The following is a 119,244-nucleotide window of genomic DNA, read 5'->3' as shown; positions in this document are numbered from 1 at the left end:
TTCACACCTCCACGACACAGAAAACCAGGCATTTGGCAATAACTGGCTGTACCTCAGACAAAACTCTGGCTGGTGCTTGCTGACTGCTGGGGCTTCCAGTGAGAGCTCCTCATCCAACCCAGGGTATCCTGTGCCCCTGGACATGTTTTTGTTCCAGCTCACCTGTAAAACACCTAAGACCTTAACACCTAAGACTACTTTCAATTCAGTTTTTACTACCTAATTGTTGTAGTTGTTGTGTTCACAGGCTGAGGGAGGAGTTTCTTTGCTTTAAACTTTAATACACTTCTTTAAATAAAATATTGCCATTGATAGTATCTACGGCAAACATTTACAGAGTTAACCAACACAGAAACTACTGTCATTCCACACAGAAACTTACAAGCATAAAAGACTTCTGTTTTATTTGGAGATGTACCAGATTATTTCCAGGGGCACTTATGCAACACAAAATCTTACAGATAATTTTTTTTTTTACCCCGTGCTTGTGCAAGGTGGTTTTTTCTCCCCCATTCATTCGCTTTTTTCTCTCAGAGTTAAGCATGTACAGACAGAGGCCTAAACCAGAGCAAGCTAAAAGTACATCAGAAACTTGCTCTGCATAGCAAGATATTTTGGTAAATATTACATTGATTATACATGGCCTTGCATTTTGATATCTGATACTGCAAGGGCTTGGTTTCCTCTTCCCATAGGGCAGTGCCTGAGCACGGTGCTTCATGGGTTTCCAGTGGCCTTTTTAGTATGGCAAGACATGTTTAGTATGACATGAGAAGTACATTTGTGAGTCAGGCTTCTGTCAGGAGCCATGGGGTGCCCAGAGGACCATGGGTGCAGGCTGGCTTGCAGCTGTGCTCACCCACACAGGCAGCACATCGTCTTCAGGAGGGGCTGGAGCTGAAATGAGGCTGGTGATGCTGGTAGGGGGGAAAAACAGCATCAGAGCATGGCCCCTCTTTGTGCCACTGACAGCATTTGGTATGAGAATGTTTGATGCATCACCCCTTCAAGGGCAAGCAGGTCAGCACAAACCAACCAACCAACCCACCTTCTCCCCAGGCTCTCCTGCTGTAAAACCACCCAAATGCTGTACCAGGTATGAGGATTCAGCCATGGGCCTGCAAAGCATGAGAGGCCTCCTGTGCATGTGCATTCACCCAAGCGTGCTTTCGGGTCTCCTGAGTAAAGGCACCCTGCACTACCCTTGGGGGATGAATACATGTCTGCACAAAGGCTTGAAGCCTCATCTTACCTTCTCAAGGCTTGAAATTTAAAACGATAAGGAAACATAGAATGGTATTATCTACCATTTAATTGCTCTAAGACTAATGCTTCTAACTTTATGACAGGTGACAGAAACTGGTTTCTTTATCGACAGATTCCTGATTCACATCTGAGTAATATTTTATTAAAGCTTGTTTATTTTTCAAATGGTCCTGAATGTTTTCTGCCCTACCTGTAAAAGAAAAAAATGTAGTGTGAAGTGGGTTATGGGTCAACCAGCAGCCATCAGCAGAAAGCAGCTTTAGTTTCCCTTGCATTGCTCTTCCCCCTTCCAAGAGGCAAGGTAGTGATGCAAAAGGGGCTGCCATGCTGCACAGGCAAATCTGCTGGAGAGCAGGCTTCAAACCTCCTACATTTGAAGAGAACAGATAACTTACTTTTTAAGCTAAAACACTGTGACAAACACAGGGAAATTCTGGGAGTGTTTTTGGCTTATCCTGCAAATATTTCTGGATTTTTTTGTGTGCAGCCTTTTGTAGCCAAGTGCAATATGCTGAAAGCTAGCTGGGTAACAGCATGCTTAGGACATAGGAACAGCATGTTTTTGTTTACTTATTCAAATAGCAATAGGGGTAAAGTTGCTCTAAAAACAATTCCACTAAAAGGAACTAAAATTTTTTTCAATTACATTCAGAATTCTGTGATTCACTTAGCCAGCCAGCTTTAAAAATGATAAATTAATTTGTTCATTTAGGGTTTTTTTAAATTAATATGCATTATTTAACAGTTAATTTTTAAAACCATAAAAAGAGTAAGAATAATTTTCAAACACAGGAGAGCATTCTCACTGTTCAAATCGATTCCAATAAAATAAGTTTTTATTTCAATGTCCAGGTGAAGCCTATCCAGCCTTCTTAGAGGAGAAGCCTCTCATGGCTTCAGTTGCCTTGTCCATATTACACTGTTGCACTTCACAAAACAGATGTTAATGGACCACATTTACTGTGCTGCTTCCATTGCCTCCTGCTGACCATCAGGATATCGATGGGGTAATGCCAGTGGGAGGACAAAGGGGGTAGATTCAGCACAGTAGATAACAATACTGCTATCTCAACTCAGTGTTACACTTGCCAGTTGGTAATAATTTACTGACTTACACAAGAATATTTCAATTGCAGTCTCCCAACTGATGCAGCTGTTATGAAAGCTTGTAGGAAAGAACATTTTGATCAGCATGTCTTTCCTAATGCCTCTGAGGCATTAATTTCCTCATCCTTACTGACATACACATTCAACCTAGCATCTGCATCAGAAACCCCTACAAGATGAGACCAGCTGTTTTATTTTTGTGCAACTTGCTAACATATGAATGCAAGACAAAACCCCTGAACAGAAAAACCCCAAACACCCACCCAAGTCACAGCATACCAGCAGCTATACCATCTTGTTGCTTGAAGCACTGATGTCTCTATTGTGACAATCTGCATTATCAAAACAGTGTCTGTGATGGACTCTGTCTTGCTCTAAGCCACTGTTCCTTGATTCTTTCAATGCAGCAGAGAATGTGTATTCCTTCACAAGGGAAAGCTCCTCTCACAAAAGATTTTAAACAAAAAAAGCATGCCACTTGGAAAAAATGGCTACTTCTGATTTGTTCCAAATGCCCAGATTTGCTCAGACTTTTAAGAAAAAATCTGGAAAATGGTGAAGTTGTCAGCTTGGAAACCTGAGGCTGGAAGTGCCCTGATCATCACAACAAAATAAGCAAAAACAATTAAAAACAGGGAGTGACATTTTTTTAAGTGCAACATGATGCCATTTCAGGCTGTTTGTCCTCCTTCATTGCCTTAAATCATATCTTTAATTTGGTGCTTCATAGTTGCAACATGGTGTTTAGAAATAAACTAGACAGGACCAAAGAACTCTGCCCTGGCGTGATCAGTGGCTGCACCACCCTGAGGTTTGTGAGCAGCTTGGGGGACACTGCAGGAGGCTGCTGAACCCCCTGCCACTACCAGCCACTTTGCACAGCTCTGCACAACAACAAACTGCTGGAGGCCAGCAGAAAAGAGCTGTGCTTCTGCCAATGTCACAGCACTGGTTTTGATGTAAAAAGAAGAAGAAAAAAATCTCTATCATTTGGAGGCCAGTACATCCCCTGCTGCGTGTCTCACACGCAGAAACAAGCAATGTTTTAGACCAGGCTTATTGCCCACATTAGAGAACATCTGCATCTCAGTAGAAGACTTAATGCTTCGCCACAGGTCGTTGGGTACTCCAGGGGTGCTCCAGCCAAGTAGTAACATTCAATGCTCCAGCTCACGACCACCTACCCTTCCTTCACCCTCTGAATTTAGGCACCTCCAGCCAATCTGTGAAATCACCTGGCCTCCCCACCTACACCACCACTCTCTCACAGCTTGCACTAACAAAGAGCTCCTTAATTACTCACCCTGCAGGGCCCTTCCCACCTCGTTCATGTCACCCCAGAACTTCCAAAGATGCTGCTGCTTTGTCCTTTCCTGGGATCAGTACCTTCCCCTTCTGGGAGCTTCAGCTTTTCTTACTCATTTCTCTTCCATCTCTCCCAGCGCCAGTAACCCCTTGTTTGAGGCAAATTCTCAATTCCCAAGGCAGCTAACATGTTCTCCAAACTTTTACAGTCAGAACCACAATTTTTACTTTGCTTCTTTTTCTGCCTTTTCTTTGGGGGGGCTTGGGCAAGGAGGTGGGAGGGGAGGTTTGAAGAGCTCTCTTCTTGCACAGTCTCTATGTCTCTTTTTCTCCAAACACACGAATAATCATGCAAAGTTGCAATTAGCACCAGTAAATCTTAAAGAATCAGAAACTGGATTTGGTTTTTATGTTTAAAAAGGATTTATCTTCCAGGACCATCCTAGAGATCAGATGTTCTCTATCTTTCAGGTGCCAAGAGGTAGCAAGACACAAAATGGTCTGTGATCTTTTTCATAGCCTGTATTTCATTTATTCCCAAATTCAAAGACACCTTGTATTTAAAAAGAGATCCCAATAGAACTCCTCATCCAAATGGAAACAATCATGCATGTTTATTTTGTCATCAGTTCAACCCCATATGGTTCTCCCCTCTCTAAAGATGTGCTGTGTCCTGCCAAAAATCACTTGCAAGTATCTTGTGACAGTCTAATGGGAACAGAAGTGCTGATAACAGTGAAACACCAGGACAGCTTTGCTGAGGTTGGAATGCACTGCAAGCACCCCACCTGCCCTAGAAGTCAGATTCTTGTACTGCCCCCATGCTACCCTTCTCTAATAAATCTGATCAAGTAAATACTCTTAGTTGTTCCTCACTCTTCAGCCAGCATTAGGGACTTTCCCCCAACACTTTAGTCCAAGCACTTTACTTTGAAACACAGACCCTTCTTCCTATTGGGACATAATTAGACTTTTTGACAAAACCATTAAAAATCTGGGTTTTGCAGTGGCGGTGGGGAATGAGGAGAGCAGCATGTGATTCAAGAACAACAAATGGTCAAGTCCTAAAGAAGCAGCTCTTAGCACAAACCATCAGAATTGAGAGGAAATAGTCCCACTCACTCTGCTCCAACTTACCTTAATAATTACCTTACCATGTTTCAGAAAGAGAAGCTGGTTGACACAAAGCTGGCTTGTTAAGAGGCCTCATCAATTTATACCAAAACAAGTATTTTCAATACATACTAAATCTGCAAACTCACTGATCTCCCTTAGGGAAGTCTGCTTCTTCACTATCACTATTCCCAAAACAAAAGAGATCTAAGGATCTGGGTATTTCTAGGTTCTCAATAATACTTGTTGATAGTGCTGCAATTGAGCTTTGCTTGCACAATTAACAGTTTGTACCATCTATCCTAGAAGTTAATTTCTGTAGTTGAGCAAGACTGTTTTCAGACTGCTCAGATACCTCTGGATGATGAAGAGAGTCAAAGAACCCTCCTAGGAGATGACTGTAGACAGCAACTGAATACCAAACACAATCAGAAAAGTTCAAGACAACAGCAATGCTTTTAGAACTGCCCATAGTGCTCCCAAATGGCAAAAATACTGTAACAGTGCTAGAAACCAACCTCCCTGACATTCCTCCATTACCTTACTTATGGAGGGGGAACACAGAGGAGGAAAACAAAACTTGGGGTAAGTGGAGGAAGGCACAGTTTGAAGGTAAACAAGCAAGTTACAGTACTAGCAGATTCATATGATGGTGCTGGTAAGGACAGAGAAAAAAGGAGTCAGCTGGAGATTGAGGCAACAAAGAAATAGTTTTGCAGTAGGCTTTTCTCCCTCAGGAAAGGAAGAATTGAACTAACATGTTCCTCTAGGTTCTCCTACTTCAGACTTTCCATAACTCTCTATCCTATTAATTTAGTTTGCTAATCTTTTTCCCAACCAAGTATACTCCTTTGTGTAGTATATAATTGAAAGCATTTCCCCCGTTCTTTTAACGATAGCAATTCACATATTAAGCACTTTAAATTTTAAACCAGCATTTTCAAGTTAAAGTTTTATTTTGTGCTTTTCTTAGAACTGCTGTGATCTATTTACCTGACAGTCCCTGGAACCTTACAGCTAACTTCAGGGCTACCAGGACTGTGCTTTTCTTCTTTAACCACACAGCCTCAATTTGTGCATCTTCATAGTCCTTATATATTTTCTTGGATGGCTTGCTAGCATTTTTTTGTGTTTCTTTTCTTTTTTTTTTTTTTTTGGGGTAGAGGATTCTAATCCTAATAGAACTGCTATTTCACATTTGTTTACTTAACATTATATTCTTCCTTCACATAACTCTAAATGCTAAGAATGAAAGAACACCTATGTGACAGATATTCTGACATCAAATTCCCTTCAAAAATAGATCAGGGAGAAAAAGATGGGATCCTTCTCTGAAACAAACCAACCAAGTATATTTACATCGTTGATGTCATGCTTCCCTCTACCGTTTACTATAAGAAGTGCAGTTACCTCTTAACATTCTGAAGTCTTCCTTAAAAAAAAAAATAAAACAATGTCCAAATGAATCTTTATTTGCAGCCAAAACTTAGCAAATAAACTTAATGAAGGTTTTCTTTTCTTTATTAAAAAAAATAGAGGCACTGAGCAGAACTATCCTCACTTATCTCAAGCTTGATATTATAGGAAATATCAACTACAACATGCTAATATATTGTCTCATCTTTTGGTTTATAGTCTTTTAAAGTCAACTTCAAGAAGGCAAAAGGCTTCAAAAGCTAAAGCAATATAATTAAGAGTCAAAACATGTCAAGAACCAAAAAAAATCATGGAAATAACTAGTCATGTGTCATAAAAATAGTGTTACATATTTCACATCACTGCTTTCGAGAAATGAATTCCACAGATACATTAAAACTGTCAAAACAGTAGTGGTCTTTATTTCCATTAGACAAGTTAACACTTCAGTTAATATCACCTTTTTTCAGCATTTGGGAGATATGGAAAAGAATGACTTAGAAAAGTGAAATAAACCCCCTTCCAAAAATATACTGGATAATACATGTGTCTGAATTTTATACTGTCCCTCTGATGATCCTTTACATTGTGACATCATATACAGTCTTGCAAGACAAAATCATTTATGAACTCGGCTTCAGCCTCTCATTTGTGAGTCCTCAAGGTGTCTAAGAAAAGCAAGTTTATATCCGCTCTGCAGCAACCTAAGTACATAGATTTCAAAGGGGTCTCAATTCAACTTGAAAAAAAAAATCTAGAGAGGTCCACAAATCAAAAGGGTAGAAAATACTGCATTGGAGTGAACATTCGAATTTTAGTGCCTTGGAGGGAAAGTTCACATTAACTTAAAAGCAGAAAGTACATTAGTCTGTACTTTTCTAATTTTAGTAACTGGGCTTTGAATAATGTAGTTATTAGTTGTTTTCAATTAAGAACAATTTAAAACTTGCAGACTACAGAAAAATAAATGAAAACAATCTCCCTTTACCATCTAATGCCAAGTATGTACCATATAAATAATATCTCTACTACAGAACTCTTCAGATCAGAGCTTTTAAACAGAAACAATTTAATTGTCAATTCAACAATTAAAATTTTAATTCACATCTTGTTTAAGATTTTTATTATAGAGAAAAATTAGTCCTGCAAAACCAGTTGGCAGTCTGTTCCTGTTGCAATTCATGACTACCAAAAAATTACGATCTTAAACCCCCTACCCTTGCCAAGCCTTCTCATAGTCCTGCCAAGAAACACATTTAGCCACAGAAGGCTTGTAAATTTATTTTTTGGGGGAGCAGGGGGGTGTTAAATAAAAAAGTGTCTTGCCTAATGAGGAAAGGAAAGGCAAAAAAATGACTAGTTTTCACAGTAAAATGCATCATCTTTGTAGTTTCATTTGAAACCAAGAAGAAATCATGAAACGTCATGAAAATAAGATTAAAAAATCTCCTAGAGTGATTACTAAATGAAGTTAAAATTACCACACTAATCAGTAAACCCCAGAAGAAAAGCAGATGCCTCATATCACAGGTCCTACATTAAACAGTATCCGTTTTTTAAAATAAATCCATAAAATCTGTATGTTTGGCCACTTTGCACATTTTTTTCCTCTAAAAAATACAGTGTACAGAAAAAAAATCCTCATAATTCCCAGTATGAATTCTGAAGTATAAGGTCAAAACCCAGAAGTTAAAGATTAGCTAAAAGGATTTTAAATTATTTACAAATCCAGCAGGTAGAACTACCATAATGGCTTTGTTTCCATCCTTGTAGTGGCTTTCACTCTTATCCAGCAGCATCTGCAGTAGGAATCTCTTCAGACAGCTTCATCACTGATCATCTGTCATTTTAAGCAATTCTAGAAGAGCACCAACAGCTCCAAAATAACCCTTTGAACAAAGGAAAAAGCAAACCAAAACCAATCAAATTCCAGAACCAGACATAAGCCTGAACATGTAAAGTCTTCAGTTCTATAAGGCAATTAAAAGATCTTTTTTATAAGATCAGCCCTGCTGTGCCAAGTATTTGCTCCATCTGATTATGATTTAATAAGATCTTCTTTAGGTACAAGAAAGGGCCTGATACTGAAAAAAATCTTACACAGTTCTCCAAAATTGTCAAAAAGAAATTACAGAACCATTATAATGATGCTATATTGAGGCAGGGCAGTTTCCATTATGAACCCATCCATCTGGTAGTCACCTCAAAATTGTGCTTACAAAAATTAATTATACTTGAGGTTTATATAGCAGCCCATGGTATGAACATTGTTGGTACCAGGGTCAGAGAGCAAAAATCAGAGACAGGCAATGTTTAACAACACACACCGCAAGATTAGTGATCAAGCCAAGAAGTTAACAAGCAGCATTTTCAAATGAATTCGTAAACTAAATTGCATTTATGCAGAACTTAGCTTGTTGCATTCACTTCAAAGCAATGGCACTGAAATTCTCCCCTTTTAACAAATAAAGAACAAGATCTTTGTACTTACAAATAAAAGTTCAACATGTATTTCCTTACCTCATGTTCCAAAAACAGAGCTTTCAGCTGTCCTTTGGACCAATAATCCATAGCATATGCTAGCACCTTCATAGAAATCATATTAATTCTGAGAAAGTTGCCAACAAATACCACTTTGTCAATGTTCTGTAAAATTGAAATTGAAAAACAGACCAGAAAAATTATATTCGGCTAAATTATTTGCCTCGTTCAACACGTACCTCTGCCTCTACTATAAAGTTAAATGGGAATTTTGGGTTACATTTAAACTCTCCAGACTGAAAAGTCAAAAAATAATTACAATTACTGACTGCTAAGTAGAGATGTTGCAAGAGATGTTTAATTGTATATGGCTGCACTGAAGACATCTTTGCCCCCTGCATGTTAAATGAAGTAACTTTCCAGAGATCGTTATGATTATTAAATCCAGATGGAGAACCTCTGAAAAGTATCTGAGAAGGATTGCATTAGAGATGGGAAGAAGCATCTTTCATTACCTATTATCTTGACTGTGGTTCCATTTTCAAAAAGCAAGTGAAATGTGGCTGACATAATACTGGATATGTATAGCATTCCTTTGTTTCAAAGCTCACTTGAACTCAGTTTTCATTCAGGAAATTAAGATTTTTGAATCATCAGCACTAAGATGCCAGCAAGAAAGCCATGGGCTATCCTTTCCTGTACGTACATCACTGCAGTAAGCAATGGTTCTGTCTGGTGTTTAAACAATGCCCATAACAACTATTTCACCAAGCCCAGTTCTGCCTGTTATGCACAAAAACGCACTTGCATTTTGCATTGGTGTACCATGATGTTCACCATACACTAGAATTGGTATAGAAGATTCAGTAGGAGGCCAAATCCTGGAGACAGAAGCTTTTACAGAAATCCAGAAGTACCCTAGAAAAGGATCTTCAGGAGTCCTCTGTAGAAAATTACCAGAAAACCTTTGCACAGGGGCGAGAATTACCAAGGGTTACCTCTCTACACTCATACAGCTCTATAAAGCCCAACACTTGGCTCTGCAGCAATTCCTTTGCCACAGACCACAGTTCTATCGTGTCCAGCACTGTGCATGTGACATCCCACAGAGAACATTCTCACTGGAATACTCGGTGTTGGAGAGCGAGGTACCCAGATGCAGTAACTCATTTATCATTTGCCAATGACTGAGTTACATATCTGATTGCCCTCAACACCAACCAAAAACATCAACACAAACTTTATTGAATTTATGACTGAAAATAAGAACATCTCAAATTTCAAAAGACTGCTATTGAACATAGCCAAGAGCACCTCGCATCCTTTGATAAGGCAGTTTTGTCTCTGAAGTAATTTCTGATAAAGGAGGGACAAACATGGAACTAATTAATTTCCTATAATGCAATACCATCAAACTGATTAGAATCTACATTTCAGTTTCACATTCATATTATTCTTTTCTGTATATAAACACAAAGCTATTGTTACCAGAAATTGAAACAAACAGTACCTAACACAGAGTATAAACACTGCTGTAAAATTTGAATCTAAAAATACTAGTCATACCTACTAGAATAGCAGAGAGTATATCAACATGAAAATTTAATATCAATTTTATTTTCCAAAATTCCTTGACAAGATTAAAAACTGTATTAATGATACAAAGTTTCCTGAATTTTTTGAACTGAACTAAAAACCCAGCATTTTTCAGGAGCTGGAAAATGAAGAAATGCTACTTTTATCCCTTAAGGGAGTCTTGTCAATTTACTTTTAAATTGTGTCCACTGCTGAAGCTTTCAAAGCTGAAAGACAGAAGTCTTAAACTGATGAAGAGATGGTGATGACATGCTTGCTTAAGCTAATCAAATTACAACATCCTAGAAAAGACATGCACTCTTGCACTCTGTGGGTCTCATTAAATTGTTCAAATACCCTGCAGTAGAAAGCTACAGTATAGCTTCAATGTAGTGTATTCACATATTTGCCAATATAATTGAACAGGGAAATCTATATCAATAATGCAATAAGAAACCCCACACACACTTTTGCAAGATGTTCAGATGCAACTTACATGTTCTGCTAGTAAGAAAAGTATAAACCAGGGCATTGGTTTCCTTTATGCAGTTCTGCCGTGCCTAGGACAGACCACTTCAAATGATGTGTAGCCAAATGGTTCCAGACTATGGAATTTTTCTACCCCACTGCCAACTTTGCGCAAGCAAATTTGCTTTGAAGTTCTTCAGACAGAATATTTCATTTATTCCCCAGCCTCATTTTTTCCTGCACATATGCAAGTCATTTTCAACACAATATTAAAGCTGCAATCATTGGGAAAAACTTATCAAAAGTCATGCTTCAGGGCATAAATTGATTCTGTCAACCTAAAAGTGAGCTTCACCATAACCCTAATCTAATACATACAAGCTCCATAAAAGAATGTCATATTCAACTGTTTTTAAGCTCTTATTTGGGGATTTCATTCATCAAGCTTGCTGTAAGTCAGCCACGTCTCCCAAAGGCATTTAGGTGTCTAGATTATTTAGCAGAATGATAGCATTAGGTTTTTTTCCCCAAGAGCAAACTATCTGAAGATTAGGTTACTTGCAATGATACTGCATGTCTGATTTTTCTTTTTAATAGTATGCAAAGCTACTAAAAGAAGTTTTCATTCTCTAAAACTACAAAATAATTTAGTTCATGTGTTGGAAAAATTCTACTTTGACACTGTGAAATGAAGAATACTTAACACATCAATCCACATTCCTCCAGAAAATTCTATGGATCATGTCCAGTTTTTAAGTAAGCCTGCCCACAAAACAAAGATGTTAGGAACTTTTTCATGATGATTCAGAAGCATTAGTTTCATTAGTAGCCTATTTCCTCCTCTGAAAGCATCGCATGTGGCTCCCTGCTGCAACTCTCCATGCTTTGATAGCCCTGTACAATGCTGCTTGAACTCCATGCCACAAGGCAACACTGTAAAGAAGCTGAAAGCAAAGAGAACACTGAAAGAGAATTATCTTGACTGAAAGAGTCAAATTGCCAAAAACACCCCCAAAAACACTCACACACACACACACACGCGCACACACGTCTGAAGCCACTTTTCACAATGGAAGGTTATCAGTGGCATTTGATAGGGGCATACACTAAAACTTGTGCTGTTCAACATATTTTAAAAGTGGTCTAGAGAGCAATGAGGAACAAACATAACTGGCATACAAAGTTAGTCAAAAGAGAATAAAAAATTAACAGCATAGCAATGCTGAAGAGACTTACGCCCAATGACTAAAGAAAAAGTGGTAGATGAAGTTTAAATTAAAAAAATAAAATTACACAAATGAAAGGGGGTAAAACAGAAACACTTGAGTATTCAGACAATGATAGGCTCCAAATTAGCTACTTTAAGACAAGACTGTGGAGGGACAGTGGATGGTTCCTTAAAATTGAGTTCCATGCTCACAAAAATGAAATATTAAGAGCTGTTAGTAAAGGAAATCAGAACACAAAATTTATCAACATGCCATCACAAATTCATTGAGCAACAACACTCTGAATACCACATGAAGATCTGACCATTCAGTCCTAAAATTAGAACCATAAGAAGATTAAAAACACATAATGAAACAGTGAAAGCAAGAGATAGTGTCTTCCATAAGAAAGGAGATTAAGTATTAGGACCTTCTGTCTTGGAAAGAGCACAAGGGAGATGTGGCAAAAATTTATTAAAAAATAAAATCAAAACCCACACCCACCAAAAGCACTAGTAATTATTTCCCATTCCTCGTAAAGCCAAAAGCTAGATGGGACCCCATGAAGTAAACAGATGGCAGTTTGGTACATTTCTTGGTTTTGTTTTATTGGGGTTTTTTTGGGCTCTGTGGATGTGTTGATGATTAAAAATATAAAAAAAAGAAGCAATTCTTCTACTGACAGAGTGCTGTCCAGCTAAAAGACCTGTGTATTAAAAAAATTATATAAATTCATTCAGAGCAGATAAAAGAGATTAGTTACCACATAATAGTAAAGGATGCAATGTGCAGATATAAACAAGGGTCTAAACGTTTGGTTTTGTGGTGGGGTTTTTGTGTGGGGGTTTGATGGGGTTTTTTAACTGCTAGAAGTTGGAAAGGTGTACGAATGGAACAATCCATCCATATTTAACATGCCTAAATAAAAAAATGTAACAAGCATCTGATAGGAGTCTGAGGCAGGATAATGCCTCAAGTGTATTTTTCTTCTTTCTGACCTAATGCAAAGGTTCCTATAACTATCAAAACATTTAACACAATACACAATTTGAACTTGCCACGCTATGCAAACAATCCAAGCAAAATAAAATTTGTACTCAAAATAAAATTTGTCATGGTATAGTAAAACCTATTAGTAACTACAAGGTAGTTGAGAGTAATAATTTTTATTACAAAGGTGTTAATATCTATGTATTACAGCTTGAGAGCAACTGAACAGCCCTAGGCTGAAGCTCAATGCTTCAAGGAGATCTTTACAGTTAACTTTTCTCCCCTCTTGCCTACCTTTGAAGCTCAAAGTACCTTTCACTTTGCATCAAAGCATACAAATAACACATTAAATATATGCATATTTACCAAGGCCAGTTACACACCTACTATGCCAGCACTGTGTTGTTTCTAAATCTCACTGTGTTGTTTCTAAAGGTTTTAAGCTCGTGGTAAATAACTTACCTCATTCAGTGCACACATGCGAGCAATAGAACCTATGTTGTTGGTGATGGTGACCAAAGTAGCTCTGGCCAAGTCCTCTTTACTGATGGAATCTCTCTTTTCTTTACTCATCATATGACCAAAGCTGTGTGAGGAAGATATCTTTTAATATGAGATATTTAGGAGTGCTAAAAGCCCTTAAAATTTTGTAATTTAATAAGCTTGGCTTAGACTTGGTATCCATTGATTTGTGACAGATTTGAAATGTGAAAAGTGATCTCATTAGAAAGGTAGAACAATGAGTAAGGACACTTCTAAAATAATTGTAACTTAAATAGAAGGAAAATATGTCAAGCATTGCTTATACCCGTTTAAAAAAAAAAAAAAAGAGTAAGAAGTGAGAGATCTAAGGACAAACCACATGATACATCGAGTGACATAACCACATGGACTTAGTACATAGTCCAGGGATTATGCACTCAGTTTAGCATGCACAGGAAGTTTCCCAATGGACTCCTTAAAAACAGCTCAGTTAACACATACCTTGATGCTACAGCAGACCCCTGAAGGCCAAACCGCTCATAGTCTCCTCCATAAATATCTTTCACCAGCTTATCCACGTTGGTGCTGTCTCCTTTTGCAGCCATTTCTAGCGCTTCTTCAAATGTCTCACAGCCAGTGAGCAGACAGCACAGGCCCAGGAACGTTCCTCCTCCAAGACTAGAAAAGCACAGTCCCTTCAGACCAGCAGCTCGAACCAGCTTTTACCACAACTCTTCAGACCCCCACTTGCAACAAGGTCTATGGAGGTACCAACCGTGTCTTGTAACTCCCTTAAAGGAGTGAAGACAGATACTCTAAATTGAGTTGCTATTTAACTCAAGTGTCATGCAGTGTGGTTTTAACTGAACTACTCTTAAGTCTTTAATACTTAAATAGGAGAAATTATACTAAATAAAGGGTTAGCTAAGAATGAAGTCCAATCCAACACTACAGATACCACTTTGCTATTTGTAGCACTCTTAACAATTTTCCTTGTGCAAGAATAATTAGCCAGAAGAGCACTCAAATCAGTGATGAAAGAATAAACAGTGAACAAAGTTAAATATCTATACAGGGGCAGGCAGCCAAGACAGATCTAGCCAGTGGCAGGAAGCCACTGGTTGGTTCCTGTTCAAAGCAAGGCTAGTATCAGTCCTGAATGTTCCTTCCCTGCAAGAACTCTGAGCAAGGAGCAGTCACTTTAGTATCTTGTAAAGGCTCAAGTACAGTATTTACTGACTATATAAATTTAGCAGGGAAGATTTAGCTGTGCATAACAGGTTGCCAACCCATTAAAATTCTACTTTGGATTCTTCAGTCTTAACAGACATGAACTTCAACTTACTAACCTCTACATCCTTCCTCATTCTTTCTTAGCCCCTGAGAAAGTTAGCTTATTGCACTGACTGCAGTCACACCAACTGGAGCCACTGTAAACAAGAGGATCAGTGAGACACCACGCTTGCACTTCATGAAAAAGCACGGGAGGTCAGATAGGAACACCATTTAGTCTGTGCTCTTGGACTATCGGGCTTTTTAGAACACATCTAGTAGCACTGTAATATACTCAGGGTCTGAACAATAGAAAGCTCTCCACATCAGCCACAAGACATCACTTATAACAAGTCAACAACCCACTGCAGTCACGTTTTTCCTTACACAGTGGAAAGGATCAGAAGCACATCTACAGATGCCAAAACTATTGTGCTTGAAAAACAACCAGAACTGCAAGAAGACCGATACTTCTCTCATTCAACTTGTGTCCATCTGTACTGTATACAAAAAAATGGCTCATGGCTACCATTGTGACAAAGATATGCCTAGATAAGGCAACAGAAGACACATGTGCAGTCATGTGCAATATACAGGAGAAAGCTTAATATGTACCATGCACTGAAGAACAGAATGCAGGTTTGGAAGGAACTATAGGGACTCCAAGAAGCTTCTTCAGTTGTTGTTTTGAAAGGTGATTTTTTTTAGGTTTCTGTTTTGGTGGTTTGTTTGCTTTTCTTTTTACTATTACTAGATTATGAAAAATGAAGTATATCAATTCAGTTTGCATGTATGAGAAAAAAGTTGGATAGAGTTATTGGTATTTTTGCTACATCTCTGGATGGACACAACTGTAACTAAAAGCTTTCCTAAAAGTTAGCACTGTTTCCAAATCTTCAGAGCTAACTTAACCATGCTTCAGGCTGGTTTTTTGACCTTAAGAACAAAATTTTGCATCCACTCTACTGAACTCCTGAATTCCTAAACAGAGCAGGCACATCTAAATCCCTTACTGAACATAGGCCAGAGACCATTTCAACTCAGCTGTACCCTATAAATCAGTTCAGACAGCACTAGCTGACTGAGGCTAAAATCACACTGAGGACAAAGTAACAATGAATTCAGACAACCAGATTCTAGTCTTTACACACTGGCATTCCTTAACTTACCAGTACAGTCCAAAGACAGGTGCAATCAGTAAGGAAACAAGGGATCTAGTGAGATTCCTGTGTCAAAATAAAGTCTACACAGTTTTCCTACATGCTGGGCATATCCTAACTACTAAGCCCTAACATATTTCATTGATCAGCCTGTTCCAGGGGATCAAAGCCAGGGAGAGAAGATTCATTTCCTGGGACAGCTTGATTTCAGTAATTCACAGCAAGAGATGGGAACTAGGTAAGAACACCAACAAGAGACTAAAGCAGATCTAAAGCTGAATAGATCAATGATTTCCCTTATGTAGACCCCACTCTGAAGGAATCCTGTGATGTTTTCAGCCTTGCTACTGGCTTTTAAAAGAAATGGAAAGACAAACACAATTTAGGGCTGCACCTACTGCTCACACTGTCTAGTTCTACCTGTTCAATTACTAAAGAGAAAAGAAAAGAGAATTAAAAGAAACAAAATTAAATTTACCTGGATCCTGTAACTCTCTTATAATTGTCCTTGGAATACACAGCTAGGATGCTGACCCCTGAGCCTATGTTAACCAGCAGCATAGGATATGGATTATCAAGGCAGTAAGGCTTTTTCTGGCACTGTTCAGGATCTGTGGGATTTTCAAAGTAATAGCACTCTGGTTGGCCATTGAAACCAACAGAATCAACAAAAAGGAGGCCCTGGATCAAACAGTCCAATTCATCCAGTTTGTGGAGCTGTAGGTCAGCAATCTGGAAGAGAAAAACAAGAAATGAATAAATAAACATTTCCTAGTATAATACAACACTAAGAAGGACAAAAGGCTCTGCTGAAGCACTTTGATCACTTTAATAGTAACACATTATCCTATTTAAACAGTACAAAGATCTAAGCATGAAGTCTGAAATAAAAGTTTGCTATCTGCCTGACAGCAGGTACCTCCCAGAGCAATGATGTGCTATGCAGTAATGCCATTTAGTTCCCGTGCCTTTGAGACATTCTCTGCTCTGCAAGCAGGAAATATTTCTCCCCCTCAGCATTCTACAGCAATAAATTTATTTCCCCTCATTGCCCAAGAGGAGCTGAAGCTTTTGGGGAGTATCTGACACATGCCTACACATCACCATTCCTCAGGATGCAAAGTACTTTAGCTCATCATCCAACTACATTTCCCATCAATTTAGTGAAATTTTCAATAGAAGCTTTAAGATGTGCATGGTATGTTAATATGCATTAAATACACAGTGAATTATGTTTAAAAGATGTGCATTTTTTTTTTAGTATGTCACCAGTAATCTGAGAGTTATTTCTTTAAATTACCATGAGCACTTTAAAATGTTTTATGAAAAACAGGGTATTCACTATGTTTGGTGAAAAAACATACAAAAAAACCCAAACAGAAAGATTGGCAGGCCCATGCCCCCAGCAAAATGTTCATAAATATAAAATGTTTGTAAAAATACAGTTGTAGCAGAAGACAGAAAATAAAAAAAAAAAGCTTACAAAGGACTTTCCCTCTGAGATTTCATAGGTCACAAAAACTGTGCTTAAGCAGACATGTCTACTTGCCATAGCATTCTGTTCACTAGAATTAGAAATCACATCCGTTTCTAAAGACAGAATACAGTGACAATCTGTAGAAAGTCTCCATTCCAGTTTTAGGTAGAGGAGAGGGAGCAAAAAAACCTGTAAATTTCCCCATTCAAATCTTGAGGTCATTTGCATCCTCACACATGCAAAGTCCATCTCACATAACTCTACTTTCTAGCAAAAAAAAGCAACAGTACTACAAACAATAGAGTTATACAGTAGAGAGCTGGTTCTCAAACATTTGCATATTGCAGGATGTTTTTATAACAGCTAATGGAGAAATCTTAAATGGGTAACTATGTCCTATTTTTAATACTGGAAGCTATATTAAATCACTGTAAAGAGGAAAGATATTTTTATGGAACAGGCATGGCCAATAGGTTACATTCTTTGGAGTTATTTAAATCTCTCCCATGAAGTCTTTTCTCTACTTGTACATTGGTCCAGCTTGCCATAACTGAAAGCCAGCTCACTCTTTGGGTCTGCCTTTTTGTTCTACTTGCCAGTCCTCAAATCCTGGAACCATAGAAAAGAATTAAGACCAGAAAAACCAGCAGTCTCAAAGACTCAATATAGATCCAGTTGTTCATAGGACAAGAGAGACAGGTGGATATAATTTCTTCTTGTTTCTGTATTTCCTCTGGTAACTTTTGCAATCCCTTCATATTTTTTTCTTTGTCAGCACATGGCTACGCAAATTACAATCACAGAAATACAGCATAAAAGACTTGAACTAGAAACTGTTATACAAAGACAAGTCATTAGCAGACTTATGGTCCCTACTTGTCAAAACCTCTGTTCTTCTGTAAGACAAATACCTGGCCACAAGCTGTTTTTGTATGATCCATGCTACACTTTTACAAATAGGTAAGCACTAGTCAGAGGCCTTCCAAGACACAAACAAGCAATACAAATCCAATAGTAAAGCACTTCTGGTATCAGTGCAAAAACACAGACAAAATCCTTGATTCTACAAACTCTCCAGTCAGCCCACCAATTTTGTAAGAACAGAACAAAAGAAACTACTCAGATTCTTTCTCAAGCACTACACATAGAGGTTTTATTAGGTCCAGGCCTCCATGTATAAAAGACATACTAGAATTTGTTTTGCTTTTTATAGCTCTGTGCTATATTTAACAGCTGATATACTGTAAGCAGAAAAGTTCTATTACTGCTTTCTTTCATGTATGATATTCATAGCAGAATGAAAAACTATTTCCCTGTGTTGTTGCAGCAGTCTGGTTTTAATTTCTGAAAAGAGCAAGACTGGCATTGGTATTCTATGTCAATTCACCTTCATTCAGAAAACCACAAGCTCTGCAGCCACCAGACACCCAAGGCTCCAAGAAGCTTAGTGAGCTACCACTGTTCTTGCTAAAGAGAAATTAGGGGAAAGTTGCAAGAAATGCGGTCACTCGATCTTGGACAATAAGCCATGATAGAGCCAGTGTCAGAATTCAGTCCCTTCCCATGCCTGCAGAACTGCCTTTTTGCTATTTGTTTCTTTGCTCACAATATCTCAAAGCAGCAAAACTGCATTGCAAAATAGATGTGCCTGAAGCCATTGTAATTAATTTGCAAGTAGGCAAACATTTCTTCCTGCTGCCATCACCTGACATACCACACACTACTTACCCTCAACTTTCAGCTGTACAAACTTCTCCTTGCAGGAACCAAAGTTTAGGTACAAATATGCAAAAAGAAAACCAGAAGCTGCATATAGAAGCACATTTAATTGGATGTTTTTCCTACAATATTTACAAAATGCATTTGCAGGTATTTCCCAGCTCTTTATAATTCCTAATGTGAAGGCAGACAGTATAATGTTCAGCTTACTCTACTCTTCACTCCTGTAACTATATTCAGCACAGTGTCTCTGTAGAAAAGTTATGTCAGAAAGTTGTGCTATGAGAGGAACAACTGCAGAGCAAAGTTGTATAGAGGACCCTGGAGGGAAAATTCATCATGGTTACAGGGAAATCATATGAACATTTTTTAAAAGAATAATTTTTCTGCATTATAGCCAGACTGTAATTTTTTTTTTTTAAATACTGGGGAAGGGAACCAACCACTTCAGATCTCAAGAAACTCTCCAGGACCATCAAAATGAGGGACTTAGGACTTCAGCCGTGCTTACAAGCAGGTAAAAGTAGCCAACACTTCCTCCCATGGCAGTTCACACTGTTACATAGTTCTGGTGAGCACAGGAAAGTCTGAACCTGGATACAGTTACAAATCCATTTGTCTCTTGAACTTTCAATTAGAAATATGACTATTTTTCCAGTAAGAAACTGTTAGGGACATAACATCTTGCAAGTTTTTAATTATCAATTACAACAGCCTCATTTACTATATCAATCTGGCTTTTATGTCTTCTGGGCATTGCTCCAGTTTTTATTTCTTAGAATAGCTTACGATCTAGCTTTTCCTTCCATCTCCCTCCCATTACCTCTCCTCCACTTTCATAAAGACATACTTTGCTTTCTTTATATTTTGATTATTTTCACTTCAGCCCCCAACCCTGCTTCTTTATGGAGCTGGGAAACAAACCACTCACATTCAAACAAGACAAAGTCTAATGCAAGCACATATCCAGCATTCACTGAGGCTGAAGACAAGACTCACTCTGTAATCAGCTCTGGGCAAAAAAAGCACTTGGCTGGAATCCTTTGCAGAGGTCTGCCCTCTTGCCCAGCTAGCTGTAGGGATCTCTCCCCTCTCTTGACAGGGAAGAGATGCACATTGTTTCTCCCCACTTCCTCTGAAGAGCTTCCTAGCTTCTTGTTGTGATAGTTACAGAAGGTGTCATGGTTACTTTACGCATTCTCTGGATGCTGCATTCAACTCCAGTCCAGTCTACACACTACAGGCCAGCAGCTACGGCCTGAGCACAGCCTCCTCAAGCAAGAAGACTTTTGAGTGTCTTATGTTAACTTAAGTTACACAGCTTACTCATCCTACAACACAGGATGGTGAGTTTATTTGTTTTAAGATAAATACAATCTACAAGTCATCAGGCATTTGGTTCATACCGCAGTCAAGCCTTAGAATCAGCTAGTAACTGGCACAAGGAAATCACTATCCAACAGCCAAGCTCACTTTTAAAGCATTTTCATTACAGGTTATGGGGAAGGTCAAGGCCTGAGTTTGTGTTGGTAAGAGACTTCCTTCCTCTCCTGTCCCAAATGTTCTTGACTAAGTCAATGGGGTTCTTCTGGCCAACACCCTGCTCCCACTGAAATTAGCAGTAAAATTTCTTTCAAGACAAGTCAGGTTCTGCAGGTGTCTATTTAGAAAAGGATTACAAAGATCCCACCTTTGAGCCACTGCAATCAACACAATTTTTGCAATAGTGTGGGTTTTAGACAAAGGTCTGAATAGTTCTTTCTTCTCTCCCCCTCATGTATCCTTTACATTGAGTTGCTTCACAAAACTGAGGGGCAGCTTAAGAATTTGTTCCTCATTACATCAACAGCAAACTTCTGGGCAAGTAATGTACGTATGCTATCATGGAGAAGTCACAGAGCATGAAGAGATTCCTATCACAGATATACAAGCAAACAAGTCTAAGTACTCCTTACTTTTACAAAAGTGGTCATTTGAGTATTTATAGAATATGTGAAGTGACAGAACATGTTGGGGAAAGGAGGAAGGATTATCAGAATTAGGCATCAGATTCACCCATGCCTTAACACCGCTGTTACCTGAAAATAAAGACAGCCAGCCATAAAGACCAGTCATTCACAAAGGGAGCAAAAAAGAACAACCCCCCCCAAGAAACCCAAAACAAAATGAAAATCAAGAAAAAAAACCCTAAGCTGGAAATAGTCCTTTCGGTGAATACTTTCTGATGCTCTCTTCAATGAACATTAAGTATATTCATATGGTTGGTAAAATATTCCTGTGGCCTAGTTTAATGAATAGAGTTAGTTTTCCTACTTCTAAGGGAAGCATTCAGATGTTAAGAATGAATCACATGATTTGCCAAGCTACTGATCATTACTGCTGGCAATCACCAAGCAAACCACAGAGACTTCTTCAGGTCTCCTCCTATCCAGCACTGCAGATCACATGAGGGAGGTCAAATAGCTAAACCTAGGTAGCTTTGTAGATTTAGTTGCCTTTTTATGGCACAGAAAACATGCTAAAGGTAAACAGAAGATGCCTCACCATTTTATGTTATTTCTTAATACACAAAAGCAACAGAGACGTCTAGATCAAACCTATTCAACCCGTTTAGGGGTTCAGGATTCGACAATGGAACAGGCAAGTGACAACAGGGTGTTTACTTGTCTATTTTAAGGAGAAAAAGCTTCTGCAATCTTAGAAGGCTTCCTTCTTTGGGATTTGAATGCTGTTTTGCAAGACTTTGGAGCATCTGTCCTAAATCTACGCAATTCTAGAAGTCACATAAGCATTGAGAAATACAATGAAAGATAAATAACTTAAAAGCATATATATAGGGAAATAAAGGGCCAGAACAAAAGCATGTTTGCTAGATCAAACCATGAGTTTCCTAGCATTGAGCCAGAATTTTTAAATGAAAATAACAACATTCACAAACATACCTTAGTTTTTCCACATTGCTTCTAAGTAATAAACAGGAACATTTAAAGTCTCCTCCATATAAGGCATTATACAATACTGAATCCTGCAACAGCCAGATTTAGACTTGGCACATATTCTCTACTTCTACAGGTGCATTAGTGATCAAATATTTGAAACAGACATTTCAGTGCTTCAGCAGTCCTGAAGCTGTTGTCCAGTGTCAATTTACAGTCAGCAGAACACACTGAGGTAGCCAGCTGCTGTTACAATGGCTAATGAAGTGTGACAATTCAAGTGCCAGTACCCAGAACACCCAGGCCTTTGAGAGAGATTAAGAAAGCAAACCTTCATGTAATGGATAGTATTTTTCTTCTGTAATTCTCCATGGATATTGAAGTTTGAGCCAAGAAACATTTGCTGTAAAGGACGGTGTGGAACTGGATAGCTGGAAGAGGTGTCCAAAGCACTCACTTAAGTGTGAGTGCACTTCACTGATTGCATTATGCAACAAAACTCCCCAGCCAGCCTTTACAGGGTTTTTCTTAAACTACCTGCAAGTGTTGTAGCACACTGAATGTTAACCAACCCTGCAGAGACATGGGATTTCACGCTGAAGTCCACCAGTCATTTGCTATGTGATCTTGTATATTTGCTCAACAGATAGAAAAACAGTCTGAACTTCAACTATGGTTCCAGTGCTGGATCAACTACACTGCAGCTGAGACAAGACTGGTCCCTCAGTGTAAGTTGCATATTTATGGCAGATGCAGCCAAAGCTACAGAGAGAAATGCTCAGCTGTAATAGCTACCAGGTAACTTCCAGTTCAGTTCTACAGCTGTGGGAGTGAGGGACACAAAATTACTTACAAAGTAGGCAACTGTATCTGGTATTACATGATGCAGACTCCCAGAACTGAAATCAAAAGCTAGTTGGTACCGTCATGCTTCCATACCTTGTTTCTCCCCCATGTTCCACCAAGACTCTTGACTTTACTCTGCTTGAATGTTAATACAAAGGGAAGTGAACCTGAATCAAATTTCCAGTCAGTATGGCTTCATTTCTTTTCCAATAGATAATCAGTTTGCAGGTGCCTGTATAGTGTCAAGGTTTCTGTGTTGTCATAACATACCCTCAGGTTGATTATGAAGCATTTGATCACCACAGCTGTACTCTAAAAAAACCCCACATTTACTAAATACATCCTGCACAGTAATACTTCAGTAGAATACCCTCTCCTCCTCTCTCCATGTTCTCAGCAATGCCACCAATTAACAAATGTGAATTGATTCTGTTAATCTTAACCAGTTAGGATAGACAAAAAACCCGCAGTTATTCTCCCTGCAAATTTTAATAGAAGGCTCCCATGATGTTTTTCCAAAGTACTTCCCCCTGATCCCATATGAACTGCTCACTTACCGTTCTAAAGTCCTCCTCAAACTTGTAAGCTCCACCTCCTGTGGCACAGAGTGTAGTGTGCAAACTGGAGAAGTTCTTTTCACTACCCATCTGTATGAACCTGTGCATGGCACAGCTGGGAAAGCGGATGAAGTGCAGGTTTCCTTTGCGTCCACACATAGTCAAATTTTTCAGTTCAAGGTGGACATCACGAATGCCAGTTTTACCATAGGCTGTATTAGAGGTCAAGTATTTCCTAATGCTTTTCAGGTTTTCCACTTCCTCCTGTTCCTCCTCTGCAGTAATGTCCTTAGGTTCAAAGTAGACCAGTTTAACCAATGTTCCACCGATATCCATTCCAAACCATGGGAACGCTAAGAACAAAGGGGATGGGGAGGAAGAAAGAGAAAGTCACTATAAATACACAGGCTAGCCATATCACTGAAATCATTTGTTGAATGACAGTTCACTGCAGTCACAGTACCAGCATCTGCTCCTGAAAGCTGGGGGGTCACATGTCCATTTCACATTTATTGGACACCTAAGTTAAAGCTTCATAAAGCCTCAGCTGAGAAAATGAATAAAGAAAATCTCAAAATATTATTCTGCAGAGAAGCAGGTTTTAATAAAATGAAAACATTTTTTCCCCAGGAAATCATTTTACTCTTCAGTCAGCACCTCTTGACAAAGCACATTTACTGCATTTCACCCAATCGGCACCAATCGGCACCAATTGCGTTTCACCCAATTGGCACCAATTCTACCAATACACTAAGGGGGAGGAGGAACAAACAACCAAACAGAAAAACATTTCTCAAGTCATATTCCCACTGTGTAACATCTACAGTTGCCTTTCCAAGCCCAGTCAGAATTTCCAGTCACAAAGCTCTGTCTGAAGAGCAGCAATACAGAACTCTCATTATGCTGGAAGCCTCCAGACTTCAACCCACCAGAACCAGCAGCTCTGTTGGAACTGCACCCCTGGTATATAGTAGCCAAAAGTGAGTTGGCTTATGTTCAATATTTACCATTGACAGACCCGTCTTTTGACCATAGACTGATTCCCTTTGCTGGTATATGTGTTAGTCTATCATACAACCACAAGAGAAATGCCACTATTTGCTTCTCAGCATACATATATTTGCCCCAGCTGGCCTAGGTCCACCAAAGCCTTTGTTCTGTTAATAGCAAGAGAAAATGACTATGGAAAACATGCAGACAGAAGATTCTAACTGAATCAGGTTAGTCTGCATGCTCCACTTATATATGCATGCATACATTTTAAATTGTAAGCCAGGTAACTTTATGAAGCAATAAAAAGTGAGAATACAAAATCTATACACAGGCAGTGCAGAAGGAGGCAGCTAGCGATGTTTCTTAGAAAAAATAAATTAAAAGCACTGAGTATATGGCTAACATCTACGATACACTTCCAAAATAGCAGTTACACAGTCACCTCCCTGCTTTTAGAGAGAATCAGGTAGACTTGCTAGAAACGTGATTCTACCAACTAAGGCATCCCAGCTGAGTGTTGATGCAAACTTGAAACCATGTGCATAACTGATTTTTCTGCCAGTGAACCTAAAAGCAAACAACTTGGAGTAAAGATATTAATAAGTATAGGAGGTACTGATCACACTGTCCTTCCTCATGTGATCACAGATCACTATTAAATTACTCAGCATCAGACTGAAAGAAGCTTAGAGTCTTTTTTTTCTTACCACAAGGGTCTCAGCATCATTCTTGTCTGGTTGAGTAATTCGAAAGTCACAATTTTTAACACACCCTCCCTGCTCAAAGTCACATTTTTTAACACACCCTCCCTGCTCAAACCAATCCTTGAGTGTCAGATGTTTAAAACAGTTATTTCACTCCATTGCTGGATGCCAAGTAATTGAATCATCAGTTTCTGCCGCACTTTCCCTAAGGACAAGCCAGGCATAATGCACAAGCAATGAAGTAGCTTGCTTACAGTTCAGTTTTTCTAAGAGCACCTAAGAGCATCTGTTGTAAGGTCTAATTTTTTTTCCATGGTGTAGAAGCTGCAAGACACTGAAATTAAGTCTAATTTGCAGTATGGGAAGATACATCATCCCACGCAGATACATTAGAGCTCCCTGAAATGGGAAGAATTCAAAACAAGTGTTTTTAAAACAGGCTTTATTTTAAAGAGGAAAAATATGATACCATAGACTAACCTGTAAGTCAAACATTTTGGAAGCACAAGGTAAATATTTATGCAAAAGCTGTCTGGTCCACACTGCACAACATTCTAATGCAGTGGAGCTCAGGACGCCAATCCCATTGCGATTTACACAAATCTTTATTTAAGTGACTGAGAACTTTAATTACCTGTCCCACTGGAACAGTAAGGCTCCTCCTCAGATATATCTTAACTAGGCAAGCAGGAAGCTTAATTTTAAAAGCAGCATGGTTGGACTATGGGATACAGAATCAGCCCGTAGCTAAGTGTAAGCCAACTTCCGATATTTTTCATTAAGGGCATAAAATTTGCAACACTCTACCCTGCACCAACAGTTGCTTTAAAGCTGTAGTGTAGCTTTCATCTGTAAGAGAGGGAAAAAGCATTCCATCTTCCTATTCAAACACAAGACCAGCAATAAAAGTGTGAAGTACTAACAGCTGAGAGTTATTCATGAATGACTGCCAAGACATTTAATTTCATATCTTAAGATTTTGAGGAGTTGTAACTAAATCATTCACAAAGAATTAAGTACTGTAGAAAATAACTATGAAGTTATTTCAAGTCTGTATAATTCTTGGGATAGCAACATACAATGCTTGCATTTAAAAAGCAAGCAGAAATACTAGGACACTTTTTTTTTTTAGTTTATTTTCTCCAGGAATCTAAGTTCCTTTCATTTTGTTTCTTGTGAGCCAAATGGAGAGCTGCAGAAAGAAAGGAACTTTGCTTTCAGAACAGTGGCAGTTTTCTTCAGCATATATAAAGAGCCCAAGATCAGTCAGCAAAAACGGGTATTTCAGTTATGCAGAACAGCACCTTAATTTTCTTCACAGCTTTTAGCACCAACTATCTGTTGGAATCACTTGCAATAAAAACAACAACTATCTTGATTGGTTGACCAATTAGGAAAAAAAACAAGTCTCAAGGTTCCTGAAATTCACTCTGAAATTCACATAACTTCTGTACAACAGGAGTGACAGTAAACACACTTCTGTATTCCAGTCATCATTTTAAAAAAACATTCATTGTATCTTTCGTTACTATCAATATGTTCCAAAACTGAAACACCATCAGTTCTTTTCACTATCCAGATAATTCATCTCAGCTGGTACCTATACACTTCAACTTTCCTAACGCCAGTGAATGAGGTGCTCATGGGAATGTGCAGGCAGACTGGAAGGCGCTCCTGGGCTTTGCTGCCTCTCTGAATACATGGAATAAGATGATTCAGAGGCCATCAAAATTATCAGAGCTCCCAGTACTACAACCAGGGGGTATCAAAGAATGAAAAGTATAGATAAGGTCTCTACAGACTTGCAGGAAAATGGGAGAAAAATTGTGGAGGTAGTTTTTTATTGGTTTTGCTTGTTTGGGTTTTTTATTGGTTTGCTTTAAACTGAAAGTCCAGCATTTCATTGATAACCTGAATAAATATCCAGTTTCTTGAATTATAAAAAGCCAGGAAAGCAAGGAGGGGAAAGTAAAATCCATCACAGACCATCTTAGGCTGATTGCAGTTAGTCAAAATTGTATGATTTACTAAGAGCAATGAAGACACTGGATATGTTGCAGAAATGCTTTTTAACTAAAGTTGTCTGATGAGGCTCATGAGCTGATTTCTCTCTTTTCAGGAGTAGGTATGCAACATACTTATAGGATCAACAGAAGTTATTACTGTGGCAAAACCAGAACTATTCGACTGTATTGCTACACAGCAGTAAGTCATAAAAAATAACGCCATAAAATCTACTTCTAGGTCCCAGCATCAACATGATCCATGTTTTCTTAAAAGACTACCATAAGTCAAAGACTCTGCTTGTCTTCTTAAGAAAATGAATTCTCTTTATGTTAAGAAACTGTAGGTAAGTGATAACTACTTACGGGTTTGTTACCTTGAGATAAAAATCTGTACTAGTCCAAAATATAGCTAAGAAGCATGTGACAATGCAAACAGAAGGTATCTACAGCATTGCATAACTAGGTAATCTGATGCACACCAACAGCTGTGCTATCTGGGGCAAAGGTTCACTCATGAGAAATTCCATGACACATTTTACCTAGTTTCTGCATCAACTCGCAAGAGTATGAACCTATCAGGCTATTTCTACAAGGCATTATTACATTCAGATTTCAACACACTGGATTTTTAAAAATCTTACCATTAGCTTACAATATAAGGATATAAGGAGGGCATGTGGAAGTTAAATATCAAATCACAACATTCTCATCACAGATAAGAGCTCAGGGGAAGCAAGAATCAAAGGGAACTCCTAGGTCATCAAGTAACATTTACCCCCATTAAGAGGATAACCAAGGGTAATCCTTTTCATACATTTAAACAACTACCACACAAGGTTAGCTGAATCTTTTTACTCCTCAACTCTTAGAAAGAGGTTGTGCCTGAATCCTTCTGGTTAGAACTTTCTTCTTTCTACCTGGGCCCTAGATTTATTCATGACCAACCTGCAGCAGTTTCTTCTTTGGTCAAAACTGTTTCAGCTTGTATATCTCTCTTACAAGACCTGTATTTCCTCAAATAAGGGACAGTATCTCTATTTTTTTAATCAGTAATTTGAATGGGGGTGTCAATACTCTGATATCTTAGTCATAGATAGATTAGATATCTTAGGTTCAGCTGCTTTTCTTTCTGAGCACACCTATGTTGAAATCCTATTACTTCATTTACATTTAATTTGCATTGCTTGACATTGATGGTCTAAGAACTTTTTTAATTGGATCCGGAAGAGGTGAGAGAGCCAAGAACAGCAACAGGGAAAAAAAAATCAAGAGACACACATAAAATGGCATAGTATTCTCACAGCCTCTGAAAGCTGATTTTTATTAAAAACAGAAACTGATGATAGTTTACATATCTTTTTCAATTACTTCTTCCTGTTTTAAAAACACATAAAATGGAAGATTTTTTAAATTTTGAACAAAAATAGAATATGTAGTTCAAAAAATTAATTATATCTTCTTAGTAATGGAAGTTTGTTCAAACCTTACAAAGCTAGAGCTAAATAAATCATGTACATGTATCAGGTGAAGCCTTCCAGGTAATCTTCAGCAACAAGGGCTTATTTAATGTCTACCTCCTCACCAGAAGAAAAAAAAACATATCACAAAACCTCCCAAACAAAAAAACCCAAACCAATCAAACCCAAAAAAATTCAAACTCAAAAGCACAGAGCTGTTTGTTAAACAGGCACAACCATCCACACATATTGACACAAAACTTATCCACACAAAACTGACACAAGCCTAACACCCCTGACAGCCCATCTAGTTAAACTAAAGGAAAAACAAAGACAAGATTCTCAGCAGAAGTATCACTAGGTGAGTCTTCTCTCACCACAGGCTTGTCAGCAAAGCACACTGGTTTCACAGGGAATCTTCCCTTCTCAGAAGGGAAAAAGACTTGGGAATATAGAATATTAAAAGAATAACTGCTACAGAAAGATAGGTTTCATTTGGGAAATGCCAATTATCTCATTATCTTCACCACCACACAAAGCAAACCCCACAATCTATACTGAAGTCTCACATGCCATGTGGCAACTGCACTTCATTTTGCAATGTGTCCTTAAGCACAGAACAAACATCTGCAAAGGCCAGGATTAAAAAAACCAGTAAAATGGTACTGTGTAGTATTCACTAGAGGAGGATGCAGTGGAAAACTATGCAGTACTAGAACAATTTGAGTAATAGTTCAAGAATTTTTAAAGCTAGTGACAATGTCCTGTCATAATTTCCTGCACAACTAATAATTTCGAATTTATTCTGGTAAAAAATAAACTATATAAATTAAAAAGTATAATTGCAAGCATTCATGCATTTTAATTAGCAAAGAAAATGCCCACAAAATAGTTCGACAAAGCACTTCCCATTGTCATTTCATGAAAACCCCACAACTGAAGATTCAGTTGTCATTCATCTTAAGCAATGGAGTCAATCACCTACAATTTTACTCTGATGGGTTCTTTTTCCCCTCAAGATTGGATGGAAAACCCAAAATCCTCATTCTTTCACAATCAAGTGATTACACGAATATCTAAAAGCTTTATTCTTTGCTTCAAAATAGGTTTTACTATTATGGAGAGTTTGATATGCAAGTGCTGACTCTTCTTAGTTACACCAAATTATAATGTAAGCTCGTCCAAGTTCTGCAGGTTTTGTTCATGAATGAAAACGTGAAGCTGGTCAAAGACTACAAAACCAGTTTGTGACAGAGAATGATCTGGTCATCGATATGTTAAATTTCATAGAGGACTAAATTAACTATCAACAGGTAACGCAAGCAGTACTTGATTAATCAATCAGAGAACATTCTAAGGGAAAGTGGTGTGTGTAGCTGAGCAAAAACATTTAAAGAGCCAGAAAAGGCACTGGCTAATGTGCAGTCCTGCATTAAGCTGCAGCTCTTCAAGGCCGTTTCTGAATATTTTGTTCTGCTTATACAGACAAGTTTTTTAAATGTTCATTTCAAAACAAAGAAAAAAACCCCCAAAGTAGCTGAATGCACACTACTTCCTACTGAGTAGAAACATCTTTAAGTCTTGGCAGCGGGCAGCTCTGATCCTGACTACCCCTGATTACCCTTTTGGAACATGCTGAATTTTTAAAAAAGAAGCAAACATTTGTTGCCTTTATTTGAAGGGCTAGCAAAGTGAGAGTGCAAAGAAATTCAGTACTTTTTCCATCAGATTGTTTTACTTCTAGAGTTTACTATGGAATTATTCAATACCTCCACACTTACAAATAAGAAGTTAGCTATAATCAAGTAAAACTATTAATCAACAAGTCGTATAAAATTAAGCATATCACAAATATGGGTGTTTGAATTTCGCAGCCTTAAAACCAAGCCTGAAAATAGACAGCCAGGTCACTAACACCTCCTCAACCAACTAACCAAAAGATACAGGAGATGCTTCTGAGGAGCATATTACAAATGTAACGTGTTTGCAACATATTTTTCCCCCCAGTCAGAATAGCTTGCCCTGGGTTTCCAGATCTACTTGTTTCTTAATTCTAACAACGTCTGGAAAACGAGCACCGACTAAGCGCGCAGAGCCTTCCCACGCTCCAGAGCGCCCCGGTCGCCCCCGCCGGGACGCCGGCCCAGCGTTACTTACAGTGCTGCTTGTGCACTATGAGCTTCATGAGCGCGGCGGGGAGGAGATGCCGGCAGGACCGTGGGTGCCGCAGGGCGAAGAGCGGCCACCCGCGGGCCGTCCGCGTTTGTGCGGGGCCGCCGCTCCCCGCCCGCCGCCGCCCCATTGGCGCAGGGCGGGCCCGGCCCACGCCGGAGCGGGGCCGTGCCCGGGCGCCGCCGCCGCATTGGCCGCGCGGGGCCCTCGCTCCGCCCGCCCGACGGCCGCCGGGGGCGGAACGCCCGCGGAGCGGAGCGGAGCCGGGCGGCCGCCAGCCCCGGCCGGGCGGCGCTCCGCAGGGAAGGAGGGAGGGAAGGAGGGAGGGAGGGAGGCGGCGCAGGACCCGTCTGACACGGGGCCAGCGCCGAGCCCCGCCGGGCCGAGCTGCGGCAGCGCCGCGCCGAGGGGAGGGGTCCGGGCGGGCACCGCTCCGCAGAGCCCCGCGGTCATCACTTACGTGGCCTGTGCCGCCGGCCCGAGTCCACCCTCCGGCGCAGCCTGCATTTCTTGGCCGGGGAGCCGTGGCCGTGCGGCGGCAGCTCCGGGCGGAGCAGCAGCGGGTGCGGCGCCTCCCCGCAGCCGCCGTTGCTCAGCGGCGGGCCCGAGGGGTGGAAGCCGTTCTGCAGCAGCCCGCCGAGCAGCGAGCAGGAGGCGGCGGCGGGCGGCGGCGGCCCCGCCGGGGCGGCGGGCTGGGCGCGGAGCCGCTCGCCCATGGCGGCCGCCCGTCCCCTTTGTGTCCCGGCTCAGCCCCGGCTGGGCGCGGCGGAGGCTCCGCTCATGCCGGCGCCCGTGCCCGCACCCCGTGCGCTGGATGCGGCGCCCGCCCCCCCCGGCGCACGGCGCACGCGTCCTGCCCGCAGCGCTGCAGAGGGGCGGCCGCCGCCCTCGCCGGGCACGCGGCGACCCCCCCACCGGGCGGCGTGCGCGCTCCCGGCGCCGCGCCCCGCACCTGCGGGCTCCGCCAGCAGCCGCGGGAGCGCGGGCGGGCACGGCCTCCCCCCGAGCTGCCCCCGGTACAACTGCGGGGTGCGCCGGCCTCGCGACCCTGGTCGGTCCCCTGTGACCGGCTCCGGTGTCATTTTCGCCTCGGCGTGCCCTGACGCACACTCGTGACTCAGGTATCTGTGTCTCGGAGGCCTCCGTGCACTCCCCGTACGCCCCAGGCACACCTCGTACCTCACACAAAGTTATTCGTACATCGGCATCAACGTTCAAGTTTTTGTCTACATCGTCACGTGCCACTCAACAGCTTAGAGAGACTAGTATGACCTTGAATGAGTTTGACCTCATGCTTTTTTTTTAGTATCTTGGCTTTCCCTGCACTGCACTGATAATCTTGTGACTGTGATTTATTCACTGACCGCTGAGACATCCAAGTGTAAAGACACATTTTCTGAATGAAATGTACCAAATATCAAGTGGAGATAAAACTGGGTGACCTGTGCTGCGGTGTCAATGTGTGTACTTGAAAAGAAACACTAATTGAATTTTTCTGTGCACGTGAAGGTCATTTCTTTATACAAACTGCCAGTCACTACATGCATGGTTGTCCTTTAAGTAAAAATAGGTCCCATAATGGCTCCTCCTTACACCTAGAATTAGTACAGGACATAAGCCCTCCACTGTAGAACACGTACCAAGAATGAAGAGCTGTTATAACTGCCTACAGAAGACATTGCTTCATGAGAGGTTACCCGACATTCTCTCCACTTCTTGCCTACGACCAGAACATTATGTTTAGGTAACTGGAGGCAAGCAATAGAAACGCATACGCACCAAGTTGGGAAAATGAAGAAAGAGTGTTCAAGAACAAAGTAAAATTTTCTTCCTAAAACCTTGTATGATGTTCTGAAGATGATTTAAACACTTAGAATTTTCCTCATACCCTAATGCATAAGCACTTGCTGTAATTGCCAGCCCTAAAGCGATTGCACTGAAGAGGGTAGGAAGAAAGACTGGCTACACACATTTATTGCTAGAAGGAGTTGTAGTGCTTCCAAAACTGTGAAATTCTTTGAGAACTCCCTAACATAACTAATTATGCTTAAACTACAAAGCTGAAGGGTGTTGCCTGGAATGGCACAGACCTTCATGCCGTTTGTTGGCAGTGCTAGGCAGCTGGCTGGGTACGCTTTGTGACCTTTGGTTACCAAGTCAGACCTCTCAGGGCATGAGGAATCCTCGCTGCCACTGTCCTCAGCTGGTAACAGTTGTCCCCTTCTCCGTCCCTGACACAGAAACTGACTGCACATACAGCCAGCCAGATGCAGAACCTGGGACCATTCCTGCAAGCCTGTTTTTCCCGGCAATTGCTGGGAGCAGACACATGAGCAGTTACTGTATCTCAGCTGAAGAATGGCAACTTTACCTTACTCCAACAAAAGCATGCGCACCTTTAACTGCATACTTAAATGTCCTTGTGGTAGGAGAGCAGTCCTTCCATTAACTCTGCAATGGAATACTGTACCTGTTTCAAGTACTGTGCCCAGTTTTAGGCTTCTAAAAAACTTGTGGAATAACTAACAAAGGATTAAATAAAAACATCGAGTTCTAGTCTATGAAATGAAAGATTTGAAGGAGTATTCACTTCTGGAACAGGTAGCAGCAAAGGAAATACATCACAGTTGCTGAGAAACAAGAAAATTCCTAAGTTGTAAGTGCATTTAGGGAAATTCACTTTACACTGGAGGCAGACATTTCCTAGCACAAAGTTAGACAAGCATTAGACTGAACTGGAAGACTCAACTGTCCACTGCTGACAAGTATTTAGAAAAAGTTAAATATCTGTGAGGAACAGTCTAGGTAGAGTTGATCCAGACTTGCAGCAAGGAGAGGACAGCTTTTTGAGGTTCATTCCAATCTTTTATTTCTAATTAAATATTTCCCTAATACTTTGCTGTAAATATTGCAGAATTATGCCCAAGATAAAAGTGGACTGGACTGTGCTGCATGGAAGAAGTAGGTCAGGAAATACTGTTAGAATATGATCCAAATCATTGGCAAGTTCAGGGGGAGTATAGACCAAATGGCATATAACAACAACAAATGTCACCTCAGATAATGCTGGAGAAAATATTAAAACAGTGAAATGGTAAAGACTGTCCAAATCAAGTGACAGGCTTTATGTACAGGGATGGATTAATTTCTAAGAGTGCAAGTTTCCCTGATCACATAAGCTCTCCAGCAGGAATGGATATAAACACTTCCCAAACCTTTCATTGTGGAAAGATTGTTTCAAACCGAGGTGCTGCTTTAACAAAACAATTTCTCTCTTGTACTTATGAATATCACATGAATGGATTTCTGCATCGTAAATACCATCTTTTTCACATTATTTTTGTTTACACTTGTTTAATTTTGGAACAAGCTCTTAGAAAGGTTTTACATACACTCTTCAGTTTTGATTTCACAAATCTTCTGCGTTGTAAATCAAAACAAAGAAAATAAGATTAGAGTATGTTTAATGTATTATCTCTAAGGATTTAAAACGAAAGAATCTCATGTCCTCAGGTGTATATAGCATTGCTTATTTTGGGCACAGGCAAATTACAGTGTAATCTATTTGGTATTCAGGGGGAAAAGACATGAGTCTTTTGAATTAATAAAGCTGAAACTTGGAGCAAATGAACTGTTCAGCCTAATTGCACCAGCTGTGAGCCACAGGTAGGATCACAGCACCCAATTTTATGAACTCACTGCCTGATGTAGTGATGTAGACAGCCTGTGCTCTTCCAATATTCTGCACAGAGCTAGGCTGGTGATGTAAAGGCTTTAACATTATACTTAGTATTTGAAAATCTGAAACATGATAGAAAACATAATCCAGAAGAAATATGACAGAAGTGATAATGTCACATCCTCAAAACAGAACAAAAAGAAGCACTAAGCTGTCCTGAGCAGTTGGTTCAACTGTCAGAGTCTGCTGGGTTTTCATTGATATTATTTGAGACAACACATCACAGCACAACTGGCTGCAAGCAGGTACTGTTTTTAAGAAGTACCACACTCCCTTCTCTTCATACCACATATACACATTCAGTAAGTTACTGCCTACTCTACATCCCTTTATATTACCTTCTATATACTTTATACATATTTCAATTGCTGCAAATCAAGAAGCAGGTGGAACATCTCTGTCCATGAAGTTATAACATGTATTACAAATTCGGTTTCTAATGGTGCAGCCAAAGTAAATTTTTTCTCTTTCTTTTACTCTAACTTTCTAAACAAACCCTATTCAACAGTTTTCAGTCTAATTTGCAAGACAACAATCCAGATAGAATCTAGGTACAATACTGACAAACAAAATTAAGGATGATTCCAGTTTTTTTTAAAATTAATGTTTACTCAGTATTTCTGTCTTTCTGAACTGGAGTAGGTGGAAACTACTTGTTTACTTTAAAATATTTTCTCAAATACTTCACTGTAAACTAGCAATCTGGTGGCAAAAGGACTACAAACACATTGTATGCAGAAGAATCCAGGACACAAATGGACTCAGAACAGTGAACAAGTCTGCTGTACTGACTCACTGCATATAACACATCTGCACAACAAACACTCTGTGGATTATTCCATACTTGCCTGCATTTCAGACATTCAGCTTTCTATCACCTCTTTTTATTTGTTTATAAACCCAGAGGGCAAGGCTGCAGTTCTCTAACTCTCAGAGTCAGTTCCAACTAACTACTGACTACCTTGCAATTAAGATACTTGGCCCCAGAATCCAAAGTGCTGTGGTCTAGCTTTTACAGCTTCAAAACCATTGGAACAACAAAAAAAAAATCAAATAAAAGAAAAACCCACAAAAAAACCCCAAAACCCAAAACCCCAACCAAAATATCCCATCCTTTCAGATATGTTATCATCAGGCAACCTGGCATGAAATTTTTTAGGAACCTATGAAGATTAGCTACTCTTCCATCATTCCATGGGGCTTCCATACTCTTGGTCTAAGGCTAAGCTAAAATATCATCAAACAAGTGCAGTCACATGTAAATTCATTACACAAGAACAACAACCACAAAAAAAATCTTACAGAGCACCAGTGGTGTTACTGTAATTCAAAGGCAGCTGGCTATAAAGCTTTGGGGATATTTTGGAGAGCAGTGGTAATGAGATGCATGTACACATCTTCTTAAACCACACAAATTGTATTATGCAATGCAAGGAGTGCAATGAAACACACTTGTGGTATAGCTGCCTGCAGATTTACGTTCAAGGGGCTACTGGCACTCTGCCATTCCTGTTTATATTCTACTCATATTACTTCCATGTTTATCCTGTTTCTGCAGTGCAGGACAGTCACACTAGTTTTTATTCAATTTTTCCTCTTTGAAAATAAAGCAAATACAGTACAGCATAATACTATTAAGAACATTCCTTGCAAAAAATCAGATACTGTTGATTTGTTTTAGGTATATTCACATACCACACATATCAAATGGAAAGCACCAAGTCCAGGAGTCTGTTAGTTCTTCCTTCTTTTTAGAACTGGGAAAAAACACCCAAACTGTTTTGGTGTATGCAGTACCTTTGATAGACACATATTTTTTTAAAGTTCTTTTTCTCATAAATTGCAGGACTAGAAGACCAACGGTCAAACATAACTATATAATGAGAAGTGATAGAGTGTAAATCAAATGGGACAAAACATCTCTAACTGTGTAAAATTCTTATCTGGAAGATGCAATGACAAAAGGGACCCAAAGGCCTCTAGTATTATTGGTGTGATCACAGGAAAGCCAAGGAAACCTTACTATGACAACAGCTAGCTAACATGAAAATTCTGCTTTCCCCAGATAGTAAGGCATCTGAGAGGGGAAACTGATTGCAGATGACAGAGGAAATAAAGGGCATAAATTGAGTCATATGCCTAAATCTTTGTCAGATTGAGGACAAGAAAGATTATACTAAGACCATCAGTTCCTTCCCTTCCCACCCACCTACTACTGCAGGCTCCTTTTATTTATGCCTTCTGTGACAGTTAAAGATCTGTTGATGTTATGAAGAAAAGCCCTGCAGAGTTAAAGCTCATCTCCCCCTCACTTTCACCAAGGGACAGAAACATGGAGAAAGGCACTCTGTCTAAGCAAGAACTTTGCTTTGGCAGTCTGAACAGCTCTTAATGAGCAATGTTCTTTCCGTTTGTTGATGAAAATACAGCAAAGATAGATCTCCTGGCCCAAGCACCAAGCTTGGTGTCCAGGCAAGCCAGTTTGAATGCTACCTGGAACCCAGAATGGACTAGGACACAGAATCATAGAATGGTTTGGGTTGGTTAAAGACCATCTAGTTCCACCCCTGCCATGTACAGGGATGCCACTATCAGATTAGGGTGCTCAGGGCCCCAGCCAATCTGGCCTTGAACAGTCCCAGGAATAGGGCATCTGCAACTTCTCTGGGCAACCTGCTCCAGTGCCTCACCATCCTCAGAGTAGAGAATTTCTTCCTAACAATATCTAATCTGAATTTCTCCTCTCCTAGTTTAAAACTGTTCCCCTTGTCCAATCACTATCCACCCATGTAAGAGAAATGACTTACACATCTAACAGCAATAGCCAACACTAAGGAATAATAGTCAGAAGAGTACATAGGGGTAGTCTGATCTTACCATCCTGCCCATCCCTGTGGCCAGACTTTGCAGCAGTCCCAGTGGTTTCTACAGTTATCCTCTGGCAGTTCTGAGATGAGGTTAGAGATTGTGGTTGCCGTCTTTCATCCCAACTGAAAAAAAGCATGCAGCAGTCACAAAGCAGTGATAACCTTTTCCCTCTAAAGCCTTTTCTGCCAATATCTCTATGGCCAACTACACACTTACCTTAATTTACACTTACTCTCCACAACTTTAACTGATCCCTGGCAGAGCTGTTGGTGCTCTTCTTTTATAGGAAACAAAAAACTTAAGTGCCTTAATTTAGACATTTCAAATAAAACTCCCCAAATTAGTAACATTTATAATCTAGTCCTTGATTATTTCTTAGGAGTATCAGCCTGTGAAGATAAAGTAGGTGTTGGAGGTGAATAATCTTTTTTTTCCCACACCATAGTTTCTATTCTGCAGAGAGCTTTAAAAAAACACAAATAAACTGGTAATGGATTCAAACTATTAGGTATGTAAAAAAGCTAAAAAACTCATTTCAAATACACTCTCCTTTGTCTCTATCAAATCTATCTTGTACCTTAGTATTTGGCTCAGTGTACTGCTGCTTATCTTTAACTATCAAACATAAATATACAAAATGTAACTGGAAAACATGCAAGTTCACAACCCACTGATTGAGAAATACTGTTCATCATTATAAAAAAAAACTATTGCAACAAGTGGCAGAGCATTTGTTAGAGAAAACAACGGCCTTTGCTCCTGACTGCTCCTCCACAGACAATTATCCTCATGTATCTATACATACTGGTTTTGCTTGCCTGAATGTCTTCACTTTCTTTTCAATTCAGCATTTTTAGGTGGTCCTTCACAATGCAATCAGGAGGGAAGCGACAGTTTTAAAACAAGCACTTTGAAAGACAGAATGGCTAACAAGTATGAAAGACTCACTCTTCCTTATTCAGCACTGCCACATCTGAAACTGGTTCTACCATCAATAGTCAGCTGCACAGAGATTTTTTACTTGTACTGGTCTGTACTCCCAGAGCTTAAATGCTGACATGAAATTCCATGGATATTAATGACAATGAAACAGGTAACAACAGAGAACTTCACTTCCTATGCCTGTGTGTGAAAGAGGAAAAAAAGGCATCTCTTGGAACTAGCTAGACACACTGCAGACAGAACTGGCTTACTCCTCTAACTCAGGAGGAAACACAGTGTCCACTAGAGTGTAGAAAGGACACAGAGGTTTTATTTTTTTTTCTTCTAAAATAGTCCAGAGATGGGAATCAGAGTAAAACAGAAACATGCCACACCTTTAGGATTTCTCCACTAGCAGGGAAGTGTATGTCTGAATGAGGATTCAAGCACATGGTTAAGTCCAAACACCACAACTCATCTGGAGTTAAAACCTTAGTACAATATGACTGTGCTTTCAGACAGATAAACCTTTCTGTTTAGGTTGAAAAAACATTTAATGTGTCCTTGTGAGATGAAGCTGAAACCACAGATAATAATACTCAAATGCTAATATTTTAAAAATACCTTTTTTATGCATGCTTGCAAAGAATGAAAGTCTTGTGTAGGACGGGACTATGCTATAAATGACAACTTTGGCCCTAAAGGCTCCAACTACCTAGCAACAAAGAAGGGAAGCAACCTTATGCTAACGTTGGGTAGGTTTGCCATATTAATGTCTTCTGAATATTTCTGGAATTAGTGACCTTTCAAAGTAATTATCACAGTGAAGAGTCTGTTCCATGCAATCCATTTTGTTTTGTTCAAGAGGCCAATTTAGAGCTTTCAGGTTTTCACAAGATCAATACAAACTATGTACACAAAAAAAAGAAAAACAGAACTATAATCATAGACTTCTGTCTTTTCATTAGATACATGGTGAAAAAACCCCTGCAATAGAAAATAACTTTCAGGGTCTCTCCTGAATAGGAGGCAACTTGTATTCCACTACGGGAACCTTAGCATCACCAAAATATTTGTTTTCTTGTAATAAAACATAGAAAGGGAAAACAAAAGCACTGTGTATCTCCTGTAAAACAGGAGATAAAGATACTTGTTTTTGTTTAGAAAACCCTTGTATATCCACTGAAAACAGAACTGATACAGCTAAGACATCTATCCCTCATATTTTTTGCCTGACTGCTCTAAATATAGTATGCATTAACTGATTTGATTTCTCTCCATTTATAAAATTTACTTAGTATACCAAAGGTGATATTCCTCTTAAAAGGAAAGAGGAAAACAAAACAACAAACACCCAAACAAACAAAAACCCAAGACATAAACAACAATCCCAAATAAAAACAAACAAACGAACGAAACAAAACAAAAAAAAAAAAAAAGAGAAAATATAAGCAGAACAAGCACATAAATCAGAAAGGTACAGCTACCCTGTCAGATAAAGGTATGGAAGGTATGAGAAAAATACTGATGCAGGGGTTATGAGGTATCAGTGGCCATGGACTGCAAATAAGAGAATACCCACAAATGATATTACATTAGTCTCCATTCACAGGCACAACTGCAATCTGATATAAGCTGAAATTGATATGTGTGACCTAAAATCCTAAACCAAAAAAAGATGTCTGATTCATTACCTCCTTATTATTGACAGTTTTCAGACCTTAGATCCTCCCAGAACAATCTAAAGAACACATACATAAACAAAGTAATTTTTAGAGATTAATTCCTATATTTTGAGGCAAATGCAAAGAGCACTGGTGATTGACACATCATGACTACTTTCATAGGAATAGCAAAGATAAACAATCAGTGAAACATTAACCAAAAAAACCCTCAAAAAAATCAAACAAAAAAAGCATATCTTTCCTGCAGAGAGAAATCAGTCTGGAACACTAATTTCAGTGAACTGAAAGGCTGCGATTAAAACAAAAATCCCACAGTTCTCCATCCCTAATCACCAACCAAGTTTAGGTTTGATTATAAGCAGATTGACTTCAGTCACAGTACAAAGTGATAAAAGGCAAAAGGAATAGCTCTGAATAACATAGCTCTGAATTTAAATACTTTGCAACTACACAGTGCTCTGTACCCACAGATCTTCAGACCCTTCACAAAATGTGAATAACTGTACCTCTCACCTCTCATTTAAAGAAACAAAACCAACAATGATAAAACAAAAAGTAGTGAGAACTGAGAAGAACCTGCAGACAGGTCTCACCTTCAAACTGAAATCTACATTTGGATCAGTTTGACCCAAAGCAGAAATTGAAATACTCATGCCCCTCAAGTGGAAAATTTAGCAGCAGAATTCCAGAGTCGTTCTCAGATTTTTAACTTGTTTGCCTAGGCAGGGTCAGTGCTGAAATGGAAACCTGAAATTCTGATGATTTTCAAACATAAGTCTATCTTAATTTTCTTACAGAAATTGCCACTTTTCTCACTCACAGATTTAAGAAACAGCTTCAGTTCCCCAGAAGCTGTATTCTCAGCAAAACTGGCTATTAATCTAGCAGTGCTTTAGGCAGGCTGATTAGCAGCTGAACTTACATTTCATCAGACAGAGAACAAGCTGTCTTCCATTTCAAATGACAGGGCCCTGGAAAGACTCCTCCTTCATGCTGCTTATTGAAAACAGGATCCATTTAAATTTAAAAACAAACAAACAAACCAACCCCCTTGCTTGCAGTTTCAGCAAATTAATTCATCAGTATTATCTTCCTTTGTTGAAGTTCCTTGAGCCTATTAGAAACACACATTTTCACTTTACTGACGTTTTGCTGTTCTGCTTGTAAAATTCATTGAACAGCTGCCTGTTTATCTTTGCATGTACATCCACACAAGTTGTGTCATCTGGCCGTCACCAGTATGATCAAAGTTCCAAGCACACAGGTAACTGACCTCAAAGTATGGTGTTTGAAGTCCTTGTTTGACATGATTTGTGTTACTCCCTACGTCAATAGTTATTTTATCTGTTGTTTGTTATATTTACAACTGAACAAAATAACGAGAATAGAAACTACTACTCAACCCAGCTTTCTTAAGACATTCTCCTGTTTCAGTACAGGAATAATTTCAGCTATACTAGCCTACTTTTTAAGAATAAGGCTGTAGAGTATCTGCAGTGAATATGATTAATTTCTAGTGTTACTATAAATTTAAGCTCTCAATTTAAAAATCATAGTTGAGAAACATGAACATCTCACTAAAATATGCCAGGCTTTCTTCTTCGTTGCTTCAGCTGAAAATCATTCAGAACTATTACAATAAGATTGTGTTTCATATTTTCATTGCATGATGAACACCCAACAGGGAGGCAACCTGTGACTTCTTTAGGGAAGAGTGTATGTATAGCCAAATGAAACTGGGTTCCCAGTAACCAGGGACACTGAACTTTGATATGAGTTAATGATACAGAGGAAGAAGAGGAACAAAGGCAACTGAGGGGAGTGAAAGGGGAAGATGAGTAACAGACTTACCTAATAAGAGGCCAGAAATCCCAAGTTTATAGGCTGGGTTCTCTTCCCTTTATAGGCAGGCATTGGCATTAGTTGTGGTTTCATCAGATCAGACCTGCACTGTGATAGTATCTTACAAACTGCAGCCAAGGCGGAGTGTGGAGGGAGGGAAAGACAAAGAAACAAAACAGAAAGAGTGGATTAGAGGCAACAACATGGTATCATATCCATCCCAAGCAAATATGGCATGAATCTTCCCAGCATACCCATATCAATGTTCTCAATAGTATTCAAACAATTTATTAAGAATTCTGAGGTGAAAAGTTTATTCAGAAGAATGTTCATGTGATGAGGCTTTAATAAATCACCGTTCCTGGATGGAAAGAAATACATACCACATTAGATTTTCCTCCTCGAAGTACACTGCTTAAACTCTTGGTGGCCATGTCTGCTTTAGACACCCAGAACCTACCTATATACCATCCACCTAAAACTGAAATCAAAACATCAGATTAAAGAAATTTGCATGTGTAATACATCCTTGAGCAGCACTGTGGTATAATTTGCAGGGTATAGCTACATTTGTTATACCCAAAATCAAGCCTCATGTCTAGTTGTAACAGCAACAGCCAGTAGCATCTATTTCTGAGTCACTTGTCTTGGATAATTAGTTTGCCAAGAGCATGAGTCACCAAGTCAGAAATTAGTTAGAGAATGACTCATTTCTAACTTTATACTAATATTATACTTAAAAATAAAAAGGACTCCTCTCTTACCCCAAAATTGTTACGTTTTGGTTCTTTTCACAATCCCAAAATGTGCTTTATATAGAAAATCTGGATTAAATGTTGGAATAATTATCTTCTCTTTATAATGCCATTCACTCAGAAAGATCCTACAGTGCTTTATAAATGTGTGTGTATTTTTCAGTGCACCCACATATATGATGAAGTGTGGCAGTATGACCGTACTTGGCAACATTACACAAAAGCACCTGACTGAATCTGCAGTCAGACCCTATAATCTGTTGAAACAAGAAGGGAAAATTCAGATGCACAAAACTGAATTAGTAACAATCAGATTTTGCTGTTTACACCTTTTTGCAAAAAGGGGTTTATTCTGACTACAAAGGGTCAGATCAGCCAGTACCTGATAACACTCTTCATTTCAGTGGGAATCTTCCAGTTTCTTCAGATTTCAGCTGTGACCAAAGTTTCAGTAAGGAAGGCTGACCTGTTTCATAACTCTGCTTATTCTTGGCTCCAGCATGTTGTGACAACATGAGGCAGGGCAGCATCAAATTGAGAACAAGATGTTAAACTGCATTTGGAAATACTCTCTAACTCTGCAAGTCTGGTTATGCCCAAAGACTGCAATCCAGGCAGCCACCTGCATATTTGAGTCCTTGCTGAAGAATTGCCAAAGATGTAACTTACAATTTAGCCAATCTAAGACTGCCTAACACAAGAGAAGCAGCCCTGCCCTTCTGTCCCACCAGCACTTCTGCCTGCTCTTCTGCTGTTCCAGTATCTGTTTGGCCACATAGATATACTTGCTGATTTGGCTGAAAATAATGGCATAAGAACATGTTAAAAAAAATTAGCTGCTCATTAGTCCACCCTCTGAGAAGCAACTGAGACTTCATAAGTTTTCATCATCGTTCATCTGCTGGTTCCCTCTGAGTGAAGAAGACTTTTTCTCTTCAAGGACTGCAAAGAGCACTGTTGTCCAATTGCAAGGCACAAATACAGTCTCTTTTTTTTCAGAAGTATGATTTTGTTCTATGCAGGGCAGATGTCTAGCTCATATCAAGCTCTCTGCCTTCTGTTTTTCCTACAGGATGGGCAATGCTCAGCCTGTAATATAGTAAAATATAAGCTTTAAAAAAAAAAAAAATACGAGCTCACAGCAAAACAGGAATGCCCTGGGCCATTTGCTATTGTCAAAGAACCATTATTTTCAAGTCCTTTAAAGATAAATCACTGGTTAAGAAATTTTTTTTCTAAATGTTCATTCCTTGCCCTTTTATCGTACTGTAGGATAACCATGTTACCCAAAATTAGACATTAATTTTGATATCTAAACTAAGAGGCTAGTGAAGAAAGCAAGGTTCCTCCAGAGAGTAATTTGGATTGCACTTTTATTGCTGAGCTGTGCCAAGAGTTAAACAAGAGTTTAACTTAGGCCTGAATCCATTCTGAGCATTTCTCACCACTGGCTGTACAGGAAGCTCAAGTTAAAACATCTGAAGGTCAGTGGCGTGACAATACCGCTCCAATCACATCTTCACGTGAGTTAAAGCAGAAGCCCCGAGTGCCCAAAGCCATGATGGCATTCCAAAGAAGGGTACATTATGTCAGAACAGTACTGATTTCTGAGGTCAAGACAGCTGGCTGACACTTGGCAACAATAACAGAAACTCTGTCTTGGGTGTCAGAGACAGAAAGATGAGAAATACTACACTGAAATACTGTAATGGCTACACTGTAACATAGTCTGATCCTTGGATTTAGCCCATGTTATTTGAGCAGTAAGTTTCTTGCTCTTGATCCACATCTTTTTGAGGATATATGTTTTATTTTTGAGACACAGAAGTGTCCAGTCTTTTGGCTTCTACACAGAACTTATATATGGATGTACACACACATCCCCTCCTTTAGTGGAAATCCTTCAGTTTCTTCAGCTACCAGCTATATATCTGATATATATTTAGATATATCTTGGTATCTTGGCCAGTTTCCCTAATTCAAAATTGCATTACTCTAGATATGTATTGACTTCATGTTCCAATTTACTTATCTTGTTAAGTTTTTAGTAAGATGACAGAGCAACAGTTGAGAATGTAACTTCTAAAAATATACTTGGTAAAATCTTCTGGGGCTGTTCTGAGGGCTCTGAGACCATTAGGCAGCTATTTAGAACCTGCATTTTACATAACACTACAAAAAAAAAAGAAACAATATTCTTAAAAAGTAATCCTAAGGATTAAAGCTCAAAATTCTTACACCATGAAGAATTTTAATAAGCAGCTTGGAACTGAAATAAAACTTCTGAAACCTCAATTGAAATAAAACGCAAACATATGCTTCATTTTAGGGAAACTCAACCCTGAGATTTTACCTTTAAATTATGGTTACTCATGCTGGTATTTATACAGCTCTGTGGATGATTGAGAAAGAATCAACAACACATGTAGAGAAATAAAGTTTTACTAATAAGATTTGGAATGCATCTCCAGCCCTTAACCTGGAGCTAACACACTGTCTGTGTCGTGTATAGCAAAGAATGGCAACAGGCCTAGTCTCAGACATTACCCAAACATTTTGCAGAACTTAGGCATAGCTTTAGAAATAAGAAAAGAAAGAAGAAAAAAGAGGAAGCATTTCAGGGAACCAAGAAAAATTTCGATGCACAGTTCAAATACCCTTCATGAGATATAAAAACATTTCCTGAAGCAGCCAGTGTTTCTGGACGGCATTTTCTCTACCAACAATACTATCCATTTTGATGACCCAAGGATATAAAAACTTGAAATCCATAGGAAAACTATAATGCAAGATCCAGACTATGTGAAAACTGTCCAAAACTCATGCTGACTTCTGTAAGTATAGGATTCAATTTAGTATTCCACTTGTAGAGCCATTTCTAACAGTATGTCCTGAGACATCAGTATCATGTTGACTAGGAGAGAAGAATTTTACACAACTATTCAACACCAACCATCAGTCTTCCTGTTCATGGATTCTCTGTCAAGATTTCTAATTATGTGATTACCAGTAACTCAAAAATGTCTCATTCACAGGACTCAGTAGGGTCACACACCAACTGTCTGGTTGGGATGAGATTCATTTTCTGGGGCACAACACAAATGTCCTAGAGACTATATTTATACAGCATACAGTTTAAGAGCAGTCATCTTTTCTTATAAAAATACAATTTCATAGAATAAAACCTTTGTCTGTATATATTATTAATTATATTATTTGTTATTATTATTAATGTATCATTATATTAACAATAGTTTTACTATTCAACACACATATCTCAAACACCTAATAACTAACTATGCTATTCATTATATGACTATTAACCAGTCAGACAAAACAGCTGATGCATTTATAGGACAAATACTTGTGTCACAACGTGAAAACAGTTCTTACCTTTTTCTCCAATGGAGGCCTTTTTTGCTGTTACGTTGACTAATGTGATATCATGTTGTTTTGCCTGATCAGCCGACTCCTGTCTAAATGTTTCAGCCCCTTTCAGCAATAAAGAAGCAAAATACTTAACCATCACTAGTGGTCTTACAGCATCGTGTTGCCAGACTTACAGAAAGATCCTAGAAAAAGCAGAAGAAAAAACAAAGTAGATTTTATTTATTTAGTTAGTTAGTTCTCCAATTAGTAAAGCTTCAGTCTCCTTTGGTAGTAAAAAAGATATAAATATATACACACATATACACACAAAATATTGCTTAATTATTATTCACCTTGATATCCTACTAAAAATTGGCAGTTCAAATGAGTGAGTCATAGAAACATTTAAGAAACATATTTTATCATCATTTATGCTGTGATGATGCTAAAAAACCCCTCTGTGGTTGAGAATCTCACTATATTAGGAGAACCCAAGTACAACCGCCCTAATGGAAGGCCCTGAGGATCCTGCCTTGAAAAGTTTCCTGTTCATAACAACAAAAGATTTAAATATGGATGGATGGGTGGAGAAAATATACAGCACACTAATGCTGGAAAAAGAACTAACTGCATTACCGATTCCTCAGAATATCTAAGCCATTCCCTTGCTTTAGTTGCTAGATCCTGTGTAGAACACCATCACCATGAGGCACTTGGTTACACACACTTATGAAAAAGCTTTTCAAACTAAAATAACCTGACAACCCAAGTACATGGAAATGCTTGGTAAGAATAACCATCCAAGGCACAATGATTTCAGGTATATTTGAAGCCTGTTGATGAAGGCTAGAAGGTTCTGATTTCAAAATGATAGATCTGACCTTCAAGATGGTGACTACTTATATTAACACATTACAGAGAATAATTGATTTTGAAACTTTTTGGTTCAATTACAAGATTAAAAGGTTGGTTACAGCTGAAATAATCTCTTTAGCTCATCAGAGAATTGTGTAATAATTCAAAGAGGGACAGAAGGAATACCAGACGGTTAAGGGAGAAACAGGAAGAAACAGCAATAGTTTTTTTGTCTCGGTTGCATTCTTTCCAAAGTCTTGAATTATACAAACTGAAAGAAATACATCTCAGATGTATTTCATAAAATATGCTTCAAATCTTCTATGTAAGACAGTAAAGCTCTTGTTGAAGGAGTAATACTACGTCTGCCATGCACAGGTTTTCATGTGAAGATATAAAGATTTAAAAATGGTATGTTGAGCACATGTAGCATGTTTTCATTACACAAAAAACTGGCATGGGACCAGGTGGCCTCACTGCATCTATGAGGAGAACACGCATGGGAGTACCCGAACAAGCCTTGTGGAGACACAAACATGTCTCCAGCTGTGAGCTCTCTGTCTTCTCTCTCCTCAGTGAATGACTTTTTAATCAGCTGTAATCACCGAGCCCAGGTATCCCCAGCACCTTCCCTGCTGGAGCAGCTAGCCCAGGGAAGCATCCAGAGGCCAAGCATTAAGGCCAAAGTCCAGCACCAGGTGCTACAGTTTGCCTCCCGCTACCCATCGGTGATCCCTCCTTCCTTCCCAGCATCCTGGCTAGCTTTCTCATAGTAGCATATGCTCCTCAAGTCCCCTCTTTGTCAGTGAATCTATGATTCACTTTCCAAACTGTATTTCATGTTCCTAGAGCACCTCAATGGAGTAGCCTCACAACCAGCTCCTTCCAGTGAAGGTTTCCTCCTGCCCGGCCCAAAACCCCACAATTACTCAGTTAACTAAATTAGCCATGAAACAGCAGCAGCATTTGCAGGCTGAGGACGGAAAGCTCCTGCCTACCCCAGGGAAAGGGCCCGATGCCCTGGCCAACTGCCCTTCTCTGCCCAGCACCACTGACATATCCCTGTCCCAAAGCCACTACCTGTCCCTGGGGCAAAGCCTTCCAAGCCAGGGAGCACCCCTGAGACTCAAGAAGTAGCTCATTGCTTAAAAGAGATCATAAAAGAAAACATAACTACATTGCTAAAGTAAAATAAGCGAACAAACAGCCTGTGAAGTCATGAGTTCATAAAATCAGCTGTATGTGCATTAGAAACAGCGTCACCCTGAAGGCAACTGATGGCAGTGGGGCAGTGAGAGTACAGGATCAAATTAAAGAAAATGCACCCACCAGGCTGTGGAAATAAGAAGGATAAACAACACAAACTGCTCTGAAAGATAGGGATTAAAAAGGGTTGGCATGGCAGACTACCAGAAGTATTACATAATGCACCATTTTCCTCCAAGACATCTCTGTGACAACAAACAGGAGTGCTTTTGCCAGTCAGCCCCAAAAGAACCCTGCAAAAGGACTTGGCCTGCATCCAGGATGGGAAGGCAGTGCTGTCAGGGCATGGGGAACCACAGCAGAACCAAGACTGATGAGGGAAAACTGAAGTACTTTGTTAATTCCCTGGGGAAGGTAAGTTGAGTACAAAGAAACTGAAGCCAGTTCTGGTTTGGCTGCTGCTCAGATGTGCTGAAGGATGCTGGGCAGTGTTGACTGTGTCTCTAATTACTTCTGACAGCAATGTAAAAGCAAGCTGAGAAGTGCTGTCTCATAGGATATCATCTTATCACTCGGATGAGTAGGCTATACACAACTTTTGAATCCTATCCCAGATAAAAGGAATATAAGTTTCCAAGGGTAATGGTAACAAGTAATTTATAAAAATCTTTTCCCCTTGGGAGTGGCAAGTTGCTACACAAGTTATAGAGAATTTAAAAAGAAACAAATTTCAGGGGTGAATGAGCTTCTGAATGATGTTTTGGCAGCAGATATACTTTTTGCAACTGGCTGTCGTTGCACAACCCACTTTAAGGAGAATATATTGGTGGAAAGTCATAAAGCTTATATACATAGATGAAGTTGCCTCATCTCTCATTTCAAAGCAAGCTGGATTGGTTATGCTGACCTAATGTTTTCTTTATCATGGTTTGTGTGAGGCTAGGAACATATGTTAGATTGTGATTTAGTTTGCTTTTTCAGTATCCTAATGGTAGTCCTTTGAGATACTAGTTCAAATTAAAATTTAAAAATGTGCAGTATTATAAAAACAGTTTTAGAAATCTAATATTGAAACACAATCAAAATATTGCCTGTACCATGACCTTTGTTATGCCCCAACTTAGCAAGAATAATTTTCTGCAGGACATAGAACCCCATCTTTTTAGCAATATACCTTAAAAATATTTCAAGAAGATCTTCAATTTTCCTTTCCAACAAGTAGAGGAGAACAGCTGTCAGGTTTGATCCCAGGAAACTCTCCTCTCTGCAGGTACGACCTCTCACTTCCAGGCTTCGCAGGCTTTGCCCATTCCTATGGGACACAAATCAAGTTTGACACTGATCAGGTTTGATCCCTTTCAGAGTCATTCTCAGTCTCCTTCTGGTATGAAAAAGTTGCTTTGCCATTAGGAAAGTTCAGTGTTTTAATTCTGTTTAGGAGAGAAATCAAGATACTTTTAAAAAAGTGAGCCTAAGTCAAAGAATGACTTGAAGAACTTTTCAGTTTTGCTAGCAAACAATTTCAAATTCAACATTGCATCATTTTCTGCTGTTAAAACAGACCAACTCCTGCAACATGGCCTACATCCGAACTGAAATCAAGTATACATATTTTACTGATATTTTACAGCCTCTCTTTAAAGAAAGACAGAATTAATCCCAAAGACAACCTCATCAAAGCAGCTGATAGAGGATCTGTGTAGAATTATTCCTTTACAGAATTGCTCAGTCTCGCTGGCATTCTTTTCTTCAAATGAAAAACAAACGTTTGGTTTTGGCAGATACTGACTACTTTCAAGTTACTTGTCCTTTTATTTCAATTTAAAACAGGCAGACATTCCTTATTAAAGTTCAAAGAATTTCTGTCTGATTCTGAGAGAAACTCATGGTGACTTTTGTTACCAAATCCTGTACATTCTCATACCCTGACATTCTAGAAAAAAATGATCTGATTGGTGCTATGACATTGGTTTGAAAATAAAGGTGAAGGATTTCTCTCATTGTTGATTAAGAAATCAAATGCCCATCATGCAAACCTGGTACCCAGCAATAATTTCAATCTGGGGAAGGTTTTAAACAAAGGTGCCTTACTAAGTGTTTAGAACAGCTGTCGTTTGTCAGGACTGGAACACAGGGTAAGGCTGTCACGGGTGAGAATGGAAGGCTTAGACAGAGTTAGTAAAAAGCAAAGCCTTGCTGGTGAGTCTCGAGGTACAGAAAGGATTCCCTTGCTTTCTAAACTCCTTCTCAAAGAAGGGCTTAGGTGCAGTTGAATCCTATCTTAGCCTCGGACTGTGTTAACAGTTTAAAGGAGTTATAGAGGTGTGATTAAACCACTTTGTCCTGCAGGTTTTAATGATGTCAAAACAGATATATTTATATAAATGAATTATTTATTATGACAAATTAACAAACAGGTGAACAGGTGAAAAATCTTAATCAGAATTATTTACTACACAATATAAACACTAAAAGTCTACTAGTAGAGTATAACATAGCATAAAGTAGTATAGCGCACCGTGACAAAGCAATTATTGAAACAATTTTATTAAACCTAGCAAAAAGAAATATTTATTAAGTAGACATCTGATATAACACCCATACCAACACTAGTTGGGAGATCTCTTTCTACCTCAAGGAGTATCCTTGGAGGGCATCCCTCGCCAAGGGAGGAATCTCCACACACATACCCCAAGAAGGGTTATGTCAGAAGAACCTGACTGCATGAGAGGGGACTGGACTTTTATAGTATAAAGTGACTGACTGCTAGTCACACATTTACAGGCCAGCTATCAGCTTATCTGTCAAATCAGACTTCAAAAAGCAGGGTGTTTATTCGAAGTCTAGTGAACCAGGATGGTTTTAGCATAAGTAACACCAAGACAACACCCTGGCTCGAGCAGTAGATCTTGCATGATAGCTTGATTGGATTTTAGGTCTAATGAGGGTGGGTCTATCCTGCCACAAAGGCACAAGCATATCCTGGACTTACAGGAGGTGTTTCCCAACTCGGCTGATCCCTGCTCTGATACACAGCATCTGCAGCTTGTGCAGGTCACCTGGCCTCTTCCCTCTCATCACTGCGATTATCACGTTTATAACCAGATAACCGCAAATGCCCGTGGAAACAGCACCGCTGTGACCACCCCGAGCGCTGACAGGTTTGAACTTACACACTTCCTTCTGCCGCGCCTGAGGGAGGCGAGGTCCGGGCGCTGCAGGCAGGTGAGGGCAGGCCCGGCGGGGCCAGGGCGCCTTCCTCCGGCAGCCGAGATGGTGCTGCTGCTGTCGCCGCCGCGGGGCCGAGCCCTGGCGGCCCCGAGTGCCGGCGGTACCGAGACCCCCGCAGCCCCCTCAGAGCGCACCGACCCCGCCGGAGGGCGAACCGGGGCACGGCAGCCCCGCCCGGCCGGGACTACACCTCCCGTCGGGCCTTGCGCCGCCGCACTCCCAGGAGGCCGCGCGGCACCGAGCGCTGCCATTGGTCGGATTCGAAAAGAAGCCGCGACTGGTGCGGAGAGCGAGGGAGAGACGCGGCGGGTGAGCGGGAATGGGAGCGGGTGTGGGACCTGGAATGGGCGGTCGGGGCAGCCCCTGCGGGGCGCGGGGCTTTCGCTTGCAGAGGGAAGGTGGTGGGGGCTCGGGGTGCCGCCAGTTTTCGGTGTTCGTGCAGGGCGTGGGTAACGCCCGGGCCAGGCCGTGCTGGGGCAGAGCGGTTGTGTCCCGTAGGAACGGGCAAAGCCTGCGAAGCCTGGAAGTGAGAGGTTGTATTTGCAGAGAAGAGAGTTTCCTCTTCGTTTTTTTTTTTTTAATAGTGTAAGGGCTGGTGCTTTAGGTTTTATATAGGCTCCAAGGTGGTTTGGAGCTTTTTCTACCTTGCCTTGTGCTGCCTGGCAGTGCTGCACGTGTGTGCTGTGACCGCGCTTTGCTGTGTGTGCCGCTGGGGATCCCCTTCTTTTAGGGTGTCTGCAGCTCTGTTGCCGGTTAGTAGAGTTATAATAACACAGTATGCCCTTACTTTTTAGTGGCTGCAGCCAGGCAATATAGTTGTTTACACCAGAATATCTGAAGCAATTGCAGTGCTGTGTGACACCATGTGGAGGCAGATATATAGTCTGCACCTTGGGCTTTGCATTTTGTCAGGGGTTGAACCTCACTACCCTGAGTGCTGGGCTGTGTAAACACTTCTAGTGCCAACTTTGGAACCCAGCTTGATGTTTGCTTTTTGCCTCTTACGTAAAAGATACAGCATAAGAGCATAATCTTGACAAATCACACTTAAAGCTTATATTTAAAGCAGTTAAAAAGTCAGTTATCTAACAAATATATTTCCTGTAAAGGGCTGATAAGAGTTTTGCAGTGTAGCTTTGTGTAGCTGATGAATAAGACTTCAAATCGCGATAGCACAGGTACGTTTCTTTCCAATTGTAGCTTATTCACAGGTCAGTCTTTGTTCAAGCTGTGATGATATTTTGGGCCACATTTTTCCTGGTTTTCATACAGTTGCCTGACAAAAATGTAGATTAGAAGAAACAAAGTAAACATTGATGCTTAGTTTATGTATATTTTTACCTCATTTGCAGCTTGGTGACATTTGTCTAGCTGCTTAGAGGTCTCTGTCTGCCTTTGCAGCTTACATAGATTGAGCCCTCTGCAGACCCACTCCCCAGCTACCAGAAACTTGCTATGTAAATTATGAATAGGATGAAGAAAGCTTTCTCCTTAAAGAAATTGTAATTATTAGTTTAAAATTTACTGTCTTCTAAGGGATTTCAGAAGCTCTATGTTATATGATCAGGGAGCAGAAAATAGTTTTATTTTATCTTGCAGAATGGATCCAACTTTGGATAATGACAAACTTTACAGACCATCCTATATTTCTAGCATTGAACTATCTCCAAGGTCAGGACCAGTAAGTGTGGAAGATCTTAAAACAGATCTCTCCTCTGAATTTTCTTTGGTTTCTTCAAGCTCGGACACAAGCCAGGTACGAAAGCTTTCATGTTTGGATTGCTTTGACATTTATTTTTTACAAAATAAGCTTAGTCCTTTCTTTAATAAGAATAGTCAGAATTTTACAGAGAAGATGGAAAGCATCTTTTGTATGTTTTAAATTTGGAAGAGATGCATAGGATTAGACTAAGTTGTGTGGCACTGCATTGATGCCCTATTGGGTACATCAGTTTTCTCTGAATGAAGCTAATTACTAGTTCATAGAATGTTTTATGGGTGTCATTCTTTATCTCTAGTTGGACTGAATGCAGTGTGTATATGTATATGCTACAAGATTAACTCATCACAGCCAACTTCTGCAGTGCCTAAACACTTGTAAAAAATGATGTAGAGAATTACTTTTGATTCACATGTTGTCAAATAAGTCTATTCAAAAAAGCCTGGTTAAATGGAACTGCCTTAACATGCTAGTTGTCAGACAAAGAATAAAGAGTCTAACTTCCTTAATTTTTTTTTTTTAAGGGGAGCAATTTGGACTCTAAGGGACATGTACAAGTTTGCTTACGTATTAGACCATTTACACCACTGGAAAAAGAAAATGGATCACAGGTGTGATGTTTATTTAGTTTAAAAATACCTTAAATTTGTTTTGTGGGAGTTTTTTTGTTTGTTTTTTTCCTGTAAATGGGCTCTTTATATTCTCTTCATGCCCACATTGCTTGTGTTTCCTTTAATAGGACTGTGTTTCACTTGAAGACTCAACAAACATCATACTGAAGCCCCCCCACCACTATCTGAATCGACTGAGTGAAAAAACTGCTGGACAGATGATACAGAAGTTCACTTTTTCACGAGTAAATGAGTTATCTTTAAAAGTTTTTAATTTATTCCTGGAGCACGTTGTTTAACTTATATTATTTAATATCAAACAAACTATGTTTTTTGTTTAACTTTGTAGTCTTTAGATTGTAAAAAAAAAAGAATTTAAAAGAGCCTTTAAAAGTCACTAATGATTGCTTAAACAAGGTATAAATGTTTCTTGGTAATACTCAGGTGTTTGGACCTGAAACAACTCAAGAAGAATTCTTTGAAGGTACCATGAAGGAACCAGTGCAAGATTTCTTAGATGGATGTAATCGTCTTGTTTTTACATATGGCGTTACAAATGCTGGAAAAACTTACACTTTCCAAGGTATAAGTAAAAACAAATTCTTGAATACACTTCCTTTTTTTTTTTTTTAATTAAGGATTACTTCTAGCAGAAATATTATAACTTTTTCCTACATTTCAACTGTAGGCCCTGTACATGGGCTTCTCTTGGATATCAGTAAATAGTCCTTGAAAATCTCTTTCCATAACAAATATAAATGCCAACAGACAGTCACTGTTTACATAAACAGAGTTTACATAAACAGTCATATTGCTTTGTAAGGCTATACCACTTATTTTATAAGAAGAAATAGTAGAAGGACAATAAGTTTTGTGCCTTCTGAAACTAATCTTTATTGAAGTGACATTATTTTCTAAGCAACCTTCAGTTTAGGTGGACTATAATTGAAGTACTTTCAGTTACCATTTATCTGGGGCAATAATGGGATTCTCTTTTCTGTCGTTATAAATAATAGGTAAATAACAAAACCCAAAAATTCCTCAAGTGTACAGTTCTTCCAGCCTTGACTAGTTTGGGGGGTGTATTGTGTGGTTTTTCAAGAATTTTTGGTTGACACCTTTTTAGACTAGAAGCTTTTTCATGATATTATAGTTTTAGTACTTGGATAAAAATTGGCAGGGCAGAATGTTGTGTACTGGGTGCTGTGATTTCCTCTTCTGTTATTCCACTCTAGCATTACATGGGAGCCTGTATGCAGGCAATGGCAAAAGACTTAAGTGAAGGATGAAGCAGTTTTTTAGGATTGTTCACCAGTAACTGTTACTTTGTGTTAGGTTGAATTACAAGTGGCATTGCAATACATAAAAAAATTTTAGAGAGGAGATGAGATGGGGAGAAATATGTGCAATGAAACAGTACTTAAGCTTAATATGTTATTTGGTTAATAGCTTGTGATTTGAGTGCCAGCCACATTTTATATAAGTTCTGACTTAGGTGACCCAGCTAGTGCTATAACTTTTAAATGTCTGAAGAACAGGAGAAATTTATCAACCTGATAAATTCTGCTCTCCCCTTTTCTCTCACTTAGAACTTAAGTGAACCCTTTTTAAACTTGGATTCAGAAAGATGAAGTGTGCGCTGAGGCTTTTATTTGACTCCTTTTTGTCATTCAGGTGCAAAAGTAGTATGTTATGAGAAAAGGGTCTGGGACACAGAAAGGAGGGACTCTTCACAAGGCTTTTAGAAGATTTTTGTAGGGTCTGTGGAGTTAGTACAGGACTGCAGCTAAAAGATCAGTCATGAGTTTTGTTTGAAGATTGCTTCCTTGAGAGAGAGTGAAGGCAGCCTATGAAATACAGTTGAAAAACTGTGAATCTTTATTAAATGTCTGTTGTTTGTGGGGTTTTATTTGTTTGTTTTCCCACAAGGCTAAGCTTATGCAGAATACTCCAGCAGTTTTTATTTTATGTTATGCTCGTCATTGGTGTAGAGTATGAACTGTTGCTGAAAGTTGAATACCTTTAAAAACACTCTAATGGCATTTCTATTACCTTGAGAATACAAAAACCCCTCACTGATTCATGCTGTAAGTTGCCTCCAAATTTCTCCTGTATGCCTCAAGATTTCTTTTTTTTTCTGTCTTCATTTATCTGTATACCTTGTTCACACTAATAACTAGGATTTTTCTTTTGTATGTTCTTTCAGGGACAGAAGATGATGTTGGTATTCTGCCAAGGGCCTTGGATCTGTTGTTTAAAAGTATTCAAGGAAAGCTATACACAGCAATGGATCTCAAACCCCATCGGTGTAGAGATTATATAAAGCTGACTGAAAACCAAGTGAGAGAAGAAACTGCTATTAAAAATTCACTACTTCGCCTAATAAAAGAGGTAGAGGAGCACTTTCTACACTGATGAGTACATGCATCTTTAGATAGCTCTATGTTCTCCATTTTTCAGTGGGAAGAGACTAGCTGTATTTAAGCTTGGATATGTCTGGTGTCAGCCAGCTATTCAGATGAGCAGTGAAGTGAGCAATAGAGCTGATGAACCCTGTTCTCCTGTGGATTTCTGTCTCATGGCTGAATACTTGATGCACATGTAAACTCTAAGTGGGTTTTTTTTCTGTAGCTTGGGCACCTGATAATTTATCCTCTGGGCTTACTTAGTGCTTAATAAGAACTGAATGCAAATAGTCTCCTTTCTATCTGTGGGGATACTAGTAGGTCTGATCCTTTAAATAACTTACTGTCTTTCAGGGTAGTTGAAAAAATTAATAATTTTGAGTTTGTTTTCCTCTTTCAGTTTGGCAAATATCTTCAAAGGAAGCAAGAATTTATTTGAAACAGCAGAGCTATAACACCAGTGGACTTAGATTTGAATTAAAAATCGATTTCTGCTGGACTTTATTCTTATATTCGCTGTTGAGCAGTCCAGAATTGCACTCCAGTTTTAGGAGTTGCCTGGAATTCTAAAGCTGTTTAGTCCAATTACAGTTATGGGGATTTGTATTTTGTATGAGCATATGCTTTTCTTGGTGTCTTTTCATTCTGAAATGAGGGGAATAATATAAAATAAAACTTAGCATATGTTAAGATTTGGAACTAGAAAGGTACAATTTTGCCTTTTTTTATTTTTAATGAAAAGAATTAAGTGTCTCCCTTGTGGTATGCTGGGTTATAATGGCTGTTGAGGGAAGGAATATATCTGTTACCTTGATTTTTATCCATTAGTTAGCTGGGCTCCAGGGTTGGAAGGTAGATGGCAGCAAAATTCTTCGACTTCACTTCAGAAGCACAGACACATGCTCTCTACCTCTGGCAGTCTTCAGAAAAGGCTGTCATGTGTGTGTTTGAGTGCACATATATATCCCCTCTACTTTGTAAAAATGTGGTTTTCAGAAGAATACTTTAGCTTATAAATTTACTGGCAAAGTTTGCATCTACTTCAACAGAGACAGGTTTGGGTGGGTGATTTATATGTGTAAAGCTTAAATCTAAAAATTTTGATTACATAAGTATTCCATTATTTCAGGAGCACTTACGGAATCCCAGCTTTATATGAAAAATACTCTTGACAGAACACTAAAAACCCCTGACTCAAACCATACCTGTTTTTTACTTCTTGTTAGTTCACTTAAGCATACTTGTTTTGGTAGACGAATTTATTTCTTTAGACACTTTCACTGGCAAATCTGTGCCTATGAAAAAGCTAACTAACCAAAATTAAGACTGGGAAGGGAGTGCAAGTGTGTGAAGATTATAAGCTCTAGCTATAGGGTTTTGGCTGGCTTTTTTTTTTTTCTGAAAAAAAATAGCTCAGCAAAAAGTTTTTTCTAAAACCTTGACTTTTATCAGCTGTATCATTTATTTCAAGCATGTATCAGGATGCAATAAGTTACTCATTTAATTTTTTTAAGTGAATGAGTGTTCTACATTTACCACTGTTTCTGAGGGTTGGCCTAGTAAGGTGTAAGATATGAAATTGTGTATTAGCAAAATACCAATAACAAAAAACTTCAGGACTCTTCAGATTTGCCAGTGTAAGACTAATGTGTAAACTGCAACTGGACTCCTGCAAATCATCCTGTTAAATCACCCTGTTTCTGTGTGGGCTCCCACTCCTCTATTTTTTTCTATGGCTAGACTACTGCTGATTCGGAAAGCTGAAATGCCATATACTGGGGTAAGGGAAGTGTCAGGAAGGAGTAAGAACAGCCCTTTCAACAGCAGTATGTGGGTACATTGAACTAGACATGATGTGTAGGCAGGATCTTTCTATGGGCATGTTGCAGCCATGCTCTATTCCTATTTAGTAATACAATAGCACTGTTAGAAAAGTAACTTGTAGTGTATTGTACTGCAAGCAATATGTTTTAAACTTTGTTTTATTTTGTAGGTAGACCATCAGATTAGCACTAACAGCAATGCACCTGTTGATTCTAAGGGTATGTTTCATATAAAAGAATTGCAATTAAAGCTGGCAAAGAAGCTTTCTTAACATCAATAACTGATTTCTGGCCTATGTTAATAATAAAATGACTACTTGTCAATTTTTGTATGCCTGGGAATTGGATAATGAGGAAGTTATTTGGGCTGAAAACCCAAGGATAAAATGGTTAGAATATCTGAACAGGCATTATATGACCTGGAAAGGTCATAGGAAAAGTAGTACTACTTAAGCTATGGGCTCTAGTAATATCCTGACAGACTTTTAGAATACCTACATGTACTTTATAAATCCAATTCTAGCACTTTAAAAACTACCAAAATACTATGTTTGTTTTAAAAAGTCAAAATGAAGTATGCTGGTCAGTTTAATTCTTTGTCTTAAGAGACTTGGATAACTCTAACCAAGCTGTATGTGTTTGATAAAATTTAAAAGTGGAAAAAGAAGTGGTACAGTAAGTGTCTCTTGCAAATATGTAGGTTAAGCATGTGACTTCCAGACATTTAAGAAAGGGAGTGGGAACTTCAATGAATTTTTGTATGAGTTAAGAGTTTTTTAGAAGGTTGCTGTAGTATCAGTTTTCACTTATTAATTTTTTTAATGAAACTCACTTTGCTAGGTCTATATTGACTGGTAATATTTTGTACTTGGCAGATATGGAAGATACCTCAAAAGACTCAGAACAATCTGCCACAACTGTGAGAAATTACATCAAGTTTTCTGTTTGGGTTTCATTTTTTGAGATTTACAATGAATGTTTTTATGATCTACTGATTCCTGTATCAAATGACAAGAAAAGAAAAACACTACGCCTTGCTCAAGACATCAAGGGATGTTCTTTTGTGAAAGGTGACGAGAATACATTGCAAATTGCCGAATGTAGTTTGAAAAGTTTGTCTACCTGTAATAATGCTTCTTTCTGGATTGGAAAACTCCTAACTGCATTCACTGTGGCACTGGAAATGCCTCCCTTGAGTGACTGTAACTGCTGAAAGCCTCCACGCACTCCACTGCCTCCATTTCTTTGAAATGGGATAAATATTGGAAACAATTGACAAATTTGTTAGTGGCTTGCTCTTTTCCATTTTCTTAAATGCTCCAGTAGTTCTTAACTGTATTTATAATTGGCTCAACAGTTTTTGTTTGTTTTCAGTATTTTCTGTAGAGAAGCAGACTTCAGACAATATGTGAGAAAGTTCAGCCTGACTTCAAATTGGACTTTAATCTCCAGTCAAACCTGTAATTCTGTTTTGAGTTGCAAGAGTGCGGGGGCTAATAAATAACAGTTCAACATTTGTTTCAGGTCATGGGGAAAAAGAGTTTTAAACCTATTTCATTTGTTACAGATTCTTTGAACAATCAAGGCATCAATTCTAGAGTAAGGGCTTTTTTGTAGGCGTTTGGCCTGCTGCTTTTTCACATAAGTTGGTGGCCCTGAAAGATGTTCAGATGCCTTCCCCTGCCTCCCTTCTCCCTTCCCCCCAACTGTAGTGTGAAATAGAGAAGCTATCCAGGTAGAATTCTGCCTTGCTGTATATGAATATAGGGCATTCTACTCATGGTAGACCTTTTTTGCTTTTCAGTGCTCAGGCTAAGATTGCTTACTTAATTTGAATGAAACATATTTAGTGTCCTAATAGAATGAAATAGTGTATTATATTTGTCCTTTTTTTCCTGTGAGAGGAGCCATTTTGATTTTATTTGTCATCATATAACTTCTGTCTGAAGCAGGTGTAGTAAAAGCCTCAAGTAAAAGTAGTATCCTTGCTGTGCATACATTATGCCCTTAATACTTATTTTAGTATTGTTATTTTCAAAACTGTCATATTTGGTTTTCTTAAAGGTCTGCAATGGGTTCAGATTTCTGACTCTAAAGAAGCTTTTAGACTTCTAAAACTGGGGTTGAAACACCAGAGTATTGCAAGCACAAAACTAAATCATTGCTCCAGCAGAAGGTAAGAAACATTTTGAATAGCATTGGGCATAGAGTGCTGTGTGAGAGGAAGGAGAAGCTAAAATATGGCTTGTGGCTTTCAGGAAGGGAAGAGGCTTTAATGTGGTCTAGATTTCCAGGTTTCAGTTTTTGTGTCCTTTAGCAGTATGTGACACATTGCTTTAAGCCAAAAGAATTCAATCCTTCAACAAGATGAACAGGTACTAAAGCTAACAGCATTTTATCAAATACTCTATACAAAAGCACTTAGCTTTATTCCATCTAAATGCCTGAGGGAAAAGCAAAATAAGCGCTACATAAACATCTCTGTAAAAGTTTGTATCTGATAGTATATGCTTACATACCTTGATAGGTTCAACAGCATTTTGAACAAATATTGTGGAGGCTAAAAATATTTTCAAAGTATTGGTCTACTTCATAATTTCTCTTATGATTTCAATTTCTCCTTTTAGTCACAGCATATTCACGGTTAAGGTACTAAAAATTGAAGATTTAGGAACACCACGAGTGATCCGAGTCAATGAGTAAGTTCAGAACAGAGTCTCTCTTATGGTGAAGTTGTCAGTTATTTTCCATGTTGATATACTGGTACTGCACTATACATCCAGTGCTCCCTGTGGGAGCTTCCTGCATGCATGGTGGCTTCCCCACTCCCTATGGTACTTGGCCCTCTCCCTCAGCCTGTCAGGTTGCAGTTCTGTTCTCCATCTTGTCCCCTCTGTTCATCACAGGGTTCTGCCAGCATCCTATATTCCTCAACTCATGTGAGTCCCCAGAAGGAACAGGATGAGGAGGTGGGGGTGGGTGGAATAAGAAGCAAGTTGAAAAAATGTTTGACAGGAAATAGGGGGAAATTGGATTGGGCAAAAAAATTTGAGAAGGATGAAGAAAAGTGATCATTTTGAAAAGTGAATAATTTGTTCATCGTGTAAGGTAAATAAAGTGAATTTTCCTGTTCTGCTTTCAGATTGTCATTTTGTGATCTTGCTGGTTCAGAAAGATATACCAAGACCCGCAATGAAGGTGACAGATTGAAAGAGAGTGGAAATATAAATACCTCTCTCCTGACTCTAGGCAAGTGTATTAATGCACTCAAGAACTGTCAACAGTCAAAGTAAGTCCTTTTATGAATTGCAAACTGGTTGTGTTTTTTAGGTGTTGCCTACAACATTTAAAAGTTATTGTTTAAAATATACAATATTAACACTTAAATTTCTGGTAGAAAAGACGTATAAACTTAGGAAGTCTACTGTAGTCTTGTTGATATACTAGAGTTATCTTTAAACTTGCCTGGTTTTGCTTTGTAATTAAATCATTCAAATTATAACATAATCCTTTAAACATGCTATCATAGATTTTAGCAATTTAACTTTCTTCTTCTGAGCTTGACATATCAAACTTTAGAATAAGTTTAAAACACCATTGTCACTAATGTCATAGAGCCAAATATTCAGCATTTCATTACTTCTTTGGAAACTAACTCCATCTTCTACATACTTCCATTGTGACATTTCTTGTCAGCAGGATATTGCTGTGCTAGCATGACTGTGTACTCTTTGACAAAATTTGTTACTTTTAAACTGTGACATAATTGTAACACTCTCCTGATCTAGCTAACCATAATGCAGACAAAAGAAAGCCTTCCCCCTACTTATGCCCCAGCCTGAGGATCTAAATAAGAGTAAAACAATACAAAAAGTTAACTGTCTAAAAACCAGTATAGTAACTGTCCAGGAAGTGTTTCCTGCATAGGTTCTCGTTTGAAGATCTGTTTCTGTCCTAGAGGTTAAATAAACTGCTGTTTTTGATATGCCTGTATGTGCTTTGCCAAATTCACTTAGTCCATAACACTGTTCTTGGCAGCATGTTTGAAGTCTATCACACCTTAAGATGAAAAAGCTTTGCTAGTATGTCTTCCTGATTAACCCTACATTTTGTGAATTTATGGGAGTTTTACCTTCCTGACCTTTCCAGATAGGAAGGATGCATTAAAACTAGCAGCTGTGTAGGGAGTCGTTAGTGTATTCGTAATATAACTTTCTCATCCTAATAATGGGGAATTTTAATAATATGGAGGAAACGTTCTGAAGCACAATCTTTAAGTACTAATACAGGTCCTGTGCAAGTAGAATAAGAAGCAGTAACTTTCTTATAATGGTTCTTGTTTCCATCATGTGGCAAAGCTACTTCTGAGCCATATATGTATTCTGGCAGGAAGGAGTGTCATTATCTTGCTGAGTTCTGTAGCACTGTTCATGTTACTGAATAGCTGTCGTGCATCCAAAATGCATTTGGTGGCAAAGTCATGTTTTAGGAATTCCTATAAAACTTTCTATAAGTATTAAAAACTTAATCACCAGCTGTTAATTTCAAGGGTGCAACTTCTGGGAGATTAGGAATAAAGTTCTAAAAAGTATCTCTATATGTTTGATGTATGCTAGTCTTCTTACCTAGACACTTGCTATTGTCTGTTCTCAGAGGTACGATAAGGGGTGAAAGAGATCTCTGATAATGTTGGATACTGCATGTCTAAAACTACCTAAGTACTTTTTGTGGATGTGGAAAAGAAAACAAAGAGATGGGATATAGTTTGTAGCATGAGGCTTACGTGACCTACTGTAGGCTAAATGTTGAACACTCTTGGCTTAAGTGCTCCCATTGATTGCACTGCTGTAGTGTATCAGAAAAAAAGGTAAAGCAGCAATCACCACAGCCTCACAAGCTCTTCACAAACAGCTGTATCTGGTTCAAAACAGTTTTAACTGATTTAAAGACTGCTGCTTTTATAGGTATTTTCAAGTCTTCAGGCTGGACAGCTCTTGCACTGCCTGGGACCTATTAAACTTCTGATCATCTGTTCTTTTGTCTTTAAAGGTTGCAGCAGCACATACCCTTTCGGGAAAGTAAGTTAACTCATTTCCTTCAAGGATTCTTCAGTGGAAAGGGGAAGGTATACATGATAGTAAACATAAGCCAGTGTGCTTCAGCATATGATGAAACACTCAATGTGCTAAAGTTCTCAGCCATTGCACAAAAAGTAAGTGTGTTGTCGTTTATCTTGTTGCTCCGTAACTTTGATTTGCTTTAAAGAGCAGGTTCTCTCACTCTTGAGAATATGAATTTAGTTACTGGATTTTTCTGTCATGTTACAATGATATTTCTAATTATTCCTGGTTGAGCTTTATCTCCTAGAGCTTTTAAAAAGGCCTTGTTGGGACTTTCTTTTTCCTTCTGAGTGTGGGGGTGGGAGCATCCCCTGCTGAAAATTTGTAATTCCTGTGAAATGTCCAGCCTAACCAGACACTAACTATATTTGAAAGAAATTCCCTGACATCTAGGTAAATTTCTTCTGTAGTCGTAACATACTTTTACCTAGGAGCACTTCTAGCTGTCTGATATCCTACTGCTATCTCAATTTGGAATATTGCTCACCTGAAATACTGATAAAATAGACTGAGTACCAAAGACTTTGAAAGGTCATCTTTATGTTCACAGAGGCTTCAGTGGGAAGGTGGAAGCAGAGTGAGTAGAAGTAAGTGCAGTGATATAACTTTGGCAAAGATAGAACATGAAAGTATTGGGGATCACTGCTGCAGTCTTAATGAAAGCTATGGAAAAGTTTTGTTGGCAGTTAGATCCATGCTTTTGGAATTTGGGCAGGCTAAGTGCACCACCAGAAGTAGCAGACTGTAAGGGTGATAGAGCTGTTCAAGAAATAGAATTTGTAGGATGGTATTCCTGTAATGCAACTAGAAACTCAAAGTACAGGAAATTGAGAAATCTCTTGGTGCAAGTGGTGGTAACCCTCTTGTAGGTTATCCATCTAGTGAAACTTTGTGTTCTTGGGATCAAAGGAAAGGTTAGACTACAAAGTGACAACTTTGTACTCTAGCTGGAAACCAATGTTGAGTAGTGACTCTGAATAGAGGATAGGCTGGATATGCTCCAGAGAGCTCTAGGAGAGTGCAAGAGGTATGTCTTCAAAGTGCCAATGGAGGTTTTAAAAAGTACCAGTAACTTTGTTCTTTGTTTTCTGGATAGGTTTTAGTTATGGATACATCTATTCTTCCCCAAGATCAGTCATTTGGCCAGAAATTGGCAGGAGAATCATCACTGCTTAATGTCACTAAAATGCCCATCTCAAGGAGAAGAGCCACTATCCTATGGGACAGAACCTTGGAAGATGTGTTCGAAGATGATGATGATGAGATGGAGGAACAGCACAGTGTGTCAAGAGAAGAAGCAGTGCAGGAAAAGGAAGAAAGTAAAGTTGTTATAGGAAAAGAAGAATATATGGTATGTACCAGGGCTACTTTAAGACTCAGTGTAGTGTGGAGCCTTGAAGCAAGGTATTCTCCCGGTTTCCCTCATCTCTCAGCCCTTTTTTCTGATCACCCTTATCTTACCTAAATATAGTGTTTAGAACTACAAGTGGATTACTTATGACTTAGTGCTTATTGTGGGAATACTCTATGAAATGTGTCAAGGTACAGACTGAGCAGTAAGAATTACAGATTTGGCTTTCTCTTCTTTTGGTAACCTATGGTCAATGCACAGAAAGTATTACCTGGTTTTTAGCAATTCAGAAGATTGTTCCTTTGTTATGAACAAGAAAACTCTGGAAACTGTCCTTTAAGGAACAGTCACTTCTAGGGAAGACAAGCAGGAGGGAACAGAGGATTAGAGACAATTTTGTGCAGGTTTCATTAATACCGCCTCAAAAATGGGTATCTGGAAAAAAAGGCCAAATTCTGTGGATCTTAAACCTGTTTTTAAAGGTAACTTCGAGAGTTTTTTGTTATAAACTTAGTGTTCTTTGTAAATGCCACCTCTGTGCAAACTTAAAAATTACTGTTAGTACCAAACAGGTAATTCAACCCACTCATGAATCCTCCTGTTTATGAATAAGCTAATAAAATACTTTTGCCAGCAGGAGAGTAAAGTGTTGTAGTGTTTAAGGAATGGGAAAAATTTCTCTTCTGGGAAACTTTCTTTACGAAAAACTCAATAATAACTGTAATTTTAGACACTGCTGAGTCTCATAGAAGAGCTGAAGAACAAACTTATTACTGAAAAGAAGAATAAGTTACTGCTGGAGCTAAAAGTTCGTGAAGAAGTGATACAAGAGTTTACCCAATATTTTGCTGAGCGGGAAATAGATTTCAAGTAAGCTGGCTTTAAGTGATTTTAAAGTTACTGGTTAAGCAAATTAGAGTAAATTCACTTATTTCTTAAATCTCGACTGTAAGAGACCACACTCTTCTACTAGATCTTATCTTCCACTATATCTGTTAATGTACCAGTTTGTTTGGACTATGAGGTCAGGAAAAGTTCTGTGTACAAAAGGCTTGATTTTTCTGTGGGATGGGTAGGGGAGTGTGTGTATAACTTGTGAGTAGTGTTTGTCCCCGTGGAGCTCTTTCTAAGAGAAGAGCTGCCTTGATAGGTTGTCTGTAGGAGTGACATTTGCAAATTCTTTGGTTACTTTGGTCTTAGCAATACTCCAAACAGATATTCTGGCTCAAGAAGCTTAGGAAAAAAAAGCTTTTTGTTAAGTGCTATCTGTAATCTGTATATTTGTCTCTCTCTTGTTCTTTAGGGGTGCGTCTGTATGGGAAATATACCTCTGTTTTGGTGTAGCAGCACTATTTTGTGTATTGTTTTGCTGTGCCAAAATAAAGAAGAAAGCATCTTTGTTTATAAGCAGCTGTATTTATAACTTTTTAGCATCTCATACTGGCTAGCTTTTAGCTGACTTATTTTTCCTGCTCTAGGGAGTGCCTTGATCATGAACGAGCACGGCTTGAAGAAAACGCTGAAAAACGCCTGGAAATCTTCAAGGAACTTGCAAATAGTTATCCTAAAAATGCAGATGAAAGAAAGAAATTAGAAGATCAGCCTGGCACTGAGCAAACTGGACCTCTGGTATTTTTATCTGTCTTCCCTAAATGTCCCTTTTACTCACTACCTGTTATCATCATGATATTTCTTAAGAATTAGAAGAATGGTTTCAAGGAATTGCATGCAGTGCAACTGTATCCTCAGCAAGATATATTTATCCCATTTAATAATGGGGTTGCTGAACCTTGGGATTTAGGAATCTTTGGAGTTTTCTGCATTTCTCCAACACAAAGTGAAAATTCCTATATACAAAGAGATTGAGGGAAAACTGCAATTATGATATAAAATCTGTTGCATTAAGTGCCTATTTACAATCCTTGAAGCTGATTTCTTAGGCATTATCTATGGACTGTACTGTAGTGATCAGAGATTTCTCTCAGGGCAGTTGTAGCTACAACTGAAGCAATGAGAATTATCCATACGCTTAAGTCATAACTTGGCTCTTACTTTGAGGCTGTCTCTTGTGAGTTTGAAATCCTTTATTTTAAAAAAAAACAAAGAAGAAAGATATAAAGTCAGTATTTTGAGTTGAACTTTCACATTAAGTTACCACAAAATTGTTTGACCTCACAAACTTTTACTGATACCTGAAAATTTCTGGTGTATTCCTTCTAAAACTGTTTGCTTGCTATGTTCATTCAATATTCTCATTGAATTAAAAAATGCTAGCTTTTATAGTAAAGTTGGAGGTGATATGTTTATGGACATATAAAGTGGACTGTAATGTTGGGTCATTAAATATTATAAAAAGTAACTGTTACTTGATACTGGACATTTGTGTGTGAAGGTAGACAGAAACTGGCAATCAAAATGCATATGAATCTTCAAGATGGTTTTGAAGTCAGAATTAACGGTACTTAAATGTTTGAATTTGTAATGGTCTTCCAAATTTTCTGTAGAAATAATGGCTTTTGTGTAATTATTTGCCATTTCTAAATGGATATAAATTATCTTTCAGGATGAAGAACATAGCACAGGGCCAGGTATCTGCTTTGATTTTGAGGGCATTATCAAGTCTCTGCAGAATGATATCACCGATATAAAAAATCAGGCAGAAGCAGCACACCAATACATTGTGTCCCTAGAAGACCCACAGCAAACTATAGGATGGCTTCAAAAACAGCTAGAAAAAATCACCACTGAACTAATTGAGACCAAAGAACAGCTGGCAGAGAAAACCAAAGGTAAACTGGGTCTAGGAGTGATGTGAAAGAGACAAAAAAAGAAATTACTGACTGCTGTGAAACAGAAATAATAATCTAGTTGAGCAGGATTTTGGAACCAAATCTTATGTATAGCAGTGGTGATCAGGTTTTTTTTTATGTGTTCGGGTTAAACAATTTTTCAGGCCTTGGTTATTTGATTTTTAAGACAAAACTTCAAACTATCAATCGCAGACTTTGGAATTGTGGGGTAAAACATCCAAATTATTGATTCCTGATTCTAATCCTTATACTTCTCTTAGGTTTTGCTGATGTAGTGTTTTCAGGTATTCTGTGAAACATTCATGGAGGAAAAGCTAGTAGTACTTCATCATATGATTTCAGCAGAGGTCTTTTGACATGATCTATATTTTGTATGGGTTACAAGGCCCAATTTTCCTGTTCAAAAAACTTAAACAACTTTGAAATGTGTCCTATAAGTAGAAGGCAACTTGAAAATAAATCTATTCAAAAATTACTGAGGTACCAGAAGATCCAAAAGAATGAATGATTACCTGATGCAGACTTTTTTCCTGTTACAGATTTTGGAACACAGAGGATTAAATTGGAAGAGTCTGCTGAGCAACTTAAAGATGCAACTGAGGTAACTTTCTCATAAAAAAATTTTGTGCAAAATTATTTACTTTAATACTAAGTTCCAATAACTTAAAATGCTATTACAGTGTGCTTCTAGCTTTTTTTTTTTTTTTTTTCATATATCAAACATAATTTAACTAATCTTGCTTCTAAATGCATGGTATAATTCAACAATTTAACACTACCTGAACTACTTTTTTTTTCTTTTCCAAGAAAATGAATCTACAGAATAAAAGGATTCAAGAACTAATAGACATTGTGGAGCAAAAAGATAAAGTTATTATGAGACTACAAGGTTTGATGACCTGTTCAAAAGAAACCATAAAAGACAAAGTAAGTCTTAGACATCTCAGTTGTCTTTATATAAAAAAATCTTTCTGTGTGCTTATAATGGACTTAGCTACTTTGGGAAATTGAAATTTTCTGTAAATACTTGCTTGAAATAGTAACAGGTCAGTTGGGATTGAAACTAAAGCCACAGCAAAATGTGTGTGTGGGCGTGAAAAATGGGACTTTCAGAAGCAGTGGTCTGAACTTATTATTGGAGAATTCTAGATGAGACTCTTACGAGCCATTAAAAAAAACAGCCAGAGTGTAAGAACTTGAATGGTGAGAATAGCAGAAATGCATTACTGTCTATTTTTCTGTCTGAATGAAAGAGGAAAAAAAGGAGGTTTTGTTGTAGCAAAAGGCCAATTTTAACTGAAGTTAGAAACTAATAATGTGAAAAGAACAGTGATTCTGTAAACAGAAAAAAATAAAAAATCAGTGCATTCCACCCACCACCACCATGCATGCACACTTGCAAAGGAAAAGCAATAATAGGAATATACTGAGCAGAGTTTGGACTAAGCAGGTATGACATGGGTATCTGCTTTTGATATGATTAATACCACTTAGAACTATCTAGTCTATTGATAGCTCCTGAATACCAGAAGACTAGCTTGACTAAATGTATACAGACTTAAAAAAAAAGATCAAAACATGCAGTTAGGGGGTTTTGGGATTTTTTTTTTTTTTTTTGAGCCTGATGTCCAGTAACCTGAAATAGCTCTGAGAAGATTTTAAATGAAACTTAGTCAGCACTCCGATCCATTTTTCTCTTCCACTGTAAACTTAAAGCTTTGACCATACTTAATCTTGTATTCTCTCTCTCTGCCCAACAGCACTTTAACTTTTCACTAGTATGAATGATCCAAGAGTGATGAGAGTTGTGGTGACTTCTTACTCCTTCTTCCAAGAGCAAGGCTTTAACTGTCCAGTGTTTCTATGAGACTGTGTGGCATGAAATTTTAAACATGACCACAAATCTCAAGTCTAATAGAGTAGTCAAATAGATATCTATGTATGACAGACATGACTGGGCTTTCAAACTGCATCAGTTATGTCATGACAAAAATGATTTGTGGCTTTGCTAAAGGATGCTAAAACTCCCAACTCTGGCAACAATGATAAGAAAGTGATTAACTTGTAGAACTGACTGTTTGCCCTTTGAACAAATTGGGAATTTTTGTCAGCTCTTGACATTGAAAATTATTTTCAGATGGTAAACTAACTTCTCTTACATGTAAGTCTTGCATTTTGTAGTTTCCCAGTTTTTTACTCTGATTCCTGTAGAGTGCAAAATACTGAGTTTATTAGTATTATAAGTTGTACTGGCTTTTGGTTTAAGTAACTGATCTGTAACTCACTTTTTCCTCTGACAACCCCTATACACCTTACCCAGATAGTTTTGTAAAAATATTTGTATATGAAAAACTACTAAGCCTTTGAAGTTGCATAAATTGAGCACTTAAAAGTAATTGATGCTATTTTAACACAGGACAACACTCTGACTACCATTAAGAGAAAATTAGCAGAAAAGAACTCCAATGAGGTGATTGAAAGCAGCCAATTGAAGGATTGTGAGGAAACTGTACTGGAAGTGGGAAGAAAACGTTACTTGGAAAATAAGTCTACTGTGGAGGAAGAGCCACCTACAAAGAAAGGTACAATTTCTACCATCACTCAAGAGGGGGTCTTCAAAAAAAACTTGATTACTATTCCAGAACAGATGCAAAAAGCTGTGAAGCGTAAACATCGTGTTATGAGGAAGAGATCTGCTACATTAAACTGTAAACGGAAATAACTGTTCTGTAAATGTAATCTATTTTACAGAAGGTTCTATATTATTTACTCTAAGTGCTTTAAATAAAATTTAGGTTTTAGACTTTTTCCTTTCTGATGCTTTTTCTCATCTGTGTATGTACTTGCAGACCCAACTGTAGTTCTTCGGCAATTTCTTAACAGTAGTTTTTGTACTAAACTTGCTATTGCTGGACTTCAGGCAAAGTGGCATCTCCTGCTCAAGGTTTTGAACCTTACCTAAGCAAGCATCAAAGGTGTCAATGACTTATTGATTGTTCTGTTATACTGTTCTGTCATACAGTATGTGCTGCAAAATTTGGTGTTTCATTCTGTATCCATGAGTGTGAACGCACCAGCTCTGGTCAAGGTGAGAGTGCTGGCAAAGGAGAAAAGCCTTTCACTTGAATGGAAGTAAAATTATTTTAAGTTCACAAATTATATATTTTGTACAGCTCTTATGTTTGCACCTTCAATCCTTTTGCTTTTCTTGCTTTATCTGTGAGCATATTGGGTGAATAAAGTCTATTAATAAGCAAAAGTGAACTATATGCGACTTGTACAAAATGGTACTTACAAGGGCTGGCTGCCTCTACCCAGCTCAGCTTCACTTTCTCATAGAACTATGGAAAGCATATGTGACAAAAGGGTGAAAGGCCTTCTCTTTCTGTAAAATGAGAATTGTCAAATTCACACGATCATAGAAAACTGAGGCTGCAGACAGTGAATAAACTGAAGGGTGGACTATCATTCATTACAGTGTGCAGTAAAAGAATGTGGGAACACTCATTGCAGTAGGTCAGTTTTAAGTTTATGGTGCAAAGAGTTACAGTGAATGGGTTTACCTCAGGGTAGTGACCCATCACTAGTGGGGCTCTGCAGGGCTCCATCCTAGGCCTAGTTCTCTTTGACATCTTCATTGATGATGCAGATGTGGGATCCAAAGCTATACTAAGTAAGTTTGCCACTGATAGCTGTCAACTCCCTTGAAGGCAGAGAGGCCCTGCAGAGAGATCTAGACAAATTAGAGGGCTGGGCAATCACCAACTGTGAGAAGTTTAACAAAGATAAGTGCTTGATTCTGCACCTGGAACAGGGCAACCCTGGATGTACATATAGGCTAGGGAATGAGAGGCTGGAGAGCAGTGCTACTTTCGATGATCCTTGTGGCTCCCTTCAATTCAGGATATTCTATGATTCTATGAACGAAGCACTTCTTGCCCTGGGTATTGAACTTTAATATTTACTGCCCTAGAAGGTGGGAGAGGCAGATAACTCTCATATTCCAGGCATGGTTAGACAAGCTGACAGCCACCAGGTTCACGACTGAGAGGATTAAGGAGGGTTGCATTGTCTCAGTTCTTCAGTGTCAGGAAAGTTCCACAGGAAGTGGCTGGGCCTACCAATAGTAGAACATAAAAGCTACAGAAAAGCAAGAGAAAAGAAGTGTCTTGGGGACTTTAATCACTAAAGACCAAAACACTACTGCTAATATTCAGCATGACTTTTTGTTAGTGACTCAAATTAGGGACTATAAAACTTGCTGGATCTGTTCAGAGGATGTTTCCATGCAGTACACATGTACCTATGTGCTTGATGCTCCCCAAGTGAGATGACGGCTGAACTCTGCCTTACTGTAGTTGCAGTAGTCACAAGAATCCATACTATCTTCCTGTAGTACATGGTTATGATGACCTAATCCTTAGAGATAGTCAGGCTTGATTTAATACTAAAATGCATGTCACTAAAGGAACACAACTGTTCCTAAAACACTTGTCTGAAATACAACCAGAGTCATTTTTTGAAGGTGATGAAATACATGTGGTTTTTAGTTAGAATTGCTCATTACTTTGGGAAAAAAAGAGTCAAGCTAATAAAATACTTATGGTAATTTGGAGTTGGGTTAATATGTTATAAATCTTTCGTGGAGAACTTTACATGCAACATATTAGGTGTGGGCATTAATAGTTATCCTTTTATCTAGTTTAGAAACCTATTGAACAAAGAAGCGGCGAAGGTTCCAAACACTAAGCAAAACAAAAAAAATCAAACAAAAAACATGCTGGAGTTTTAGCTTTACTTTTAAAGTAACATGATATTGAGTGTGAATAAAACTTCTCAGAAAAGCATACAACACCATTGATCTGCTAAATGTAGGGTGGGTAATTGCTGGTTCTATTTAGAGGGATTGTTGAATCAGTGAAGGTGGAAACTAGATATAACTGTGAATGTTATCTAGCTCATAAGTGTTATAAATACTAGTAAAACTAGCTAGATTTTTCTGCTAGTGGTATGGAATAAAGGCTGGAATAGAACCATTACAAACTTTTTTAAGTCTTCTGCACACCTCTTTCTGCAAATTATGCCTCGAAGACCAAGAGGCATCTATTGCAAGGGCTCTAACTACTTCAAGACTCCAAAATGCTGTAAGGGTGTGGCTTTCAGACAGTGATCATTTTCTGTAGAGCAATTGCAGTTTGTATTGCTAGAGACTTGCACTGTTGATTTTAATCAACCTGAGCTCTATGGATATTTTTTATTGATGATGTTGTTTTGTTTTTGTTTTTAGGAGATAAGACAGGGAGATGGGAAAATTGCTCTCTTCATCCAAAGAGAACTAGTAATTCTGAGACCTATGCAGAAATACTGGCACTGAAGGAAAGAACTGAAACCTTGGAAGGTCAGATAGCTGCACTTGAAGAGCAATGCCAAAGAGAAAAAAATAAAAAAGAAGAGTTAAGTTGGCAGATAACAAGCTTGCATCTGAAGCTGTCTGCTTCTGAAGAAAGGGCTTATGGCTTAAGTGAAGAGCTTCAGCAATGTCAAGCTGACTATCAGGAGACTGTTTCCAAATTGGAGAAACAGAAAGCTGTAAATGAGGAACAAGAAGAAAAGATTATTCAGCTAAATAACCAAGTAACAGCTGCTGAACAAAATATAATTGATAAAGTGTCCCAAATTAAAACAATGCAGTCCCAAGTAGATGAGTTGTATAAATGTCACTTAGAGTCTTACACTATGGATACTGATTTAGTTGATCTAAAGGACTCCTTAGACCCTCAAAAAGATGAACCACAGACATCTCAAATGAGTCCTGTATCTATGCAGTTCCAAACTGCTTCTACAGCAGATCTGGGACAGGAGAGCTCCTTTCACCGCAGTATTGAAACCATTTGGGAAGAATGCAAAATTGTGATTAAGGCATCTTCACAAAAAAGTCATCAGATTCAAGAACTGCTTCAACAAGTTGCAGACTTAAAGAAGAGACTTAATGACAGTGAGAATTACAATAATCAACTAAAAATAAAATTAAATGAGATTGCAAGTCAAGATGATCAGTCTGTAAAGGAAAAAGATGTTATGAGTCAGTTACAAGAGCAAATCCTGAAGAAAACTCAGGATTTTGAAAAACAGGCTGCAGAAGATCAGAGAGCAATTGCACAGTTTCAGGAGAAAGTTAATGGATGTGAGGGAAAATTAAGAGATCTTGAGTGTGTATTGGAAGCTAAAGATGACAACATAAAAAAATTAGAAGAAGTACTTAAAGAAAAAGAATCTACTATTTTAAATCTACAAAGTAGTACAGTAGCTCTCCAAGAGAAATGTACCAGGTCGGACAAAAAACTGAAAGAACTGAACGATCAAGAAGCAAATCTGAAGGATGAAGTTGTGCAGTTGACAAACAGCTTGGAGAACATGAAACATGCTCTTCAGGAAAAGGAGAAAAATGAGGATGAGCAAAAACAATCTATAGAATTGTAAGTAAATAACAAGATTACTCATAACCCTTTGACAATAGACCTAAGTTAAAAATCCCTTATGTCAACATCAATTTATTTTGATATAACACATTTCCTTGTTTATAAACTTGATTAAACAAACTGCTTCAAAAGTTTCAATACACTACTTGAATTTTATATTTACATATTCTGTTGGCTGTGTTTTCCCCACCTGTTTGTTTATTCTTTCAAAAATATAGATCTAAATCATGTGGAACTATTGAGTGGGGGAATAGGAGCATACAAGGAAATTAATTATTTGGGGATTTCTAATAGTTTTGTTGCATACCCTTTCTGAAAGAAATCACATATAGTTTAATGTACCAAAGAAGGCAATGTTGTCTTTGGAAAGGACTGGGTGGTAAAAGGAAAAGAAGAAAGAAAAAAAAGCCTAGGGAGTAAACAACAATAAACAGTTGGGTTTGGTAATAGCTATTCTAACTGAACAAAATCTACTGTAAGACCTGAAGGAATAATAGTCATAGGAGGGTAGAACTTTCTTCACCTCCCTCTACTTTTTAAATCTTTAAGAAATAAGAGCATGTATCTGAGAGATTATATTTGTTATATGTTAAAAAATTATAATTATGTAAAAATAGCTTTAAGATGCTATGTAGCCCTTCTACTGACTATAGTTTCTTTGGTGCTGTATCTGAGTACCTGCACATACTCCAAAGTACAATTTAGAATGAAGGTCTGATGATCCCCAACCCTATGCTTGTAAAGCTTTGATAGGTTTTCCTTTTGTAAGGCCTTGTATTGTATTGGCACTTATCGAAAAAACCTTCTATTAATTAGTTCAAAGGTAAAAATCCAGGATGTCTTACTGTAAACTCTTTGAAATAAATGTGACCATTTAAAAATGAACCCATCAAACTTATTTTTTGCTTTGTAGCACTTGTGAGGGCAGCATTTGCTGCTATGTTATTGTTTTTTTTATTTGAATTTTTGTTTATTTGATCCTTACAAGGACTGGGATGTGTAGTTATCAAGCTCAAACTTGTTTGATATTAGTCTTGTTCCTTTTTGTTACTTTGTATGGTCACCTAGTGATAAAAATGGTTGCTCTACTGTGCTTAAAAAAGTAATATTTAAAAAGATGTCAGTGTTCAGAAATGAATCTGAGCAGTTTGTTACTTCAGGATCATATAATAAGAAATTGAAATCCAAAAGTACAATTATAAAGCTTGTCGCTGATCTGCTAGAGCCAAGATTCTATTCCTGAATAAAACTGGGAAAGAGCCTGAGTTAATGTGTGAAAGCTGTTTTTTGAGATGTGTAAGACTAATTTTATTTATTTCTAACCCAAGGCTACGTAAAGATCTTTCTGAGAGCTCTGCTCTTGTACAAAGTTTGAAGAAAGATTTGCAGAGGAAAGAGGAAGAATATACAGATTTGAAAGAGAAACTTTCTGATGCCAAGAAACAAATTCAGCAAGTACAAAAAGAGGTTGGTAACCATAGGCAAAATGTTTCTTCTGCAGGTTTGTGCCTGGGGTTCTGTTACTAAAACTGGTTTTCACAAATCTCAGGCTACAGATGTTAAAAGTGATTCATAATAAGGCTACTTTGAGCAATATATCTACAGTAACATTGAATTTTAACTTACATAGCCATTGAAGTTGTAAACTAAAGACCAGATGTTAGAACATAGATTAGTACAGATATTGAAGGGTCACGTAAATTTTTATTAATACCCTTGAGAAAGAGTTGTGAAAGCTATGACCAATCTGATTATGCAGAAGGATTTTATAATCTCTGTAACAACAGTAATCTTACACTGTTATTTGTGCTGACTTCAGACTTGTGGAAAATGCTGATCTCTGAGAGGAAAAGATAGACTAATCAGAAAAGGAAAGCACTAACTTTTAAGTCTGAGCTATGTTTTCTATTAAGGTTGGGGAGAAGAAATTAATAAATGGAATAACTCAATACTGACAATTAACATTGGTAAAAGTTAGCAGGTAGTAAGTTTTTTTTTTTTAGAACCTCATGGGATATTGCAAAAACTTAAAATCCAAAAGACTTCCAAGAGTTTAGCCTTGGAAATTAAAGAGTATTAACATTTTCACCAGCAGCCTTTCCTACGCAGCATTCAGTGTATAATCTTCTGCTTGAGAAATAGCAAGGAGTGGATAAGGTCCCCTGTCAGAAAACTTTTTTTTAAAGGACAATAAATTGTAGCTTAATTAGGCCATTTCCGGGTTTGTGGTTTGTTTGGGGTTTTTTGTTGTGTTTTCAGAGTGAGTTTTTTTCCCTTTATTTGGGTTTTGTGGTGTTTTTTTAGGGGTGGAATTTTTGTTAAGTTGGTTGGGTTTGGGTTTTTCCCCCCTCCTTTCAAATGTAATACTCTATGGTTAAAATCCTTTCCTCAGAAGGATGTACAGTATAATGTTCTACCAGCCCCTGGAATTTAGCTAAGATACTTGCAAAAATTTGACTCTTAATTAAAGTAATTGGTTATTTAGACATCTGACAGAGATTGTAGAAGGCTTATAACTAAATGTTAGTTTTGCTTGCTGTCTTGTTGCAGGTGTGTACAATGCAATCTGAGGAGAAAACCCTGAGGAAAAAAGTTAGTGAGCTGGAGCAAATTAAAAGCCAGTTTAGTGAAGAATTGGAGTTCAAACAGCGCACAATCCTGAAACTTAAAAAGGTATTTTTTTTCCTAAAATTTTCCTTGTTCTTATTTTTTCAACTAATCCAATATTGAGTTTTCCAAGCAGGTGGAAAAAGCTTATACAAGTTGGGGTAAAAGAGTAGCCAGCTGAAATTAGTTTTAACAGATGAATGAAAAACGTTTAAAGAAATTCTCATGCAGGACATGGCTCTATTTAAAACAATTTGACAATCTACCTAGCAAATACATACTTAATACCTTCAGATTTTCTGATTAGTGACACTTAGATATGTTACTTGTATTGTCTTCCTCTTTTTTTTTTTTTAAGCAGCTTGATTGCTCCTTTATATTATATGAAGAACTTACTTATTTGGACTGTTTGTCTTAAATACTTGATTCATCATTTATTAAATTCACAATGAAAAGCCACTAATTTCTAGCATATATATTTGTTTCTTTCAACATGTTTTCTTTAATTTGCTTTCAATGTATTATTTAGGAGCAGTTGAATAACGAGAAGCTGGAAGAAATCTCCAAACAGTACGAGGAAACACATAAAGGTCAGAAAAAGCCATTATTGTTCCTTTTTTTTTTTGTGTGTATGTGGAGTGTCAACATAATGGGTGGTCATGTTGAGCACAAATTTGGAGAGTCTTGTGTATTTATATTTTAAAATACTGAGAAATTCCAACTTGGACATTAAAATCTCACAAGAAATATTTTTATTGAATCATTATTAGAGATATAGTAAGCAAAGAAACAATCTCAGAATAAGAAATGTGAGCCTTGGAGAAAGTATCAGTGTTAACTTATTAAATGTTGGGATTTATTTGCCATTTTAGTTGTCCGTTTAAACAAAAGCATGAACTAGCACAATATTAGTTTCTGCAGATTTGGTAAACATTTAGCAGTTGAACAGTGGTTAGTTTCTCATAGCCATGAGTAGCCTGACATTTAACACCGAAACACATCTAAATCAAGTTGCTGAGAACAGAATCACTTAAGAATTTTAGATTTGGATAGTTCAGTAGAGATGCCCTATTTCTTTCTAATGGAGCTTTTAATATCAGGAAATGGGGAAACAACTTGTAATCAAGACAATTTGGGAGACAATGGTGGGAACTAAGAGGAGGCTCATCTGTAAATTAATTTTCAAATTTTCAGATCTGTGTGCGAAGGAAAAAATAATTGAAGATATGCGGATGACATTAGAAGAACAAGAACGGACTCAGATGGAACAAGATCAAGTGCTTGAAGCCAAATTAGAAGAGACCAACAGATTAGTTTTAGGTAATCTCTTCATGAAAAGGGAGCAGGGAGGCAAAATTATTTTGAATGTGTATTGTGATAACTGCTTTAAATTTCTGGGTTTACTTGTTAATTGTTATTTAGGCATTACTTTCATGTAACACAGCAATTTTTTTGAAAAGCTTCTGTTTTCTGTTTGTGATCATAGCTGGTAAACCCAAGTAACTTTAGTAGAAGGATGTGAACATGGTCAAATAAGTGTTCAAAACTATGTGAGTTCAATGTGAATTCATTTTGTATTCTGACTAGAACTGGAAGCGTGGAAACAGAAATACAAAGAGCTGAATAACCAGAGCAATACTGACTGGCAGCAAAAGACAAGCAAAAATGAGAAAACCATAAATGAAAACGAGGAATTAATGAAGCTGCAAGAAGAACTGAAGGTAAAATATAACATGTAATTCATACATAGTTTTAAAACTATAACTTCCCTTTAGGAGTCTAAATTTTTTTTGCATCGGTATCTTCAAAAGGGAGGGCATGATATGGCCAATTGTTACACTGGTAAAGGAAACCTCCTCTGAAAGCTGCAGTGCACCAGTGCAGTGAAGTCTGGATGCAGTGTCTTTGTAATATGTGGCATCACTTATGCCCTGTAATGAAGTGCACCATCCCCTGCATTATGTTACTACCATGCAAGGTGCTTCTGTAGCTGGTCTCCTCTTACAGTTATCTTGATCTAGCTCCTGATATCTGTTCCAAACATCTTTCCTGTTAGTTGCTAAATCAAACTCTCTCAAGATCTTGTGCTTGCTGCATGACCTGTGAGCCCTTTCTGTAAGGCAGAGAACTTACTTTTAATTCTCCTTGGAATAGAAAGTAGACTTTCTTTCTAAGCAACTTTACAGGTGCCTTCTGTCTTATGTGGTAAAATGTCTGAGGTTTGACTGTGATAGAGGAGACAAGGTTGCTGTGGATTGAAGTGACATTCTTAGGTATGAGCTATCTCTGCCTCCCATTCAGACTTTACTGCATTCTTTACCTTTCAGTCATGAAACTGAAGTTAGTTTCCTAACATGTCCTTTAAGGCAGCATAAAAGATTGGGGATTTTTAAGTTAAAAGAGTCTCTTTATCATTACTTTTGGTGTAAGTTTTATAGTGTTTGTAACTTACCCAGAACATTTTGAGGAAAAAACCACCTCTGTTACATGAAGATTTGCCAGTCTGAATAACAAGTGCTGAAAATTGATAAATTTTTTTCAATAGGGAAGAACAAATGAGAATGTAATACTTGCATTTGGGAATATGCTGGAATAGAACTGTGCTAGTATTTCTGTTATGTTTTTGAAATTCAATGGTATTCTGAATTTTAAGTCTTTTTTTTTATTATTTCTACCTATGGTATTATTTCTGGTTTCATCAAAATAGGAAAATGAGGCAAAGTATCAAACTGATAGAAAGAAGTGGCTTGAGGAAAAAATGGAACTCATAAATCAAATAAAAGAAGCTGAGAATCATCTCAACAGAGAAATGAGAAAGTTTGTGGAGAACAGAGAACATCATGTAAAGCAACAAGCAGAAATTGTAAGTGACTCGATGTCTCAGCAGAGTCCTCTAGTGTAAAGCTTTAGTACAGAGCAAATGTCATGTCAAGTGTGTGTGGGCACTTGAGATAGCTGGCCTTTGTCAGGTTTCCCTGACTTTCTCATATGGCAAAGCCTACATGAGATCTTCTCAATATGAAAAGGGAAAAGTAGGAGGATCATAAAATGAAAAAGCTTACTGCATAATGAAAGTTACCATGCCAGTTCTTTTCTGTCCTATACTACCACCTCACTATGAAGTCTTCAAATTTCGTATTGTATGTAAAACACCAGTAAATAACCTATGCTAAAATGAATTGCTCCTTACCTGAAGCTAAGGAAGCTCACTTTGGAAAATAAGATTTCTTGCTTGGATTTTCTTAAAAAAAAAACAAAACCAAGAAAAAGCCCAAGCAAACAATTTTTGAGACTTTAGAAGGAAGAGAAAAGGCAAGAAAGAAAGGAAGATAAGTTGTTAGAAAAAGCGTTTTCCAGATATAGAATGAAAATACTTGATGTATATGCTGGGGTTTTGACTAGCATTGGAGTGACTGATGGTTAATAACTAAGATGCCTTACTTGGTCACTGAACTGTGTCAATTTTGTAATTTCTTAAGCATATGAAATTTTTATATGAACCTCTAGAATCTAAAACTGTATTTGCATCTAGAGGTAGTTAGCAATGACTTTCTGGACCTGCAAATCAGTACAGGAGGATGTTAGGAGCTAGAACTACTTTCACTTTATCTGTGACTTTTCTTGCCTGAAACTTGTTACTAGCAAAATCTTTGAGCAAGCAAACATGAGTGGTGGTTCTTAAAAAATTCTCTTCACGAAGAGTATAAATATAAATACAAATTTTCTAATTGAAAAATGGTTTACTTTTGCATATTTGTAGTGAAACTAATTCTGTGCGAGCTTTTTAAGATCTGCATAGGCTCTTAAGTTTACTAAAGCCATAAAATAGTACTAACTATGCAAAACAAAACTACCAGAACAGTTCAGACACTGTGTAGAAGTGGTCTTCTATTCTAACCTATCCTTTTTCCCTCTTTAGGAAAGACTTGCTGCACAGCTGGTAGAGAAGGATAGTAATCTTCAAAAGTGGCGTGAGGAAAGAGATAAACTAGTAGAAGCTTTGGAAGTACAGCTCAAGAGTTTGGCTTCTAGCACCACACAAAAAGACAAAGAAATAGAGGAGCTGAAACAGGCTGCACTAAAGGCTTCAGAAAAGGTCAGTTCTCTCTGTTTTCTTCCTTTGTGATTTTTTGTTTGTTTTTGTTATCCTTTAATTCTGCAAAACAGTATTGTTGCACTTGGCATTCTGGCTCTCCTTTTTGTTCTTAAACACTGTTATATGAAAACCTTTTGCAGATAATTTAAAGAAGAAAAGCTTTATGTTTGCTTGAAACAGAATTCGTAATAGTAACTGAGGTTTCAAAATATTAAGCAGGGCAAATAAATGCTCTGATTGCAAATTTTGGCTGGATATCTGAAATAACTATCACATTTGTTGCCTTTTTCACAGCACTAAGAACTTAATGAACAAATAGGAGGTGAACTTATTCTAAACAAGTGTAGTAAAACAAAGAGTTTTGCATTACATTTTCCCAGACTGTTATAAGACTTTTTTTCACTTTACACAGAGGCATTAAATTACTGGCTTTGTATTGGATACCTGACTGTTTTAGCCCGCAGTGATAGAACTGATGCTACCAAGTAAACATAATGATGCTTTTGATATGTATTACTTTCTTCTGCCAATCCTGCAATTTGTGGCAATTTTTGCTTTGTTTATTAGGGTAAGGAAAATGACACAGAAGAACTAAGAAAACAATTGGCTGAGAAAGATGATTTTATAAAGGAATTGAAACAACACATTAACCGTGAAAGCCCTCAGTCTTTGTCAGAAGTACCTTTACCTGCAGAAGGACAAGATAAAACTGATCAGTCCGTAAGCAAAGAGGTATGTTTGTTTAATTTATAGAAAATATGTACTAATGATATTAACTTTGTTTTGTTGTTTTCTCAGTATATATTTCTGTATATAGTTTTGGGAATCTCCTAATACGTTTTTGTAGTTCTTTGTACTTTAGCTATATCTTCAGTTCTTGCTTATTCTTCTTCTCTTTCACACTCACTCTCAGAAAATGAGTACTTTAGTTAATAGAATGCTATCTCTATACATTATAGAACTTCTACACATGAGGGAAAACTAGTTAACTAATCCAGGTTCTAGAGATTTGGAGACATAGTATTTGTAGAGTCATCTCAGTTTGAGTATGTCAGTATTAAGGGGATTTCAACTCAAACAACTTTTCATGATGTCACCTATGGTGTGGTAAGATGATTCTGTAATTACAGCTACGAGCCCATATGGAGGTTCACAAGAATAAAGCAGTATCTTGCATCCCACTTAAAACCAAAACAAAATAATATTTGAGGTGTACACAAGGAAAAGTTCTATTTTACCTATTTCCTGAACAAAAATTAAAAGCCTTGTAACTGTACAGAGACTTCTGATTCTGACTGAACCCTTGTATGCATCATGAACACTATTTAATGAGGTCATTCTCCTTCTAAATGGAATTAATGCTATGTGACTCCATCGCTAATTAATAATGAACAGATCTGAGCATGGATTTCGTAGCAGTCCCTTCCCTGGCTGCTACAAGATATGATTCTCCTCTTACTGCAGAACTTGACTGAATGCTAAAATACATCTCTTCATCTCTTTCCTGTCTATTGGCAAGTAGGACTGTATGGCTAGTTTCTTGCTGTTTCATCAATTCAGCTTGTGCTGTATAGATAAAGCTTGTGATGTACAAGCTCTTGGGAGGGTTACTGCTTAATGTAGCTTTGTAATAGCAGCTAAGAGATCACCATAAAATTAGGTTTTTGCTATAAAATCAGAGAAGATGCATTGTGAATGGTTAGTGCTGCAGTACTTACCTTAAGGCAGTAGCAACAATATTTGGTGTTATGGATAGGTAGAGTCTATTACCGTGATCATTGTGTGAGAAACTGTTGTGGTGGTGTTGAAGTGAATGCGGTAAAGTTCTGGGGGGAAGTCGAATAATTATCAGGAAAATCATAGCGGAGAGAAAGAAAAAGAGCTAAAATGATCAAGGCAATATGTGTCTCCTGCCTTGTGTGGAGAGGCTGGCACTCTCATTAGAAGAGGTTAAGGCCAGTGGAGGGTCATGGAGCTGAGGCTTAAAAAAAGTCATGGTTGGGGGTAAACAGAAGGCAGAACTGTCCTTCCTAAAATCCTGCAAGAAATGGACAGCACTTGCTGAAACTGATAGGAGTTTATTTTAAAACAGGTAAAATAATATATTTCTATATGAAGGAGCTAGTGGTCTTCTGAAGGTGGTGAAAACCAATACCATCAGCAGGGATTAGGAAAAATTATAGTAGAAATCCATAAATGTATTTGTAGATGGATACTCTGAGGATTAGGCAAAGGTGTATCTGACATTTCTAATGCAAAAACTGAGAGTGCTGCGAGGGTATTGATGGAACAGATGAGGTGACCAGGATCACACATGTTATCCCTACAAAGCATCTGTTTTCCATTCCTGAAGGCAGAGTATTGAAGTAGTTGGTGAGACCCACCAGGACACGTGATCTCATTGTGAACAGATGTTACTGTCTTAAACTCCTGTTGTCTTTCAACCTCGGTGTTCATTAGCTATCTGCACTTGAGCTTTTATTCTGTAACTTTAGGAAACTCAAAATAGTTTGAGGTTTACAGTGTAGCATATTCTCATATTACTCATTGTAAGTATTTACAGTTTGTGGGAGAACAAAGCAAGGTTAGTCCTGTAGCTGGAAAAGATATTCCAGTAAGATATGATGAAGGTAAAGAGAATTATTCATAATCTCAGTGTCCTAGCAGTGCCTTCTCATTAATTGAGCTTGGTATAAAACTTTGAAAATTTTATGCAGTAGCACGGATTTTGCTAAATGCACAGTAGGGAATAAAATGTGTCCTGTTGCCTGAATGATTCTAAAGTTTTATTCTGCAAATGCCTTGATGATCAGATCACCTGATTTAGCGGCTTTTGGTAGAAATAAAAGCTGTATAATATAATTATGTGAATAATTATATCTGACTTCAACTGTGTACTCTTGAAAACTTACCTCTCACTGATGCATATGAAGTGGCTGATTATTAGATATGTCAGCTGGAGAAAAAATATAAATTCTTTTAAATGGGTGAGCAATAGCAGGGCAGACTGCTTGCCAGTTGGACCTTACTTACACAATTTAACTTCTCTGCTGTAGAAGTGAAGGGAAAGCTCTCTAAAGATAAGATAGCGAAAGATTATACTTTTCTTGCAAAAGCTGCTATTACTGCCTAGCTCCTAAGGAGCAGCAGAGTTAAGATGGAGAAAATCATGTCAATTCTGCTACCCCTAGCTGTGAAAACTGTGATTAGTTGTCTCTGCCCTTGAGGAAAATGACTCGGAAACGAAGTATCAGGTTGAGTTCGGCAGGGAAAGTTCTGTGATCATAGATACAAATGTTAACTTGTAAAAATTTAACAAAAAAAAAATTCTAAAATACTCTGCTGTAGATTTCTTTGGAATGCTTCTATTGGAAGTGTTCTGGAAGCTAACAGCTGGAAAATAAAAATGCTTACTTCGCAATCCACTGCAAAAGTGGGGGGGATATGTATAATACTATTTAACTCATAGTTATTTTAAAACTTGTTTTCTTAAAATTTCCATATACTTACAGGACCATTCAGAAATTGTCCTTGACTCTTCTGAAGTGTCCACGGAAGATGGAAAAACGAGTCGGTTCCCAAAACCAGAGATGGAAATCCAGTTCACGCCTCTGCAACCCAATAAGATGGAGGTGAAGCACCAGGGCAGCACATCACCAGTTACAGTTAAAATGCTCAAGCCAAGAAGGAAAAGGAAGAGTGTAGAGATGAACGAGGTGTGAACTAAACCAACTGATGAAATCTGTAGTGGAGCTTTTCAGTGTATTACTCTTGATCATTTACTTAAACTCTATCCTTCTGATTTTTCACTGAGATCCTAAGGATATACGTAGGGTATATTTAAACCTTGTGCCCCCCCAAGTGGTGGATCTCTGGCCTGTGTTGATTAAGGTCATAGACTTCAGCTGATCCAGACTCTGGACTCTTGTCCCTAATTTGCACTTTCTCTTTACCTTTTACATTTCTCTCTCCCTGCTGGTGACAGGAAGACATTTCTTCCTGTCTCCAGCTCTGATCTGTGGGATCATAGACCAGTTCTGTAAAATTGCTTCTTTTGGTTATGCAATCATTGGTATCAATTATTATTTCTTCTAATTTCCTAATTTTTTAGGATTTTGTGAAAAGTGAGAACAAGAGAAATGCAAAACCTGCAGTGGCTGATTCACCTTCTACAAGCAACAAAAAAATGGTTTGATTTTGTTCCATTTTGGAAGTTAGTTTAGCCTTTTCTGTAAAGGTGGACTTGTTAAAGGAGCAAATATTCTTATGAGGCAGTATCTTATCCTTATCTGTGTACTTGAATAGGATCTTCAAACGCTTATGTTGCCTTTCTACTAAATTCCGTAAGCCAACCAAAGAGAGTGTCTGTATTTGCCAAGAACGTGTAGTGTCCTAGCTGCAGTGTGCAATGATTCAAAGGGAAGGATGTTACATGTTGAATAGTTACCCAGACTACTTTGAGCATACTATTAGAATGTGATGTTATAGACAATGCCTTTGAACTAAAACTGAGGTTTATACTACCTATATTTATGGCAATTATAAAAAGATTATTTTAGGCCATAGTGGAAACCTGGGCAGATTCAGAGATTGGATAGTACATCTATTTGCCTCATCAGATTCTTCTTACTTTATTTATAATTAGTCCATCTTGTCTAATAAAATACTGTATAACTTTGAATCTGCCTTTTTCAAAAAGGTAACTATTTGTTTCCTATATGACTCATGTCCTTAAATGTATTCTGTGAAACTTTGGTGTTTGTTTTTTTTTAATTCTGGGTGTAAAATGAGGTTGTCTACATTTCTTGCTGTAGTGGTATCATTACTAAACTGAACAGAGGTGTCAGTAGCAAAGCTTAAACTGTCAGCTTGAAAATAACATTGAAGTAAAATAAAATGAAATTAAACATGAAGATAAGTCAATTTTCAGTTTAAACAATAAACTTGTGTTTCTATACAGATGTCGACTGCTCAGTCTCTTAGAAAAGAATACCCCTTAAGAAAGCAAGAATCTACTTTAAGTAAAAAGTCAGCTAAGAAGAAAGATGGGACATTCCAGAAACTTGGTGATTTTTTCCAAAGTTCTCCTACTATTATTCACTCCAAAGGTTTGTACAGTATAAATAAGGCTTATTCCCTGTTCTCTGGGCATTGCAGAATGGCAGAGTAGAAGAGTTTGTCTTGACTGCAAGGACACATGGTTCTAAAGTTTAGGTTAAGTGTGAAAGGTAAACCAAGTGGAATGAAAGATGCAGTGTGGGATGTGTGCACACATATCATAAAAGCAATGATAACTGTTTGGCTCAGAATACCAGAGTTACTTTGTACTTACTTACAGGTAAAGGCAACATTAGAAACTTGCCCTGCTGCTCTACAAAAATCAAGAGATAAATCCAAACTCCAAATCTTACCGTGTTTTATAAGCAATGCCTTGTTTCTGTGGAAACTTTCTTAATGTTTTTTGATGTATGTGAGAGGGGAAGATTGGTTCTACAGAATCTGAAAGCCAGTGTCTCATGAAAAGATTTGGAAGACTTCATTAAATTGAATATGGAGCAATTAATGGATTTTGTTAAGTTTGAGCGTAGCCTTGGTAAGGTTAACTACTAGGACTTTCCATTGAAGAATATACTTTTATTCTTTTCCACAGTAAGACATGATCTCTGGATTACTGTGTTTAAAAAAAAAAATTAGCAGAAGGCACAAGAAATTGCCAATATTAAATTCTAAAAGACACTATTACTTAGTTGTTTAAAACAAGGTCAGTCGTTATTTAATGTGGGCAGTTGAAATAAGCTCCTGTACCAGCTTGAAAACTTGTCTTGCATCTTTATTTATTTGACATAAGTCAGGTTTGTTATATTGGTTCCATGAGGACAGCATTTATTACCAATGGAAACCAAATTCAGACTACTCAAAATTTCATCCTTAAAATACTGGATCTGAGCAAATGAGTTCTGCTTTATAACCTTTATTGCCATGTCCTTTATCTTTTTCCTCTTTGTATAAGAGTATTGTTTGGGATTTCCTATTGCTTTCTAGTGCATACACTCCTCTATAGAGCTAGTACTAATTTGATAAAACTACACAAATATATAGAGAAAATTGACTCTACATTATGCTTGTATCAGCACAAAGAACTTAAATCTGTTCAATTCAGAAGTCTTTAACTTGCAGCGAGATCTGAATCCTGTTTGATTTTTAATGTGCTATTTAAATGTGTCCTTTAAACTTTTGCATCTGAAGATACAGAAAACTGCTTCCAACTATGGAAAACTGTGGTAGTCAAATACCACTTCTGAATTTTTATATTTGAACTTCAGACTACATCGGTTTCATTTTAAAGTGTTTTAATAAAGCTTTCTTTATTAATGAATTTTGAGGCTCACAAAATCAGTAAGACATGTATTTATATGACAAAACTTGTTTTCTAGCAAAGAAGCTGATTGAGACAATAAGCTCTCCCAAGTCTGCAGAACCAGAAAAAGTCAAAGAAGATGAGCTCAAGCCCAAACGAGCTAAGAGAAAGCTGTATTCAACTGACATTTCTTCCCCCCTACATATCCCTGTTTCTTCAGTAAGTGATTACAGGTTACTGTTTTGCCCACTGTAATGTTTTTCTGTAATCTTAGTTTAAAATAAACTAGTAGGGGAACAAAACAAATCTGAAGGTTGCAAAAGAGGTTTTAAAATAACAACTTACTTTTTGATTCTGCCTAACCATTCCTTTTGGTCTTTTCTTTCTGCTGTTTTACTTAATTTTCTCTGTTTTCCCACTTGTCTTCTCTCTTTGACTGCTGACTTACTGTATGGGTGATACAACAATCGTGGAGATATCTTTACATTTGGATTCATAGATATCTTAGTTGTAGTATGTGGAGGATTACTTTTTCCTGTGCTACAGCAGTTAAGTCTGAGTTTGTGTTTCCAGTAGCTGCGGTTCATTTAAGTGTAACATAAAGGGAGAATAGAAATAGAGACCATTAAGGGATCCATAGATTTGGAATAACATGATTGAAATACTAAAGGTAAAGGTCTGCATGTACAATTAATGTTACAGGGTAAGTGAGCACGTAAGGTGGTTTTGAATTCTATTTATGCCCAGCTGATATTTGGGCATAATAGCATCCATGCTTTTCAAAACACAGTTTAAATAGCCTTCTGGATGTGGTTAAATTGTGTTACCCTATCTAAGCCAGTCTATGAAAAGCCTTATAGGCCAGAGTTTATGTATTGTTTCTGAAATTCAACTGAATGGTTTTGACAGTAACTATACTGCTGAGAATCTCTTGCTCTGTTGCTTCTGAAGTATATCCCTTCATTCTCTTCAATCCTTTCTTCCCCATGCTATAGTAAGCATTTGCCCATACTAAGATATCCTGTTGAATTTCCTGTAAATTGTATGAATGGATGTTGCAGAAAGCAAAATGCTGTCCGTAAGAGGAAAACAAAAATGGTAGAAATGCAGAGCAAAAAGAGTGAAGAAGCTTGGAAGTGAATGAAAAAGTGAAAGACTGAATCCTGGAAAAGTCAGAGAAAGTTGTAAAAATTTAAGCTAAAACCTGTGTTTTCTGAACACTTCTTGTATCACGAAATGAGTATTAGGAGTTAGAACTGAAAGCTGCTTTCAGATCACATTTTTCTTTGGACTTTGGTATTTGTTCCAGAAAAAAAAAATGGGATTTTGTGTGTTTCTGGTATTTGTAGCTCATTATGATGCACTAAAACAGTCTCTCTATCCTGGAGACCTCTGACTAAAAGTTAATAGAATCACAGAATTGTAAAGATTGGAAAAGACCTCCAAGATCATTGAGTCCAACTGTTAACCCAGCAGCACTGTGTCCACCACTAAAGCATATCCCCCAGGTGATGATTCTACCACTGGGCATCCTATTCCAGTGACTGACCACCCTTTCAGTGAATAAGCAAATTTCATTCTCAAAACAGATTTTGGAGAAAACTATGCTCTTAGTCATACAGGTCTAGAAGTCTATGTCATTTGTCTCTGAAATGCTGAGTAACCATTGTTTAATACCATCTTTTTCAGATCTTTGTAGAACAAAAAGAAAAGGAAAGTGATCATCTAATCATCAAGCGACGGCTGCGATCAAGAATAGTAAAATAATCTTGCAAACGTGTTTGTATTTCCTAGCTGGGGCATATTTCCAGCTGATTGTATGTAGGAAGTAATAGATATTTAGTCATGCTTCAACATCTGTATATAGTTGTATAGGATTGTTCTGACTCCATTAAAGTTGAGGCATTCAAGAAAGCTTGTGTGTGAAAATTTTGTTTATTTGTTGTTAGGAATGGTGTCTTTGGAAGTGCTCATAACTTACCCATTGTGCAGTAAGAGCTATGCCTGCCTATGTGGAATGGTTTTAGTTGCCTTTTTTTTTTTTCAGACAGCCTGTATACCCACCATAACTTTGAGTGGAAAAAAATGAGTACACATCGATACTTGTGTATCCATAAATTCTTTAAAAAGATTTTAAAAAAATTCTGTCGTGGGACAAAATTAAGAAATTTGCACTATCTGGAGAAATATGTTGTTTTCCATTACTGGTGTTTTAAACTGTTTTGTATTTATTCTTCTAAATTAAGTGATTTAGAAGCATAATATTCTTTCTTTGAGGATTATAATATCAATAAATAATTATAATCTGCTACTAGAAGTGACCCACACTTGACATTTGACATTTTCTATTCAACTAGAGCAGCTACTTTTGATACAATAATGTTTCAGCTTATAATCAGTGACTGAGTAAACATTTAAAACATTTTGGTTCCATCAGTGTGGCATTTACTGAGGTCACAGGCAGTGTATTTCATAGGATTTTGTACTGTTTGAAGAATGGTGATTGTCACTTCCAACTCAGAATATTCTGTGATTCTGTGCAAGGCCCGTTACCGTGCAAGCCTTGCCAAGGACCGCAGCCCCCGAGAGGTGGCGCCGGGACATCGCCAGCCGCGACACTGGGAATCAGCTGGGAGTGCAGGGGGCAGGAATGTTTTGCTTTGTTTTAAACTAACCCACTTTTGATGCCATTTAGCCGGGCTTCATTAAAAAAAAAAAAATTGTTCAGAACGGGAGCTTTCAGGACTATATTCCCTTGGTAAAATCCTAGTCCTTCAGTTTTTTTTCCTGGTACCACCCTGCCCACCCACAGAGCAAATCAGCAGAGAGCCCTGTCACAGAGGGGTTTGTTTCTCAGTTCGGGATCTGAAAGCAAGCACTGGTTTATATGCCCTGATTTCTACTGTAACCGTTCATCTATTGCTGCACACTAACGCTCCACAGGAGTTTATATACTTTTCTCTTTTAATGAAGATGAATTTTTCGATGGAAGTATGCTTTATTAGGCAGAACTAGAGGTCCTCTGAGACTCTAGAAAAAAAAGTAAGACAAGATGTGTTAAGAAGAATTTGTTTCCAAAGTTGCTGGATTTAATATTTATAGACCTGTGTACTGATGGATAAAGTTGAACTTTTTTCTTTCCTTTTTTTTTCCTTTATTTTTTTTTCTTACAGAGATGCTGGCACTTAACAACCATTATTCTGCTATAGGGACTTAGAATGCATTTTGTGTAAGTGCTATAACATTGATTTCTCTTTGAATTATCTACAAGAGTAAGGAATATTTTCAGAAGCAAGCTTTGGCTTATTTTATGACATAAAAATGCCAGACTGTACCCTTCTTGGTGTGTACTGAGGTTTCTGTGTGCTCTCAGATTGCTGCTGAAAGATAAGTTCTGAAATTCTTATCTAGGAACAAAGACTCTTTTTGAGTTTAACTGAAAGACAAGGTTTTTCAGTTCATTAAATAACTAGAAGATTTGAGAGGAATGAGCTTGCACACATTTCAATTAATTTCCAACTTCTTAGTGTGTTTTAAAAAGGACTCCTTTTAATCATAGATGAATTGCTGATGTGATGCATCAGTGCTTGTTTCATGTCAGATTGGAGAGAAAAAAAAATCTGGCTAAAAAAGTGGATAAAGGAGAGGTAGCAAGTGTAGGTAAAATAGCTCAGTACAATAAAAAGCATGACTATTTTAGCCCTCCTTAAAATATTGTACCTTATGAGCAGGTATACTTCATCTTGGAGACCTTATATACAGTGGATAATTCTGACTGTACGTTTGGAGAAAGTTGTCCAGCTATCCTTCTGTGGCCATGACTAATCAAGGAAGATTTAGATGTTCTTTCCTTATCACCTGTGAACAATATTTCTGTGAACAGTATTTCTGCTCTGATGTGTGTTAGTGCCTCAAAGCAGCACCAAAATGATTGCACAGGCTCTGTGCAAAACCCCAAATACCAATCTTCCCCTCAATGATCTTTAAAACTTTTTGTGTAGCCAGATGAGTCAGTTGAAAGGTTCTTGGCTGGCAACATGCCTGCATGCCATCTCCTATGGATTTAATTTTTCAAAGAATAGAAGCATGGAATGAAGCTGACATGAGTGACTACTTGAGTGTGCTTGACAGAAGCCTTTAAAGCAGCTGGTAATAGAATGATATGGGTTTATTTCCTGAAGAAGAGAAAATCATAGTATTTTTTTGCTGTACAAATTAGCTTTTTCCTTGCTTGTAGACTTGTGATATCCAGGTTTGTGTTCTGGAGGAAAAGGATTGGTGGAAAAAAACAGAGAAAATACGTGCTTATGTTTAGTTACCTTATTAAGTTTACTTCTTGGTGTTAACCAGACACTTCTGCATGTGGATGCCAATGTGGAAGTTAGTACTGATCTTGAGAGGGATCATAGAATCATGATCCCTGGAGAGACAGACAGCTACTGCACAAGTACTAAAACAAGGAATTTATAGAAGTAGGTGCATCTGAAATTGTCCTTACCAGGTTTTTTTAATCTGTTCCACACGTAACAGTTATAACACTGTTTGGACTGTGTCAGAAACTGATTTGAAAAGTTTGATTTGACCTACCATTAGAGGATGCATCAGTGTTTTACTCTACAGGGAAGGGTGTGTTCTACATCTGTCCCATACTACTTATTTTGATTTGGGGTTTAGGATAGCATTGGAAAGGGGGAAAAAAATTAATATTAGCAGGGGGGATAAAAGTACCTAGAAAAAAAGGAATCCAGTCATATAAAACCCGTTATATCCTTTTAATATTGTGACCTGAACAAATGTTTCTAGTTGGCAGCAGAGTACCTCAGGACCAGATTACAAACTCAAACACTGTGACTGGAAGTGATTGTGAGGCCTTTGAAACTGACTGTGATTAACTGCAATCTGCAAATTACTTAAGCTAATGTTTCCCTTCCAGAAATTTGGAAGCTATTGGCCATGTGACATTAGAGACAGAGGCATAGTAGGGGTGGCAGTGAACAATTTGGAACAAGAGATGTTACCTGAGCTCTCACCTGTATCAAACATTTCATAAAATGTGATTATATCACAGAAGCACTGGTTTTTTTTAAAACAGCATTTTCAACACGAGAACAGCCTAACTGATAGTTTCCACTGTACAAAAAACCCTTACAGTAGTGTATTTACTGTACTGATCTTGTGCTCTGCTGCTACAAAATTGACCTTTTATAAAATGTCACAGTGTTTGGTGAATCTCAGACTTAATTGTGTGCATTTTCATAATGCATAACAGGCAGGGAAAATAAGTTGCTTCACTAAAAAAAAAAGGAGTAATTGAAACATTTAACATAGCTATTTTATCAGTTTGACACCCTCTGACATTTAACTGCTGTGACTTAATAATAGGGTATCATACAAAACTATCGGCAATTTTTTGAGGCACTATGTTGTCACTGAGTTCTATCTGAGCTGAGGCTTTGTGAGGTGATGAGGGCAAGAGAGATGTTATTACTATACAAATTTATTTCAACACTCCTCTTTTTGTCCTAGATTTTCCTAGCAAACTAGAGTAGTGGCTCCTCTCTCTTTCTCTAACCCTCTGAGATGCTAGTGTTCTCATCCAGAGCCAAGCTATGGGCACTGCACTGCAGTCAGCTAAGGAACAGATGAACTGTCTGGCTTTTCATTTCTGCAAAACCTGAACTTCCTACTGCTCAGTGATGAGTGGAGTAAAATTACCTGCACTTACTCCCAGCTATACCAGCCTTTTAGCATTTAACATGATGTTACTTTTCACTTTTTGATGAATTATTTAGACCATGTCACTGATTTCAGAGGAACTGACATCTAGATGCAAGAAGGGAGCCTCAGGCTTTGTTCCACACATGTGAGGTCACAACCTCACCCTCTGAAACAGATTTTACAATCACGATCCGGGTGTTTCCTTATTGGAAGAAATGTTTGTGACCATCTGTGGGAACAGATAAGTTTCAGTGACAGCTGAGATGCTGCTGCACAGGTTGACATCCTCCCTTCTTCACACAAGCAACTCTGTTTTTATCACCATGATGATTTGGACATGTTTTATCTGTGTCTTTGTATCTGAGATTTAAGATCTTGATGAGGAAGAGGTATTTGGGGAAAAGATGAAAAAGTCTGTGCCTTTACTCTCTACCGAAGGAGTGCACTGCTTCTGTAATAGGAAAGTCTTTGAAAAGCGGCTTTGAAGCAATCTTTTGCTTTGAGCATTGCTGGGTTTTGAAGTAAAGGCAATGACTGAATTCCTGAGGAAAGTGGTTTTATAGAGACACCTCTGTGTTCATGGGTATTTGAAAAAGTCACTTACTCCTCTCTTGGTAGGGAGGAACGTCACTAGTCCTGATCTGATATCATTAAATGTGATGCTCATATAGATACATGAATAAGATGTGTTCCTCTTAGGAAAAGAACACAATTGTCCCTGTTGAACATCCCAGGAAATGCTTCATTTTTTAAAGTGTTTCCGTTTTTCCTTAACTGTGATGAGACGCCAGGAGAAAGAGTCTACCTTATAGTCACCCATTTAAGTTCTCCTCTTATGACAGGTAAATCACCCAGAACTCAGCTTTCAGAGCGCTGGACTCTCTGCAGCCACTAAGAAACAGTCTTGAACTGCTTGCTTTCCACGGTTCAAAGAATAATTTTGGAATTGGGAAAGTGATTGCTTTGTGGAAACTCTGTGTGCGAGATGTTCTAGATGTCTTTCTTTCCAAGTGGTTTAGCCAGCAAAACATATTATCAAAATAATACATTTGGAAAATCCTTGTTTTTCAAACAACAATTTCAACTGTTTTGAAATACAATTCTGCGGAAAATGCTTTGAGCTTATTTTATGTCATCTTTTTAAGCATATGATATCAACATGTGAAATACCATGTGGTATTAATTTCCCCTAGCATCTATTAATAGTGTTAAGATGATCAAATAGATTCTCTCACCACTAATATTGACTGTTAAACTTCTTGCTTATGAAAAAACACCCATTGAAGTGCTGACTCCTGCAGACACTGCTTAAGCAAATTTAGAACACTGAGTTCCCAGCAGGAAATCACTTGGACAATCTCACACAAAGAAAGTTTTCCTTGTAAATTAAACTTCATAAACACAGTCGGACTCTAGTGATGCAAACGAGTAATAAAAAACAAAATAGCAAGTACAGTCAGTCTCCCTGATTCTCATGACAACCCCCAAAGTTGTATTTCACTTAAGGAGTGACTCCTGTTTGCTAACACAATAAATGTAACTGAGGAATTACTTGCTGGTGTTATCAGAGATTCATTGACAGGCAAATGCTGACAAGGTAATTTTATTGGGGAGCTGGAGAAGCTGTTGGCAGGAGCACAAATGTTAGACTGCCTCAGGTATTTTGAATAGTTTTTCACTGATGGTTGCTTAGTCTCTGCAGTGCTTCTTTGTAGCACTCCAAACAATGAAGGAAAGAAAAACAAATTAATTAAGCAAAAGTGTCACATTTCTAGCCTCCTGCCCTTAGTGATCACCACAAACCTTTGACACAAAGCAGTTCTGCAAGTCTGTCACCACAATTTAGTATCAACTTTCTCTTGCTCACTGTAATGGTGTCGGTGCCTTCAGGACTGGAGAATCCTCCTGGAGCTCCATCAGTGGCCAGTGTGAACAAAAACCAGCATGGTAGAAATTGGAATTCCTATTTCTCCCCAGTTTGGTCTGTATTCTGTCAAAAACATTCCCTGAAAGTTGTGAGTTTATCCATGAAGCTAAGAAAGATAAGAATGTGAGGCTATAAATCTGAGATGGTATTATCTAAGTTGCCCATCAGCAAAAAGTCTTTCTACAGTCAGTGATGTAATTTTCCTGTAACAGAGATTAGCAGTGTCTGCAGGCTGCCAGGTGTCACCTCTGTTAGACAGGTACAACAAAAGCACAAAAGAATCCTTTATCCTTTCCCCTCTGGAAAGGATAAAGCTAATTCTTAACTTCAACACTGGCTGCAGTCAACTTTTGTGGGAAACAATCCTTGGAAAATGTCCTACATTGCATATCTCTGTGAGATTTATTTTTCTCTTTTAAACGACCCAAACTTCAGAAATCATCTAGGCATAAATGTTTCACAATTGTTTTGATCTTGCTGACTTCAAATGCCTTTTGTGTATTTTTTGTATTTTGACTGTTTCAGTAAGCTTAACAACAGAAAATTAAGGGAAAAATAGGGTGGATAATCTACATGAAAAGTTAGGGATTACTGAGTGGAGTCAAAATGTCCTAAAGAAAGGGAAAAAAAGGAAAAAACTGTAGAAATAAGAGACTGGAATAGAGTTGGATCAGATGATTTTCAAGAATCATGTTTCTGATCCATGACAGACAGTAGCCCCATCCAGTATCAAAGCCCTACAAAACTGGAGTCCAGACCCTTCTGGAAATCTAGTCCAAGAACTTTTTATCCTCAGATAAAAGGACATTACCTAGAGGTAATGTCTTTGGGATAGTTTTTAGATTGACAGGTGTTTCTGGAACAGATGCCCTGTGCCCCTGCTGTCGCTTTCTTCTCTCTGGTTTGAGGAAGGAATTGGCTCAGCGCAGGAACGGACAACTCCCACAGCTACAGTGGGAGCACAGACCCAATGGTTGTAGGTGTCAGCAGCCTGTGACTGGCTTTTATTGGAGATTGATTTGGAGGTGACCACCAGCATCTTTCTTCCCAGAGTACTGTAATCCCATGCCTGCCACTGTGAGCTAGAAAGGCTGAGTAGGGTGAGGGGTCTTGGCTCTGAGAAAATGTCTTGTGCCATGGTGCAACAGGGGCATTGGCCTCTTCACAGGGGACTGGGATGGGTTTAGATGTCATTTTGGCTGTGAGAGAATAGCTTCTTGCTTTAGTGGAGCTTTTGTAATCTCAGGGTAGGTTTAAATGTGTTTTCTCCAGAGACAAATATTTGCTACATAGGATGAGACTTATGTACTTATGAGGAAAAAGCTAGCAAAGTAATTTTCATCTGTTTTTAACAATGAGATTCCAGGCTCTCCAAGGATAAAAACCAGTAGATAAAATCTATAAATGAACATAAAAATTCTCTCTATCAAGAGATTTAATTTATGTAAACAGCATAATTTTACTCTGTAGAGAGAATAAAAAAGAATTCTTGCAAGATGTGCTCCACCCTTCATTTTCCAGTGTTAGAAGATAAAACCTAAGGTAAATATTTTTCACTAGAAAAAAGATCAATTCTCAGGAAATGCTGTCATCAGACTCCTCTAGGACAGAACAAGGTTATTCTATTAATTATAGTTCTAGTCCTTTGTTTTACTGATGTCAAAGTCTTTATCCAGAAGATTCCACCTCAATGAACATCTGAAGATAAGTCATGGAGCAGCATTACGAGCTTCATGTTTCTGCTTTCAAATACAGAACACACAGCGAGCTATTTATGTCTCTGGGCAGTTGTAGTGTGCTCCTCCAGAGCAAATCTTAGTTTTTCTCACCTGAGATTCAAGATACTTCAGCTAACAATCTGCTGTGAGCACTGCTGTATGAGATGTGGGGTTCTGCTGATTTAGTGGGCAGGATCAGCTGGTGACAGGGCCACAGATGATAGGAGAAAACAGAGGAGCACAGCTGTGAGTGTAGGGAGGGAAGATCAGGATGTCTTCTGTCCAGTAGTTCTGTATTCTGTTTTTTGAATTAAAGCTGGAGTTTCACCAAGACTATTGCAGTCACCAGCAGAGGCACATCTGGCCAAATTTATCCAGTCTGTGGGAGGAGCAAACTGTATGAAATGTAAAGAGGATGAAAAGGCCAGAGGGGAGGAGGAGTGTGGGGAGCACTCTGTACCAGCCATGTTTTCTGTGAAAACTAACAATCCCCCCTAATGTTATCAGACTTTTCTTAGCATGCACCAGGTGTATTACAGATAGCAGAAAGAATATTATCTATTACCTTGGAAAGTTGTTATATGTTCTGCCCATTATCCCTGTCCTTTCCCCTTTTGCTTCACTTAATTTCCATCTCTGAGTTTTTTTTTCTGTCCATATGTCTCTTTCTAGATATCTGAATTGGCTCACACTAGAATTTCAGGTACAGTTTCACACTAAAAAGGCAATAAAATTTTTCCCTCTTAGTTTCTTGGTGACGGTTGGCTAGTTGTGCCCTTGGTGTCTCAGGTGTTAAGGGAATAGGGTAGAAATTATGGAAAAGAATTCTAACAGGATGCTGAAAAGTGTACTCAGTGTAGAAATAATAAGAAATAAAGTTCGTATTTCTGAAGAGCTAATGTTCTCCTGACTTACTTGAAACAGCTGATACCTTGTAATATTATTTCTGAGATGGAGGTAGACAACAACATCTGTAGTTACAATCTTCAAATAAGCATTGATATATTGATAAGTCTATAGAAACACTATATACATAGAAATGAAACTATGTAAAAATGACATCTGTAGATTTTTGGTAAAGGATACCTCTGAATATGCTTCAGGCAGTATATTGTGTGAGTACAACATTTGTACTGCTGTTCATAACAGTTTTGGGGAGAAGTCTCCCTGAATTCTTGTGATTTGCTCATTCCCTGAAGCGTGCTGAAATCTCAGACTTTATATAGTTTAAGCTTCTGCCCCCCTCAGACTCCCCATGGAGATAATCCAAAGAGTTCTGTGAAAACACAGCAAGCAGTCAGCAGCTGATAGTCTCAGAATATTTATCAGTGCTGAAGGCACATTCTTGTCTCCAGGGTAAGTGAGAACTGCTAATCTTCTAGGCTTTAGCAAACTCTTTTGGGGCTCTCAGATAAATTAGTTTCTGTGCAGCCCATCAGTGGTCCCTTCTTAGGTTTATACTGGCCATAAAACAAGAGCTTTCTCTGGCACTACCCTCACCACAGCCATGCAGAAGGAGGAAGAAATTGCACCAAATTCTGTAAAGAAAAGCCTTTCCTTCCAATGCAGTTTTTGCTTTAGTTAAAATATGTTGAAGTACAAACAAAGTAAGGAAACTCCTGCTGGCACTGCCTGATAACACTGAGCTGAGTGGTTGCTCTCTTACAGTGTTTGGGGATGGGATAGGCACACTCCTTTTTTGACCTGATTACAGGTTTTCTTCTCCGTGGTTGTACCTACAATTATCTGGGAGGGGTGGAAAGGACAGTTGAAGTGCCTTGCTATGGCCTTACTCAGAGTTTAAGCCACGGACTGTCTATTTTACCCAAATACAGATGGTTGCTGGTTTACTCTACCTTAGGACTTGGCAGGCACACATATTAGTGCCTGTGGAACAGTGCTCATATAGATCTAACAACTAATGTCTCTAATGTGGACACCTTGGTCACTTATCTGAACTGCATTGAAAACTAGTTCAGAAAAGATCATATGGCTCCACCTTCATCTCAGCCCACTTGATCTCCCTTCTAGAAGCTTATGTTAAGTGATATACAAATAAAATTATGATGCAAAGCCCTATACTGGTAAAAGATTTACAGGTTATGTGTGAAGCATTATTGTGGCTTGAATTCCCTTATAATCTGATGTGTGCTGAGGTGTGCACCTTGGTAAATATTTTTCTCTTAGAAAACTTATAAAAAATTGTAGAAGAAAATCTATCTTCGAGTCAAAAAAAAGAGATGTGAAATGTGGTGCGAATTAGTATAATTTTTTTTATTTGGCAGTATTTGTATTTTAACTGAAACCCCTTGGAAAAAAACACATGAAGCTATCTTTGAAAAATCTAGGAGCATCCCAACTCTCAGCTAAACTTTCTTCTTCATAGAGTTCAGTGTCCTGATTTCCATTAATGAGTGGAAGAAAGGATTCTTGGAAAATGTTTGTGACCAAAGGAGTTAATATGAGGCAGTTTACAGATAAGATTTATTTGAATTTTTTCTAAATTCAGATTTTATCAAATTCCTTTTTATTTTTCAGGATGTTTCAGCACCAAAAAAAAACCCAACAACCACACCAACAAAATACCTAAAGCGTACATGCCTGTGCATTGGGGAAAGAAAAAGAATTTTAAACTCCAAATTCGATTATGGTGGTCAAATCTTTGCTCTGTCTGATTTGTTAGCATATTTTTACAGCTGTTCTCAGTTAAGCCAATTACTCACAAATCCTTTAAACAACCCAGTGTCTTGGAGCACAGATCAAGTTCCCTCTCATTTAATTATAGCTGCTACACTATATGGTATAATTGGATCTTCAGGAGAATTTCCCTCTGTGTCATGGAGGATAGGAAAAAGCAGCCTGACCTCAAAATAAGATGCAAATGGCTAGAAAGGGGCTGTAATCATGTGCTAAAATTTCCTTTAAGAGTCTGAAAATTATAGATTCTTTCCAAACTTAAAGTTTTAGCTGTGTTGTTTGTTTGGGGTTTTTTTGGGGGCTTTGTTTGCTTGTTTGTTTGTTGTTATGGTCTTTTTTTTAACATCTTGAATTCCCATTTTATCATATTGTTTACTACTGAATTTGAGAATCCTGGAACTGAGCTGGCCTTATGTCAACAATTTCAGGTATAGCTGTTGGTTTTATTTTTTTTTTCTGGAAAATTATTAAATTTGAATATGCCACAGAAGAAATGAGGCCCCTAGGGGAGAGAGAAGGCAAATTGATATGATATTCCCAATGCAGAATTCTGCTGACCCTAATGTTAGAACTATGGACACCATCTCATGGAGTGTTTGGACAGAGCTGATTAGAAAGGTGTCTTGAATGATTTGTCAGTGTGACACACACAGATGTAAATGTGCAGGGAAAAGAAAAACCCCTTATTTCATTCACTCCAAGGTGCCCTATTGTAAACTGTATTTTTCTTGTCCATGTTGTCTCTACCTCTGACAGGTCTTGGTACAGTTGGAAATGGGGCTCAGAGAATTAAGTGAAATTTCCCTTGTGTTCAATTTAAATAGGCAAAGTACAATTCAAACTAAACACAAATGCAAGGAGCAGTAGACAGACTTTTTATGAAAATGAATGGCTGTTTGAAGGCACAAGCAGTGCATGATTTCTCTCCATAGTGTGAAATTGGTTTTGCTGCCTTTCCTTCAGGCAGTCCCTGGAGTGTTTTTGGACTTGCAGAAGACATATCCTATTGGTTTTGTTCTGTATTTTCCACACTGATCCCTTAAGGATTTTAGCCCATTGCTGTGTATCTTTCTCTGAAGGGCACAGAAGGTCTGCACAGTGTCTCCTGTCAATGAGGAAATTCCCAAAATGGATGTCATCCTGCATCCTGCTCACATCTTTCTGGGCAGGGAGGGACATGTCTTCTTCCACTGTCACCCTGAGCAGGGCTAAGAGTACAGAAGGCTGATGGACTCTGGCTCTGACCTGAACAGCAAGGAATTATCAACTCTTTTGAGGGAGTATCTGTAATGTAAACCAAATAGCATTACAGATCTTAACACTATAATCTATCAATGATAGGGAAACATGGCAATTTACAGAAGAGTTCAACACCTTATACCTACATCATTTGATCCATGATTGCAAGGCAGATTCTACCAGTAGAGGAAAAATTGCCCCTGAACTCAGTTTCTGATCAGTTTAGCGGTTTCTCTTTACAGCTGAGAGACAGTCTCCCAAAATGTGTCTCAACACAGTTTGGTGCCAGAGCATGTTATTGTGCCAGAGCATGTTATTGTACCAGAAGAAGCTACCATAGCTTGTTTATGAAGCAGCATGATGTCTCTGTTGTAATCAGTGCTCCAGCACTGAGTTCCCATGTTCAGTATCTCTGTGCCAAAGCCTAACCTCTCCAAGGGCAGCCTGATCTCATTACGCTTGTGTAATCCTTGCTGACAAGGGGGGGTTAACTTCTGATCAGTGTTAGTTACACTAATCAGCATAGTTAGGGTTGGTCACAGGAATTAAACTGTATCTTTGTGCACCGATTAGTTTTCTTTTGTCATGAAGCCAAAATCATCATCGTCAGGTAAAATATCCTTTGTTCAAGCGCCTGTAGGAGTCGCAGTATAATTTCAGTCCTAAGCAGCAGTTCAAGCAGTAGCAGCACTTAGAAACTGAATATTTCAGTGAGGGAATTTATAGATGCCCCTCGTTTATGCATTTTGCAACATCATAATACGCCCACATGCTTTATATGAGAGAACGCCCTGAGAAGGAGGCTTTCTCTTATGGACTGCAAACAGAGCTAGTAATGTTTCTCAAAGGCATCCCAGCAATTTCTAAGAATCCAGGGACCTCACTGTGTCACTTTACAAAAACCAAACCAAAACAACAAACCCAATCAACCACACAGAAATAAACAACACTATAAGAGCAAAACCTAGGAGAGATGATGTATGGACTGGCAGATCTCCAAAAGTGGCCATAAACCAACAGTATTTCTGATGAAGCTTTAAAGACTAGTGGTGGTACAACTCCAGTTTTTATAAAAAAAAAAAAAAAAGAAAATAAAAGTATATGAAATCTTTTGCAGTTTCAGATTTTAAACTTTCAAAGTTTCAGATTGTTAAGTTGTGTTGAGAGGTAAATCACAGAGCTAAACTGAGCCCATTCAGCTGAAGTGTGTGTTAAATGCAATCAAATGCAAAGTTCAGTGTCTAGCAGCAATGCATGCAAGGTCACACTTACAGAAGGGAGGAATGCTTCTGGAATATAGTGTCTCTGAGTATCTCTGCAGGGTTGCATATCAGACACCAATATGTTGATTTTAATGACAAATGCAAGACCTGAATCAATGCAGAGATCAAAGCAATTCAAATGGGAAACCAGGCATCGTTTTTTAGACTTAGAAAGCTTAAATTTTTCTAGCATATCACTCCAGCAACAGGTAAACTCACTGTTTGATGTCCTCAGGCCTTTCTGGAAAGGATGTTTTAGCCAAAAAACAGCTTAGTGGGATCAGTTAAATACTCTGGCCTCTTCTAAGTAGTTTCAAAGAAATCTGGGACTGAGAAGGGACCGATTGGTCTGATCTCCACATGAACCCTCTGGCCTCAGTTGCCTTCAAACCTGAAGCAGGCAGGTGGCAGAGTGCCTTTAAGCAGAAGCTGTTGGTAAATGTGTTCCTGTTATCTGCAATGTCACCACGGTAGCCCAATGATGAAAGTCAACATGCAGTAAATCATATGAATCCAATCACTGGAGTTCATAATACTTGCATAAAGATAAATAAACAGTAATATAATAATTAACAGTAATAAACGGTAATAAAATAGCTCTATGGGTTGGGTTTTGTTTTTTTTAATGCAGTAAATGGGCTTCAAACCCATTAGACTAAATGTTAACTCAAATAATGGCTTTAGAAATAAAGACATGAAAAACAACTACAAAATCCTACTATATATATCTTATACTATGATCTTGCCATCATGAATTAAATGAATTAAAAGTTTGTGAGAACATTTAAAGATTATTTAATTTAGCTTTGGTAACAAGATGATATGAATTTCACCAGAAATCTTATTTCCTTGTTCTCAATGCACCTTCTCTACCATGCAGTCTATGAGCTTGCAATCCACAGTGTAACATGGTAGCTTTGGCTAGTGTACCAAAAAGATTAGGATGTGTTGTGGATGTAAGCATTACAAGCTGAGACCTATGGGCTTTTTTGCTCTTGAGAGAAAACATCTTCTCAAAATGTTTAATGAAACCTAGTGGTGTCAGCTGTGTAGTGCTGGGACCTGCACTCCTTCCCTTCCAGAGTGCAGGGAACTGGCAAGATTTTCACACTCACAACCAGCTGAGGGGATAGAAAATGGATGGTAGATGAGACTTGTTCAATAGTTCTTTTGGGTGGAGGTTTTTTTTTATTTTTATTTGTTTGTTTGTTTTAAATTTAAAAAATATTTTTGTTTAATATATTCAATAGAATGCTGTATCAAAACAGGAACACAACACTTTGCTTTTGATGTAAAGAACAGATCCACTGCCTTAAAGTGCAGCTTATTTAGAGATCAGGGTGTGACACTGGAGTTCTGTTTATATGTTTCACAAATTTCTAGAGGAAAATATAAGAGCTAGGCTCTGCTACTACCTGTAGAACCTCAGCAGAATTATTTCTTGAGGTAAACTGATTGAAGATGTGAGAGTTCACAGGGTTCTCTGCAGGGGTAATTTGATGCCCGAGGAGTTGTTCAGGCATTGGTGATGATACCTAATCTGGGAGGTATTACAGACAGCTGAAGTCAATAGCTAGATAGGTCTTCTGGGGCAGGAGGGAAGGGATGTGTGCTGTGGAGGGCAGAAAAGAAAGGTTTTGAAGAGCAGGTGCTGGTGTGTGCTGCTGGGCATAAATTTGGGGCTCTGCCTGCTGAAGGCATTGAATGAACCAGTGCAGCTTCAGTTCTCTGTTAGGTAAGAGTTGGGTGCTTCTTTTCTTCTTTCCATCTTTTATAAAATCTCAAGAGGTTAATACTTTTCTTTACCTGCAAAGTGGTTTTGCTATTTGTCTGGGAGGTTACTGAGGAAGACTTCTGATACAGGCTTTATCTTCTGTGGTGCAGAAACAGATAAAAATACCAAAGATTTTTCAGATTCTCTGATCTTTATTTAGCCTGTGTTTTGTAAAACTTCATTTCACTTCAAAGAGTGCTCTGCTTACATAAGAACTGAAGTGAACGTTTTAAAGAACAGTTATTTCTGCAGCAGTTGAAAAGACCTGGTGCTTTTTCTGGTGCGTTGGGCTGTGTGTTCAGTACCGTGCAAGTGAATACTTGACTAAGAATTCCATTAAGTACGTGTTAATCTTTGGGCCTTCACGAGCTCAATATGTTGGTTTTCTCTGTATTTCAGCAAGCAGATTTTTGAATAAACGTGTAAGTAAATGTTGTGGTGCTGTTAAGGCATAAAATATTTGAATGTAACCAAATATTAAACAGAACTTTTTGTTTTGCTTTTCCTCACTTAACTGTAAGCAGAAACCAGTTGTACGGTCACTCCAGACAAAATTCAGTTGTGTTGTATTTTAATATATAAAATGTGATGTTTTGCAGCCTTATTCTCAAGTTATAGAGTCTTTCCTACCCCCTCCCCCATCCCTCAGGTAACTTTGCAGTGTTCCTATTGAGAACACTAGGCAATTTAGAATTAAAGGATTAATTCTGTATTACTCAAAATCTCCAAGTCTTCACTATGAAGACAAAAATCAAGCCCTTTTTGTGCCATTTGACTGTGATAGGCATAGTGCCTATTCAGTTTTTGAGTGTACTGCACAGACTTTTGCTTTCATCACTTCTAGGAGAGGGCAGGGACTGGCAGGCTGTCCTGATGTCACACAGGTGAGCCAGGGGCAGCCAAGGAATGGGCTGCCTACACCAAAGGTGTGACCCTGAGTTTTGCTGAAGCACCTCGTGGTGAGTTTGCTTGTAGAAAGACTGGCTTAGAACAACAAAACGTGGGGACACACTTGAAGCAAATGCTTTGCTTCTGGAGAAACATGCTTGAAACAATTGCATGAAATGTAAATTACTTGGGGGATTGGAGGATCCATAGGTGATTGTGAGTGTGGTTTTCTGTTAAGATTTCTGTCAAACCTGTTTAATTTCACTATTCCTTTGACTCTCATTGCAAGAGGCCCAAGAGGGGAGTAGCAACAATTTTTCTGGAACTTGACAGTCTTAAACACCAAGTTGTTAGCCAAAACATAGGAGGTTTGCATAAAGGGTATGATTGCTCTGCCACTTCTCTCAGAAAGTGTCATAAGAACTTAATTGCAAAAGTACAAACAGCTAAGAACTATAATTGAAAGCTTGGACAGGTGGGAAAGAAAGGCCACTCTGCCTGTGAGTCAGGTGTGTTCAATAAGCCGTGATTGCTTTCTGCAGGTCTGAGTTCTGTCGGTATGAGCCCTGCCAGTATAACACCATGTGTTGTTTCTATTCAGACTCTGAACTTCATTAGCTGTATTTCAGTCATGATTTTCAGCAGATGGCCAAAGGAAATCCTGTTTGAAATATTAAGTGGTACAAAGAGAAAGAAATACAGACAAGAGCTATAGCATGTTTCCTGAAATCCTTGCCTCCCTGTGGAGGGACAGAACTGACTCTAACAGAAGGTTGTTTTTGCCTGCAAGTTGTTTCTATCTACATGGGGGTGCAAAAAGCTTTGTTGTTTGCTAATATCTGCCTTAACTCTGTCATTAAATGCAGTAAAGGTTGTTTGGTTGAAGCTTATGTTTGTTGACAATACTGGTTTCAGCAAAAATCTAACATCTGAAAATGATGAGGTATACAGGGCCTTGTCCAACTTTACCTACACACTTTGCAGCTGGTGGTAGCCAAAGAGGATGCCTGAGAGTAATTCTATCTGCATTGGGTGTAACTATACTATCAGATTAGTTGGGGTTGTATGACAGTGCTGTGAGAATTGGATAAAACAAGATGCTTCAGGTTCTCAAATTAATGTTTTTTGTGCTAGTGTGGTTTGCATCTGAGAAGACCCAGCTGGTTTTGTTTAAGTATCAGTTGCAAGTACTTGCTGCTGAGATGTGGAGGTGAGCCTCCTGTAAATCCTCTTCAGTGGTAAAAGTGGAGATCTGGGGGACTTCAGGTGTAATGGCAGGTAATTTGGAAGCATTAGTGTAAAGTGGGCTGATGGAATTGTGGGAGTCAACGTGACTATGAAGTTTATTGTACAGAGTCTTATTTCCATGGGCAGAGGGATCTGGGAAATAGAAATACTCTTGGATATTGCTTAAAGAGATAAGATTTGAGAGAGGGAAATGTGATTTTTCTACTTGCATCCTGGAGCAGTACTAAACATCACTTGGCAGCCTTAATTTTTAGTTAATAAAGCTGTTTGGATAAACTTTCCAGGAGAGAAAAGTACTTTAAAAAGAAAGATCTTATAGACTTCTAAGAAAATACATCCAGTAAATCACTGCTCTCTGTGAGGTTAAAATGCAACTGTGAAAGTGTTGTGACCTTTACATCATTCTTAAATATCCCATCTTGTCATGCACATTGCCACGTCTAACAGAAGTGTCCAGCGCCATCTCTCCTCTGTGGTGGCAACAATACAGTCTTATATGATGGCTACACTGAACTGTGGTGTGAACTATGCCTGGCTGGTCCTGAGTGCTGCCTGCTTATTCTTAAGGGCTGGAGAATTTTGTGTGTAAAAACAAAGCATTTGAGATGCAATTTGAGAGCTGGATGTTTGGTCTGTATAGACATAAATTGTGTCTCTGAAACACTAACCCACTGTCCAAGTTGAAGCACTGAGTTTTCTTTGGAGGTCACTGTGGAGGCTGGTGGCATGACAGAACTCTTCGAGGCTGAGAGGAAAGCAAAGTAATAGCAAGCAAAGAAGATTAGGAGAGTCACTGAGTGTCTTCAAACATTACTGTGCTTGTAGTGGTAGTGGTCAGCTGTTGCAATGCACCTGCTGCTGGAGAGAAGGGGGGAAGTGCAAATGTGCACCTTCACCCTCTGGCTCAAGTTTCTTTGTATATAGGCTTTTGGTCACTTGGGAAAGTTGCTCCTCCCTACCTCCCCTCTTGATGTGCTATGAAAGCAAACATTAAAGCCACCAGTTTCTTCTCAAATAGAACTCTTACTGCTGTGGCTAGTGGTGACACTGTTATGAGAGGAAAATTCTTAATGGATTTCAAGCGAAAAAACAGACATGAGAGAAAAGGCTGCCTTAACTCTTACTTAAAAAGCAAACCCAAACCACAAACAAACAAACAAAAAAACCCACACACAAAACGGACCAAACAAAACAAAGCCAAAACACTGGAAAATAAAATCAAGAAAAGCCATTGTTCAACAAACGGCAAACAAGAACAATACTACTGGAAAATGATTACAAGCCGGTTTCAAAACCATAATGTGCATTTGGATGGTAACAAACAAGGTTTCTTTTCAAAGAGATAAAAAGGGCGAGCACATGATCTCTTCATAAAGGCAAAATAAAACTAGTTCGAAGGGATTGGGTGAAGAAATTAATAGTCTTTAATTTGAATGTTCTGAATAATTAAGGTTTAGACATAGAGCTAGACAATGAAATCGATTATCTGGGATTTAGGGTATGTGCAGCAATTATCCAAATGAGTTGATATCACCAGTGTAGGTATGAGCCAAGTTTTTATCGATTATTAATATCAATATGGAATTATCTGCTTCCATTTTCCACATAATTAAGGGGATTTTTCTATAAATTTATGTAGTCAAACCATTTATCTCACCTGGCTCTGGAAGCCTACACACTGTCCAATTCATATTCTCTTCAGGTTCACAAGGTGTTACTTAAAACCAGGTTGGAAATGAAATAGATAAAATTAACAGGTGACAGAAAAAAAAAATCTGATTTTCATTTTTATTGCTTGTCCATGTCAAGTCAGCTGTCCTTACTGAACTCACTAACTCACCAAACTTCCTGAAGAATTATGCCCTCAGAATGTTACATGATCTAATTAGCTCAGTCACTCTCATTTCTTGAGAAAATGATAATCTGACTAATTTCTTAGTTTTTCTTGAGATTTTGACAAGTAATTTAACATCTTGTAAAGATTAATGTCTCAGAAATGTCATTTTGTTCTTTGCTCCAATCTGATAACTGTTATTTTCACTTTACAGCGAGAGCAAATTAGTGAATTTCAGTTAATGCTGCAATTTGTCTTCCTGGATACAAATTTGCCTTTGAATACTTTCTTTTTAAGGTGAAAGATTTTAGCAGTAGTAAATATTAGTGTTGAAGGAAAACAAATTCAATCATATCATATTTCTCTACCTCCGGTACTCCATTACACAGATTATGAGAGATGGTTGATTTAACTGTTCCGTTAACTCTGAAATATTTCAGTGCATACCCCACTGGATTTTGAAGCTGAATATTCCCTGTCAATTTGACAAGCTCTTGGATACTCTTTATGGTGTGGGAATATTATTTCTTGTTTTGGATTTTCTTTGTTTTCAGAGAAATATAAAATGTTGAGATGAGCATTCACAAACTGGCTTTAGTTATCCAAGACATAAATCATCCAAATGTTATTCAGTGTATTGAAATAATTGTGATAAGTATTTTAGCCTAGACATTAACTGCATCTTACAGTTTTTGTCATTCTTAATTCATGAAATAATATTTTTGAGTTTTTTAAATCACATTTTTAAGTATAAATTCTGACACTTGCTCCTTAGGACAACACTTTACACATAGATATGTACTCACTCTTACATTATGGGTTCCATTAAAGAGACCTGAATTATTTTTGAAATCCCTCTTTTTTTTTTTTCTGTCCCTGTACATGGATGAAGTCCTAAATAGAAAAAGAAGCAGATGTTGCCTAGGTAACTGCAGTACTCACGGCTCTGATTCTCAAGGATACTTAACCTTACTATTGCTACATATTATTTATACTTGTAATTGACTCTTAGAGTTAACATTTATGGTTTAGATTGTTCTGGGCTTTTTTTAACCTTAAAGTTGGCCTGATCTCTCTGCCTATGTTCTCTCCTCTTTACCTGGATGCCCATATGCACCTTACTGTGCATGACAGGAGTGCTGATACGACTGATGCACTAAAGAAGATGTATTCAAGTGTGCTGGTGGGGTGGAAGAAGACACATAATTTTAACTTTCTGGTTATACCATACTAATGTATGCATTTAATGTACATGTGGTTTTGCTGGGGATTGTTAGTGAGAATTAAGCAGGTGCTCTTTTAAAATATTTTTACTAAACAGAAAATTAATCTAATTGAGTTTAGGAAATGGAATTATATCGATTGCATTTCCTCTTGGGATGAAGTTGCTCAGATCCATATCAATAACCCCTTTCTTAACTCTTTCTGTCTGTAAATTAGTGCTGTGTAAGAGCACTCATTTTTCCACTCAAGCACCAGCATTATTTGCAATAAATCTGGAGAAAAACCTATAAAGTTTATCATCTGTATGAGGTACAGGGAGGTAGAAGGCCAGGCAGCTGGTAGTAGCCAGGCAGTAAAGATCTAAAATGGAGCATACCTGAAACTTCCCAAATGAGGAAAAACGCTTAATGCAGAGTCCCTGTGGTACAGGGGATCACCTTGTTCCTCCTGCTAGTGTCTTACCATAATTTCCTGGTCCTCTACCACATCACAGAAGATGGTATATGTGCATTAGCCTATTGAAGAACTTGTAGGTGTGCAAGGCAGGAGACGTCGGTGCCCTCAGGAAGGGCTTGGTGCTGCACCGTGGTGTGCAGGTGCACCAGACTGCTGGGTCTGGGATGAGGGGAAAAGCTCTGCCTGTGCTGCTGCTAAGGATTTGTTTACTTGTGCTATTTCAGCAGAACTTTATTTCCTCAAAAAAAAAATCTCATGTTGAAAGTGAGCAAGCAAGTGCATTTGGGGGAGAGATTCACTGAGGTGAAAGCACACGACTGCCACTGTGCTTTATAGCATTGTAACTGCTCAAATGCAAAGAGTAGGACAGCTGCTAGTATAGAATGTGCATGTGTATATGTATTTAATACTAATCAGGTGCTCAAGTTTCATAATCTGAATGTATAAATCACTCAGTATAAGCTGTTGTATTTGTACTGGAAATGTTCATAATATATTTTGATAATGCATGTTACATGAATGTGGCTCATTAAAGTACACTTATTTTTCTATGTGATTCGTTTGATTATATCCTATAAGTAAATTACTTATTTAGAACCATTCAGTTCTGCTTTGCCACTGTCTGAAGAGCTTCCTTATCACCTGTATTACGACCATTTGTGTCACAGATAATACTGGGGGAGAGAGGGGAAAGATCTATCAGCTATTGCAGTTGTGAGTCCCTGAAATATAGTGAAATTTCAATAGCTTTCAATGGTAGAGAATCCAACAATGTGATGTGATTCTTCTCCCTACTCCCACACCAACACTCTGCCTTTCTGCCAAGAGGCTTGGACTTCTATCTTTTGAGGTGTGACTGCTCTAAAATGTCTCTGAAAGTTTTCTCATTGAACATCTGTCCCTCCCCTAAACTTAGCTCTCAAAATTCTGAGTTTTATCATCAATGTGTGTTTCTAGTCTACAGGTCAGGCAAAAACTTCAGGTTTTTCTTGGGTTCTCTTCACCCTAAGTAATGTTATGGTGCTTAATGATGTTAAGTGTAAACACTTCTGAACTGTACTTCACTTACATTAATATAGCATAATATAAGGTGGAACTTACCACCTTGTACTCAATGTTTAATGATCTCAATTTAACTGATTATAAGAATAATCATGATTTGGAGTGTTTCATGAAAACTATTCAACTGAAAAATAAAAACTCCCAATAGAATTGGGAGCACAGCTATAATGGTTGGCAATTTTGCACAAGACCAGCTTATGCAATGACTACTCTAGTATTAAACTTAATCACCACAGAACTACAACTGGGTCTTATTGGATAAGTTTGTGTTTTTTTCTTTAATTGTAAACTAAGTGGAATTTTGGTCTTATTGAAATGAGTGTGGAAATAAGATCCTTCCTTTTTCTTTTGGGCCAGAAATAGCTTTACCCCATATCCTCAGGGACTTTTGCTTAAGATCAGGAGAAAGTAATGAGATGGTAAAAAGAGAAGAAGCTGAAGGGCTGAGGCTGTACAGTTATGTCACCTACCAGTGTCCAGAGCTCATTTTCCTGGATGTCTCTCTCCCCAGTATTCTACCCTGCTATTTCCAAGCATTCTTAAACCTAGGACTCCTGTATGTATGAGGAAATGCTGCTTTGCTTGCCAGTAGCAAGTGTTTTCTTAATATCCTGTGGGCTCTAGATGTCTCATACTAAGGGACTCTGCAGTTATATGCATCTTCTCTTCCTGTGCAGGGTGCTCTGCATAACTTTGTAACATATTAGCTTGACTCCAGTGCCAGTTAAGAAACTTGCTATCACAGCTCTGGATTTTAGCCCCATTGAGTAAGTGCATCTCCTTTAGCCAAGTAATTTTCTTTTGGCCCGGAATTTCTGTTCTATCTTCTCCAATTTATACCCAGTCTTTGCTGCACATTATTCAAAATCCTATGCTTAATCAGTCTGAAACTAACCTTTAAATCCGTTGTCGTGGAAAGGGCAGGAATGTTAGTCCTTGTTAGGAGACTGTAAATGATGAGTTATTACTACTGTATATAAATTTTATGCTATTTAAATAGCAAATGAAACTATTTGTATTACTTGTAAGATGAAACATTGAGGTCCTGTCTCTTTTTTTTTTTCTTTTTAATCCTGTAATGACTTCTGCCTTTGTTATGCTAATAAAAATTATTGCTGTTCACTTTACTCTGCAAGACCCACAAGCTGGAAAGGTAACACTGTAAATGTAATTCTGACTCAGCCTGTGGCTTTCTGTCCATTTTAAGCAGGTTGATAGGTTTGTATGTTTCTTGCTGAGCTTTGTTTTCAGTTTCTCCAAGGAAGAAATGGAGAGAACAAAAAAACCTCAAACACCACAAAAATATCCTCCTCAGATCTCCTTTACCTCAGAGTAATTCTGTCCACCACAGTGCCCCACTTGAATGGGGCATGCTGCTCCTATGCTGCTAATGCCTTTTCAAGAGAGGATGGTGATGTGATACTCAGCATGCAGAAATTTCAGCATTTTACCACTTTGTCAATGTTTTCCATTCTTAACCTTACCAGAAATTTTCACCACCTCTGCTTCATCTTTGTGTAGGAGATAATAGCATGAAGAGCCAACTTGCATAATTACCATCATATGTGAATACTCATTTATTTTGTTCTTTTAGTTTGTTCTAAAGTACTTATTAAGGGGGCTCTGTGACTCAATCAATAAGTCATAAAAACATCACAACACAAAAACTTCCATTTTTGTGCATATCTTTAAAAGGTAGCAATAAAAATAATTTATGTGCTACCTATTTTTAATAATTTTTAAGTATCAATTGCAATGAGATCTTCTACGGCATTTGTCATATTGCTGTTCCAGACTCCCTTTCTTTTCAGCTCCCTCCTACACATCTCATTATTTTAAATCTTAAATCCTTGCAGTAAGAGTTAACTCTTTGATACAACTCTAATCACTTCAAGGAAAATAGACCATACCCATGAAAACTGGAAAGTGAGTGCAAAATAACTAGGTAGAAGAATACTATCAAAGACAAGTAAAGTACTGCCAAAACTTGTGTAAGTAATCACTCTGAGATAATAGAAAGCTATTACAGAAATTTTTATGCTTTAGACAAGTCCAGAGCCAGCTGGCTCTCAGTTTGGTGGAATTATAATGTAAATAGGCATGAGACAGAGTGTTAATAATAATAATAATAAAAAATCTTTCTGGTGTGGTTGTCAGACTTCTAACTCTCTAATTCCCCTGATAAATTAAGAGTGCTTCTTGGGATGTGAGAAATAATGTCTCTGTTGTGGAGAAAATGGGCATATTTTTCCAAGCATATGACACAAATATTAGGGCAAAGTTTTTATTAAGTTTTGTAGTTACAGGGACTATTAAAAAAAAAGATCACCTGATGGATAGGAGAGTTAAACACGAAAAAGAAAGTATTCAACCAATGTACTTCCATATACAGGCAATATTTCATGTCTCAACACTTCTTCTTAAAACAGAGGATTTCTAATATTCGCCTGTCTCCCTTCAGCAAATTTGCTTAACTCCTGTAAGCTGGAAATGGTCATATGATTGCCATTTGGGAGCAGCACTGATGCTGAGGGGCAGCAGCCATTTCACCTCTAAATTTTAAACAGCGGAGGCATGGCACATGTTTTGGGCAGTTGCTTGGAAGAAAAGAAAATTCTTTTGTCTATTTTTAGAAAAGTCCTAATTGGCCAGTTGTGCCTTTTTTTTTTTTTTTAACCCTCAGTATCCCTCCTGTCTCATTTGCATGGTCTGTGATTAAGTCATTATGCATCTGGTAGCTATGTTTGTGCAGAGAGCAATGAAGTTGCCTGCAAAGCTGGTGTTTGTGATGTAAGTCCCAGTTGAGAAGACCTCCATCATCACAACAGAACACCATCTTCTAGTATCCCTTAAGTTAATGAGCCATGGCAAGTTTAGGCTAGATTGTATTAGAAGTGGTGTGGAAATGAACTTAAACCAAATCTGCATTTTTAATACCTTACTATATCACTATTTACTAATACTGCAAACATATTCCTGGTTTCACCTGTCTGCTTTTTTGTCTATTTGAAAGATGGTGATCTTTCTTATCGTTTCACCTCTGTGCCTGCCATCTTTTCACACTAAATAGTTTCCTTTGCCTTCTCAGTTGTTGGGTTCAGTCATCTGTCCTTCCACCTATCTCATCCTGTTCTCCTTCCTCTGTCTCTTGGTAGAGCTGGCCTTGCAACTCAGAATATTCTGTGGTTCTGTAAAACAAACTGCTTTGATTTTTGCCATTGCTAGCCTCTCTTGCTGTATTCTGAGTGAGAGATTATTTACCTGGATGGTTAGTTTCATGTTTCCTTGGAAACAATAGTCAAAAACCCAGAATAAAATTTTTTCTACTGTAATCCTTTGCTGTTTTTCTCCTCATTTTGATTGCCTGTATTAAGAACCCAGTAACCTGAGAATTCCATGAGAACCTACTCAGAGTATGCATCAAAATCTGAAAACTTAAGCCTTGCCTTAAAACTCTTTCTGCCTTTATTCTCTGTGACCAATATAATGAGAGATCAAAGGTCTGCAAAGTTATTCTCCCTGAAGAAAATACTGATAGGGTTGTGGCTACTGTTGTCAGTTCCCTACAATGAACTTCTCTTTTAAGAACATAAAGGAATATTTTTCCACCTAGTTTGTGGTGGTCCGGTTTTTTTGTGGTGTTTCTTGGTTTTGCTTTGTTGCTGGCTTTCTTTTCCCTCAGTCCTTCGTGAATAGAAGGTGATGCCATCTGTATTCCATGGGGTATTGAAAACTGGGCCTGCTTTCTGTAGTTTCTACAGTTAGTCCTACAGGTTAGATGTCCGAGCTGTTCTGAGGTTGCTGAGTCAGTAAATGGAAACGGGATGCTATTGATGGCAGCAGTAAAGTCAAACCATCTCTTGGAATTTCTTCCCATTCTCTTTCACAACTGAACTATTGGAGAGCAGTGGATCTCAATGCTGTAAGGGAAAAGTTTGCAGCTTTAGAAGTACATATATAAAGATATAAGCATTGCCTACTGAAATAGTTTTCAAACTAACTGCAATGTTAGCCTGCTCCTGATAGCTATTTTGATACAGGTATGTTTTGTTCCATTTAACTCTGATGAATTTCTAAACAATTCATACTGAAACATAATATCACATTTACCACCTCAGATGTGGTGTCAGATGACTACAGACATCTGGAAAGTGTCAGGCTGCACCCTTTGATTAGTCAAGCTTGATGGATAAGAATGTTTTAGCAAATGAAGTTCTTCCTTCGGAAGAGAATGAGAAATGCACTTAAGATTTTCATTATCTGTGATATCAGATGGGAACTTAATGCTCAGGAGGTGGGAGATGGAAAAAGATCATGCTATGCTTGTTATTGTCTTGAAAAATATTCCTTGCCAAACACTTCTCTGATTCTTATCTGGGAGTATGAAGACAAAGATAGAATATTCCTGTTGCTGAAAATAACCAGTGAAATACAATAGATTTGCACAGCTGAGCTGAACAAATGGTTCAACAATTGTATCCCTTTCAAGAGTGTAGGAAAAAGTGCTTTGGAAACATGTTGGGAAAATGAGTCAAATCTATATAAAGAATTAAATAAAAAAAAAGGGATTATAGCCTATAGACTTTTTTCTGAGACTTGATTCACTAATGCCCTGAAAGCTTAGTTTTGTGCAATAGTGTATTTTCTACCTTAGGATGTGAAGACTAATTATGCATTTTTCCTAGGTGAAGACTACTTCTTTTTTTTTTTTTTTGGTGGGGTGTTTCAGGTTTTTGGTCATTTTTTTTTTTTTTTTCATTTGTTTGATATGTGGTGTTTTACTGTGGTGGGGTTTAAAAAGCCCTCTACAATAGTGCCTACTGATGTCAATGAAAAGATTGACTTAAATGGGGCTGGATGTGGCCTTTGCTCTTCCCCTGATTGAGAAGAAAAGCTGTCCATGTCTATAATGCTTTACAGTTCACGAAATGAATATACCAAAAAGTAATATCAGGCTTTCCTAAAGACAAAATTTTTATAAGGAACAGCTTTGGCTCAAAACTGGAGCATTTAAAAATAATCACAAGTAATACTGTTTAAAAACAAAAAAACCCACAATATTTTTTTATGCAATCTACCCTAATATTGCACAGTTTAAATTTATAATTTTAGATGCTTTTCAAATCTTAAATGCTGTCAAGTAACTGATCTGTGGCAAGAGAAGAGAACAATAAAATGTAAAATGCTGACTTAAAATTGCTCATTCTATTTTTCATTTCTATAACTTTTTTAGTTATTTCTGATAATTTTATGTAAGTTTAAACTTCAGAATCAACCTTTTCAGTCACACTGTCCTTGAAAAAATCTAACATAATATTTTACTCTGTTTTTTAATAAGTCGTTCATTTATTCCAGTGAAAAATCATAAATGATGATGGATTATCTATTCATGGAACAGAAGAAGGAAGGATCTTGAGGGATTAATTAGTAATTAAAGTTAACCTGTGTTGCCTAAATAAGATTAACTTATTCTAAGTGATTTTTCTGCTCTGTTGGGATTGTCTCTAAGGAGATAGGATTATAATATCGGCAAATATCACTTGCTGTTATGGTTGGATGTGTGTCTGGATGTCTGGTCTGTACATGCACTATTCCACACAACTCACTGGAAAATTATTCTTCCTTTTCTGATTCAAATGTACTTTTTCTGCTGAGTCTCACTGTGAAATTAATTGATAATCTGAAACTCTATTGCATAGTGACTTTTTCGATTAAGTTGGATACAGCTGAGGCGTTTGTAACACTGTTTGTTCTTCACACTTTTGATTGTGAAGAAATTGACTTCTTTGTAGTTGTGGTTTCGGAGGATTTCGACATGGATGTATACCTTTGACATTTTAAGGATATATAAATGCATATATAAAAAACAACTGCAGAAATAAACCCCTGACCAATCAAAAGAAAAAAACCAATACCTAAGCAAACAGCAAAATAGTAACTGAAGATTTCAGCCAAGTTTGTGCACCTTAGTAAGGTAATACTGGGAGACTGTAGTTTATTTAAAATAAGAGGGGCAAACCTTAGAGCTAGCTGCTGCAAATCTTGTATTCAGATCATTTTTTTGGTTCAAAAAGTAGCTTGTTACATGAGCATTTTCTGTTTTGCTTACTTTATTTATATTCAAGGTTTCGTGTGTTCTGCATGAGAATGATCTGGCCTTTGCCTCTTATTCAATTTGTGCATGCATGTGAAGAGCAGTGAATCCTGATTAAGTTATGAAACTTTCCTCCATTGAAAAGGTGGACAGTAATTCCACATAGAACAGTGATCCATTGAAATAGGAAGCATCAAACATAAAGAATAATTTATGTAGCAAGAGGCAGAGCAAGTTTTATGTCCTCAGATGACATTTTCCTGACTTGTCTGATAACTGTTTTTTCTGAGAAGAGGTTAATGCAGGCAAGCAGATCTTGCTCACAGATATGAAACTAGTTGGATTTTTCCAGTCCCTTCACAGGGAGTGGTAGAATAGCAGGTTGATTGCAGGAAGAATTTGGTACCATTCTAATTCAAGCTTTAAAATTGACATTGAAAATACTATTATAACTGTTTCCATTCTCTAGCTCTTGTGTGTGTGTATGGGTTTTAATTTTTTTATTTAATTTTATGTTTTCCTCAGCAAAGACAGTAAAACAGTGTTCTGGGTTTCAGAAATTAGGTGCAAACCATTCTTTGTCTCTTTTTAGTACTTTGGGCTATAATCTGTTTACAGTTCTACAGCTGTAACAGTGAGAGGCAGGTAGTTAATTCCTGATAACAAACAGTCTTCATGAGGCAAGAACTTGTGCAAACTCTAGCAAAAATAATTGTTAGATTTGTCTTTAAAATGGTTTTCAAAGATTCTTAATTTGAACAAACTTATCAAGCAATCAGGATGTTGGGAATAGACTTATTAGTCGACTCAATGGCAGTTGAGTAGAGGTAGGTTCCCAGAGATATGGCACAAGGTGAGATTAACAGGAACTCTGGATCACGAATTTAGCTTCTGTATGCAATCACGTTTTATAGGCAACATTTTCAGTTTTACAGCCCATCAGATGAAGAATTCCCAAGAGTCAAATATTTCGCTTTGGTTTCATTTTGTTTCCCTGTCTCCCCAGTTCCACCCAGCTGTATTCATTCCCCATGACTATCTCATCTCTTAGCCATATCTAACCCCCAGCAAAGGCTATTTTTGCATGTGTCATTTTTTATTGTATTTGTTACTGTGTTCCTTTCTTCACATCTTATTTGTCCCATACGCTTGGACTGGTAGCATTTAAATATTGTCTGCTCTTCTGTTTGTGATGACTAGCACAATATAGTTCTGTTTGTGGTTGATGCCTAGCCACTCTTAGAATAGAAATGAAGAGTAACAGTAAAGAGGCAGAAAAAAATGTAGTTTGACTTGAACAGAAGTTTACCTTAAAGAGAACTACAGCGATAAAGTAGTAAAGGGAACGTGAAAGGGGGAAAATGCATTAAAATGTGTATCTTTACTGTACTGACTCCAATCATGCTCTCTCCCTTTAAAAGGAATACACTGAACTCTTCCAAAAAAATTTCGCTTGTTTCTTAGATGTAAATTTTTAAACTCCTCTTCATAGTCATGCTTTATCAGACAAATGTTTACTTATGAGCTTTTTAGTTTTCTAATAATGTTTTTTTGTTATTTTTCTAAGAACATATTTTCTATGGTAGTGTAAAAATATTTTAATTGAAATTAAAAAAATAAAATGCCTCTTGCTTTTCCATTTTGAACTTTGGCCTGACATAAGTGCAGGTTATTTCTGCTTTCGTTAGTGGGAGTTTTGTTTCTGTTCTTCTACCCCAACTGCACAGTGCTTCACACCTCTCCAAGGTTGCACCTCTAAAGCATGTGTGTTCAACCTGGAAAAAAATTTCTAAGAGCAAGAGCAGACTTGTGAACAAAACAAATGAGCACACAAAATAGGAGATTCTTACATGTGTATGCACACTTTGCCTGTGTTACTTTCTGTGTTGAGCAGCAGTGGCCTCAGTTACTCAGGGCACCATTTGCTGAGTGATAGTGTTGGTCCGTTCTAGCTGCACTGATCTCATTTCTTTTATAATTCACTGCTTTGGAGTGAAGAAAAGGCAAGATAGTCAATTAGACAATGAATATGCTTTTTTTTTGTTGTTGTTTTTTTTTTAATGCCCCTCTGTAAAGGGGAACCGCAAAGGGAAGCACAACAATAGACAAGGAAGACTGCCAGCTGGCTTTCATCAGTGCCCCAGACAAATTCAGCCTGGCCTTGAAGCCTGAAATAATCTGCCTGCCTATTACTACTAGACTGGAACGTGAATATTTATATTAAAATTAGGTCAAGACCAGAGTGAGGACAAAAGACAGAAGCTCTGCCTGCTCTGTAAATCTATTAAGCAAGCTTATATTTCTACTCAAATGATTTTGAAGCTCTAAATTATCTATCAACATTCTGAGATTTGTTGATGAAATTTTGCCTTTCTCCTTTTGTTGTTTCTGCTACCAAAAACAAAATCCCAGATTGTTGTCTGGACACCTTGGTGGGAACAGACATATGAATTGCAGACGAGGTGTGACAGAACTAGTCTCCTCATGCAGGTGACATTCTTCAAGGGCCATTTTAGTATGTTTTATGTTTGACTCCTCCATGTGATAACAAGGTAAGATTTTCAGACTAGAAAGTTGAAACCCAAATTTCTTGTGCCTTGGCTCTTTACCTGTCTTTTCAAGGGTCAGATTATTTCAGTGTGGAACTTTTGCTTTCTTGGTCCATCCCTTGTTTTTTCTCTGGAGATTATGCCATAAAGAGGTTATGGTACAGAAGGTGTAAATGCTTTGACCCTGTGTTAAGCAGGCTCCATACCACAGACTATAGTGCATTTTTAGGATAGAATTAAATAGAAGTCAGCTGTGATAGAATGGGGATATTGTACTCTGACTTGTGCAAACACTTACTGAATTAAAAAGAAAAAAACCATTTATCTCTTTTATCATACTAAACTGGCTCCAACGCCAAAGAAACTGTCTTGGGAATTATTCTGGAATAGTTATTTTTGGTTTCAACTGAAGCAGTTATTCTGGGATAACTATTCTGATGAAATTCCAAGTGTAGACAAGTGTTAATAAACACAAGTCTGTCATTTTGTTCACAACAAGTTGCACTAACACAATCAGTGTTCTGTTTGCCTTCTTGGTCACTTTGTTCCCTGTTGTTACTGGTGTCATCCAAAAAGCCTTTTTTATTTAATTTACCATGGTCTTGAGGAGACCTGTTATGCAAAGATTATGAAAACTTTCATCAGTTTTTGGAAGGAGAAAGACTTAAATCTTAATAGTGAAACTAAAAACAAATTAAACAAACAAAAAACACCCAACCATAAATCAGTTCAGTGACTTCACTCCTGTTGGAATCCAAGTATTCTGTAATAATTAAGAAAGCATCTGTAATTTAACATCCATGTAGCAAAATTATTATGGAAGGATTTTCTCCAACTTAAGTGATCACAAAATGACAACAGGTAGTGGAGATGGCTTTTAAAAGTGCTCTTGAAACCAAAAATGGTCATATTTTACGTCTGTGACTAATTTGTTCATTGTCACGTATATTATTTCAAATTGCTGAGAATCAAGCCTTTTGCTATTTTTCTGT

General features: G+C 38.0%; 2 protein-coding genes across 10 annotated transcripts; one reads left to right on the top strand and one right to left on the bottom strand.

The window, feature by feature from the left end:
* Positions 1–6,604: 6,604 nt before the first annotated feature.
* Positions 6,605–42,220, bottom strand: PANK1 (pantothenate kinase 1). 5 transcript variants are annotated; one of them, XM_051800729.1, is made up of 9 exons: positions 42,150–42,220; positions 41,776–41,894; positions 37,328–37,440; positions 23,380–23,732; positions 16,323–16,576; positions 13,914–14,090; positions 13,392–13,515; positions 8,728–8,853; positions 6,605–8,096 (listed from the first exon to the last, which is right to left on the bottom strand). In XM_051800729.1, the coding sequence occupies exons 4-9, from the start codon at positions 23,713–23,715 to the stop codon at positions 8,037–8,039; spliced, it is 1,077 nt and encodes a 358-aa protein (XP_051656689.1). In that variant the 5' UTR covers positions 23,716–23,732; positions 37,328–37,440; positions 41,776–41,894; positions 42,150–42,220; the 3' UTR covers positions 6,605–8,036. The 5 variants fall into 5 exon arrangements, with proteins under 5 accessions (XP_051656689.1, XP_051656687.1, XP_051656686.1 ...); XM_051800727.1 differs by lacking the exons at positions 41,776–41,894; positions 42,150–42,220 and adding an exon at positions 40,847–41,109; XM_051800726.1 differs by lacking the exons at positions 37,328–37,440; positions 41,776–41,894; positions 42,150–42,220 and adding an exon at positions 31,172–31,521.
* A 9,193-nt stretch (positions 42,221–51,413) lies between these two features.
* Positions 51,414–88,476, top strand: KIF20B (kinesin family member 20B). Of its 5 annotated transcripts, none has more exons than XM_051800711.1 (34): positions 51,460–51,491; positions 52,584–52,684; positions 52,782–52,938; positions 53,427–53,513; positions 53,642–53,758; positions 53,958–54,096; positions 55,720–55,904; positions 57,912–57,960; positions 58,617–58,811; positions 59,806–59,917; positions 60,369–60,440; positions 60,884–61,030; positions 62,791–62,953; positions 63,958–64,212; positions 64,943–65,082; positions 65,691–65,841; positions 66,776–67,001; positions 67,562–67,623; positions 67,830–67,949; positions 69,439–69,604; positions 72,310–73,498; positions 74,830–74,968; positions 76,052–76,174; positions 76,638–76,698; positions 77,303–77,428; positions 77,696–77,829; positions 78,816–78,971; positions 80,028–80,204; positions 80,772–80,936; positions 83,717–83,920; positions 84,316–84,393; positions 85,165–85,312; positions 86,639–86,781; positions 88,252–88,476. In XM_051800711.1, exons 2-34 carry the CDS (start codon positions 52,647–52,649, stop codon positions 88,327–88,329), a joined length of 5,502 nt encoding a protein of 1,833 aa, XP_051656671.1. In that variant the 5' UTR covers positions 51,460–51,491; positions 52,584–52,646; the 3' UTR covers positions 88,330–88,476. The 5 variants fall into 5 exon arrangements, with proteins under 5 accessions (XP_051656672.1, XP_051656671.1, XP_051656674.1 ...); XM_051800714.1 differs by lacking the exon at positions 52,584–52,684 and adding an exon at positions 52,292–52,360 and having other exon boundaries at positions 51,474–51,491; XM_051800709.1 differs by lacking the exon at positions 51,460–51,491 and adding an exon at positions 51,594–52,360.
* The last annotated feature ends 30,768 nt before the right edge of the window (positions 88,477–119,244 follow it).

Source organism: Manacus candei, unplaced genomic scaffold, assembly GCF_025592945.1.
Source record: "Manacus candei isolate 608988 ecotype Guabito, Panama unplaced genomic scaffold, ASM2559294v1 h1tg000050l, whole genome shotgun sequence".
NCBI classification, from domain to species: domain Eukaryota; kingdom Metazoa; phylum Chordata; class Aves; order Passeriformes; family Pipridae; genus Manacus; species Manacus candei.
The sequence above is the reverse complement of the archived record's forward strand: the minus strand, read 5'-3'. Positions and strand labels throughout refer to the sequence as shown.

Excerpts from the sequence above, each read along its gene's own strand:
- PANK1 (XM_051800726.1), bottom strand. The coding sequence starts at position 31,427 with ATGGGCGAGCGGCTCCGCGCCCAGCCCGCCGCCCCGGCGGGGCCGCCG. Across the intron at positions 14,091-16,322 it reads AAGAGAGTTACAGGATCCAG|TCTTGGAGGAGGAACGTTCC; the intron begins GTAAATTTAATT and ends GTGCTTTTCTAG. Across the intron at positions 13,516-13,913 it reads GGGTCTGCTGTAGCATCAAG|CTTTGGTCATATGATGAGTA; the intron begins GTATGTGTTAAC and ends TTCCTCACACAG.
- KIF20B (XM_051800711.1), top strand. The coding sequence starts at position 52,647 with ATGAATAGGATGAAGAAAGCTTTCTCCTTAAAGAAATT. Across the intron at positions 53,759-53,957 it reads AGAAGTTCACTTTTTCACGA|GTGTTTGGACCTGAAACAAC; the intron begins GTAAATGAGTTA and ends GGTAATACTCAG. Across the intron at positions 67,624-67,829 it reads AACTTAAAGATGCAACTGAG|AAAATGAATCTACAGAATAA; the intron begins GTAACTTTCTCA and ends TTCTTTTCCAAG.